The sequence below is a fragment of the Electrophorus electricus genome, chromosome 8, assembly GCF_013358815.1.
Source record: "Electrophorus electricus isolate fEleEle1 chromosome 8, fEleEle1.pri, whole genome shotgun sequence".
NCBI classification, from domain to species: domain Eukaryota; kingdom Metazoa; phylum Chordata; class Actinopteri; order Gymnotiformes; family Gymnotidae; genus Electrophorus; species Electrophorus electricus.
The window spans coordinates 15,121,005-15,265,183 of record NC_049542.1 but is presented as its reverse complement, the minus strand read 5'-3'; the positions used below and the strand labels follow the sequence as shown (position 1 = coordinate 15,265,183).

The window sequence follows — 144,179 nt, the reverse complement described above, 5'->3', positions numbered from 1 at the left end:
ATAACACAAAACAATTCTGAAGTACAATCACAGTGAGAAACTGTACTTTATAAAAAAAAATAAAAAAAAAAAAAAACCAGCTGTAAACCCCAGTGAATAGGCACTGAGGGCTGGGGATGTTTTCTCCATTACTATCAGGGCAGGATTCCTGCTCCTTCCTATTGGAGAAGGAGCCTAGAGAAGGATGGCTGTGCAGGAAAGAAAGGGGCCTCAAGAGGGACAGCTGCCCCCCGCTTACACCCAGTCCTACTCCACAGTCTGGTCCTATGGTGGCTCTGCTCTGCCTAGCTCCTGACTAAAATACACCATCTTCACCAAAAGCCTGTACAAAAGAGCTACCTTCAGTCCAGTGCTCGTAGGTTGCTGCTGCTTACCCACAGCTATTGATGGAGATCTTTTAATGCAATACCATGGCCACCTAAAGGCCCAATGTTAAGACTTTGTGTGGGTTTTTATTGGCTTTCTGTAAGGTGAGCCCCAGGTGGTCTCTCCCTGGGGCCACGCAGGCTGAAAGCTGGGAATAGCATTTGCCTTGGATTGAGGTTATTTTGACAACAAATGCTGGGCATACATTATTAAAATCAGCCAAGTGCCTGTATGCCAGACCAGCTTGAGAGGTTTTGTTGTTGTTGTTGTTGTTGTTGTTGTTGTTTTGTTTTGTGTTGTTTTTTCCAACCACTTCTTCACTTCTCTATCATCATAAGAGTCAAGATCATAAAAATGTTTGGACCTCATGTAATCCCTTATACTACCAGAGCTTATCCTGTTCACAATACTGCTGTTGTTGCCTCATACAGATCTTTAAATTTACATATTCCAAGTCTTCATGGGGGTGACCAAGGCAAGGATTGCCAAGTTCAGTGGTAATATCTTCATAGAGGGAGCATGGCAGGGCACTTGAGGTGCATTAATAGCCTGCAGGCCAGCTCCCTTTGGTCAAGGAGCTTATGTAGAGCCCAGTGGCAAGCTTGTGATCACCCCCGCCATGTGATCAGCATTCAAGGCTATTGTGTCAAGCACAAAGGTGAATCAGTGGATCCAAGAGGGGAGGGCTAAGCATGCAATAGAGGGAGCCTCAGAAGCCAGTCGTGTGTGCCTGCTGGTCAAATGCATTCGAATGCTGTGGGGGAAATAAACCTTTCGTGTGCCAGACTGGCAGAAGGCCTACTAAACCATGGGAGCCTTTGAATCCCTGCCAGAGCCCCTGTTTATACAGTCAACAATCCGCTCACCTATCTGCTGGCACACTGTTGCCCGCACACTACCTGCAGGACGCAGAGGAGAGTCCCTCAGTAAGCCGCAGCTAAACAGCTCACTCATTACTGTTGCATTGCTGACATGGGACAGTGGTGCTAGTGGTAAATATCTATGCAATGCCCTCTATATCACAGTCATGTGTGGTAAATGGCAGCATATTCATTATTCATGAGATATTTGCCAGGTATCATTAAGCCAAAGGCATGGTAAGTGCACCAAGCTGATGATGTGTGTGTGGGGGGGGGGGCGTGTATGTGGCTGCGTGCATGTGCTTAGAGGGATGACCCAAAGAGCCAGAATGCATGGGAGTGATATGCGTCTCTCTTTCCAAACTACCATTAATATGAAACATTCATTTGCACTTTCAAATTGCATGTTATTCTTTAATGACCTCAAGTGCTGCTGCCTATTATGAGACATGTGCGATGGCTTGCATTAAGAGTGAGAAAGAGATTGAGATAGAGAGAGAGAGAGAGAGAGAGAGAGAGAGAGAGAGAGAGAGAGAGAGAGAGAGAAAGGTTAGAGAAAAGAGGAGAAGAGTCTTCTTCAGATCAGGTCCACTCCATTTCGAGTAGTATCTACCATTCACTGGCATAGATTTAGGGCCCTCCCCATCAGGTCTCCCACTAGTCTGCAGCTGTCTGTGTGTAGCCTGCCAGGAACCCCACTCCCTTCTTAAAGCACAACCACCCCTTCCACGCCTCACCCCCTGCTTCTCTTCTTCCCTCCCCAGCAACGAAGCAGGTTCCGGAACCCTCTGTGACACCGCCCATGCTTGGTAGGAACAAGCAGACACAATCCGCCCACAGACCATAGTCAAAGTGATTCCCACCTCACTATACAGAGGTGAAAAACAGATGGAAAAGTGCATGTGTTTGTGTGTAAGAAGAAGTGCATGTGTTTGTGAGTGTGAGGAGGAAAACAGATACCTGTGTCATTCTCTCCTCTTCTGCCTTTTCCCCCAATACAATTAGACATGCCTTACAGTGAGCAATAGGGTCTAAATGTATATGCCAAATCCCTATAACTCCTCTGTGTTTGGAGTTTGCTTCACATTATGTATTTTGAACACTGCTACAAAAATGTGTATTTCTGAGATTTATCCAGCTTTCTGTCTGACAAACATGCTAAAAAATAATTCATAGGTTTTCTGCATGGTGATTGTTTTGGTTGGAAGACTTTCAGCTGAGACCTCACAAGGAATCATTCATGCTGCTTTGATGGCACTTAATTGCATTCCACAGACCTTGAATAGTCCCCCATTTTAAATAACAGGATTGGGAAACCACAGTGAGCCACTCACCTCTGAGCAACTTTAGCAGTTTTCCGGAGACTGAAATGACAGGTTGAAGTTCAGGACCCCAGATCACCATGAGCGTTGCGACTTATGCTCTCAATTGGGTGGGACTGGCGAGTTCCACTCGAGTGGCGCACTTACGGAGGCGACTGCATGACCATGAGTGGCCTAATTACATCTCTCCTATCCAGCTACCTGCAACACCCTCATTTCCCCTCACCAAAAGCCAATTCAGATCAGCCATTAGACAAGGTGCTCACACTCCCATGCGCAACCACATAAATGCCCCTTGGTGCTCACAGGTGAACACTTTGCTTTCAAAAAAACAGAGAAGCTCTAGTGAAACTTTTGTTTATCAAAGGATAGCACTAAGGTGTGAACACTGCCTCTGACCAAGGCGAGGCTTTCATCAAGGTCAGACATGTCTATTAACCTCGATCTATTAATTCCTGCTAAGAAGATTAGCTTGACACACTAACCATGCTTCATTAAATAACAAATTGATTCATGGGGGCCCATTTGCTGCTGGGTTTTAAAAAATAATTGTTTGCATTCATTTGGAAAGTGTGAGAATGCTAATAAGTCGATGCCACTATTCGCTCATGGAAATTAAAACTCTCTTTTGTGAGTTCCCTCTCTCTAGATTTGTTTTGTGCCAAAAGGCTGGTAATGACTGGATAAATTAATCTCTCATTTGTCTAAAAGGGTTGCAAAAATCTCATTGTTTTACAAATAATATGCATGCATAAAATGCAACTTGTACTATAAATAATTTTTGCCTTAATGCAGAATTATCTGCTGAGTTCTATTAAGCAGGATTGTCAGTCATGTTTTAGGGTCGAAATATATGCATACATGTTCACTCATTCATGCACCTGAAAAGCTTTTGGTCATAGACCATTTTTGGTCATTGAGACATATTAGTAGTGTTTGCAAAAGGAAGAAGTGACTTACAAATGCCATGATTTTTGATAGCTGCCCAAGCATTGGGGGGTTGTGGTGAGATATGACTCATGCTGGCTGAAGGGAATAGAGGGCATCTCATGACAGGCCTTTACACATCCCATCTTGCCTGTCAGATTGCTGAGCAGATCAGGTGCTTCATGGTCATCTATGCCAGCCTTCTCTCCTCTCACCCCCTTCTCTCTCTCTCTCTCTCTCTCTCTCTCTCTCTCTCTCTCTCTCTCTCTCTCTCTCTCTCTCTTTTCTCTCTTGCTCCCTTGCTCCCTCTCTCTCACTCCCTCTCCCCACCTCTCTCTTGCTCACTCTCTTGACCTCTCCCAGAGCTGGCAAGTAGCCTTTTTTCTTTCAAGGCGGCTTACCTCCAGAAGAGCCGCCAAAATTTCATTCACAGCAGAGGCGCATTCAAATGTATCACTACTGTCTTCAGTCCGGGGGTTCAGGAGTCATGCTGCCAGGGACTGGCTCCATGGTGCATATCTAAGAGATACTGAAATGAGAGTAGCATTTTCCAAGTGTCTCAGAAATGCACAAGCTATTCCCCAACTGAGCCATTCCCTGTCTTGAGACATCTAACAACAAACCCTACAGATCCTATATGGTTCATCCCAGTGGGGAGCATTTAGCTCAGAACTTTCATAGCCTCATCCACAGCAGGCTTGTCAAATTCATTCTGTTCCTTATGGCCAGCTCCTATGACTGAAAAGTACGCTAGGCTCAAGAAGTGTTTGAACCCCATGGTACACTCTGACATTCCTCTGACAGCAGGCTTCAATCAGGACCAAAGAGCCTTTCTGTATACAGATGAGGTGATTGCACGTAAACAGAAATAATTTACATCTAAACAGTTGGAGTAATCCTACCCTAATTGAAACAACAATCCATTTGAATAGCCAGCTAACTATGGAATATTTGGGGAAAAAGACATACTGGTGTGACACAAAAGAAGATGTTGGTTATGTACCTGCTGTGAAATCAAATGATATATTTAGCGTAACATCTGTTCATGCCATTGCCTGAGGGGGCCATGTGCCTTTTCACAATGTGCTGAAACACCAAACTCAATCATACATCACACAATCATATAGCCATTTTTCAAACAGCTTTCTTATGTTTGCAGGAAAATTGGCATGTCCCAGCAAAAAAAAAAAATGTTAACATTAGAAGAAAAAAAATAGAGAAAGAAAGGAAAAAATATATATAGTAGGTGCACTGGGATTAGCTTTATGCAAATAAGCTTATGCTAACTGTTCCCCTTCAATTTGTTAGTATTTTGAAGCCAAATGTCCTTAAAATGGGGCAAACTACAATTTTGCTAATTTTTTATTTTTTATTTTTTAAATGAAGAGATTAAATCCTAATCGCTGGAGTATTACATCCTGTTGGAAACACTGTACCATATTCACTGGTTGCATACCTTTTAACATCAGGCAAATAGCCAATGTTTAAAACCTCTTAAAAAATTAAATCTCTCTAAAATAATGGATACAATGAATACCACAGTGGTATGAAAGTTCAGTGCATTGTTCCATCACCTGATCAATATTATATTAAATAATAGTCAGTATAAATACAGTCACATATATTTTTATATGTGTTTATATATTTTATTTTTATATTTAGGGTCCCAGAAAAAAAAAAAAAAAAAACTTAGATTCTCAACTGGACTATTACTTGGATATAAATATAGAATCTATAAAAATATTTACAGCTTGGATCTTGAACCACAAAGAATGCTTTGTGGCATTATGAAATGTGTTTTTTCACAATCTACTGTGGTAGACATTACATATCTGTTTCTTGTGGATTTTCTCATTTCTTTTTCTTTTTTTATTATATTTTGTTCTTCCAAAATAAAGAAGGCCTAATTTCATCATTACAGACAGTTCCTTTTTAGTCATATCATTCACAGTCCCACCATGCTCTAATGGCAGATACATTAAGCAGGACTCAACTTTTTAGGCACGTGGTTGTGGGGTTTGATAGAGACTACTGATCTTCTGTGTAGCAAGGCTGCATGTGTCTTATTGTTTCCTCAAAGCCAGAAATGATTACATGCTTGCATCACATATAACATTTAAGTGTTTTTTTTTTCTTCTGAGCACTGGTTTTTCAAGATTTCCTGCCTTTTTAAAATCTTTCAGCCTGGCTACATAGGAATTGAATTAGTGTCTCAGTGAAATCACCTTGTTAGTCACTTGCTAACATGAGTTGATTTCTCCTTTCCTATTTATAAATCTTGACTCTCTACAGTAAATTCCAATCCAGGTTTGTACCCAGTAGGAAAGCACTAAAGTTTTCAACTTATGTATGGACTATACAGTCTTGCACTGCAGTGGAAACTTTTCCATTACAATCTCCTCAACGTATACAATAATTGTACAGTAATTGTACACTGATCTGTTAAGCTTCATGCATTAGTTTGCAATTTTAATTAACATAGCTTTGATATTTATGTACACTTTAAGAAAGATGGTATATTGCCTTTTTCCCTAGCAACCTCAGTATATTCCAGTAATGTTTTACCTGAATGTTACAAACACATGAAGTTGGTGCATACAGGAAAGATGATGGCAGGATAAGCCATGGCAGGAAAAGTCCATCCATTGAATGTACCACTGACATAACAGAGGTGGCTGACATAAAGAAATCCTACCAACAGTTAGAAAAAGGCAGGACTAAAAGACTTTTGAGAAACACTAATCATGGCAGCACAAGATCAAATACTATGGACAAGGTCAATCAAAGCAGAGGTGTGTCACACCAGAGAAGACCCAAGATGCAGACTATGTAATGGAGCCTCTGAGACAATCCAGAACCTAGTAGCTATTGGCAGGGAAAGGACACACTGAGAGACAAAACCAAGTGGGAGTAATCATAAAGTGGAGAACAGCAAGGTTACGATCCTGTTGGACCTCCAGATCCAGACACATAAACAAGCATAAACAAGTAGCAAAATAACAAGACATCATGATAGTGGACAAGATGCAGAACACAACAGCTATAATAGATGTATCAGTCCCAGGTGATGGATACATCCAAAGGAAGAAATATGAAAAGTGAAAAATACCGAGCACTGAAAGAAGAAATAGAGAGAAGGTTAACACCAGTGTTCTCCCAGTAGTGATAAGCACACTTGGGTTGTATTCCCTAAGATGGAGGAGTAGCTCCAATAGTTCCCCCTTAAAAACAATGTCAGTTTCAACAGAATGAAATTCTAGGAACAGTGACAAAACTGCAACGCATCACACCTTTAAACTCCCAGATCTCTGGCAGAAGGCCCAAATCAGGCCCAAAAAACATGATCACCCACTTACCAAAGGATTTTTTTATTTTCTATACAATATATATATATATATATATATATATATATATATATATATATATATATATATATATATATATATATATAATATTCATTCCATGGGGTTGTAAAGTTCCAAGAGTGTAGATGAGTTTCATAATTTCATTGTTGCCATAGCAACACCTGACAATGCAAACAAATCATTAATCATCATTAATGCAGTGTCCATTAGTATTAAAATGCCTTGCCACTGAAAATTACAAATCCTTAATTCTGATGGAGTGAAGGTGTTCAAAAAACTGATCAGCAAGCCTTCTTTTGGTTTCTCCAATGTAAAGCTGATTACATCTCTTACAAGTAATACATTAGACAACTCCTGCAGAGATGCATGAGGAGGAATGGGTAATGATAATTGATCCTTTTGTGCCAATCATTTTAGTGTCTGTGTTAATATATGTACCTTGAATAATGCAAAGAAACAAGTTCATATTCACTTTTAAGCAACACTGTGTTTTAACTTAGGAAGAGTTGAGACATCAATATTTGGTGGAATAACCCTAATTTTCAATCACAGCCTCCATTCATCTTGATACCACTATTTTGTTTAATCAGTAAGATCTGGTTTGGGTGACCACCTAATCATCTCCTCATTAAGTAGAATGAGGTGCGTAAGAGTCACTGCATTAGGATTACTTACATGTAATACATTTAAAGATGCTTATTGGGAAATGGCCTCAATTAGTTCCAGAGTGCTATACATAGATGAGAAATACACAGTATATATAAGAAATGTACAGTATATATAAGAAAATATACAGTATTCTATAAACAAAGCATACTACATATAAGTAGATAAAACCCCTAGATGCATTCAATACCAAAACTTTGGCTAGGATTCACACCTCCAGTTCAGTCTGAGAAAATAATCTAGCAGGATGCTGTTTCAGCTCCTTCTTTTATCCAATCAGACATAGAATCCAGTTCCTCCTCACAAAGTGTGACATCAGGAAGCTGAAGGGACTTCTTGTAGACTGCAAATGTTTCTCATCATTAGCACGGTGAAGTTACTCCTGCTTTTTACTAGTATACTGCAACCTTAGTCCTGAAGCCTACAGATGATGCAAGTGCTGCAGTTATTTGGCCTGGAGTGGTTTAAAAGAAAATTAGATGAGGAAGCAGTCAATTAACAACTGCTGCAGTCTAATAACACAAAAAGGCAATAATATATTGAAGAACTCGAGAGCATTTTTATGCTCCAGGCTCATCACATAACTTGTTCACCACATGGTGCCCATGTCTTTACTATTAATTTAATAAGTGTTTAAAGCCATTCCCGTGGTTGAGCATGATGTCCATGTCGTTTTTGGAGGCCTGCAGGTTCGAATTGCCTGGGGGCTGACATTCAGCCAGCACCACAACTGCTGTGTGTTAATTACTTGTTTATCACTTGGGTTACTGTTATTTTGCGACCTGATTTGGCCTCTGTGAGACTGACTTGAGAATGTACTCTGGGTTCAGCTATGCATTTGTTTTAATTGTTCAGGACAAACTCTACTGACAGGCATGGCTGTCTAATGTCATGCTGCATCAAGCCATTGTTTCCCTCTTGCCTGTGAGCACAATTGTATCTTTGATTTCTCTGCATTTCATTTGCACAGTAATGTGGTCCCATGCTTTGACACAAATCACCTTCAGTGTTCTGCTAGAGAGATGCTCTGGCCTTCGACAAACATTTGCATCACAAGACAATGGCAGTGATTAACATTAAGGGAAGCAAAGGTATTTTACTAGATAAAATGTACCAAGACCATACTTTCATTTGCAACACAAGTGGTATATATGGTTATAGACAAACTGGTATTGTGGGCTTGATTTGTAATGGGTTCTATTATAAACCAGCCACATACTACAGTTGCATTTTTTCTGTATTGGTTAAAATGCTTTTGCCATGAATGAGCATTCTTGTTGACAGAGAAGACTGCATGTGACTCTATTTGGGGCATATAATGCATGAATTGCATCTGATTGATAGGGCAGTGCAAAATAAAAAAGGACTGGGGATGTAATAGTATTTATCAAGGGGATTCTGTCAGATGTGCAGTTTCCGTAAGGTGGGAACGATCCTTTCGATACTCATTTAAATCCTCAAAAGAACTCTCTAAAAGATGGGAAAATACCAATACAGAAAAAGCTGGAGAAGGAGTCTATGAATCACTGTATATATATATATATATATATATATATATATATATATATAGATGCTCTTATCCTGTGTTCTTTCATATCTGATTTATTCAGAATTTACTTTAAAAAGTCTGCTTGTCAAGTGAAAGGATAAACCAGCAGCAATTTTGTCTCACCTAATGATTAGGTTTGACTCTTGTTCCTTCTTTCATTCCTAAATCTGCCTTCTGATGCTTAACAGAAGTCTCTTGTCTCTACTGTGAAATACAACTTTCATCATCCACTGCGTCTACAACTTCACACCTCTGTTTCCCGCATTGCATTCCAAGGTGAGCATTGTACATGACTATGGAGACAAACTGCTTGGCGTTTTTAGCCAGAGAGGAGGACCACACCCACCACACTCCCATGCCCATTTTTGGCAGCAGAAGCTTGGGGAGACCAAGGTGGTGAGGGGTATGGGCCCCTAGGAGAGCAGCTCCTGAGCTGTCTTTGGGTCTGTGGCTCTAATGTGTGAACAGCACAGTGTATAGAGTGGGCTGAATAGAGGCACCACCAGGACACATGGAGTACAATACGGTCAGAGCACCCTCCCCCACAACCCCACCACTTCATCACATACCATCGCCTACCATCAACTGCCGCTGCCGATTCACCTTTGGGCTGTGTCATTCCATTTTATGCCTGTAGATATTTATAGAGAAAGAAACAGATGTTGTGGTGTTATTTCAATCTTTTTTCAAAGCTCAAGGACGTTCAAACCTTACATCAGTTTCTTTCATAAAAAAAAAAAATACCACTTACCATGTTATATCTTCATGTTATCTGTGTGTTGGTAGGAATGAAAAGGGCAGACTACCTTCTTCTTCATTGGGGTTGTGAAGCAGTTCTAAGCATTGAAATTTGTCTGGACAATTATAAGCTCAGACCACTTCAGTTCAAAAGTGTAGTGCTGGGTATCTCCTCCATGTTGAGACTGCTATCTGAGGTCTGTTCCATTCATGCAGTACCTATTGCGGTTAGTGAAAGTGCATAAGAAGAGGAGCAGTCATCCAGGAGAGATCTGGAAATGGCAGGACACAGGCAGTCCATTCACCGTGCACTAATCCCTCAAGATGCATGAGGCTATAAGCAGATGGTTTCTTGCAAGTTGAGATTGAAGACATGGGCAGCAGTACCAGCCCCTCTCAGCTGAGATGGCCTTCAGATTGCTTATTGAAGTCTGTTCTTTATCACCACATATGTTAATGTTTGTCAGACTCTATCTGAGAGTGAAGCATTTTTGTCCTGATTTGTCGATCAGGGTTTCCCTCTGATTTTTTAATTTAGTTTTTTTAAATGGATTATTTTTTAAAGATTTTGTTTGTTTGTTTGTTTGTTTTTATTTCATTGGCACACATTCACTGTGAATGAAGTAAATTAAGGTCTTCTCTAGTTATATGTTATTCTGTGGCTTCTGGCTCAGAGACAAACTAGGACTACTCTATAGAATTAGTCATTAAGAAGAAGAAGAAGAGTCATCCCACATGACAGACATGTCATTCTCAGGAGACTTTCTTCTCCTTGGACAAAGGTCAGAGAGTCACTGAGTTCTGTTTAGTTCTGCCCACAAGTTATGAGAACACTGGCGCAAAACAACACTGACCTTTGGCCTGATGTTAAGAGATGAGTGTGTTTAAGGGCCAAGGGTCTGATGCTGTGGTGTAACCTGCTTGCTCTATTTAATAAAGCTTGGAGGCTAGACATATGTTCCCTCTCCCACTTAATACTGCATGAGCTTAAGAGTAAGAGACCAGTGGGCACTAAGGTAGCAACGTTTCTTTTGCGGTCTGCAGCCTGCTTTATACTTTATAAGCTGTCAGTGAGTGTACTGTAGTGAAACTATTGCAAACCAGTGATACAAAGTAATTTGATTTGGGCATCATGGCTATTGAGGGCAATCAATGTAATGATCCAATGCTTCATCCAGTAAATCTAGAAATTATCTAAATTATCTTTAGAATTATAACTTGATTCTTTCATGATGGTTTAAGCATGGAAAACCTACTCTAGCTGTATTTTTCTGTGAACAAGCACATATTATATTATATAGGATACATTACCTATAATTTTACGTATAGGTCATAACAAGCTAGTTTGCTATGATCTAACATTATGCGCAGCAGGGGCAATATGACAATAGTAACACAAATGAATCAAGCCACAGCAGAGCCAGAGAAGCCTAGTTTTTACCCTCTGGTCAAAGTAATTCTCTGTGATAAAAAGCCATATGGCTGAGCTTCAAAGCACATACACCATCCGTTTTAAAGATGTATTATGCCTAACATACTGTGCATATTACCATAAAACATAAGCATTCATTAGCATGAACTTGGAATTCATTACCATTGAAAATCTTGAAGAGGTACCAGACACTACATGGCTGGGACTGTTTGCCACTGGTGCTGCAGTTGATGTGTTTAAAGCAAGGAAGATCTCCATAGATTCAAATAAAACTTCAAATTCATCATGTTTTCCACACACCTAAAATAATGAACATTCCTCTGCACTAAATCTTTAACATAAATAAAACTTTCATCTTACAATTTTGTGGTTTAAGAACAAATGCAGGATTTGAGAAGCCACAGGGATTACTTTTGTGGGTGTCTGTCATCTTTAAGGTTAAGTAATTTGTGGATGCACTAAGTAATACAGATAAAGGATAGAATCTAAGTTCAAATGCAATCATATACATTTCTGGATATATTACTCTCTAAATATAAGACCTGAATTTATAGGGAAGGTTCAAGATAGAGTCAAGTGCATAAACCATCTCTTGATCAGGTTTTAGAGATAATATTATGATTACACATTAAATGTAAGTATGAGTTTAATGTGAGCCTGGATATCCACACCTCTGATTAGTAGCAGAAAATAATTGCATTTAATGTCATCAATTTGAAAGTGTGCTAATTTACTCTTACAAAAGAAAATAAAAAAGTTTGTAAGGTTGAAACAACCAAGCAGGGTGCCAACATGACATCTTGTAAGACACTATTCTTTTCTAGACTGTCTATTAAGTTTGATATTTCTCTGTGTGTTAGGTAGAAACTCCTCTCCCCCACACATCATTAATAAGTGGAACTTGAGTGGCAGAACAGAAAGCCTGCCATTATGTTTGCACATAATGACTTCATCAGGTCCCCTCATCTGCATACAATCAAACTGTGCAGCCAGCCATTAAGACATGGGGGGATGAAGAGTAGTCTGCTCCATTTGAACAACCAGGTGAGAAATTAATCATTCAGTCATCTAAGCAGAGTGGTCCACATCACTGTACACTTCTCACAGATCACTCTGGAGACACTAGATTCTTTTTCTGAGTTGCTTGCAATGTTATTGAGAGCTGTTGACAACAATCCTAATATATAGTACCTATATATGTTGCAAACACATGCTGGTGGAAGTGAGCAAATGTCACGCTGTCCTTGAAACATCCTCTTTCGAAAAGCTAGCACAATCACATTCATTATTTTAGCTAGAAACAGATGGTGTGCCATCAATTAAGTAGGGAATTTATGTTATTAGTAATTGAAATTTGCTGCTGGCTGTTGTACAGGCTCTAACTGTGCATGGTCTTTTTGCCACTCAGCAAGAGATGTTCTCGCCACACATGGAGCCTCATTCATCTCCCCCTCCTTCTTGCTGGAGTCAGCCATATTTCTTAATCAAGGGATATGGGGTTACTCTCATATACAATCACATGCTCTTCCCAGTATATCTATAGATACAGTCCCTAAACACACAGAAACACTGAATCACTACTATGAGAAGATATGGACTAACAGTACTGGAAAAGTGGGACCATGGCATCTGCCTGAAACTGAAGAAAACATGTGGCCTTAGAACTGATTCTATACAAAATGAAATAGCCACATACCATTTAACGACCTCAAGCAATTTATGGACAAAAATGGCGATTTTTCACATGGGCTAACTGAGATGCTATAAATCAGTGTCAAACACAGTCTCCCACTGAGTGTGCCACATTAGGCCTGTGAAATCCTGGTGCCTTGGTTTAGATATGCCTTCATTTTAGAGGTATATCCAGCCATTCCATTTGATGGAGAAGCCATGTGCCTTCCTCCTCGTTAGCCCTGATGATTACAGTGGGCAATTCTCTGTCCATTGTCACATATTGTATTTTAAAAAAAATCTAATCTGTAGAATAAAACAGGCTGTGTGGCATGAATAAGATGGGAACATATATCATATAACTGTTAGATTGTATGTGACACTTTTGTACATGGTCTTAGAAAATCTTTTTATCATGGCTACATGAAAGGTGTAAAAGAGTCTACAGAAAGTTTTAAAAGAATTGCTACCTTTTAAAGTTTTGTTATTTCTAAAACATTCTGAAAAGTAAAACTTATAACAATACAAGTTTTGGATAAATGAAAACATCCTTACAAATGCACTTGCAAACTTGCTCAGGTATAACCAATAAACATATCAAACAACAACCTTCCAACATACAAGTTTCCACCTGTGATAAAATATGATGACTTTAATTAGTTCAGTCTTGGAAGTGCATTTCAGAGGAAAACGCATTGTGGGGAAAAGGTGTTTTCAAAAGAACTTTGAGATAAAGTTGTGTAAAGTGTTAAACTAGCAGATGGGTATAAAAGTATTTCCAAAGCTTTAAGTAACCCATGGAGCACAGTCAGTATCATCATTAAAAAGCAAAAGGTACCACCTAGATCTTGTCAAGATTTGCTCTCTACAAATCTTGTCTGCATGGAAGAAGTCATAGACTTATACTTGTACTGAATCACCTTTTAACCTTTTGACCAAAATGGCCCTACATCCTGTAGATGCTGCCATTTTGCCCAGCACTGTGACAATAGCACCCACATGCTATTCTATTGACAGTTGAGTACAGGGCAAGCTTATTATCTTTAGCCTGTTCAAGAAAACAAATATCCCCTTTCTTAGAGAGCCACATGTCAGAAAGGGATTCTCCTGAAAGCTTTAGTTAGGTGAGCAAGAACTATCTTTCTCAATTACTGGCTTCCTGCCCTGTGATAACTGTTTGGATGTCTGGATGAGCTTTTTTTTTCAGTTTTTCAATTTTCCAGTGCCTCATACAATGCTCTCAAAGCTTTAAAAAAATAAATAAATAAAAACTGAGGCCTTTGCTATGTAAGGCTATTGTTTTATAAGCATACATTTTCTCTGCACATGATGAAGACTTAAGGTGTGCAAATGATTTTTTTAATAATATACCTCACTATGCAATAGCCTTCTTATTGAAACATTTAGGCAAATTCCTTCGGCAAGCCCGGTTAGTGGAGAGAAGCAGCTCCTATTGCTCTCATGCAGTTTGGGTCAGTAAAAATGGATGTCAGCCTCTGGGAACATAATGATTATCAGCAGCTAAATAGCAAAACCCACTGAAGGGTCATTCCCTCTGCCACAGGCTAAGCAATTTTTGGATACATTTTCGGGGGCCAAGTGATTTAATGTAAATAGGATTCATCTACCCAGCAGGTTACTGTAACAAGATCATCCATAGACCTCATTCTGTACAGTGTTCTTTTGCTATGTTTGGATTTTTGTTGTTTTGTTTTTAACAAGTTTACCTTGCTATTTCTTGATTTTGAAATGCTTGAATGGCTGCTCAGGGCACAGTATTTTAGTCCCTGCTTTTGTATCTTGTAGATGTTTTCCCTATCACAGTAGAGGGTTTCTCTAAAGTAGCTAACTGCATCCACTGCAAGCCTTAGTGGTTGACTTCAATGATTGGGAAATTTCAGGACTGAGGGAGATTTTTAACAGTCCAAAGAGAGCCACTCCTAAAATTATTGCAGCAGTGGAACCCGATGGTCCTGGTCCCTGCTTATCTCTATTATCAGAACCTTAAAAATGTAATTTCACCAAGTATGTTACACATACAAGGAATTTGTATGGGTGATTGCTACTAGAAATACGACACTTAATTCAGGAAGAATAAAATAAAGAATAAAATTAAATACAAAAAGATAGCAGAGAAGAAGGGTGATCTTGAACAAAATAATTATTTATTTACAGGATATAACTGGTTGATATTAACATTTTTACAGTGCAGAGATGCATTACTATGCAGAGCTGGAAGAGCCACACCTTGGGATACAGTGCTGGAAGGTTTGGGAGGTCCAGCTTCACGTGTTAAGTGTTAACAGCAGTTAATGGGCATTATACCATTGGAGAAGAAGCTGTTTGCCATTGTGGTTTGAAGTGGTTGGTAGAAGTGATGTTCATGGTGGGAGGGGTCAACTAGAAGACTGCATCTAAAAATCCTCTCTTCTGTCCCACATTTGGATTGTTTGTGTGAGGTTAATGATCCACACCAGATGGTTATTGATGAAAAAGATGATGGACCCCTCTTGAGCTGCTTCAGAAACATTCTTTGCTATTCTCTTTTTGCAAAGGAGAGAGTGATCCCCTCCCACTTCAGTTCCCTGAAAATGGTGGTGCCCAGGAACCTGAGTGACTCTGCAGTAGAGATCATGGAGCCATTAGGGGGTTCTCCCATGATCTTTAGAGTCTTCTGGATGTTCAACAGCAGGTGGTTGTAGCTGCACCAGGACATCAGCTGGTTGACTTCCTTCCAATACCCTGTTCTGTAAGCTGACTCGTCACCAATAATTATGAGGCTAACTATGGTGGTGTCATTTGCAAACTTTCAAGATTTTCACCTTGGAGATACAATCATTTGATGTATAGACTGAAGAGAAGAGCTGAAATGCCACACACTTGTGGTATTCCACTACTGAGAGTTCGACTGTCTGACATGTTTTTCTAGTCACACCTGCTTACTCCTGTTTGTCAGGAAGTCCATCTCCACTGGCAGATGGGACTTGGAACAGACAGCTGAGACAGTTTGACCTTAAGGAGCTCTGGCCAAGCTGAAGTAACAAACAGAACTCAAGCATTCATCAGTGGACTGTACAGATGCTGTAGCACTGATTGTGGGACTTGGTTGACTGCATCTTCCATCTTCCACATATCTATTTGTTCCCGATGTAAACTGCAGGGGATCCAAAAGATGATCAGTAATATCCTTTAGGTGTGGAATTGGATGGATGGTTAAAGCATGTGGGAACAGAGCAGAGTTTCAGTATTTGTTGAAGATATCTATGAAAACTAGTGCTAACTTGTGACAGCAGTGTTTTAGAGTGCATGGCGAGATTAAATTTGGACCTGGAGTTTTTTTCACCTTTCTTTCCTGAAGAGCCTATTATTGTCCATCTTATTGGTGGTCCATTGTTCTGGGACTTTGGAAGTCATACCACTTTTTAACTACTTTTTAACTGTTTCCACAGTTAAAAAGAAAGGAGTGCTCCAACAACAACAGAAATATTATAGTCACTAAGGGGTAGAGCAGACCACTGATCTTATAAAACAGAGGTGTTACTGGTTCCTTACATATCATAACATTAAGGAGAGCATAACATGCTTGCAAATATTGCTCCACCTGTTCCTGAACCCTCGAGGGTTTATTGGCCTCTAAGCCCAATCAGATATTGGCCATTGATTTTACACTCTCAGAACTTACACCAGATGATATAGAAAATGTTCTAATAATTACTTTTTTTTTTTTCACCAAGCTGCACCTAGTCTTATTGTAAGGTATACTATATTCATATATGATCAGCCTTTTGCTACATATAAAGGTACACGCCTTTTGTTTAGTTTGCTGAAGTAATGTTCCTGGTGTGACTGTGTCATATTTTCATTTCTTGGCATATCAAAATATTTGTCTTCTTCTTCTTCTTCTCTTTCTTCTTCTTTTTCCTATTATTATTATTATTATTATTATTATTATTATTATTATTATTATTATTATTATTAATATTATTAATAATCATTATTTATTTATTTATTTATTGCCATCTTGCAAGAATCTTCCTTGTGTCTTATTTGCTTGCTTTGTTGCTATTTAGTTCAAGGTTAATTTGTGCTATGTGTTATGGTTTTTCTTTTGCTTTGTCATTTTGTTTGTCTTTTTTGGTTGCTTCTTCAGTTATCATGAATATTAATTATGTTATTGTTTATTGAATGACTGCTTTATATTTGTTTGCCTGTTTATTCTACCTGGGAAAAGTTTTTGTATTTTATAGAGGACCTATCCTAATATAATGCATATTTATGATGTTTCTATGGCAAGCCAGCTGTGATTTGTAACTGTCATATCCATAGCATTTTTATCCATACAGTGACAGGAAAAGTGGCTGTAATGCCAAAGGGGCTGGTGACATATATGGAGATCCCTTTCTCCCATTTCACATTCTTTCCTCCTTCCTTCTCCTGTATCTCAGGTCTACAGTTCTTTCATTTACACACTATGTGTTCATGGCAATTTGGTGTCTTATGTTCCTTTTTCTCCTTATGGGCCCTGTTTACCTGGGTGAGATGGTCTTTTCTGTTACTTGTCTCTCTAGTAGCCTAATTTGATCTCTTTTTCTTTTTTTTTTTAGTCTTTTTTTTATTTATTCTGCTCCCGGTTTAAATGTTGAAAATATAACGATCATTTTCAGCAACAGAAAACACTACCGAATGACAGGAGAATAAATATCCTTGAGTGAGCTAATAAGGGATCCAACTGACATCCCATCAGCAATCCCAAATTGCAGTCTATCAGAAGTAAAGCTTACTTAAAGCACACTGATTAACTAAAATCCAAGCAAATCTGTTAGAAAAATGGCAGATATTCCCAAATCTTCAAGGGAATAAAGTAGAATCTGTAAACAAACTGAAAAATGCTGTGATTTTCTTTATCTTTTTTTAGGGCATCACAATGTGAATATTTTTATAATGGGGTGCTGAGTCTCTAAACCCACCATATATTTGATGCTAAAGAATACCACAGTTAATTATCAAATTGATCAGTGCTTGTAAAGGCTGATCACAATATTCTTTTAAATTGAGTGAGAGAAAGCAGTCCATTCAAGGTTGTAGTAAATAATTAAAAAAAATGTTTTAAAACATTGCTATCCCGCATAGTCCATTGTTCTCAGGCAGAAAAACCATTGTGCAGCAAAGAGGAAAAAATGGAAAACTCATTTGAAATTAAATTGTGGATTTTATTGTTGTCATTTCACTGTCAGAAGACCAATTCTTCTTTGATTACATCACTGTATATTGTCAGTGTTATCAACGGACATTTTTCATTTATTCCTGAAACGAAAAAGTCACAACACATAAAGATGGATAATGGTGTATTTATATGACACTGCCTTCCTGTTGCATACCAATTCATGATACAACGTGCAAACATTGGCCCCACTGTAATTACATAAAAGATCATGTGATGCCTTGAAGTGACTTTAAAGATCACAGTCAATAATCATGTGACTGGCAGGAGTTCTAGTAGCTAAATGATGATTAGCACCTAACCTCATGACAGAAAGATGTTATTATTGTTTTAAAATTCTATGGGCATTTATATTCGGGCAAAAGAGGTCATAAAAGTTAGTGCACCCATAAATAGAGAAGTATTTTAAATAATGATTGCATGTGAGAAGACAGATAGGTTTTATGAGATAATAAGCTTGTATGGATAATATTTACTTCACTTTACATTCTCAAGCAAGGCAAAGCATTTGGTGTTTATTGGTTGTTCATGTTTTTTTCTTACTAAAAAGCTATTTTGGACAAAATCAAATGTAAATACAAAAACTGTTGTTTTTATTTACTATTTCAGAAGCCAGATTTCCAGATAAAACTAAATTTCCATAATTTTCCAAATGTTTCATTAATCTAAATCTTTAATTTTGCACCTCATCACACCTTCTGTTCTGTCAGTGGGCAGGATAATCATGCCAACAGTCATTTCTCATTGGATAATGCTCATGATTATTATAGCAATAGGTTGATTAACACATCTAACCACATAGTGAGGTAAATAGGAAGATCAATATCATACACACCCCTCTCATTCAGCAAAGATGTATCTGGTTTACACCTACAGTACACAAAACACAAGCATGTGAATGGCAAAAAGAATCAAGTATTAAAATATCTCCAGAGGTCTCAAGTATTCATATCTTTCCTTGATGAATATACCAGGAGCCCATGGCACATAGAAGCATACAGCCGGGTTTATGATAGGATTTAAGTTTCTGCATCTGTTTTATGTGAGATTCTATGTGCTATGCATATGCTGACATAAAGACTAGATGGCGGTGACTTTACTGACTTTCTTAAATGAACTGAAAATGGCATTTGCAGGATCTTTCCCTATGTGTGTTTAAATATTCTGGTTAAGTGCACAACAGTGTGTGTACCATTTAACAAGACGGACACCCTCAGTAGGACTTTCTCTCTTTCCATCTCTCGCACACAAATGAAAACATGTAAATAGACATGTTGGGAGCTTTGATTCAGCCATCTACTTCAGTTAATTTTATTTCTATGTGTAAGGCTTAAATCCCTACTTTGAACCACATGCTGCTTTTAGATTAGCATACCCCTTTCCAATTCTTGAGCAACTGACTATAATACAAATGTGTACATTTTGCCCCTGATTGTGTCCAGTGTCCACCAAGTGATGAGCTAAGCTGGTTTATTAACTACTGTAAGCGTCCTTAAAATTTGATTTGGTTTCAGTTGCAGGAATCCAGGGAGTGCTTTCTAGTAGAGGTGATTCATGCTCAATGTCATCTACAGACCACGAAGGACATAGTTTTGTTGGCACGTACATTTAAACAGCATGCATAAAACGCAATTTAAATATAGTCTTAAATACAATAGTATGACAAGATGCACAATCACATCCAAATCTATCAAAGAAATTGTACCTCTTTCTCAGTGATAGGAGATATACAACAAAAAAATGTTCTTCTTTTTTGGGGGTCTGTTTAACATGCTGAATATGAACACCTTATTGCTATTTTACCAAACCAATCATCCACTGAAAAGAAATATAGATGTGAAGAAATGCTAGACTGCTCCTCAGTAAATCTTGTCATCTCTAGTTTATAGGCAGGTCTGTAATGCCATCCCTGGTTTGGGTCCACATCACTCCCAGTTAACGAGTAACAGAGCAGCATGACATGGTGTGAGTGGTCGCTATCCAGCTCACAATCCATGACCATGATAAAAAGCTTGCATGCCCTGCAGATGTATCAGGTACCCTCTCAGCTATGACAGTGTACCCTCAGCTGTTCCTGAGCCTGGCTTTGTCTTTTCAACATTCCTGAGAGAGTCCCACGTAATGGCACAATGTCCCATTTGTCTATGATACTGAGTTGTAAGGAAGCGGGCTTATCGGGAAAGTGTGATTTAATGTATGTTTTTTGCTAATTATTGGCATCACCAAAGCCCAGAAACAGCTCCTAAAAGCAGAGTGTCACATGTATTGATTATACAAGTAGATTTGGTTTGATGTAATGAAAATAAAGGAATATAGGGGGTATTGGTGCAGCAGGGGGTGAATTGTATTTTTCAGGCATAAGGACAGAGGTAAATAATTTTGTAATCAGTAAAATCAATATATTTGATTATGAAAACCATTGTCATTTGAACACTGAAAAATGTTGATAATATGGTAAAACTGTTAATAAGTGATAAGTGATAAGTGATACATGTGTGACAAAAATGTGGTCTGTATTTGTATTTTAGCAGCAATGAAAAATGAGATTCATAAGTGTATGTCTGCACTCATTTGCCTGTGTAAGCAAGTACAATGACAACTGTGTAACTGATTAAATTTTGAAGTATATTTTCCTTTACTCTATTATTACTCCACTTGAGTCAGTGTGTCTTAAGTTCTAGCTGCCTCACCAGCTGATGAGAAGGGTTGTGTGGGGGTTCTGTTTTCCTGCAGAACTGAAAAAACAGAGCAATAATGTGGGTTTACTTTGAGCTGTTACAGTATGAACCAGCTTCTTCCTTTCGGTGTCAAAAATACCACCAACTCATACATTTGCACTGGTCCATACTCCTACATATGTGGTCAAAATTCAACTGGAATAGATTATAGTGATATCAGTGTACTGCAGTTTGCAGGGTTGCAGCCCTAGTGTTAAAATGAAATATTTTAATCAAAATGTGCTTATATCTGATATGTATTATCATCAAAAGTGTTAAAAGATACTAAAAGATCTCTTCTACTAAAGGCAAAGATCATGATCTGAGTGATGCATGACCCTCAGATTAAAGACTGATATAGATTAACATTTATCTTATAAAAGATTATCATTCCTCTTACCTCTTACATTCTTGTTACCTAACATGCACCATTCAATCAGAACCATGTATGAAAGACGAGACAACAATAATCCATGAGTGCTCTCCATTAGTTTGGTCCTTGACTCAAGCAATGGTGACATGGCTGCCTCCACTGTGGGGACAGTTTCATGTTTTTTAAATAGCCATTCTACCTATCTCCCACCCTTCCTCGCCATACCATCATCAGTGGGTGGCTCATGCTATGTAATTATCTCAAGTAAAGCAAAGAGCCATGCTCAGTGACACTTTTTGTTTAGATCACTTTGTCCTGCAAGGACAATTTGCAAACAGTGTCCCTTTCCACCAGTGGATGCATCACCAAGGGAACCGCTCAGTTCCTCCATACTGACTTCAGAAATGCTTCACATTGCCACAGCTTTGTTAAGGAAAATGCAAAGAGCATTTGCATATGTGGCGTTTATAGCAGGTGTGTGGGAGCAGACAAAATCCATTAAAGGAACCTCCCACCACACTGCTCCTTTCAACTATGTGAGTTTTCAACTTTTCAGCCAGTGTTATGAAGTAGGAAACTTTGATTACAGAGTAGCATTTCAGTGCCAGGCACATCTAAACTGACAGTAAACAAAAAATCACAGTCTACTGTCAACACAACTTTTCACCTCAAGCAATCATTCATATGATGGATAATGGTTTAAAAGGTTAAAGATGTGTGTTTTAAGTCAATCTATTATTTATAGGGAAATCCAGTTAACCACAAAGCCATATTGCTACCAAGTTATTTTGACTATCTGACAGCTGACATGAGATCAGCAGAAATTATGCAAGTGGGAGGGAGTACACACTCCATAAGCCAGATAAAGTACTCCTTCAGGCTGATAAAAAAAAAAATGTAAAACATGACTTTCCCTGCACATGCTTAACACCATGTTATCCATTCAAAGCATGAATGCAATGTTTAAAACTTTCCCTGTTGACATTTGCAGCACACTAACATCATTGGGATTTGTGTTGTTCATTAGCCAAGGCATATTAATGGGGCTATTTAGAACACAGGCTGTCAGTAACAGAAGGCACAGGGACAGTATAAGATGAACCTTTATTTATGATTTTCTGTAGTATTAGAATCTACTGTATTAAAAATTCACATAACATAAAATCATATCAAATCATTCTTTATTCTGATCTGGACCAATAGTAATTTGTTTTACCTTTGTAGTATCAACATGTGCAGTGCAGCTGGATAAATCCATCAGGAATGAGCATGCCTCATTGATCACTCTCTAGGGTGTGTTCTCTATATTATTAGCTTACACATTGATCCCATTTACCAATCATTCTAGTTGAACAGCAGAGCAAAGAAAAACCGTTCAAGCTTAGTTAATTAATAGACATTAGATGAGAGCCGCAATGAGACATTGACAAGGCTATTTAAAGTGAAACAGCTAGGGTAAAATGCAGATATGCTGTTTCGCTTATCTCAGAGTGTCTTCCCCTCATCCAACCTGCTGATCTTCCCCTCACTTTAATAACATGTTACTTCAGCCTCTCAGCCATTGAATGGAGATGTTGACAACTTAATGTGCTTCCAATAATTCTCTTAAAATCTTCTGTTGGATCTCTAAACTTTCTAATGCACAAGTCAGGTTTCTATTATATTTTAATTCTTCACATTTGTTAAAAATCAGTTTCAGAGGTTATGGAAAGCTTCACTACCACTTCTTTATGTATTGTCAATTTCACTTATGTTAGCATGTGTGATGTTCATTCTTATTATACATTGCCTTAATCACTGAGGAATCAGAGTGGTAAGTGTAGTGTGGTTATTGGCCATACTTTAAGTAAAAACTTATATGTACCAATGGAAAATATTAGGTCTCACGGTGCATCAGCAGTGTGGAGTCTACAAATAAATTCAGAGTATCTCTCTCAGCATCTCTGTCTGTCTTGCAAACTCAGCTTGCAAGTAATTTAAGAGTGGACTACATTGTCTGCAAATAAATGTGTGGCTGTTACTTACAAACTAAGGCATACATAGTGATAGAGCACTATTACAGGATTCAGAACAGCTAAACTGTGGCTCTTTCCAATGAAATATATTCTGTTCTGTAAAAAAAAAAGCCTTGTACATTTTTGAGGGGCATACACCCTGCCCATGAGGTAGGAATACATATATTTCAGTGTGCAGTGCACCAACTTCTTCCAGAAAATATCCCCTTGAATTTGTGTAACATCAGAGCAAGACTCTTCAGAGGAGTTTCCCTTTTGTTATGATGTACCTCATGGGTATTTGATTAGACCTAGAATGCATCATAATGGTATACTGGTATTTAGTCTATTTGGACCTTCTTGCTATAGCAGGTAAGAACTATGAAACTTTGCAAAGCAGTGAGAGAAATAGTTGAGAATAATATAGGGGAATATGAGTCCTTCTGGAGCCTCCTAAGGTGGTGAATCCATGGCAAGCATTTCCAAAGACTGTTGCAGGTACTTCCAAAGTCTATACTTTAGTAATACACTCCAGGACTCAAAGTGGTGCCATCCAACCAGTGAACTCTGGGAACTCTTTTCCCAACTCTGGGAAAAGTTGTCTCCATAGGTGGTGGCAAGATGACATCCTTCCCAGGATCCCAGGCTGAGCAGTCTCCTCAGGGGTGCCAGACTCTAGAGTGCTATTGGTGGTCCATAAAAGCTTTCTGGAACACCAGAAAATGGGAGCAGGGTCAGCCCTGACGTAGAGGATGCAGAGAAAGGGAAGACCTGGGAACGCTTCTACAGTCTTATATATCAGCCACGCCAACTGTGACATTGCGTCACAGTATTAAAATATAAAACAAAAATCAATTCCAATGTCATGTCACATGCAGCAACACAACAAAAGCAGCTTTTTTATTCAATTTTCCAGTTTATGCATTAAAATCACTTGCCCACACTTTCATATAGTTTACAATATAGACATGGACCTAATCAGTGGAAATATTTATTTGTTTTGCTACTTCAAAAAAATCTGACCAGCTGTGTATTCAATTAATTACCGACTCTGCCTGCCTCATTTACCACCACATCATGCCACAAAAGCTTGCATTGTGGTTGTTTGAGCTTGTGGCCTTGATCAAATTTTTTTATTATTTTTTTTTTTACATTGAGCCAAAGTATACTTGCTCCATGCCAGCAATGTGCAGTCTTATGCAGTATGCAGTAAGTCAGTAGACTGCACAGAGGGACTTTATTTACATAAACAGCAAACAGAAACAGGTAGGCAGAGGTAAATAACCACAGATCACTGGAAACATGAAATATACAATCCCGCTTGATATAAGAACTGCAAGACTGCAAAACAGCAGTCACTTGCCTTGCTCCAACACTCAACAGGGCAGAGCCCTGAGCAGACCAATCATGAGCAGAGTGAAGATTTAATGACACCTGTGTTTTGTTTGAATGGATAAAAAGAAAATGAATCAGTCAATGGCAAACAATGGCTCAGCAATATTTAACATTATCAAATAACATCATAAAGCACATAAAAGTGAAAACACAAAAGCATTTCAACAAGGTTTAATCAATTAACATATTTAATTATAGATTTTCCTTGACAATTTGCTTTCTGAGAGATAAATTATGCAAATGATAAATAAGGTATAAAAAAACTCAACCACATGCAAATATAAACAGGCAAATATTGAACGGTTTGATGAATATTTCACATAGGATTTGTGTCCTCAGTGGAAAAGGAACTGTCTGGGTGAAGCTATTTTGGCTATTTGAACCACCTGACAACAAAGATGATGGTTGAATCATAACCAAAGGTATCTATTAGAGCAAGCTCTTTCAAAAACAGCAGATATAAACTGAGACATACTGGTCATCTCATATTAGTGGTTTCCTGGAGACAGACATGAAATTTCTTTAAGGAAGCTTCATTTGATTAGCCTATTTCCATAATAAAAAGGATTATTTGGCAGCCTTGCTGTGACTCATTTATATCATTTCAACTATTGCTGTTTAAATGCTTAAGTACTTTGCTATGCATTTGCCTAATGGAAATAATTCAGTGCTGACAAGATATATTACTAGACCATAACTATCTGTTTAGTAAGTGGAGCATTAAATACCAGCAATTCATTACAAGCAATTCATTAGCTTTATTATGGCCTTATTATGGTTTTCAACACAGCAGTGGCATTTTGTAGAGACACGTTAGACATTTGTTCTTGTTTTAGAGTCCACACACTAACCTGAGAGGTCTGTTAAACATTTCTTTTTATAAGCCAATATTAGAGTCGTCGTTCTCGAGACAGTCAGAGTGCAAAACTGTTCACAGCCTTTAAAGCTTGGTGAATCTACATGGAGGATAAAGAGGACGCATCAAGAACAACAACAACAACAAAAATAAATTCCCTCTATATACCCATCTGCTTAATTTGTAATGACAAGTAACTTCATGTTAATGCATTAGTCTGAGACCTCCATGAGCATAGTTATTCATTACCAATAGGCATATTGCATTAGAGGGCAGGGATTTGTAGGTGATACACAGGGGCTGCAAAATATAATACACACTGCTGATGCTCTGCCCTTGAGAAGGTTGGTGCAAAGGGAATTATTAATGACAATGGCTTCATCATTGTGATTCTGTCATTAAAAGTTAAGGGGTACAGTCGAAACTTTACACAGAGGCTGCTGTGGAGTGACGTCAAACTGCAAGTTTAATGACATGGAAATGGAAACATAGGTGCGGCGCATTAATGCTCAGACCTTTTTGGGTAGCATTTGACTCACAGGACTTGAATGTAAAACCCATGACCCTTGCCACTGTGCAATGTTAAAGATGCATTGCAACATGCTGTGCAGATAAATCACCTAGTTATACACTGAAGGTATTAGACTAAGCTTATTACATTTCTTTCATGACAGTCATTGTGGCCTGTTACATAGCCAAATGTATTTAGGTCTAAATGATCTGACTTAGACTCACATCCATACTACACATTTTAAAGTTATATCTGCATGCTGAACAGCATTTTCCATGAGCAGTACGAGGAGGTAATATAGCTGAGTAAATCCTACTGTGGTAGTCACGACGAATTAGGTGCAGCACCCAAGCTTGCTGGCTCATAAGAGCTGTGATAAACAGTACATGAGACATGCAAGTCTGCACTATGCCATGTCCTAATTTATCATCAGTAATATGAGGTTCAGAGCTTCGCAAGCTTGTGTTCTTCTAAGGGCTTTTTAGCACAGCACAGAGCCATGCATTAAATGTACTGGATATGCACTGCATAGGCAGTGCAGGCACACTGACAGCACACTCACAAAATGGACTTGGAGGGATTGGATGAGAGGTCAGCTTTGATGCTGAAGCAAAGGCATGGCCTTTAGGTTATGTTGCGACCACATAAATCAACAGTGTATGGACATGACTAGTATTATTCAGGCCACAGGTCATTGATGAAGCTACTGGCTAACCACAAACTTAGATACTGGCTTTCAGTGGACTGAGTATATATGTTCTCTCTTTTGGGGGACTTTAGCAACATGAAAAATGTATGATTAAAAATAATTTCTTCAGGAATTACAGAAAAAAAAACAACTGTTGAATGCCCCTCTCTAGCTTCCTGGAGACTGTAATACAAATAAGTACACATTTCATTTAGGTCCACAGACCTGCAGAGGAAGCATCAATGCATTTACCTATTAATATCTATTAAATTACTCAATGGCTCATTTGGGTAATTTAATTACATTGGTGCCATGGGGGGTGGGGAAGTGCGGTGTGAATTAGAACATGGAAAATTGTGAAGGCACTTTAGGGCAGCAGCAATCAGGTGAAATGAAACATGATGTTCCTGTTCAGTGGGTCCATTAAATAGACAGATTTATTCTCCTTCTGTCAGACGTTGTCACGGACACTGAGTACACTTGAGAAAATCGCGTCTCTGCATGTTCAGGTTAGTAGAGTATCTTTTCAGAGCGGACATGAGATTGAAACGAGCGCAGTGAGGGACCGCTCTACAGATCCCTGAGCAACAGTTCATCACCAACAGATACTCATGTGCCCTGACGTACCAGTGCTTTTGTGAATGCCATTCCAAATTGCTCTTGCTAATTTTCCAGAGCACAACTGGACAATTCAAATCAGAACTTCAGGGAACCTGACTTGCTGAGTAACACAAACATATGACGACCCAGTGGGGAAGATTGTTCTCAATTCAGGAGCTCCCATATGGAAAAACTGCTTGGGCTTAACTGGAACATGGGATTGCATTGCGCTTGACTGTAAATAATTCACTGTTAGATAAAGACAGGCAAAGTGCATCCTCAAGCCTGTTTCTGTAGGTGCAGGGTAAACAAGAGTGCATGTATGGAAAAGCTGTGCCTTTTACTAAAATGATCAATGCTTAGATGTCTGTTCTTCATTTCAGTATTCTATATCCTTCATATAAAATGGTGCAAAGGCAATATTTTTTCACTGCTATTAAAAGTAAAGTTGTCAGGCATATTAATAGAATTGTTCAACTCAGCTACTGATTGAATCAATTTGGAAAGGGTAATGAACAAAAATGAAATTTCGCCTTTCAATTACCAGGTTCATCAAAGACATGCAACCAGTGCAGTAAAAAGAATTTCAACAATGTCATAAAGATCACAGTGGCTGTTGAAAGCTAATCAGAGTCTTAAACCTCACACTGGGAAGCCTGCTTCATAGTGTTTGAGCTGGAGAGACAAGCATAAAATGCTGAGAAATATCCATATTTTTCACCCCATATCTTTTGTACAATTAGGTGCACACCTATTGGTGTCTGCAGAATTTAAACCTCCATTGTAAATGAATAATTCATATCTGAAATTACATTCCTTGGAAAAATGTTCTCAGCACTTTATTTCAATCAGAACCCAACCATTGTTGACAACAGAAAAAAGCAATGGGTGATAAATCTTCTGTTTTGTTATATTACATATTAACCCCAGGCCAGTTATAAAAGTTACACAATCAAATTTTGAATTCTCACTGTCATCCTCAAACGTGCAGAGGTGTTATTCAAATGGCTCAGCTGGAATGCAGTGGGTCCTGCTGAGATAAAATGGTTAAGTTTGCTCACTTTCATGATTCTTACTAATAATGAAAGAATTATAAAAGATAAGCATTCAAAATCACTATAAATATACTTTTCATGAATGGGAAACTCACAATACTTGTGAATATATTTACTTATTATTACTTTTGAATAACTGTAGCCCTTGGTGTAAACCTCAAGTCATCATAACTTAACAGAAAGCACGGTTTGCCTTTTTTTTTCTTTCCAGTTGTAGAGACACCTGTGAGAATATTATGTTTCCTATTTCTGATAAGGACTTCACTGGACCAATGAGAAGCTGCAAAGAAGTGCAACATGCAAAGCTATCACCAAGATTTCGATAAGCACAATTATATATCCATTTTAATAAAGTACTTATGAAAAGTTATAAAGCATTATGAAAATGAGAACATACAAAATGGTTATCACTACTTTTAATACATGTTTAGCCACTGCATTTTTAAGGTCTCATAGACTGTTATTTCTATATATACTGTGCATTTTATTAAAAATACCTTCCCCTTCAGTGGGTATGCCTTTCCTATTGGAGAATTTTATAGATGGACATTTTCACCTGTGAGCAAATTCTCAGGCACCCTGTTTGTTCATTATTGACAAGCTTTTCACCACAGCCGAGTAGCCCTTGATTATTTGGATGGTGAACCATTCTTAACAATACAGTGACACTGATATTGTAGTGGTATGGTAGTGGGTGTTGTGCATGTGTGACAGTGTGTCAGCCATGAGTTTGTTGCTGGATTGTATACACATGCATGTGTCACTACCTGGTTTGAGAATGGTTTGCCACTCAACTGCAGTGCTGTGGTCAGAATCTGACCACTGATGAGGAGCTAGAGGACAGCTAACAAAACAGTGTAATGTTACTAATAGGCTCTAATATTTAACTGTGTACTGAAATTAATATGTAAGATAAATCTGCATTTTAAGCTTTTCTAGGACACACTGCGCATATGGGCATAGTAAGCTTCAGCAGTGCACACAAAAAGGAAGCCTAATTCAACATGTCTGCTACCAATTAGATCCCTCAGTCATCAAGATTAATAAAGACAATGTGTTGAATATTCAGTCAGGGTCCAGTCCCTTGCTGAACCGCCAAGACTTACTTGGCTACACGAAAGCCCAATGATGTGATGGAAAGGCAATTTGCTGCAGCTCTCCATCGTTCTCGATGACCTTTTCCTAGATGTGTGTAATGTATGTGTGTCTCCCGGCGTGGTAAATAATGCGGCGGCAGAACCCAGGACCTGTCAGTTCACCTGTGTTCAGCACTGAGCCACACACCACCCAATCATCAGCAGGTAAAGGCGAGATTGATGTCCAAATTCAGCTCAGTCTGCCCACAAAACATCACCCTGGTGCCACAAAAATATGGAGCCCATTATCCCCCACCGCCTTCCACTCCACCCCCCCAGCCCCCAAACCCCCCCCCCCCCCCCCCAAAAAAAAAAAAAAAAATATACCAGATATTCCACTCGTTTCATCAGGTGGAACTGATGGATGGAGCACTATTTAATGAGCAACTGTTGTTGCAATGCAAAACAGGGCAAAAAAGAAATGTGAAAGAAACAAATATGAGTGAAATCATAGGCCTACGTAGTCCTGTTTTCTGGTGACAGCTCTGATAGTAGGCCTGTGTCATTTGTGAGGTTTAATTTTAGGATTGCTGATGTTTCCTGGAACATACTTCTCATTTTTCCTTCCTTGTTATTTATCTAGTCTGTTTAACCAAGCCCCCTGTGATGGCTGAGGAGATTTAAAAAATAAAGCTATTTCACAATTGTGAAAAAGTCTATTAATCAAAGCCCCACATTCCAATAACGTTAATTTTGGTGGTTCGTTTGGAGAGTTCACCTTCCAGCACGCACTTTACCAGCTAAGAATAGCAGGCAAAGGAGATGAGGAGCTGCAGCTGTTCCTCCTGAATCTCATTTACCTGCTGTCAAGACCCTGCTCTGAGACCGCAAAGGTAATTAATAGAGGACCCTTCCTTCCACGGCCATCTTCTGAAAACAGCCCCTTCAACCACTTTCCCAATGGGCAGTGATGATGAGTGAAACAGGCAGTGGTTGCTTTTGGGAGATGCTCCCACTAAGCAGTACATTTTGTGGGAGTGCTGAAAATTTGAAGAGAGCACTGCAGCCAGTTTGAGGAGGGAGAAGATTCAACACAGTGCATCCACATATAAGCTGGAAGCATTGTGTTATTTATTAACTGATTTTATTAATTTAGTTATATTAGGTTCATGCATTTGTTCATTGAGCGATGTGAAGAACTTCATGGAAATAAAATGTTTTAATTCCCCATAATTCTTCTAACATAAGAAATGCATTGTTCAGGGATGTAGAATAAACAGATGTAGAATTCCTATTTAAAAGTGTCTGACTGTGGAGCTGAGCTTTGGTGACTATAGTACACTGTTTGGCCAAAAGAATGCTGACACCTGGTGATCACACGTATTTGAGTGTGTTGGACATAACAAAACCATGTATGATTATTTATTATTTATGATTGCCCCCCAAGGCATTGGAAGAATGCCTGACTTGTAATCAATGTTCCATTTCATCCAAAAGATGTTCTGTGGGTTTTAGGTCAGGGCTCTGTGAACAACATCAGCCATCCATCCTCCACCAAACTGTATTGTTGGCACTATAGATTCTGCTGGAGTGCCCCAAAACCCAGATTTGTCCATCAGACTGTCAGATTGTGAAGCATAATTCATCCACTGTTCCAGAGTCTAGTGGTAGCATTCATCACTTCAGATAGTGCCTTGCACATAATGATCTTAGGTCTGTGTGCAGCTGCTTGGCCATGTAAAACCCATTTTATGATGCTCCTGACACAGTTCTTGTGCTGACATTGCTTTCAGAGGTAGTGTAGAACTCTTTAGTGAGTGATGGAGCAGAGGATTGTGATTTTTATGCACTATATGCTTTAATACTCTGCAGCTCCACCCTGTAATTTTGTGTAGTCTACCACTTCGTGGCAGAGCTTCGTGTTATTTTCATAACATTTAAATGACTCATGTATATCTATCATCACAAAAACATTCACAAACTAACTTGTTTTAAATGTGGTATCCTATGACAGTTCCACATTTAAAGTCCATGAGCTCTTTAGTATGACCCTGCTTTATACAGCTCATCTCAATAATTAGCAGAGGCATCCACATGTCCACATTCTTTTGGCCAGATTTTGTCTATTCTTTTATGTCTGTTTTGATATCTTAGAACATACTGTCTGGTAAAAATTCACACTTATTTTAATTTTTGTGTGTGTCTGTGTGTGTGTACCTGTAGATGAAGAAAGTTAACAGAATGTTTTGACAAAGTCATTAGAATAAAGGAACCTATTTTAATTTTCAACGAGTACAGGGAATGAAAGCGATTATGCAGCACTCTGTATTTGGATTCCTGTCACCGCTGGCTTCTCTGGGGCTTACTGAGTGTCACAGCATGTTCCATTAAGAACCGATAGTCATTAAAAAGGCTGCTTTTCTGAAAACTCAGAACAGCACAAGACACCAGCTTCATATTGAGTTTTAGAACACTTACGGTGACACAGCTAAAGCTTTAAGTGTCTCTTTGTGAAAATGAACATTTGAAAACTGAATAAAACAAACATGATCTACATTAACATGGCTTTGAGGTTAAGGGGAAAAAAACACCAAGTTAAGTAATTCTTAGCAGTGGGTTATAAAAAAAATCTTGCAGTTTAAAGGCATCAGATAATCTGGAGTCAAGTCATTATCAAATCATTAATATATCATTAACATCTCTTCACTTTTTTGATATACACGTGTGTGTGTGTGTGTGTGTGTGTGTGTGTGTGTGTGTGTGTGTGTGTGTGTGTGTATAAAATCTATCTATACATATTAACAACGCGAAAAATATGTTTTGGAGTAATTTGTACATATTTCTTTTAAATAAAGAACTGAAATATCATCTTTACATAAAAATTAAGACCCTTTGTTATGACTTTTGCAGTTGAGCTCCGGTACACCTGCCTCTATCAGGCGTTCTTAAAATGTTTCTACAATCTCATTGAATTCCACCTATACTTGACTGAGTGGAGTGAACATATTTAGCATGCACCTGTCTATAGCTGTATTTCAGAATGAAAATCATGCTATGAGGTTGAAACTGTCCGTCAATCTGCAAACAGGATTATGACTGAGGAACATCTGATAGATCTGAGGAAGAACATTTCTGCAGCATTGAAGGTGTCAAAGAGCATGGTAGTCTTATCATTCTCAAATGGAAGAAGCTGTGAACTACTAACAGTCTTTCTATATCTGACCGCCAAGATGAATGCAAGGTCTTGATCAGTCAGGTTACCAAGAACACAATGGTCATTATGAATGAGATACAGAGTCCCTTTGTGGAGAAGGGAAACATTATAGAACCATCAGTGTAGCACTCCACCAATCAGGCCTTTATGGTAGAGTGGCCAGATGGAAGCCATTCCTCACTAAAAGGCACATTAGCTCTCATGGAGTATGCTAAAAGGCACCTGAACAACTCTCAGACCATAAGAAATAAGATCCTCTAGTCTAATGAAAAGTAAATTTAACTATATGGCCAAAATTCCCTGTGTGTGCAGGAAACCAGGCACTGAGAATCACATCATTAATACCCTCCCTACAGTCAAACACAGTGGTGGCAGTATCATGCTGTAGGGATTCTTATCTGTGACAGGGACTGGGAGTCTAAAAGGAAAGAGGGTAGGAAAAATTCAGGGGGGAAATAATTTATAGCAATCCTGGGTGAAAACCTTTTCCAAAGTGCCCAAGATTCTAAGCTAGGGTTTACATTTCAACAAGATGATGACCTAAAGCACATAGCACCAAGAGACCACTGGATTGGCTTTGTGAAAATTATTAGGCAGCAAGTGAACAGTCAATTGCAGTATTTGAAGCAGGAAAAATGGACAAACATAAGGATCTGAGCAATGGTCAAATAGTTATGGCTATGCGACTGGCTCAGAACAGGCTCTCGAAAACGGCAGGTCTTGTGGAGTGTTCTGGGTATGAAGTAGCTAAATTAGTACTAGGGTTAGTATATAAGAATATAAAGAATATAAATGTTCATAAATATCAGTGCAGCTGTGACTGTATTGATTCATGTATCGGTAAATGTGTATTTAAGATATATTGCAGTATTAGTATATTGTGCACAGACCTAGTTAGTTCCTACCAAAATATTGTACATATATATGTACAGTATGTATACACACAGCTGATCTAGAGCACTAAAAGGGCAGCTGGAATCTAATAAAAGCACATGATTATTAGACTGCATAAGAGAAAGGGTTATTAAACCCCAAATATTTTCTCACTTGCATGATCAATCTTATTGATATTCTTTTCCAACTGGGGCCAATCCATGATGTGTAGCTGTGTAGAGTACTTAGCAATGACATCTACCCATAATCAGAACACAATCTTTTCTTAGTACTATTACTGCAAATCCACACATCCCAGTTATTGCTAAATCAATAAAGATGAATATTACTTTTATTCTCACTGGTGCCCTTTTTAATTAGACTGCTGTCACAATAATAATATAACTGCTGCACTTACTTACTGTACCTCCCCTGCCATCTCTCTTGATGAATCCGTCCATTTGGCAAATAAATAATTAAAGTCTCTGACTAATTCACTGGATAATCAATCAATAATAGAATAGAGCCATGACATGTTCCTTTTGGGTCTGTGCAAATCCTGCTGAATATTTAATATTTCAGTATAAAAACAAAAGCACTAATAGAATTATTTGAATTTAATACAGCAGGTCAGCACAGATGATCATGAAGCACAATGACAGCTGCTGTCACAAGTTAATCAGCTTGTTTAATTTAGAGGATCATACCGGTGAATGTGTGATTGGTGTTTTTTTTTAATTTTCAAAGACCAAGTACTGAGCTTTAATTATCTTAATAAATTCTCTCTCCAGTAGTCACGGGAACTGCCCCGACTATTATTGTCATGGAGCCCCACTGGCGTTGCAGCATGGGCATGTAGGATACAGGGCAGGAGCACTGCGGCCAAAAAAAAGACAGTGACAAAGTAAACAAAGAGCAGGTCTAATAATAGCTTTGTTTAGCCATGCAATTAGTGCAATAAAAGAGACAGAGTGAAGCAGAAGTTCTACCAAGGCGGGAAGGGAAATCCTCCAGCCCAGCTGAAAGGAAGGAGTGTACTCCCTGAGCACACATCACCATGCCGACTGCTCCACACTCAGAGCAAGCGGGCCGAGGAGATGAGGGAACAGTGACAACACCAGTGGTGCTGTTTGCCTGTAATGAGGGGGTCGGCTGACAGAGAGTGTGCAGAGGGAGCAGACTTTGATTACGCACCTCTGCCAGCTCCCTGTCATACAAGGACTGACCGACAAACCAATCAGCTGGGCTGTCACGTCTGCCATCTCTGTCCTCACTAATGGTACAATGGTTGGTGCACGGACCAGTCAGACTGTTTATTTATGCTGCCACAAAACATGCTATTATTCCTGAGGAGAAGCTCCACTGAAAAGTTAGTCTGAAGTGGGGGGGTGGGCTCATGTGTATAAATGCTTTTTAAAGGCCTTTGTGTGCCATGACAGTGTCTTTACTAAAGCCTTTTTTGTGGGTGTGTTCATGTTCACACAGTGACAAAGAAAAGCTTTAGTAACTATGATGTCATTTAATGTCACTGCACTGCTAAGTTGCTTCATCCCATTCGCTGGCAATGAGCAGCCATGGGCCCCAGTGCATGAGATGCTGCATGTGCACTTTTCCAGGTTGAGGCATTTCGAAGAAGGGGGGTGGGCATGTGGGGTGTATCATCTTGGCATGGTTTGTGTGGTCAACATGTTTATTTCGTTGTGGGAATGCCAAGCCTGGACTTCCTGGAGCTGAAATCTGCAAGGTCAGCCTGTAGGACCAGGCTGTCATTCCATTCTTTTCTCTCTCTCTCTCTCTCTCTCTCTCTCTCTCTCTCTCTCTCTCTCTCTCTCTCTCTCAGTACAGGGGCTCTTCATCACAAACTCCCCTCAGTGGGCTTACAGCCACCTCCATTTGCCCTGTTCTCCATCAGGCTGCCAGAGCTCCAGCTAACTCACTGAAGCAGTCATTGCTTTGCATTAGCAAGGTTAGACCCATAGTCCCATTGACATTGCATCACACAGGACAACTGGAAAGGAGTCTTTAAACCTCATGGTGCTAAATTGTGCAAATGCCCTGTTCTCTATCACTGGTGCTAAATTGTGCAATGCCTTAAACAGTCTTGGATGCTGGTATACTAATATTAGCTTTTTTTGAAACATGGTTTCAAAGTTTATTTTGCATCTGTTTTGAATGGTTTGCTACCCCTCTTTGCCCTGGTTGTAATGTTGGCTAAATTCTGTATAGTGATATTAACCCTAAATGTGTTTATCACAATCTTGGAATGGCAATGACATCCATTCAATAGGGATTATTTAGAATAATCTTAAATTATACAGTATCTATTTCCCCAAAGCAGACTTCCTACAACCCTGTTAAATAATAAATGAAGCTTTGTGGAAAATAACATTCATTCTAATTTTATTAAGTATGGGAAAGGATTTCAATTCAATTTTAATACCATTCCATTTAAGGTTTCTGCATAGCAAATGAAATAAGCGTATGAAACTGTGTAATGTGCATAATTGCCAAAGACTGTCACAGTAAACACTGGTATTTATAGAACTGAAAACCAGCTCAAACTAGAAACAACTAGAAAAAGTTGAATATAAGGAACAGTCATTTGGAATAAATTGGTTCAAAACAGACAAGGCATGTCAGCTACTGTGTCCTGTGCTCCTAAACATTCTTCTCAAACTAAAATCTGGAGAGTTTCATTGCCCAGTGTAACACTATAACATCTTTTTATAAGGATTCTGATGTGAGGAACCCTGTAAAAAACATGATTCTGAAGTGAGGAACCCTGTAAAAACAATGACTCTAACATGAGGAACCCTATAAAAATCATGATTCTGATGTAAGGAAGCCTGTAAAAGCAATGATTCTGATGAGAGGAAAACTGTAAAAACAATGATAATGACATTGGCATTGTGTTAAGATTACTGAACATGAGGGTGCTATCTGCAAGGCTGCACAGCACTCTAGTGGTCACTAAGGGAACGCATGTGTTTGTGTGTGTGTGTGTGTGTGTGTGTGTGTGTGTGTGTGTGTGTGTGTGTGTGTGTGTGTGTGTGTGTGTGTGTGTGTGTGTGTATGCACGCCTGCTTAGATATCTGCTTTTGTGTAGGCATGTGCTTGTATTGATAGGGAGCTAGACTTATTTCATGGATGAGTCCCTGACAGTAACATCCAGATGGCAGAACAGTAATTTTCATTACTTGTATTGTTGAGTTCCACTTAAGTCATGAATCTAGTCTTACAATTCAATAAGATTTCCTGTCCTAAGGGCCCGAAACACAATTTATCCTACCGATGTGATGGATATAACACTCTATTCAGATAGTATCAAAGACACTGATTATCTACTTCTTGTGACATAAACAGGCACAGATATGCATCAGAGACCTTCACAGAAGAAGGAAGGAACTTTTCATAATGGTTGGATAATTACTTTTACTATATATACAGATTTAACAACACCACCATTCACTGCCGTAAGTTGGTGTGTTTGGGTCTTAGCAAAGGATTACTATCTAGAGCTGATGTGTCACATGAGTATTAGTACGATCTGAAAAGACAAGAAACCAATAAGAGTCCCCGATTAACCACTACCTGTTCTTCATCCAGGGCTTTCTTCGGTCATAGACTATTTGGTTTGGGAATAATTACATTTAAAGAGCTATATGATCCAGGCAGGCATAATGAAACAGCACACTGCCTAGCTGCCAGGACTTCGTACATCAATCTCCACCACGTCAAAGGTCAATGGTGTATGACAAAGCTTTAAAGAACTTGTACATCTGCAACCTTCAGTTCCCATTAATTTCACATGCCTTTGACTCGTGTCTCATGAGAGTGAATAATTACTTGCCATGGCTAAGAGACAAAAGCCCTCTAATCAGCCCAATTCAAGTCATGTCGCCACTGTCGATGAATTTGCAATGTCCATCATGCTTGTACAATCCTCTCTTCATTACAAAGTCAGCTGGAGAAAAGGCAGACCGAGCAGCTGCCTTTGAGGGGAAGCCGGAACAAAAGAGTGAAGGTATGTGGCTCAGTGCATCACTAACACTGGGGGAAGAAACGTCCGTTTAATTTAAACCTGCCAGACAATCAGCCTTATCTCACTACCGTGGGAGTAGAAATACAGGCCTGAACACTGCGCTTGTTTTCACTAGAACATAAAACAGATATTAAAGCGATAGCCCTCTTCTACAGGCTGTGTTCATGAACAATGTATGTGTTTTTTCCTTCCTTTGATTAGGCACGATAGGCAGTGCTCTCTGCCTGGTGCCCTTAAAAAGTATTGGGAGGGTGTGTCTATGCTCTGCTGAGGCTTCAAGGGCCCAGCATTGTATTTACTGTGGGCGCACATCCGTTTAACCCAGTGCTAACAGCTGCGAGTCTGATTGCCTAACCATCTTCCTGACAGAAAATAAGTGGTTTCAGATTCACTTTACATGAACAGTCTCATGTTAGTTAATAACAACATTGTCCAATCTTACTGAAAATGGTCTATCAAGGCTGTAAAGAAGTGAAGCATTTTATCTGGTAATCCTGTAAACTAATTTGGCTTGCCAAATTTACCCAGGGGAGTGTCATGTTATTATGTGAGGCTGATACAATTAGTCTGCAATTACTTTAATTGATATCACTAATCATTATGGCATTCAGATTATGACAATGATAGATGACCAATTACACAAGGGAGCTTTGCTACTTGTGCATGGGAAGTTCTAAGTAGCTTTCACTGTGTTGTGTATGAGTCTTCCTTCACCCCTTTCTTTGCCAGCCTCTTAATATGCTGATGGATTGCTCATCTTTGTTGTCTTTGACATGTTTGGCTTGGCTCATCTCTAAAAGGTCTTTAGATTGTTGAAAAAATCTTCTCCTAGAAACTAATAATTCTACCAGACAAACCTCTACTGTGGAAGACCCATTTCTTCATTTTATAAAGGGGATTCTGGACAAGTCCATTAGGTGCACACAAATCACCATCAAAGACTAACTGGGGTTACTGTCACTTCATTAAAGCCCCACACAACTGCTTGCCAACAGGCAGAAGAGGATGAACCATCTTTAGGAAACTATCTTATTGAAGAACGAGCATATGCTTGTTACAAATGAAAATGACCTACAATGTACCTCATGGACCTTTTAAAGAAATTGCATGGGAGTGTGGGATACAGAGCTCTGGGCCAAAGGGAATTACAATAAATGGGTAGTAATCAAGGTGAATGACTTTCACCCAGATGCAGACTTTTCACACAGAGAGAAAAGATAATTGCAGTCAAAACAGAAACAGTAGTAACATGGATTAATATGTAAGTGAAAAATATCTATTATTATCTTTTTTAAAAAGCATCTGCCAATGTCACAGTTGGCCCCTCATGTCTTTGCTTTACTTGCTTGTTGTTCTTCTGCCCCTTGTTTGGTTTTCGTGCCCATCATTGTTATCAGCTGTTTCTAGTTGTTCCTTGTTAGCTCATATATATATTTCCTGTGTTTCTGTAGTTTTGTCAGTGGTTATTGTTTCCTCAGCCTGTGTGCAACACCTTCATTCTTGTTTAGCCTCTGTCACATTGTTTTGTCTTCGTATCCTGTTTAGTTATTTTCCTGGTTTTTGTGCATATCTTACTGTTTGTTACTGTCATGATTAGTCCCACCCAGCTTCCCTGCTCCATGTTTTCCCTGTCTTGTGTTTTTTAGTTTCGTTCCATAATTTTGTTTTCTCCGCCCCTGTTGATTTTCAACACCTGTCCCTTGCTTAGTTGATGTATTTAAACCATGGTGTATTGGTTTTTGCTGTTCATTGTGTTTACTTCATTACATTTATGTATTTATTTGAATGCATGTGCTAGGTTCATTGTGTTTGGTTGTATTGAATGTTTGAATGTTCATTTATACTCAGTGTATCCTAGACTTTGTGCTTCTTAGCCTTGAGTATTCCCTAGTCTTTGTTATAGCCTGCTTCCCATTTGCCTTCATGTGTTTTTGTTTGTAATGTATCCCCGTACTGTCTGTGTTGGCTCCATGACCCTGGACTGCTACAATGACTCTGATTTTGGATTTGCCCATAATAAATCTCGCTCTTCTCTGCACATGCATCCGCCTCATAACCGCTCACTGTTACAGTTTGTAATATCTGTTGGATCTGATCATGTTGTTTGCATGACACTGGACCATACTATCAACCCTAATCATGGATTTGCCCTCAATAAATCCCGCTCTTCTCTACAATTGCTTCTGCCTTGTGATTGTTCCATGTTACACAGTGATACAATCAATATTGCATAATGTAGGTAATTGCATGGAACTTTCATAATAATCTTATTAGAACTATTAGATTCTAATAAGAAAGGCTGATGAAAATATAAGATTGAAAGATTGTGATAAATCAGTCCAAAAAACACAGTGGTAAAATATCAAGTACAGGATTGCATTACTCTTAGTGTTGATTTATGTCGATCTGGACTTGTTTAAACACTGTAGATGTCAATTTAACACTGCAGTTCTTTCTGTACAGAGGATTGGAGAACTATTATTCACACTTTAAATCACTCTCTGACAACTGATTAGACATGATTATCTGCTGCAGTATTTTGTAAAACAAGGAAGAGACTAAATGCTACAAAACAGCTAAACCAGTCACCTGTCACACTCAGGCTGACTACATACTGCTCGGGTGAGAGTGAGAATGACAGGCGGAGAATGCGAGCAAGGCAGAACGGAGACTGAGCGAGTAGAAACCTGCCATGGTTAGGCAGATGAAAAGAGAAGCAGAGGCTATGAAAGTGCAGACATAGCAACTTCTTTCAGGTGGATGAGCAACTCAGATCCTCCAGAATAAGCCCACTGCAGCAGTGGCAGCCTAGTGCCCTGTGAACATGACACAGTCTGTCAAATGAACTAGGCTTAGCAGAGGCATGACACATCCTCACAAGACCATCTGACAGTACATGGCAGGCAGACAGCCCAACAAGAGCCTTTTAGTGGTTCACCTCTTAGACATTTCATTCTTATTAAATGTTTTTTGTTTGTTTGTTTTTTTTTCAACTCACAAATGACATTTGTTAACACAGAGGATGTTTTTAAAGTATTTGTATCTTGGGAATGCACATTTGATTTTTGAGGCAAAATATGTTTCACCTCTACAGTTAAATGTAATTACCTCTCATATACCAGCAAATTGTGGTCATGAGCATTCTTATAATGTATGTGGAAAATGCAAAATCTTACTGTGATAATGTTATGCTAAAGATGACTCTCCCATACAAAGAATATGTTTTCACACTAGAAAATAAGAAAATAAAATGACAAAAACATAAAAATATGAAAACCTGTCACCTATCAGTGACAGGAGACCCACGATTAAATGCTTAAGGAGGCAGCAATGTAATTATACCCTTCAGCCTTCACTTAATCTGTAGTTTACCAGTTCATTTAAATTTAAGTAACTGTGAAATCATATTGCATATTTCATAGCATGAGACAACCACAAACATACAGTCAAAAGAGGCTAAGGAAAAATACTGCGTAATGAGAAATGTTTCAGTGGCTTTTTCAAAATCTGTAGCAGAAAGGCAATGCTTTGCAGACAACATCTGCACAAAGATTCTTCAATTACAGGCTTATTACATTTTAAAGAGTTTAGGGCTACCCTGCAGCCTGGGAAAGGTCAAGCTGTCACTGAGAAATTAAAACTTCACTAACATAGCTATTGTTATAGCCACTGTGCAAACGTGCATATTCAACCCCTTTCTCATTCAGTTCTGACTATTAAACATAAGGATTCACCTACTCAAATTAATAAAAACAAGTTAGCATTCTGATCAGTTTTGTTATTATTAAGGATGTTTTAATTATTTATTAGTTCAAACAAATAAAAATATTTAATTTTGGGTGCCCATAACCAAAACACATTCTGCATTTTATGGCCATCCTCAACATGTACACTGTGAAAAAACATGAGGTTTCAGCCATTCACTTGTTTTCAAAAACAAGGCTCTCATTAAGCCTGTAGTTAGGCCACCTGTGGCCCGCACTCAATAAAAGTATCTGTTTAGAAAACAGTCTGTTAAGCAACCAAGACCTTGAAAATGGCAATTTATTTTTTTCAGGGATTTCTGAATTTAGTTTGGATAAGAAATGATTCTAGTCCAAAAGTCATTGCAGAGGCACAAGTATAATTATTGAGCCAATAATTGGAATGCTTTTCCACTTATGCAATGAGTACTTGTGAAGTTGTTAAAGGAACTATTACTACTACTACTACTACTACTAAAGGAATTACTACTACCACTTTTTTATTAATTATGAATCTTTTTTACTTTTTACTATATAAACTACATGGCCCAAATTTAATCAAACATGTCATTAATAAAGCAACTTGTATACTGTAACAGATTTTCAGGCAACATTTTGCTGATAGAGGAACAAACATATCTGTATGGTTATTGTAGCCAAACAGCATAGCCTCAAATAAAGATCAAAGAGTAGTCTATATGAAAAGGGCACCAATGTAAACGCATGGACTCAATGATAACTAATAAAACATTAATTATGTGATCCTCACTGCCACATGCAATGCATAAAGATCTTTCTTATCTTTCCAGTCCAATGAATACCAGTACATACGAGTACTGAACGAGATTATCAGATATTAATTGGTTTATGGACTTGTGATGCATTTGGTCCATACATTTCACAATCGTAGGCAATTAGATTGTTTTCTGATCTGTAATTTAAATTACAGTTATAAAAATAAAAGATAATATATGGATTAAATCTAAATCATTTTATTGTATATTCAACTTTACATTATTTAAAAAGCGTAAAATTCGCATAATTTCATGCTTAACAACTTTTTGAAATTAGCGCGCATGCGCAACATTTTGAGTAGCCGGAAGTAAGCCTGGGTCGCGTAGATTATCTGATTTATAAAATATAGCAAGTTCGAAGGCGCACCTGGAAGTTTGTGTTTTGTGCTCACACCGATCGTTACTAAACCAGCAGGTTGGAGCAACGGTAAGACAGTTTACACGATTTCTATCGCGCATCCTGTATCCTTTGTTTCTATTAGCTAAAATCAGGTGTAAATTCGGCACACCTTCAGTTTTGTTGGTACTCAGAGAGCCACGATGTTTCCTTTGTCCTGTACCGGGCTTTAAACACAGCTCGCTGGGGAGGAAATGGGGCTCACTTTGCCTACTACTACTATTCCGTTAGCAAGTAGCATGAGACCACGGTAAACAGAACATTAACAATCCTAGGCTACCTTTGATAGCCTAGTAGGCTAACGGACTGTTGGTTTTTATCTTATAATCGTGTTTCCAGATGCCACATTCAGTAGGTAAATAGCTAACGCTATTGTATTTATAAGCACAACCGCAACAAGAGAACATAAAGGTACTTGCCTCGCTATTAATGTGGGGAATCAAACTGATTTAATTTTCCTGTAGTCCTATTAAAATGGGAAAACCAGATGATATGAGCAGTACAAACAGGAAAGAGTCTGCGATTTAAGATTATGAATTTGAGCATAGCTAAATCACGGGGGTTCAGACCTTTCATACTAGTTTGTATAAGACACCACAACACTTGCTACAGCTTCCATGTTCGGAATTAGTGGGCTTATTTAGCTACCAAGTTACCATAGCGCATGTCCTAACGCATTTCCCTAACAAATACTGTGCTGAAAAAGGCTGCATCAAACTGTTTTTTCGCCACATTGTTTTTAACAGAAATAGGTGTTGTCTTTTAAACAGCAGGAAGATGGCTAGTCTTCTGCTTTGTTAACTTTAATTTCTTTATATTTTTAGGTGATAGGTTTCTCCATGGCACATCAACCACTCATCAGAACAAGACAGAAAGAAAAAACAATTAATGGAATTTCAACTCAGGTTGTTTGCACAGAGTTCAGCAATTATGTCTTCATTGTACTTACACAGTATGGAAAGATTGGTACACTTGTGTCTATAACACCGGATTCAAGATCGAGTGACATCAGCACACCCATGTTTACTACTAAGGTGCTGCTTGGGAAAGATGAGGTACATGTACCTTAATCACTCAAATGTAATTCATTGGAAAGATATACACCAGATTTGTGTTTCATATATTTTCTATTGTCTCTTTTTATAGGCTCTCACACATGTCATTGCAAAAAATGTTGCGACGTTTGTCTCCCAAGAAGCGGGAAACCGACCTGTTCTTTTGGGGCTTGCACTTAAAGACCCCAGTGCTGAAAATCTCAAAATTCTGAAAGATCTGATCAAAAGCTGTCAAGTTTGGTGATCACAATAATTTTATAGAATTATTGAGAAACAACATGCTACACAGACTGTTAGATCTTGTAAATGTAAACCTTCATTTAACACATGACGCCTCACTTTTTTCATGCTTTTGCTGTTATATATTTCTTACACAAACTTTAGTTTTGCTTGTTGGCAAATACTTTGAATATTTCTTTCCAGGAAAAGGAGTGTCACTGCTAAAACTGAGATGTTAGAAGAGTTAAAATTATTTAATGAATATCCTAACAACTGTCTCTTTATTGCTTTACCGATTTTGTATGCAACAGTTTGAAACTCCTAAATAAAACTTTGTTTTCAACCAAGTTTCTTGGGATCAACAAGTACACCTTACAAATTAAAGCAACTAATCCCACGTGATTAAGGACTATCGCCGTTAGGTAATGTGATCTTGGGTGGCGGCTGTTTCTGATGAATTTCTACCTGGATTAAGGCACCTGTAACAGTTGGAAAACCTTTTAGAGTCTCTCAAAGAAGACAATTCGTTTAAATTCTCTTGTATTGAATGGTGCGAGAGGTGTTTATTAGCAACCATATGCACGTAGCTGTAAAATGGAAGAATCCTTCGTGGACTTCGATCTGCTCGAGCTACCTGTCGGCATAACTAGGAAGTGACTGTCATTGGTGTCAACGCTTAAGCACGGAAGCCATTTCCACTGATGGCGACTTTTAACTTAATAGTTTATTTTAAAGTGTATTCATTCAGTTTAACTAACGGTGTTGTATTTAATTGAAACTGGAAAAAGGACAAAATAATTTTAGCCTACAGTTTGAGTGTCAGCTTTTCTCTTACCGGAGGAAGTGGGGCAGGTGTCGGGCGTGTTAGAAGGTAAGTGGCGCAAGCATCGTTGATTATTTTTTTACACCGAGAAAACGTCAATTTCACTCTGAACTTTAATCTTTACTTATGTTTATTCAAATACATAAACATCAACTTTCCTGGATAACGCAGAACCTTGGATAGCAAGGTTTGTGAAACTACGTTCAAACCTTTACATCGTTTATCTTAAACTGGGTCATCACAGGTTTGTCGTATTGTGGAACTTTGTTTTCGTGAATACAAGTGTTAATGTAGGCTAAAGACTCTAAATGTTACACTTTAATATGGAAAACGCAACCAATTGGTTAAATATAACCTATGAATGTTCTATTAATAAATTCATTACAGTCTGTAAATTCTGTGAGTGTCAGTGCTCCAAAGCTCTTACCTATCTGAGATTTGTTAACATAAGCGTTGAGACTGAAAGCTATTTTCTCTCAGGTCTTGTAGCCTCTCTGGTAGGGTTCATTTTACATTTATGCACTGTCACGTTCCTTAAGAAAAATAATGCACTCTGCAGGGCTTGATTATGAGTTTTGTAAATTAAGAGAAGCTAAAAATCTTAAAATTTTTAATTCTCCTGTCCATAATTTGGCCTTGCTGTATACAAATAATAATAGAGAATTGATATATAAACTGGATTAAGAATCATAAACTAACATCTGATGATAGAAGCTGCTATCTATCTTGTGAAGTCACCAACTGAGACAGTTCAGACAGGGTCTGTGGTTGGATACTGCTGCTACTGGAGTTCCACTAGCCTCATTTCCCTTATAGCCTGTGGTAGTGGCCTATACTCAATTTGTTCACGTTTGTAGGCTCTCTGCTGGCAGGAGGAGAGTATTGAGCTGCCTGCCAACTAGAGACCAAACCAGAGCCTATCAGGCTCTGGGATTTGAAGCTAGTAGGATGTTAATTTAAATCTTAACTAAACAGACTAATGACATGGTTACATTTCTGCAGTCTGCTTACAGACGTAAGTGCAGTAAGAGTGGTATTTTACATAGTAATCACAAAAGCTCATATCTTGGTGATTCCTGTTTTCTGAAGGAGTCATGCTACAGGTTATATCATAATATTAACTAGCAGTCTTGTAACTTGAAAGTAAAATGTGAAAATGAAATGTTGGTTACTGTTTCTAATTACCCTGTTTATCATAACAATTTTCTTTTCTAGATGAATGAAACATTGTCGAATATTGCAAACAGTACTTTAATTATGGCTTCAGAGAGCAGTGTGGAGGAGCCTGACCCTCAGTCTACCTTTTTACTGCCAAACATTTCTACCATGGCTAACATGACAGTAGTCATATCCAAGAATGGGACTCCAGTGGAAGACCAGATCTTCCTCAACACAGTTGCTGCCCAGGCTCTCTCAGGGATATTTGTTTGGTCAGCCTTGCTCATCACTTGTCACCAGGTAAGTTCATTTCTTTTTTAAATTTTCTTTTTTATTTCCTTTTTTTTTTTTTTTTACTTTACAGTGGAAGGTAGTGACCACACCTCACTCCTGTCCCTCCTTTTCAAATGTTAATTCCTAAACGCATCGCTCGCTCAACAATGGCTCAAGCCAGCGCGGGACATTCCTGTTAGTTTCTGAGCTTTGTGGTTATAAAAACTGAATAACAAAATAGGTCACTGCTGCTTTTAAACATGGATGTCAGACCTCTTGCAAAAAGCCTGTGGTAACTTGAAGCAAAGTGTAGCAGATCTCGGTGTTGAAGGGCTCAGGAGGTAGCAGAGGTGTCTGCAGCTCGTTGAGAGTATAGGAAATAAACAAGCACATTGGTGGAGGACACAGGTTTTGTGTGCAGCTACCCCCCCCCCCCCCCAATCTCTTTTCAGCTACAGGGTGACAGACTATCTGTTATTTCTGCACATCCCCCTGTCTGAGCAGGTGTGAAAATGCTGACCCATTACCATCCTTCTCTCACATTGCTTCCCTCACCACAGGTGACCAATAGTGGATTGTAGAGTTGAATAAAAATCTGCCAGCCAGTCCTAGGCAGGTATTGTTACTTCCTTATTACAGTGTTATCCATTAAGGATTGCGCTGCCCGTCCTTGACCAGCTAGAGCTGACTTAAACTTGAATGGTGCGTGCTGTCTAAACTGATAGAGGATATTGTAAACACTTTGTGTGGTGATGTAATGGAGTTTGGATTTGGTACTAGAAGGGTAAACCTTGTGGGGGTGTTTTTATATCAGGAGAAATTATTTATAAAGCTGACGAGAGGCTAAATGTCCAGGGTAGTCTGAGCTGAAATACAGCATCACTGCCAACTCCATCAGACAAACCATATTTCCTAGTCTAAAGATAGACTTAATCTGTGTCTGGTAAACTAATCCCTAAACTCTGTGTCAAGCCAAGACATGTTTCTTTAACACTGAATGGAATCTAGGAGCTCATTACAGCACTGTAGCGTTTTATGAATTATATGTTTTGAGAAATATGAACTAGACTTCAGTGTGTTGAAGCCAGTGAGAAGCAGAGAGGCTGTAGGTTTCTGATGCTTGAAATGTTGTTTAGCAAAGACATTGCAGTGCTGACCTTTACACTTGATATACCAACAAATTGGATAAATTCTTTACTTCCTTATCAGTGTAACTTTTAACAGCTACTGTAAAAGTTCCACCCAAAGGTGCTGAGTGTCTGAGCATATGCAGGTACAAATGGAGTTCAGTAATGGAGATCTCAGATGTAGTCCGTATTTTATCATTTAAAACGCAGTTCTTCATATATTGACATATGAAACCTTTCTCAATATCCAAGCATGCTTTAGAATTAGTACACGTATTTTGGTTGGGTCGGTGGACATTGTTTTTAATAAGGTAAGCTTTGCTTATGTATTCTTATGTTTGTTGCTGAAGTAATTACATTTTGGGTTATTGAAACCTTTGTAGCATGACTAAAATTTAATTTATCTGCTTATGCTAACAATTCCTTGTGTACTATTCTTGTTGTTGTTAATTGCTGTAGAATATATGCTGTAGAATAATATGTGTTTCATACACATGCTATGTAATTCGGCTGCTGGGACTGTAGCTATTGGAGAAAGGGTCAGAAAACACATTCTTCCAGGACATGTCTGGAGTGCACTTGGAGGATACTATTTGATTGCCTCTAAAGCCTCTTATCCTTTCTACAAAAGCCTAATGCCTTTAAGAGACTGGAGGTTTTGGAGTAGCTAAAGAATGTCAGGTTGGTGTTCAGCCACTGAAAATGAATGAAACATGAAATGGCACTCCTCTGCAAATAATGATTATCTTCAGTCCAGTTTTGCCTCAGACCAGCAGCCAAGCAATTTGTCCACTGCAGCCTCATCTGGGGAATGGAGAAAAGCAGCCTGTTAAGAATTGGTGGAGAGAAATGTATGAGGAAATCAATCCCTGAGGGGATTAAAGGGGCTCTCATTGTTCTCACTATTCTGGTATCTTTCCTGATTTTGTTCTAAAAGATGCTCTTTGTTTTTTTCAGTACTTTAAGCATACTACAAACATTGACAATCTATATCTCCCATATGCTTTGATCTTAAGGTACCGATTTGATTCAACAGCATTCTCATTGGTGTCCCCTACTAGTCAGGCACTACCTGTGAATTCAAACATCTCAGGGTGCAGCGTCTACCTCTTGCCTAGTCACTGAAATGTACCTTATGAAGAAATACCCTTTCTCTTGGTTGTACTGGATTTAAATGTAAAATAGTGTAATTTGTATGTGAAATTTGTATGTAAAAGTTTTGAGCTAGCTTATCAGGTACTGCCTTAATGCGTGCATGCGAGAATGATATATATGGAAAAACCTTTTTGTCTTAGCCATTGATATGCCCCAGTTAGGTCAGAAATAGAACAGAGAACTGATGACTTGAGAAATGGTCAGTTTTACAATTTATTACAACCCAAAAGTGGCCCAGCTCACATAGCCCTACTTCATAAAAACATGTTAGAGACTAACTCATTTTCCCACTGAGGATGGTGGATCTGCATGCACTTTTTGTCAGCCTTGACAAACCAAGCCAGCCTTGACAAACAATCTTGAAGCAGCTATGTTGATCCTGAGCAGGTCATAATCTATCAGCGCCTGCCACCATGATGCGATTGGCAAATACAAAACTGATGTATGTGCTCTTTGCCATTTACTGAATACTCAGTCTACCTACCCTACCTCATTGGAGATGTTCCAGGTGTGATCAGAAGAACTGAGTGGTGTAAGGCAGAGATCCAGACTGACTGGATTTCATTTAAAAGAAATAAGAGGGGACAGCAGTGAAACGAATGCCCATTACATCCAATATCACAGATGCATTATCCACCAAAACTGCTGATAGTGCTGCATTTCTAAATCTGGCCAAGTCTGACCAACCATTCAGTGTTATTTATGGCTGTGAGAATCTTTAGTCTACTCCAGTTGAAACTATTTCTGAGGGGCCGCAGGTTGTGTGCCACATTATTTCTTTATAATTCTTTGTTCCAACATGAAGCATTCCATTGAGAAGTTCACTGAACTGGGAGAGGATGGGAGTTTTGCTGATGCCAAAAATCAACAGTTCCAAGCTATTAGGGTAGAAGCAAACCATTTTACCAAAGTGTGGAATGAATGGGATGGAAACCTCTTGTGTTGGTTTGTCAGAGTTAATTAGTTTACAATTGCAGACCAAATATTTCATAGGTGTTAAATTTGTCACAGAGAAAATATAGGGAAATTCGGGAGTATAAATGGGCAGAAACAAGGGTGGAGTTTCCGGCATGGTCTTTCTCCCCAACTTCAGTTATTCCAAAACTCCATTTAGAGATTGTTTGCACATTCCAGTGTTCTGTGACATCACTATCAGAAAGGGCATTTAATAATTAATCATCCACATGCAGCCCTATTAAAGATGAAGCATATGTGTGGAGGAGCTTGTACCATTGTTGGTGGCTATAAGGAAAGAACCAAGCCTTTACATCCCTGTTGTGAGCCAGTGTTCACAGAGCAATGATAAACATGGTTGATTCCTTGGTAGCCTTTGTTGATTCAGTGAAGTATAAAATATATTATTTATAAACATAACAATCACATATGCCACATTCAGGACAGTAGTCATAGAATTTAAGGCCACATCCATCTATAGCCAGGTCCCTGAATACACAGTTGGCTGTGCTGTCATTGGACAGATGGCTTCATCCCTCTCTCCCTGTTGAACTGAAGGAGTGTTAGCCAGTCAATTACTGCATCTTCTGCATTTGGCAGATGCTCTTAGAATGTATGTAACCTGCCCTGATAAGTTACATACATTCTAACAGTATGACCAGTCATTGTGCTCCCCAAGAATGGAACCCATGAACTTGAATACCAAGGAACACCTTGACCTGCTAGCACCATGCTGTACCTGCTTTACCAGGTAAGCTACAAATGTACTTAGGAAATAAGGAAAATAATAAGGAAATTCAGTCATGTTGAGTTACATATAGATTAATGCTCTCCTCCAAATTCGTTCATTGTTTTATGAGCAGAAGCTCAATAAGTGTTGGAGTAAACACATGAGCTTTCAATGTCCCTATATTTGTCATGTAATAGAGAAGTGCAAGATAATGGTTAGGAATTTGCATAGACTAGAAATTTGGGCCAATAATGTATTTATACCATTACTCATCTTCTTAAATAATTCTTAGGGTAATTTATTATTTGGTAAACAGCTAAGGCAGTATAACAAGTGTCTTGTAGATGTACTGTGCATGTTTCCAAGTTGGCCTCTGTACAATTGGGATCCCCGCTGTGCCATGTGCTGCCTGTGATCAGGAGTGGTTGGGAAAGCAGCTGATGGGTGCAAGAGTTTGGCGATTAATAATAAAATTGGAAAAAAATAAATCACAAACTTCCTTAAAAACAAAAGGGAAAGAAAAACTACTGAGCCCTGACTGCAGACAGAGTCAATGGCAAGAGTTATTATCTTGAACACAGCCCCCTCTTACTGGCAGTTGTGCCTTGTGGAGCCATGCAGATGGTGGGCTTATTTTTCTTCCTGCAGTACGGGAGAAATGGACCACAGCAGTCGAGCTGCTGACTCACCGTGGTTCTCTAGAGCATCCAAATACATCAGCCCCCCAACCCACACTGAAGCACAGTCAGAAAGAAAAATCTCACATCTGATTTCATGTGAGTCACGATCCATGTGCACAGTGATGCTTGTCTGTATCACTGACATTACAAGATGATGGATATGTGTCGCAAAACGTACAGAATTTTCAAATGCCAAAAAACCTTCTTTAGGTAGTTCCCAGTTTGTTCAGGGTTTTTTTGTTGTTTTGGGTTTTTTTTTTTTTTTCAAATTATTTTCAGAGTAATTGGGTTTATTAATATGTATGTCCATGTTTCTCACAAAAACAATACATTACCACACAGGTACACCGTATGTGTAATAATTAACTACAGAATATATGGTGGGTGTATTTAAAACAGTTGGGTAGAGATAAAGTTGGATAGCTCATTACTGTTAATGTTTTTTTCTGGACCAAATGTACTTCTCTTCTCTGTGCTATCACAAGTAGTTCCACTCATTATTACTTATTACTTTGCATTTTCAGACTCATGTATTCTTGATATCCTTGATCATTTCACACCCTCTTTTATTACCAAAGAACCTTTTGATGTATCATTTCCATTTGTCCCAAGTTTGTGGTCATGCCTTATCATTACATCCAGCTTACTTCATGATTAAATGTTTTAATAATTCCAATTCTCTTTCAAGCTCTTATATTTCTGGAGCAATGTCCTGCCTAAAGCAAAATTCTGGAAATTGTATTTATAACCTGTTTTTTTCAGTCCCTGAAGTGTGTTTGAAGAACTGCATTTAAAACTACTTGGATTTGCTTCAGTTATTTACTTTGGCTAGTTTCAGTAATGGAGTGGGACTTCGCTGTCTCTCAGCACTTTCACAGCAGCATCTAGTTTGCTGAAGCTCATAAATATTCTGCGTGTGTATGTGTGTACGTGTGTGTGTGTGTGTGTATATGTGTGTCAGATCTACTCACACCTGAGGTCATACACGGCACCCAATGAGCAGCGCTATATCATCCGCATCCTCTTCATCGTGCCCATCTATGCGTTCGACTCCTGGCTCAGCCTCCTCTTCATCAGTAATGACCAGTACTACGTCTACTTCGACTCTGTCCGTGACTGTTATGAAGGTCTGTCCATCATGCTGCAGCTCTACTCCAGAGGACATTTAGTTGCCTCTGACTGCTTCAGAGAACTCTGTCCTGCTTGGTTTTCTAGGTGTAACATAAGCATTTATACATGGAGAGTGACAGATACACAGAACCTCTCCTATGAGACCAGCTCTAGTACAAATGCCCAAACTTGTTTCTCTGATCTACTACAGGAAGAGAACTGAACAGATTATCCATGACTTATGCAGAGATTTAAGAACATCACATTTTTAGAATTTCCTCTCCTCTGTTAGAAAATGCTTGCTCTAAGTTCCATTAGCACCATTTAATGAATAATGGTTCAGCCTTCTAACAGAACTGTAGCATTTGATAGTGAACAGGTATTGTTATTATTCCTCTTTGGTCCTTTTTTTCTGTAAAATATGTATGTAGTATAAATTGCTTAGTAGAAAGTATTTTGTGCTGTTAAAGTACTATACTGTCACCTTACACAAAAAAATAGTATTTAAACAACCATCAAGACAAAACATACAAATAATTACTAAAATGTGAGAGAGATTGACAGACATTGGGCAACATTTTCACACAATATACTGTTTTCATTTCAAATCTGGCTATTGCCAGTGGCTGAAGTCTTAATACCAGTCATAATTCTTAGCTATTCTAAGATTTCCTTAAATAGCTGCAACAGATTAAGTTGGATTTTTTTGGACAGATGACCCAAAGCTTGACCTGTATTATATCTACAGTGTAAATGATGAATATAAAGTTAATTTTTTGTGCTGCCAGTGTAGATAAAAGTGAACTTTCCCATGTAACAAATATATGTTTGTGTGAAATTCTGATGTTTTTTCTCTGTACTATATTATGCTTTGTTCTCTTTTTTAGCATTTGTCATCTACAACTTCTTGAGCCTGTCTTTTGAGTATCTAGGAGGAGAGAGTGCCATCATGGCAGAAATACGTGGGAAACAGATTCAGTGAGTGTCTTTCTCCTCGGGGGCAGTGGGTATGCGTTATACTGCGGTTTGACTGCACAAATCTTTCACATGACCTCATATCGGGTGTAAGGAGTGTCTCCTGGAGACAGATTAGTGAGAGGAAAACTCTAGTGACTGTTGCAGATCTTCATGCCAAAGCATAATTCTAATGACTTGTGAGGTAGCAACCTAAATTATACCTTTATGTACCCTTTAAAAAATTAATTATAATTATATCATACCATCTAGACATTAACCTTCCTCATTCAGCACCCATGGCTTCTGTATTCAGGTGCTGAAAGACCTTGATTACCTTATAGGTGTGCTAGGTGTTAGATAAGGATCATGGCTTAAACTCAGCAGGGCCATAAATTTCCAGAAGCTGGCTTTTCTGGAAATTCTCCTGGCTTCCATTTCCATATTGTACAGGGTCTTTCCACAGCACTGCTCTGAGAGCTTCTGAAAGCTGTTTACTTCAAGATGCAGTATACACCAAAGAAATGCTACGCCTGAGTTTGTTCCTCCGTGTTCACTATCAAGACAGTTAAACACAGCTGGGGCTAATTACCATTATGTCATTGGGTTACATTTGAGCTCGTTTATACTTTCTCCAACCAAAGTGCCAATTTATTTGACCTTTTTGTGGTTTTAAACTTGGCACATTTTTACCTGTCTTGAATGTTGTTGGTTTCAAATGACAAAAAATGTAAAAAATCTTGATGCTTTTTTCCATACTGCAGAGCTTTTGTTTTGTATTTTTTTAATCCTGTATTTTATTTTAAATCCTGTTACGCATCCTGTAAAGGGTAGAGAAAGGGTTACTTTCATTAGTCACTGTATTTGAGCATTTGGCAGATCTGCCCACACTGATATAAACAAACCTATAGCTACATTTAAACCTAAAATGTAAAAACTAAATTTAAACGTCAATCATCACTCATACCAACTCATACTGGCATGGCAACACAGAAATGCCCTTTTGATAACATCTCTGTAAATGAGAATATGATTCTCAATATTTTGCCTGGCTCTTTATTTGTTCTGCATAGGTCAAGTTGTTTATATGGCACCTGCTGCCTGGCTGGAATGAGCTACTCCATTGGCTTTCTACGATTCTGCAAACAGGTTTGTATCTGTGATGACCAAGAATCTTTATGATTTATGTCCCAGGGAACTTCACTGATTTCATTCTGAACTAGTCATATTCATAATAATTTTATATTAATAACAGCATCATAGAGGCTTTAAGCTTTTGTGCAAGAAAATTGTGAAGTTTACATGACCAGCTTATGAAAACTTTGGCCATTTGTCACCTAAAACATCTACCCTGAAAACATAAAACAGCAGCCTATAAAAGTTAAATGCAGCATTTGATCTGCATTATGAGTCAGTGAGGTCTGCATAGGTTCACGTCTAACTCCCCCTCATACATCTGCATGGTTCAGTCTCTGTCTAGGTTTGATTGCAAATATGTAATCTCTGGCAGAGTTCTGCTCTCACCGTCTGCACCAGAGACATCACAGTGAAGCCAGCTGATGCACGCATGGTGATTTAATACAACAGTGCGTGACTATCTATTTCAACAGCAGAAAGGAGCCACCACCTCAGTTGGTTTTCCTCAGATATATATACAAAATTGTGCAAAAGTGTTTACATGTAGTATTCAGCAAAACTGTCCATTCTGTCACCTAAAATATCATCTATCCTGTTCTCATAAAGTGACAGGCATATAAAAATGTTTGTCAATTTTCCTTCAGATAAGAGCTAGCAGAGTGTGCTAGAGAAGCAAAACAAAGTGGACAAGATCTGAGCAGTTTGGTAATAAACAGAGAAATAATAGTAGTTGTCAGAGTGATGCAGGCTATACTCAGACATGGGAGGCTGTCATACTCTAAGAATATCGCTGATGAAAATTGGATTTGAGAGCGCTTCCTTAAAAACACAAGTTTGCAAAACAAACTTTCTTCTTTTTTAAAAGTGGCTTTTTGCTGCATGTTTGGTCAGAAGATCTCAGCCAAAGTATACTTAGTGAGTGTGGTTTCATATTGAGAAGACAGTTTTGGCTAGGTTGTTTCTTGTTTAGTTAACTTGATATGTCATGCCTGGGGGATCCTGCCCACAAATGTGCACCATGTAATGGGACATGGGACATGCTGTTTTTGCCAAGTGTCATTGTAATCTCCTGTTCCACAAATCACTTTATCCAGTGAAGAATACTGAACCACCATGGTAAAGTCAAGCCCTAGCATTGCATTAGCTTTTTAACCACTAGGTTATAGGGCATATATAGTGTGTGTGTGTGGGTGTGTTGGTGTGTGCGCATGAGTGTACAGTGCCTCATGTTCAATTCTGATGATGTCATGTAGGCCACCCTTCAGTTCTGTGTTGTGAAACCGATCATGGCCATCATCACTATCTTCCTACAAGCCTTTGGAAAATATCATGATGGAGATTTTAAGTGAGCTGATTTTTAAAAAATTTTGTCTCACTCTCTGTCTCTCCCTCCTTCCCTTCCCCTCTCTGATTCCACTAAGCAACTGTTAAAGTTTTGCATTTTTTTATACAGCCCAGTGCTGTCTTCCCATGAAGCAAAGTAAAACAGGCTCTGATCATTTCTCCATTTTTCTCTATCCCATAGTGTGAATGGCGGGTACCTCTACATCACCATCATCTACAATATCTCTGTCAGTCTGTCCCTCTATGCTCTCTTCCTCTTCTACTCCGCTACCAGTGACCTCTTGAGGCCTTACGAACCTGTGCTCAAGTTCCTCACCATCAAATCAGTCATCTTCCTGTCATTCTGGCAAGGTGGGAGTCCACAACATCTATATTTATAATATAAATGTAAAATAGGATGTGGTAGTTCCTCACGTGAGTTGTTAATTAAAAGAGCTGCTCTGGTGTGTAGAGGTGAGCCCTTGCTGAAAGTCAGGGGTGAGTCCTATGTCCCTGCATGTCTGAGGGTACCAGAGGAATAAGTTGACTGCTTTCACATTAAAAATAAAGAATATGAAGAAACTTATTTGTTAAAACTAGTTAGCAGATATGCAGTGTTCAGTGATAACAGCAACACAGGTCTTTTTTTCTTGATGTTTCCACAGGCATGATTCTGGCCATCCTGGAGCGCTGTGGGGTGATTCCTGAGGCACTGGTCATAGACAGCCATGAAGTGGGTGCCGGGACAGTTGCTGCCGGCTGGCAGAACTTCATCACCTGCATCGAGATGTTCTTCGCCGCCATCGCACTCCGCTACGCCTTCACTTACAACGTATACCAAGCAAAGAAGAGCCTGGCTCCAGGTTGGCATGCACTGCTGGCCATCTGATTGTGTGGCCAAGCCAATACTTGAGTTGTTTTGGACATGTTTTCTTGGGTTTGCTGAACTAGTTCAGAGCAGGAAGACAGATTATTATGCCTCAGCAGGATAGTTGTAGCTGTTGTCAGCCTGAAAATCTCAGTACATTTTAGCTCTCCTCTTGAACCCTGAGAGCACTCTATGACCTCTGTTTACTGAGTAACAGAGACCAAGACTGGACCGCACACTGGGCTGGAGCGATCAGCCAGGGCGGCAATGCAGCACGTGCTCTGGAGGATAATAGCTACTTTCAGGCAGTGTTGCATGCTGTCCACTAGGGGGCAGGAGAAGAAAGGTATGGTCTGACCTCAGCACCTCCCCCCAGCAGCCCATGTCAGAACTCTCATCCATCCACAGCACACTCAGTTAGGTGAAGCTTTGCGTGTAGTGCTGTATCATGCTGCTCCACCTGGTTACAGATCCCCAGGAGCAGACAGGTTGGCATCATTGAGCTTGGCATCTCCATCAGTAATGGGGACGTGAAGCAGAAAAGTGCTTTTGGTGTCCACCTCAGGCAGCGATGGGGCACATCTCAGACAGTGTTTTCTTGAATCCCCATTTCTATTCGTGAGGGCACCTTGGAAGTACTCTTATGCTCTCAAAACATGCTCCCAAAAGGGAAGATATCAGTGCATGGAAGAATGTTAACAACAATGAGATCTTATATAATTCAGGCAAAGGATTTGCTCAAAAAAACATTTGAAATGAGGTTATGTAAGTTGGTTGTCCATTATTTAAAGCATCTTTTTGGGAGGGTAAAAATGTGCACATTAGGACATCATTTCTATTATCTTTATTATCATTTACCTTTACCTACACTTGTTTTAGTTCCAAGGTCACCCTGATATATTTACACAAGCACTGATATGCATTGCATTGTTCCATGTCCTTTCTTGACATAAGGGGGTATGGTATAATGCTTGTATTTCAGCCAAGCATACCTAGAAGGTCTTGGTCATTCTCTCTTATGTTACCTTTCTTTTATAATAGATGAATCATGACCTAGGATAAGCTCCTACCTTTATGCATACTTGTATTTCGTAGGATATATAACACAAAAGCTGATATTAGATCAGCATTCCCGCTCTGAGGTGTGACTGGCCATAAGAATACCCTTCCCTCTACATGATGTCACTGTAATTTAATTCCTCTGCTTTGTAGATAATGTCGCCCCCATGCACAGCATCTCCAGTGGACTGAAAGAGACCATCAACCCTGGAGACATGGTCCAGGATGCCATCCACAACTTTTCCCCAGCCTATCAGCAGTACACCCAGCAGTCAACTCAGGAGGTGGTACAGCCCTGCCCGAATGGCAAACCGGGCCCCAGCATCACCAAGAGCTCAAAAAAGTCTGACAAAATCACTCTGATTGACACAGATGACGAGTTCTAGGGAGCAACTCTCAGTAAGTTTAGAAGCGCGAGCTTGCCCTTCTAGTGCAGAAGCATACGCTGGCAACCAGATAGATGTATTTCAGGCTGGATGATATATATGTTTGTATGTTTGGCCTCCCCTTATTTAATGCCAAATTGATCTTGATCATCTTGAGGCTTTGCTAATGAGGGCATGTAAATAATGGACTTCTATGCAATTCCAGGAAAAAAAATTAGTTCATTGAGTCACACAAAAGGATTATTATGCAATGCTGTATTACTCATCTGACCACTATCCCCACCCCCCACCCCCCCAACTCCTGAATGTGCTGCAGTGAACTGAGAGGCAGGGTCCTGGGCCGGTGGGGCTTTGGGCATTCAGACAGCTCACTTTGCCAGGAACACTTTAGAGAGTGCCTCTGCATCATGCCTGTTTGAAGTATTTGCTCAGTGGTCCTCCATCGCAGCCTCCTGATGATCGGAACCATCTCTCAAAGATACCCTGGCTTCAGAGCACACACTTCAAAACGTTTACCTAGGCCCTTTGAGACACTTCGGGTGTCTCAAATCATAGACAGGCTTTTACGCTTCTCATGTGGGGAGTTAATTCATTTTCTGCCCATGCACTCCAAAATCAGGGAACCTCAACAGTTTTATTCTTAAAAGGAACTTGTGCTCCTAATTGTATATCATTTGTATATATGTATTTGGTTGGCTGTACAGGTGATGTTTGGGTTTGTATGGGGTATTAATTGTTAATATTCTGAATTATAATGTGCTTTTCGAGTTTGTTTGTTTTTTGCATTCACTTTTGCTTTAGTAATCGTTTACTAAATTACCAATCAACATAATATGAACAATTTCAAGATTATCAATCATATTTTCAGTCAAAGGTCACAAATATTGAACAAAAAAAATGCCATCTTAGCCAGAGGTCTGTTAGACATGAAGCTGCTCAGCTGAATTGTCCAATTGGCTCAAATGTATATAGTTATACATTAGTCAATTTTATGCATTTAGTCCTCTTATGTACATAAAAAGTATAGAAACTTATATTGGCCCCAAACTGTTTTCACTGAGTTTCCATAGTTTTTAAAATGAGTTGACAGTACATGAGTAATTTTAAGGCCTGTCATTAAACTTTGTTCATGATGTATTTTGGAATACACTTGGTACTTTGACCTTGGTCTTCTCAGTGTACATCAACACTTCTATGTAGGGCACCTCAACCCAACTGATTAATGACATCATAACTAATCTTTTTCAATAAACTTGTGGGTATAACAATCAAGGCTCATGCAACTTGATTTTTACTGTTTCTTGTGCCAATAATTTCTGCTTTAAATATGAGGGTGTGAGAACTAAATTTAATCTTAAACTTGTAACGTGCTTAATTGTTAATCCACCCATTTTAGGGAGGCAATAAGTTTCATTACATAAGATATTGTGTATGTTACTAATTTGTGTATTTTAACTATATTTTTCTCCAATAAAAGAAAGTGTAGATGCTAGATAATTAAGGTATGTTTTTTCCCCCCAATTTAGAATTTATTCAATTAATAACTTTGATGGTAGCAATTAATATTAACACTAGACCCCTTATACTCTGGTAATAGATTCACACCTCGATAAATGAGGAAGCTTTATTTAAAAGTACAAAATAGACACTGCATACTATGTACAGGAATAATTTACCTCCTTATATTCAGCCAGAGTGGAAAAAGAATTATTTCATTTGTACATGAGAGTAGTTCTTTGAAAAACAAAAGTAAATACAAGAATGTAAATTAAATAATTTAGAGGTTGGGGAAAAAAAATCAAAATAAATATCAAAAGTAATGCATATAAACAGATTAATGATGCAAATCATGACGTGATTAATCTAAGCCTAGGTTTGCTGCCTAGCTTGTCTGTTTTACAATCACTATTGGATATAAAGCAGTCTAGATTTATGTCTCTTGGACTTACCAGAACTAATCTCTGTTGTCTGCAGTTGCCTATTAAAATACTCTGCTGACACAGCCATTCCTACAGTACATAAATGATGCTAAACTCAAACTCCTGACAGGTTCTATTTTAAACACAATTAACATGACATCCCCCCCACTACCTGTTCATCCATGCTTAATAGTGACAATGGCATAATAATTTGGAGCAGCATACATTACATCATGGAGTTCTGCTCTATGTTTATAGGCAAATGTGTTCAAGAGTATTGCTTAAAAGTCCTGTGTGCGTTCGTGGGAAATAGCTTTAAGGACTGACTGCACGCCTATATAATATATACTTTCAAAAACATAGTCATATATAAAATATAGAATAATTTAACCTGTTTCGCCATAGAGGCAACATACATCATACACAGAATATTACACCAAAAGGTACCCACTTAGTCAAGATGTTATCCTCACCATGAATTATGCTAGGAGAGAAATGGAAAGGGACTTGTAGGTGGAATCTGGTAGCAATGAGTGCATCTTTGTCCAGCAGACTATGAGACTGCCTTTTTTTGTGCAGACACAAGAATTCAAGGAATTTACAGGAGGTTAATGTCCTTTCTCCAGCAATTAAATTACTCTCTCAGAGATTGGACCATGTGCAGCAACCATGAGCATTTATCCAAACTGGCCAACAGAATTCTAAAACCATTACACAGCTGCACACATCCTTGTCTGGATGATCTAGCCCAATTAGAGTGAACTGGGGTTTTATGGTCTTCTTTCTAATAATTGAAGATTTATTTAATCTATTTAACATGATGAAAGAAAGAACACAGTTATTACTCTGGTGGTCCATAACAGAAACAATGCCTTATTTGTCCAAGAAAAGATATGCAGTGTCTTGGATTCACCAGTACTTGTCACAGCATTTCAAAACATCACCACCATGATGTCAGTATAAAGCACAGAAACAGCTGTTTTGTCAGTTTTCTTTAAAATTGGTAAATAAATTGGGAAAGATAAAATTAAACAGCAATCCATAAAGAGGACGTAATAATAAGAGCTCATGGGGAAATGAATCACTTCAATAGAATAGGAACTGAAAAAAAACGGACATGGGACTGGGGAATTCTCTGGGGGGTTTCACAGCGCCGTTGTGGTCAAAGCCTCAAATAAAAAAAGTGAAAAATACATCTATGGTTATGACAAATGTAAAACAGAGCAGTTGTGACATTTATATAGTATTCTGTGTTGTTAACCATTGTTAACATCCTTTGAAATGCTGTCTGTCAGTTTAGAACCAACCACAAGTGTCTTACCACCTGTGAATACTGAAGTTATGCATTTTTTTTACAATATGTATATGGTGACAAAATCTACAAAAGCATCTTTGTGAACTTCCAGCACTGGATCACCATAAAACACTGATGAGTGGATGAGTTAGGTATGCGCTCACTGCAGGCAGGATTTTAAAGCAGGATTGCTATTGTGTCAGAATTTAGAGAATTCAGTTTGCAGCTGGAAGAAATGAAAGCAGTAAATCAGTGAGCTGAACCATCACAAAGTCACACTAATCCCAAGGTACATACTCCGTGCCCTAAACCATATAAAATACAAAGATAAAATCACACAGAAACAATATAAAACAAACAAACTATCAAAGAGCATTTGGACATAAAGAGGTGTTTAAAAAACAACAACAACAACAACAACAAGAAGAGGGGGATATTCAGAACCATACATATGCTAAAAGCACAGGAGCAACATCTGAGCCTGGTCTAGCAGCAGACTACACAGCAGCATTGTCCTCCCCTGGGGCTTGCCACCACAGGGATCCAACTCACTGGGGGAGAAGGAACAGTCATAGCCACTTGGGTACGAGACTATTCAGACTGTATAACTTAAAACCAGTCTGCTGGAACAAGCGCTTTTGAATATGTTAGCTTTCTGAAAGGGATATAGCCTGTTGTGCTTAAAAGGAAATCAGGCAGGGGCAAGCCCAAACACCCAGGAGTCTCTTTACCCAAGAGTCTGTCGAAATTTCAAATTATTTGCAATTCATAAACAGGATTTGCAGCACCGGCAGTGGGGCCTCGTGGGACTGGCAGTAGGAATGCTTTCTAAATGGACAGAATTCTCCTTGTAAAACTGAATGAGAGAGATTCAGCTTGACAATGTTTCTTTCATTAGGCTGTATCTTCTGTAATATACAGGTAGTAATTGACTTGCTTTACTTTCTCAAGACAGCTCCCGTTATCTCAATATCCAATATGGATTACCTAACATTTATTATGGTGCTGACAAGAAACAAATCTGGTAGCGCAAGTGTATCTTCTTTTAAGATCAACAAAAAAGGTTCCCCTTCACAAATGTTATCAGTGGATATAATGCAAGGGCTCTTATAAGTTAATAAAAAGGTAACCTAGTCAGTGTAAGTGTATGTGCCCTGTTTGAGATAATCCTATGATTTCTTCGTCCAGAATAGTCACGTGTGACTACTTTATAAGCGCTTTTGTAATGTTAAACTGTGTTTAACACTAAAATAAGTGCTATTCAAGCAACCTCCTCTACTAAAGAGGCTGAGTATAAGCTAGTAGGCATTTTTCCTATAGTTCATTCCATTCCATTGTCCCAGTTTAAACTGCACAAAGGGTTTGTCCTTGATGAAGAAAACATTATTCGAGAAATAATCACATTGCTTTCAATTGCTAAAACTTCCTCTCTGGTTTCTTTTCTTCAGTGGTTTTTCACCAGTGCTAAAAACCTTTTTATCTCCATATACAAAATAGGAAGCATTATAAAGTCCAAATAAAAAGCTAATAAAACATCTTTTTAACAGTTGTAGACAGAGATGTCAAAAGATTTCTTTTGTCAATATTTTGCCTATTTTAGTAATGATACACTATGGTGGTCTCCAATGATTCATTAATCTCTGATGTGCAGGATACCACAGGCATCAGCTATCATGGACTGTTGTGGCATGTTACATCAAGGACTTAGTCTCACTTCAGCAAGTCTCAGTGTGGGTGGAGAGAGGGGAAGAGGGCAGTACGTCCTGCCGGTGCTGGAGGGTTAGAGCACAGTGCACAGACAAGGTTTGTAGGTTTGTGTGTGTGTGTGTGTGTGTGTGTGTGTGTATGTGTGTGTGTGTGCGCGCGTGTGTGTGTGTGTGTGTGTGCGTTGAAAACAGAGAAATTACGAGAGAAAGAAAGGTAAATGCAGCCTACGGTAATCGCACAGAGTCAGCCTTGCTTCCCCATCCCAACCCCCTTCAATCCAGACAATGAGCTTCTTCTCAGTGGTGGGTCGGGTGGACGCAGGCCAGGACAGGGGGTTTGGAACCAGGTCGGCCCAGGCAGGCCGCCCCCCTGAACCCGCCCCCACCTCCTATGATGGTGTGGAGAACGGTGGTGAGCTGGCAGTGTGGTTCGTCGATTTGACAATGGTGATGACGCTGGCAGTGGCTGCCTTGCCGGGCGAGAGTGGGCCACGGGCCACAGTCCGTGCAAAGCACTGCAGCGCCTCATATTTGGCACGCAGGGCATCCAGCTCCAGTCGCATGCTGGCATTCTCCCGCGCCAGTTTGTCCACCTCTTGCTGGAGCTCTGCCTTCTGCCGCTCCAGCTCCTCCTTCTGTGTGACGCGCTTGATGCGACAGCTGGCAGCGTAGCCACGGTTCTTCAGTGTACGTCGCCGCTGCTTCAGTCGCACCACGTCCTCTTTGGTGAGGCCGCGCAGGTGCTGGTTCAGCTCGCGCACAGACATGGCCACCAGCTCGTCGTCGCTGAGTGCTGGTGCATTCTCACCTGCTTCTTTCTTTACCTGTCAACAAAGCAGCAGAGGCCATCAAGCCCGGTGCCGCTGGGTCCCAGCCACACACCACATGAGGGTTTTCCGTCTAGCAATGCATGCAAAATTTATATTTATATTTATATTTATATATACATATATACATATACTACATTACACAAGCTCAAGTTAGAATATCGTTTAAGATTAAATGTAAAAAAGGGTAAGGGAACAGAGTTTTTCAAATAAATGACGTCAACAGTAGTCACAATTTTCCGTTCCACTCTATCAGACCAATGTTGCTTTTGACATTCTGAAATACTTAATCAAAAGATTTGAAAATGGCCCTGCACAATGTTCACTTTGCATTCCTATATGAAAGGTTGACATCTTCAGGGTAGCACAGAGATTTCAGCCCTCATTAGGTGGGCCATTGCTCATCCTGCCCAGTGCATCTAAGATGCAAGAAACAAAGCCATAAAAGGATGATAAATTGTTGTAAAGATAAATTACTCGAAGCCAAAAACGAGCTTAAGCGCTCTATATATTCTTGCTGATTTCAATGAATACAGTGGTAAACAGCAGCTATACATCATATTTTCCCCAATCATGGGGTGGCCACTATAATAACGCCTCACCAAACTTGGCACCTACTTGCAGTAGGTTTAAAGGAACAATACGTAATATATTTACTCTACTTGTCATCAGGGATTAAGGAACCATGCTAAGATTAAATACAGCCTTCTCCGACAATAGTGAAAAAGCCAGTTCGTGTTCCTTGGTAATTTCAGTTCCGGAGCGGAAAGTCTGCTTTGGCCTGTGATCCCACCCACTGCCAAAATGCAGAAATATTTCGACACACCGGGTTACCATATAACAAATTTGCTGGAAACAACAGTGTGATGCAATCTTGGCAACACACAAAAGAACTGGATCGACAGAGTTAATGTTATTCCAAACCTAAAAGGCTCGGTATCCTAAAAAGCTCTACGACCAGAGACAGTAAAATACCAGTAAATATTACCAATGCATTTGAAAGTTGGACAGTTTAGTGCCCAGAAGGACGGATGCCGAGTTGGCTACTAGATAGATCGATAGATCGATAGATCGATCGATAGATCGATAGATCGATAGATCGATAGATAGATAGATAGATAGATAGATAGATAGATAGATAGATAGATAGATAGATAGATAGATAGATAGATAGATAACCTAGCTATCCTATCACCGAGGTTGCTAGCTACCTTACTCGGTTTAGGCAAGTTTATTAAATTTGTGATTGATTCAAAGGAAGTGGTCACATTTCTGTAGTGTTAGCATTAGATTGCTAGTTATATATTTTAGTGAAACCATGTGAAAATAAATGGAAAAGTGGTGATTCCAGCTCCAAAGTGTTTTTCCCGACTGAGCTGTAGGCTTTTGTTTACGGGATAACGGATTTAGTTTTGCAATCGTAGGTTATCTTAGATAACTAACGCTATAACCTACAACCCGCCATGCATCATCTAGATTGCTAACAGTAACAAAAAGGAAATATGAATTGGTATATAACAATAAAACAATGAAAACATTAAAAATGTATAGCTACATTAGCTGATCCATTTATTGTGTAAGACTGGTCTTGTATGCGCGTTCGTGTAGGTTCAACGTTTACAACTTGGCAACCCGCATGAGAACGAGAATAGAGCGGAGGGCAGTGGGACAGACAACGGTCTCCGAGATTTTGAATTTGCACTTCAGTGCCCATTTTAAACTTGATACTAATATTACATATTGGCCCTCTACGTCTGTCATAGTGTACACAAGGCTTGAAGTTCGTGTTTCTTATACTTTGAAAGGAAATATTATGAAGTTTCTTTTTCGTGTTTTCACACATTTTTCGTATGTGCAAACATCCTAACTTTGAGAGCTGACTTTATGCGCTTAGCCAATAGGCGATCTGTTCAGTTAGGATAACCATACCTCCTTTTCTCCAGGACGTGTCCCTTTTTGGAACCCTAAGAAATATGCACAGCCAGGATTGCTAAAATGCCCGGGACTTGTCGTTCCTTGTTATGTTCCACCTTCTTGCACGCCACAACTAGTCGATCATATACACGCCCTACACGCAACCATTGATCAGACTGCTTGTCAGCTTGTGTATAGCTGCTGCACAGAAGTGTATGATGATCTTTGTATGGTGCTTTAACAAGGCCTAAAATGCTGATACAGAGCTGATGGTGATGCTGTGATCATTGGGCTTTTTTTTGTAATGTTTTACACGCATATAGCATGCATGTGACAAAACAATTTGACATCAGTCAAGTGTAGACTCCGATTAAATTACTTTCTAGGCTTGTAAATCTAATAAGTAGAAATTAAAAGCAAATCTGACATAATTATAGATGTGAAATGGCCAGTGTAATTCTATTTTAGAATGGGTTCCCATATAGGGATTGCACATCTGCCGTGTTAAAACGGCATTTTCACCTCTAAAACATACTGATCTGCAGAAAAGTATACGTGTACATCAGAAATACTGCAAAATGACTAGTGAATAGATCTTTATGGCAAAGGATTTTCATTTATTCTGAGACCATGAACATTTTCTTTTTATTTTATATGTTTTTAAATTTATTTTATTTCTAAGGACCAGCTGAATGCAAGTATAACAAATGAATTTGTTAAAAGTGCTTACATATACTTGCCCAGACCCTCCTCTGCCAGTCTTCTTTTTTGAAAACCAAAATATAAACACCCTGGTTAAATTAATTAAATTAAATTCAAGTTATTGCTTTGACATGTATGTGACACAATGACATGCTAAATGATATAGATTCATGAACAACTATTTCGCTCCAGAAGGAAGACAAATAGGTGTCCGTCCAGGTGTTCTGCAAAACAGGACAGGGAGCTGGAAAATTGGACTGTCTAGCCTAAAATCAGACATATGGCCACTCTACCTAATGGTATGTCAAAGTTTCCTCACATAATTGTAGTGGATAGAAATACTTATTTTCTGCCAAAGTGCACAAAATTAGCTAAATACTTGAATGTAACGGTTTGGCAAAAGATCTCATTCTCACAGTGTTCCCCTTACTGCAAATGTAGTACATTTGCACATTTGGCATCTGACAATTGTTTCTGTAATTTGGCCTTTACTTTTGTACCAGAGCCACAAGGCTAACATAACCAAACAAGTAATGGAAGTCACCAGGCATCTTTTCTATAAATACCTGCACAAATATTTCCATTCTTGCCTTATTCTGCATGTTTACAAGGTCTAGACTGCAGTATAACTTACTGTTATCTATAAAACAAAATTTTTCTGCATAGCCACAAGCTGTTAGAGCTGCTATATCAACAGTCCTCTAGAACAACTAGAATCTCTCATTCTTTAGCATGTAATGTCAACTGAAGATATTTGCTTTCTTGAAATCACTTCATAGTATCCATAAAAAAGTCATTGGCACAGCGGTAGGAGACCGTTACACTGGAGATCTTTGGAATCAGCTGGTGAACAATGATCAGTACACACCTGGAGATTCTGGATGAATTTTCTCTTCGGGGGCTCAGGAACAGGTCTCATCAGGGAGCAGAAGCGGTCAGGGAAACGCTTCTGCTCCCTGGAGGCCAACACAGAGAGAATGAGGAGGAGCTTCTTCCCCCGGGGCATTTGGGTCCTCAACCAGGACCACAAACAGGACTATTATACATACACACATACACAGAGGACTAGTGCACAACACCCATATACCTCAAACACAATATACGCCACAGTATTTATCAGTATTGAATTATTTACTAACCCCCTTCCATCCAACTACATCCTACTCATTTTCATAATATGCACACATCTGCCCTTTACACATCACGCAAGCTTTATATTTTTAAAAAAATATTATTTTATATATCTATATATATTTTCATATACCCCCCCTTTTTATATTGTATTCTTTCTATTGTATATTTTGTATATTCTGTTATTAATTGGTAATGAACAGTCATATAAGTATTGCACCACACATGTGGTGTGTGACTGTGTGACAAATAAAACTTGATTTTACAAGTCGATAGTTCATGGCCAAAAGCCATGCACATTTTGCATAGTTCACAAGATTTGGCATCACTATGAAATTTCTGGTAATGTGTAAGACTACCCATGAATTTCATTGTAGGATGTCTAGCAATTCACTATGCAACATCAAAAATAATTACAAACTTGCAGACATCAAGCTTGACTTGCACTATACTAAAATAAATAGCTATGCCATTTTATTATTTGAGTATGATTTATATTTACTTAAGATATTCCTGGTGAAATAGACTTCCAAACATGATAAACTGATATACTGACATGGCTAATCAACTACATTTGGAGTAAGACAACTTTGAATTTGTACAACCCCAAGTAAGAAGAATAGACTCATCCCGTAGTATAAAATGTAATGCAATTATTGTAGTATGCAAAGTGTAATGTATGTTTTGGATCATTTGTGGAATGCCACAGTAGCTCAAAGTGTAATAAATCTTGCTGCATTTTCACTATATACCATAGAGTGAACAGAGACAATTATTCTGGAGTTTTTATTACAGTTTACACATTTGGCAGACAATTAACATACAATTTTCAACTGTGACAGAAGTAGATGAGTGTAGTGTGTCCAAAAACTCTGATTGGCATAGTTTTGTTTGAAATAAAAATGGCTTAGTCTATGTCTGGCGTAGTGGCCCACAGGGGGGAGTGGTCACAGAAAACCAAGCTTACCTTTAAAGCTTTGCTCGCTTTAAAGTGAGTCGTCATACCCTGCATGTGCACCACTGGTCAGATGCTTGTAGAAATGTCTGCAGAGACAACAGAGGAGAATCATTTATACACAAAGGAAAAAACAGAAGTGCATGTCTGAATGGGTGTGAACACTGCAAATTATAAGATGTAGTGAGATGAGTGAAGTGTTGGTTCTCATGTCCAGGAATAATAATAATAATAATAATAATAATAATAATAATAATAATAAACATTTTCATGTGCCTGTGAGGTATCATACAGTATGAGGTATCATAGAGCAGACTAGACAGCACATTACATAAAAAGGGCAAAGTGAACAGGTGAGATTCGAGGTGGAGTTTAAACTGTTGTAGTGAGTTCAGAGTTCTTAAGTGTAGGGGGACACTTCCACAAGCAGGGTGTCTGGAATGGCTGGAGATCTGAAATCCACCAGTGGATAGATGATAATAAGCTTGGTAAATAAGTAGTTGCGTCTTTGATGGTTTTCCTATTTCTAAAAACTGTTCTGAAACTTGGCCACCAGAGGTCAGACGTGTCCTACACACTGAGCAGCAGACAAGGACAACCCTGTTTACTTGCTGAGGGAGCTTTCTCACAATGTGGCTCACTAGACCATTGCGAGCGCTATAATGGAAGCAGGTCAAGCCCCAACATGGGGCTTTGTGTGATCTCTCAGCTATCCACGCTAGGATATTTTTTGCCAAAGCGCGTTCTAAAAAGGCTTATAGGCATTTCTGTACAGTGGAGCTCATAATCTCAAGATGGTCGTCAAAGCCAAAAAAGAGAAAATGTAATGAGTGTGGGAGAAAAAAAAAAGACATTCTAAACACTCTCCATTTTAGGAGTGTCCTAGCCAGCGTCAGAATGCGCTGTAAACTCTGTGCATGACTGCTGCCATGGAGATGTCCAGCTAATGGGTGTGGGAGAGCTCACATGACCAACCCAATGGTAAACAAGCTTCATTCATAACCTTAACACACACTGCAATAAGCTCAGTATAGAACTCTCAAATACTGCTGATCAGGGCACTTAGGAAACTAATGCTCAGTTCAGCAGAATTATCAGTTAACATACCAAGAATACTAGCTTCAATTCACTTTTACTTTTGGTTTTGTGTGTGCTTACACCTACACTATATGCCATATGTCAGTGAACTGACTTCCATCTCTTTAACTTAGCTTTTTCTGTGTACTTGAAAGTCAGTGCAACTGTAAGCTACTGAAACCTTTTTTGCGCACAAACATCACATCGCCCTAAAAAGGGAACTAAGTCTGGCATAAGACTACATTCGTGCAGCCTTTTATTTGGAATGTGCTGGAATACATTTTTGCTTGTTCCAAGACCATACTGTACTTTTCTGTTCAGGAGATATGCAGAACATTCCAGAAGGCATTGTGTCACCCACAAATAGTTTCCCTCACAGTCATGGTTATATTTGTGTTTTCAGACAATGTACTTTATCAGGTTTAGGACCCTGGCTGGCAGACTGGATTCTGTTACACAGGGTTTTCCTGGCTTGCTTCATGCCCCTTTTTTTAACTCTCCCACTTATATTAAGCTCAGTAAGCACACCAGTCAATTCTGCCAGCAATGCAATTTGGGTGCATATGCAATAAGTAAGAAGGCACAGACAGTGATAAGACCATACATTTTGCCTACAAAGTAATTATTGCTGTGAGGGAACCAGAAACAGTAACTTCACTAGAAAGAATATGGTGGAGATTGCTTCAGTCTAATTTTAACCAAACACTTTTATACAGCCTATCAACAGAATGGTGCACACTATATGCAGATAAATCAATAAAAACCACAATGGGAGATTGAAGAGGTTTTTTTTTGTAACACCACTGATATGCAGTGTGGACCCACAGGCCCGAAAGCAGGCTGTGCCCCACTTTGGCCTTTGTGGGTAAGATCATAGTCTCTCTTTTGGTTGGCTTTCAGTTCAGCACACCTGCCACACATTAACCAGCAGCCTCAATGCTTTGGCCATGACGGGATCAAAGACTGTAGATGGAGAATCCTCAGTCAGCTTCAGTACTGATAATGAACCACACAGCTGAAACTAAACACCACATGAGAAATACACTCAAGTCCTGATTCATACCATCTGGCCCTTGGCATAGGGCCCCATATGGGCCCCGCCACACATTTTACATATTTCATTCAGAGCAACATAGTGACGCACAAAGCCAGCAATGCCACCTACAATGCACCGAAAATGGCACTAAAAAGACAGCCGCCAACACAGTAAACGGCAAGATTTTTGTGAGCATGTCTGAATATGTCCAGAAGTACGCATGCAGGACATGACAGTGTCCTTCCCGTTTTTCCCCACCTGTGTACCAGAAATGATCCAGCTCACTTTCTCTCAGGGAACATGACAAAACTGCACACAGTCCCGAAGGGTTAGGAATGATGAAAAATGCCACATGACAAAGGACGGCAAGCCTGCAACTCGGAGAAGAGCATTCCTAGACAGCAAGCTGTCTCACAGTGGCTGTGTTTAAAAAGGCTGCGTCAGGGGGAGCCTCTGCTTTTCTTTCCAGGGAAAACTGTGAAGCAGGGTGGAACCCCCTCGCATATACACCCCCACCTCCACCCTTGCACACACACATCTCCACCCTGTGTATGTGGGGCCTCCAGCTCTTTCAGTTCTCTATCTCCTGCGCACGCACGCACGCACACACACACACACACACACACACACACACACACACACACAGCAAATTTCCTTCAGATTGCTACATGTGGTTGCCACGTTTAGTCGTGCAGGCAATGGAGCTGATTGGGGAGGTGGGGGGGGGGGCTTTTTCCTGCTCCATCCTGGTACAGAGGAAAGGCTATGGCATCCCAAGGCCGTGTTTTCATCATCTCTCCCACAAAACAACGGACACCTTTTTTCTGCCCCTCCCATCCCCCCCACCCCCACTCCCCGATTCAGTGCTGCCGTTGGCGACGCACATTCGATGGGCTGCAGGAACACAGGCGCTCTTATTCTGGCTATCAAGAGCCAGGGCAGAAAAACATGTCACAGGGAGAGGGCCCTGGGAGAGAAGCCATGGAGAGAGCACAAACTGGGGATAACAGAGCCACATTCCTCACTATACACACACATACTGGGCAAGGAGAAGGGGCCCCACTTTCCATTTGCAAAGCTGCATACTTAATGTCTTCCTCACATAGCTCTCTTCCTTCCAGAGCCTGGAGAACTAGTCAAATCAATTCAATCATGCACGAATAAACTGCTCTTACTCTTACTGAAGTATGATAGCCATATGTATACAATGTAACAGCTGTTCTTGGTTATGACAACATAAAATGCCCATTTGGACTTCTATTTTAAGGGAGACCTAAGACAAAATGAAAATATACTGAAAGGGTATGGAGGAGTTAATTGGAAAGTGAAAATGTGAAACATTTCAGAAAGACAACACTAGATTCTAGTTTTAAGATTAAGGAACAGGATAAAAGCATAGAAGCTGCAACAAGAGTCTTTGTGAAGCAGATTCCACACAGGCACATAACTTCAAAAACCTTTAGACCAGAGGTTTTTCTCCACTTTCAGCTGACCAACATACTATTATTAATGAGATCAGATTTTGCCATCAAGGCACAGGTGTGTGACAACCAATTCAAATGTGAGCAGGGCCCTAAGGGACATGGCTACAAATCTAAGTAAAGCATGAGAAAGAGAATGACTGGACACAGGTTCTCTTCTAGTTAACAGATATGCAGACAAAATCATGTTTGCAAACTTGAGAATCCTGCGGCCTACTTGGATTTGTACCAAGGTTCAAAGCTCCAAAATGTAGTGATTCCAGTTTTATGAAAGCAAAAGTGAAGCTGGTGAAGTTTCTTTTTTAAATTGGAATTACTACAGATAACAGCTTTGTGTATGCTGTCTGCATGTGTATGTGTATGTACACATGGCCAAGGAGAGTGCTCAAAGAATCAGAGCATAGTCTGGCTAAAATTGCACTCTCTAAAACTGTACTCTATCTCTAGTGTTCCAAAGCAGACATCATTTAAAATATGATTTAAAATATATGCAATTTATGAAATGTACAATGTTAATCCTTGCTTTCTTTTGTAAATTTAGACTATCAATATATTTTTACTTTGTAAAGTTTCAGTTCTTCAAACTGACAAAATTAAACAATCTAAAAATTTTAATTTCATCTTTTTAATCCTTCATGCTGAAATGAGTCTACATATATTCTTCAACATTCAGCATTCATACTGAAGTCATTAACTGAGCACTGTGCTTATACTATAAGTTGTTATTCTATATTTTCAATAGGATATGTGAGCTCAGCTTTATATTTTATATCATATATACCTAAATTGAGGATAGCATTGCCTTTACAGGCATTTATGACATGTCTCATCTCCCCCTCTCTTTCTCTCATTACATCCAGTCACACTTCATGGCTAAAATGTAAATGTATGAGAACATATTTACAGGCCTACCACATGCCACATCCTATGTTACTCTGTAGCCCTTAAGGCAGGAATCCTTGTCACCAGCTAGACCTGTCAGGATAATGGCTAAACATGACATCTATCAAACACAGCATGCAAAAACACTCATACTGGACAAAGCCTGCACAACAAGGGCTTCTGATTGGCAGAAGTCTAACCTAACTGGGAACAGAATCCATCATTAGTGCTGTATCAGTGAAGGGACTATGCTCAGACACGGAATGCAAAACACTGTGGGCAAAAGTGAACATTGTACCAGGAGGGAAGCTTTGAAAAACCAAGTGCGATCACTACTGTGCTCTTCCTAGCCTGGCAGGGAGCACCAAAAGTGGGCTGGAAATCACTGCCCAGCACAGTGCTTGCATTCAGTTACACATGCTCAGGCATTATCCACAGCAAATGGATAAAAAGGAACAGAAACCTTTGGGCCATCACAAGGGAAAGATCATCATATCCCTCATCAAACGTAGGTTGTATCATGAGATTTTTGCTCATCACTGTACCTAAGCTTGTGAAGTGGATATCGACAATGTGATCATTGAGGAAATGCATGGAAATATAACTTTTGCACACAGTGCTGGAGTTTACAAAATGGAAAAGGCTTGTGTCAGAAAAGTATATTGCCAACTTCCGAAAACATTATATTAACTACAAATGATGATGTAAAACAGTGCAAATCTCAGCATCACATGCACTGCTTAGTCTGATCACAATAAAACCAAACGGCAGAATTATTTACGTCTAGACCTTGACCAACAGTAACACATTTACCAAGCAACAGATCATTCCAGTTGAGCATGTTTGTTTGAGTGGCTGCTGTACTTGGTATGTGAGATTTTTCAAAGTTTTCTCAGAAACAACTAGCAGAAGCCTGAGCCCTGCTGTGGAATCTGAAGCCTCGGCTGTCATCTGAAACAAGGCGTCAGCTCAAATTCGAAGCCTGGTCTTCAATTACAACTGACACTTTAGGTAAAGTCATGGGCCACTCCGAAGGCACCTGTGTTCACATTCCCATAACGCTGCCCGTTTCTCTCTCCCCTCTCTCTACCTTCTTGTCAGCCGTGTGCACTAGAACCTCAGCAAACCCGCCTCTCTGTTCCGTAGCCTGCCACCAAGAGGCTGAAACAGAGGTGACCTGATCTGTACCTGCTATGGAGCCCCGCCCCCATTTAACAGATGGAGGTGGAGAAGCCTGTCTCCTCTGCTCCTGGTCCACCACATTCCACGGTCAGCGGGACATTATGTAAAGGAAATGGAGAGCATAGCTGAGTGGTGAGTCACGCTGTTTACTGGTAAGAGCAAGAGGATGAGCGGCAGGGATCACACCCTCCCAAAATGACGTTTCCAGGAAAAACCAGTTGTTTCGCAGGGCGGAAGGAAAAGTACAGGGGGAACAGGCAGGCGTTACTGCCGGAACTTTCTGTGGTTGGGAAGGACAGGGTGATATCTGTGCAAAGCTAGTTTTTCCAACTTGGGATGCAGGGATTCAAAGGAATGTGAAGCATGCACCAAACAAAGAGCAGCCCATCCACTTTGTATGAAGGGAAGAGATTATGCCGTGGGTAACAAGTAGAAAGCTGTAAACACCTTCCTTGGGAGAGCATGTGGTGTTCAACTACTTTCAGCCATCTTACAAAATCAACAATTAATGCAGGTGCTTGCAGAAGACCAGGTAAATAGCCCCAGCCCTTTAGGGAATATAAAACCCGCTATATGGATGCATGTGCATCGGTTAGAGCTGTTAAAGCAACACTTTTGTAGGATGAGACAGGGTGTCATCACTGTGACTTTCAAGCATAAACATCAAATCACACAGTCAGGTTCTCAGCTTTAGGCAGCTCATCCATAGCCCAAAACCACAGTGTGGTGCAATAGCTCATCTTCCATCTGGGAACTGGTGAGAGTAGCAGGAAAAGGGTGCAATCGGCAAATCGTGGTTCTGATGCCCCCACAGGGCCCCTGCCAACACATCCCCGTTCCACCCTAGCCTAGACTCGCTTGAACCCACTAACAACTCACACTTGCTGATCGACTGTGTAAGATCTTGGTTTTGATCCAATCAGATATTAGCAACCCTTCCACTCTTTTGCAAATTGCCAGCTGCTAGCATCCAGTAACAACAAACATGACCTTTGAGGTGAACCTTCAGAGGTGAAATGACTCAGAATAACTAAATATTGAGTGGAGATGACTAAGACAAATACTGCTGCCTTGTTCAAAGCTCATGGCTCATATAGAAAGCTGCAGGCTCTGGAGTTCCCCATGTGTCAGTCTGAGTCATCAGTTCACAAACCACCACCATTTCATTCACTTTTCAAAGTCTGCCATGCAAAACCACAAGGAGTACAGTAAGCATCTGGTTCAATCTACTCTAATGAGTAGCTCTTACCACATCCACCATTCTGTGTCATATTCAGACACTTAATATCACCACTGCAATTTACTCTAACCCTGGAGCTGTGTGCTCACAGGTCACAGCTTCCAGAGAGGGGAGGGCCATGGGGCTGCCGGCCCACGTGTGGGTCTCATGATGGAGCAGAGCTCACACTTCCTCTTGGCTTCTAAAACTGGCAAGCAGAAGACATGATAGGTGTGGGAGGTCAGTACCACAGACACCTCAGTCTCAGTGAGTCAGACTAACCCTTGGACGAGGTCACGCTGCCTGCATACAGTATGACATAAAGAACAGTGACAGGGAGGACCGCCTCCAAGATTTTCCTTATAAATCACAGGAAATCACCCAACAAATATGCTTCCCACCCAGGGCTATATGCTCAGCTGTGAAAGAGGAAGTAACTTTTTCAAGACACATATTAAATTTATACTGCTTTTGCCTACATTTGTGTGTTTCTGTTTAAAAATCACTAATATCACAGCAAGGTCGCAAATACAATGCCAAGGCTGCACAAGAGCCACATGGCCTAATTCTGCAGCAGGTGCTTATGTTGAGGGCTTCACTGAACTGTTCATCTACCTCTAACTCACAAACTAATGTCATCACTAAGCAAGTTGGAGACATAACTCTTTCACAAGTATCTAGATGGTGCTCCTTTTAAGTTTGCCATAAATGGTCATGTTTCAAATGTAACATATACAGTGTCCATTTCTGATAGAAAGTATTAGAAATACTGCACTACTTGCACTGAGGGGGACTTGCTTTGCTTACTTTGAAGGGGCTCATGCCAACTCTTTTATCACCCATTGTGGAAATGATTCACATTACCCAGTTATGACTCACTTTTCCTATGAGGGTGTAACTCCAGTGCTAGCCATTTCATACAGAATGGACTATTATCAGATGTTCTTCAATATGAAGTTTGCAGTCACTGCACAGACATTTAAATATTCGATCACAAGTAATAAAAGCTCTGACCAGCCAGCAATATTAGACTATTAGTCTCAAATACTATAAAACCGATGTTTCTATATCTGCATATGGAAGTAGCCTTTTAATAGTTAACTAATATAAACTACAGGAGTGGTTGCATGAAGAACCTCACTATAAACGCGCGAGGGTGTGCACAGCCAGTTATCATTTAGAAATACTAAACAGGATAATGATTTGTTTTCCAAAGACTGAAAGCCAGTGAAACAAATTGTCATATCAACTCAAAAATAGCGCGCACTACGGTTGCGATAATTAAAATATCTGATATAATGTCACTCTACCCTTCAAATCGGATCGCTTGTTGATTGTCTGTAACACGTGTTAATTAAGCTTCTCGTTAAAAACAATCTAATAATCTCTGTCTATCGTAGATGTATGTAGCCCTACAGCTCAAAGAGTAGCCCAGGATATGTTAGACACTTCTCCTGCTACGTGTGTGCTATAGTGCCCTTTGTCCTAGAATCCTTAAATGCAGACCACGTGTTATTTTCTTACGTGGTAATATTAAAGATTGATTACTCACTGAAACATACTGAAAAGTTTGACAAACTCCATTTAAAAAATCGGAAAAGCGTGATTCCACGTACTGCACAATAACGATTAACACAGCTGTCCACTAAGTACTTAAAGTTCGCAAACAGTAATTTTATTTGTGGAGAAAATGTACTTTTCATTAACGGTCCATAGAATTTTGTCAAATCGTGGTCAAAGTTTATTCTCTGGTGTTAAATCGGAAAACACACCAAAAAAAAGAGAAAAAAAATCAGAAAGTGCTGTTGTCAGGACTACCGATTCTCTTACACGTGCCCCTACATGATGGGTTTTTGTTTTTACTATCAAATATTTTCTGCAAACTTGGTCAAACATTTTAAACCCTTAACTGTAGGAAAAATATCGTATGCTATAAGATATGGATTACAAAAACAGAATATTATGGCCGAATTATCACGAATATGTTGTCTTGATTATGCTTAATGCGTAGATCCGTCATCATGTGAACATCAGCAATTTCGATAGGAATTTCAAAACATCTCTGGAAAACTCGTACACCTTACCTTGTGAATGCGGAATTTCTCCGGGGAATGTGCGAATCTTGGGAAGTATCCTAAAGTAACAGGTCAGTATATGTTGTCGCAAATGAGATATGTGTCCTGCAATCAAACCGAAATGTAACGCTGAACTAAATTAACTACAAAACAACAACAATGTATCAACATTCCACTCTCTGCTTCCGCAAGCACTCACGTCACCAATTCCTCGTGACCGCCCCCTCCATTCATGAAAATAACTTTCTGCTGACGTCAGCCAGGCGGGAAACTAGGGGAGGCCAGAAATAGACGCAGCTGGTGAATTCTTTCAAAGCGTTGGCTAAATTAATCTTGCGAATTAAACATATCCATACGTAAAGCTTTCATAAAATATATGCGAAGAATTGGGATTTTGTCTTTAATATGTATAAAATTACTTCACCCAGTTATTAAATTGAAATGACTTGTTCTCCTTTACATTCCCGTGGGACGCGATTGTTGACAAATCTTAAGAACTAACAGAGGAAACTGGTATTTTCCATTCGTCTTATTCAGCTCAGCTAGCTATAACCTGTGTTGTCTACCTTAACATTGATGTGGCATAAAGCAGACATCAACAGCGCCCTCTGTCTGAAATTGCTGCCATGCGCAGTAACAAAGCTGTAATTACAACGGTACTAACCCTTAACCCTAGTTCTGTACCTGTCGTTGGAGGTTCTTACAATAAAGTTTGAGGTTACTGCCTTTCACATTTCCATCGATTTGCAGTGTGCCATTGTAAGGGCCCCAGTCATCAAAAGATATCACATTTACATTATTTAATTGACACTTTTATGACTGAGTACAACTGGAGCAATTGAGGGTTAAGGGTCTTGCTCAGGGGCCCAACGCTGGCAATTTGAACCAGCAACCTTCTGATTACAAAGTACCTTAACCACTGAGATACCACTGATCTATATGTTAATAAATGTCCTCTTATCACATGCCTGCAAAAAAATTAAAAACGATATAGCTACCATGTTACAGTTGGTCATCATGTGATTTAGCTTGGAACAAAATCATTTAGCCAAGCGCATAATATGCTAATTAAATAAATAGATTTCCTTAAGCAATGGATCTGAGCCACTTAACACATAGATACTAGACTGTCATATAATTTCCCTCCAAAGGAACTAAGAGAAGACTGGATTCACTAAGCCCGTAGGCACCATGCCAGGTTAGTTGGTTCATTCTTTTCCTCTGTTGAACAGCACTGCCACTGAGTGACTCAACACACGTGCATTTCCCTCTCATACGGATCTAATTGCATATCGGTGTGCTGGTTTCTTTCATGCACATTCAAAGTCGAGTGCGAGTTGGCTGCAGGAGTCGATGAGCAATCATGTTTGTATTCTGGGTGGCTTTTACTGCAGAGTGATCGGAAACCATTACCCATCACTAATCACTGCCTCACTGCTGAGACACAAGGGCGGAACCTTCTGAAATAAAGAGCTGTCATAGCCAGGAAGCTTTTTCAACATTTTTAAAATGTGCATCTTTGCTCTGCCAGCATAACCAAAAAGTGGATCAGTAATACTATTATTGAATCCCAATACTAAATGTAGAATAGTATTCCAAAAGCTGTAACATGAATCAGTAATACTATTGTTGAATCCCAGTACTAAATGTAGAACAATATTCAGAAAGCTGTAACATTTGTACATCAGATGGTATTCAGAATTACAACAAAACCACTGTACTCTTTCCACAGAGAAAACTCACTGAAAGAAAAATAAATAAATTGTTACTTGAAATAGAATAGATTCCAGTATTTTGGACATTTTTCCTGAAAAACATTGAGTCATAACCACATATGAGGAGAAAGAGCGTATTTGCTAACTACTTCTGCAGATCTGTGGACTTCCCTTGTTACACTGACTTTAAATTTGGAGTCTTTACTAAGCATTCCACTGACCTCATCAAAATATGCCTAACATGAAAAAACACCTTATGTAACAAGTTGGCATGGGACAGACAAATGGAGAAGCAGTCCTTCAATGCAGCCACATTTAGTGTCTCTCATTTATCAGCAGTGGGGGTTATGCTTACTATTTAAAAAGGTCATCACATTTGACCCATGTGTTGCATTTGCTTTTAATGAACTTCTCCTTGAATAGCTTGGATGGGAAAGGAATAACTGTGCCGCGCTCACAGCAATGTCTGAATGGCACAAACAATATGATGTCCTCACAGGTTTTGGAAAATTCTCTAAGAGAAGGCCTAATGCATATCATATTACCTTTCATTTCTTCTGAAAGTGGGATATATTTTCAAACAGCATACACAGAACTGTGACCTAGCCGATGGGTATGTGTTTTTGTCACAGAGGTCAGGTTACAAGTACATGTTGTTTTCAGCAAAGCTCTCTGTGTGTTTTCTGTGGTGTTCTCTTCTGGGTGAAAGTTCTGTTTTCTTTTGTCTGGCAGGCACGAGTAATGTCTCTTTCCATGCCTGACATCATTCTGTAATGTGAGGCTTCATGGAAACCTTATTCATTGCTGTTCCCTACATGCTTGCTTGTGGCAAAAGTGCCACTTAGAATCCTCCAAGATTCCAGAAACTGCATTGTAGGCAAATATGCTTGTCATTTTCTTTGTATGCTATTTGTCTAAGAAGAAATATATTGTATGATACAATAACGACCATCCATATTTAAAAAACAAAACAAAACAAACAAACAACGACAACAAAAAACAGCCTAATCTGTTATTTTTTAAAAAGCTTTTATACCGTGGTACTCTTGGATTGCAGTAGTAAACCTTTATTAAGGAGTATTGCAGTACTGTTTGCTTACTAAAACAGTTTTACTGGGTTGCATAGGTGTATTGTCAAACGTCCAGAAGAGAAAGGGTACCTGTTAAAAAAAGCAGGGACAGGGTTTGGAGAAATGTAAAGTATAGAGCATGCAAACCTAAAATACATAGCTTACATTTGGCATTTGGTAGACATCCTTGTCCAAGGCAAATATTGCTTATGAGTTCAAGCATGAAAACAAGTCTTAGGCTATATTTTCAGGTATACGCTATCATTACAAATTTCGAAACTAGGCTTGCTGATGACAGCTGCCATCCAGAACTATTAGTACAATAGTCGGCTATTTTGTGAAGCACGCTCAAATGTATCTTTAGTTGATTATTACCAACAGCGTGAGAAATAGTAACAATTACCTTCAATTTGCACAGCCAATTCTCCCATCTCGCGTACACTCCTGCACACGAGGTGGCACTATACATCTCATGAACTATCAAGTAAGCGACTTTTAATATTACCGTGGAAGCAAATATTTTACTATGTCACAGCGGCAGTAAGAAACAAAGTAAGTTACAGATATTGGAACCAGTACTGTAGCACGTCAGTATTTGAATATATATGGAATTGTCCTTTAAAGATACAGCCAAACTCTTTTGAGGGAAGGATACCTGACATATTACTATAACTAGCTCGGTACATAATGCTAGCTAAATAACTAGCTAGCGGTTAGCTAGCTAATCTGCTGGTTAGCTCACCGGCCTAAATGAACCTTTAAAACACAGACAGGATAAACATTAGTCGGCATCGATACGCATTTTGCATTACTAGAACTTTCCGTTTTCTGTTGAACCAACTTTATCACGGTGTTGCTATTTAGTTACGATCACGTCTAATGTCCGTAAATAAGATAGCTAGCGTTAGCTAATTAGCTAGCTGCTTTCAGTCGTTTGTGTCAAGTTTGCTATTGACAAATTTAGCTGGTTAAGATATCATAATCGAGATGATATGTGTGTTGTAGTGTGCTCACTTTTAACTTGCGCCAGTCCATAAGCTTATGCGACACTGCTTAACTATTTGACAGATCTCAGGGGTTGCTCTTTATATTGGTAATGAATCGGCCAAAGCCACCCAGCATCAGGCGCCCTAGCGGAGCCAAACCCTCAGGTATGTATCTAGCCAAGTTGGTTGTGTCTACAGAGAAGTCGATAATGTGTTGTGAATGTAAGGTTTTACATTCCACCCATACCCCTCATCTGCACCAGGTCACCCTCCTCCAGGAGACTTCATTGCCTTGGGGGCCAAAAGCCAGACCAATGAGCCAAAGGCAAACCCAGTTCTTCTGAAACCAGCTACTACGGGGTTGCCACCGGACCGCAAGAGAGAGGCCTCCTCATCCTTGCCCTCCTCTTCAGGGTTGTCGAGTCTGGCTAAGCGGCCCAAACATTCGTCCACCCCACCTAGCGCACTCTCGCGCCTGGCTGAAGTAGCGGCTGTTGACAAAAGGGCGATCTCACCCTCCATCAAGGAGCCATCTGTTGTGCCGATCGAAGGTGTGTCATTCTAGGGCTTAGAAGTTACCACACTGTATGGTTGTGATGTATGCTGTGGTTTGTGCTCTGTTGAAACTTGAAGCATAAAAATCTTAGTCTGCCTGTGGATTAGGTTGTGCTAATCTCTGTGCGGTTGTTGCAGTTCCTCCTGCCTTGCTTTTGTATGAGATTGACGCGGCAGAGGCTGAGGGAAATGATGAGCGCATTGAGGGAGTTCTTTGTGGTGCGGTGAAGCAGCTGAAGATGAACCGCGCAAAACCTGACATCACTCTCTATCTCAGCCTCATGTTTCTGGCCAAAATCAAGCCCAATGTGTTTGCCACCGAAGGGGTCATCGAGGTCAGTGCTCTGTGTGTATTAATACGAACATTAGCTGTGCTGCTGACCGGCCAGTTCATTATGTTGTGTGTGTGTGGAAATAGGCCTTGTGCAGTCTCCTTCGCCGCGATGCCACCATCAACTTCAAGACGAAGGGGAACAACCTGGTGTCTGTTCTTGCATGTAACTTATTAATGGCAGCCTACGAAGAGGATGAAAACTGGCCCGAGATCTTTGTCAAAGTGAGAGTCCAGACAGCGAGTTGTTCAGTGACTCTAACTTTAATTGGAAACAGACATTGTTTTCTTTACTTTTTTCTATTTTATTTGTATCTTAATTTATTCCATTTTGTTGTAGTCATATTTTATATTTTTGTGAAACACTTTGTAAGCTTTGTTTTTAAAATGTTACATAAATAAGGCTTATTATAAATAAAACATTGTTTGTGTAACACTGACAATCAGTATGGTCTGCTTCAGGTGTACATTGAGGACTCTCTCGGGGAGCGAATCTGGGTGGATAGCTCCCACTGCAAAACATTTGTAGACAATATTCAGACTGCTTTTTCCACCAAGATGCCCCCAAAAAGTATGTTGCTTCAGACCGAAACGGGACGCTCAGCAGGAGATCTCAGTGCAGGTATGCTTTAGGAACCTTGCAGAACTCTCTGTGATTAAGGATGCAGTGTTTTGGTGTGTTTATGTGTATGGAGAGACTGTCTTTTGTTTTTCAGGCAACAGCCCTCATCCCTCCACTCCAGATGAGGATGACAATCAGACTGAGCTGCTGATTGCTGAAGAAAAGCTCAGTCCAGAGGAGGAAGGGCAAGTCATGTCCAGGTAACTATGACGACACTGCAGGAGTGTCTGTCACATCTATTCTATCACAATCAGTCTAACCATAATGTCACATGAACCCATTTTGTTTTGCATGATTTTACCCAGACTCTATTGCCAGGGCTTTTGTAGGTTGTTTAGTGGCAGGGGGTTTATGAGTCTCTGCGGCAGGTATGAGGAGCTGGCAGAGAGCGTTGAGGACTATGTGCTGGATGTGCTGAAGGACCAACTGAACCGCCGGCAGCCCATGGACAATGTGTCCAGGAACCTGCTGCGCTTGCTCACGGCCACCTGTGGCTACAAGGAGGTTCGGCTGATGGCTGTGCAAAGGCTGGAGATGTGGCTGCAGAACCCAAAGGTAGCAGGACAAGGAAGATGGTTGCCATTTCCGAAGTGTCTGCCTTGTTCAGTCCAGATCATGAGCTCCTTTGGTATTTGGTGAAATTAATTCCAAACATAAAAGAAGGGTTGTTGTTTTTTTGGGGTTTTTTTGGTCCTTGCAGTTAACCAGACCAGCACAAGACCTCCTCATGTCTTTGTGCATGAACTGCAGGACACACGGAGCCGACGACATGGATGTGATTTCCAACCTCATCAAGATCAGGCTTAAGCCTAAAGTCCTCCTCAACCACTATATGCTGTGTGTCAGGTCTGCTGTGCTGTGCTCAATTTTCTGTTTGGGTGTGTTTGCTTTCACCCCTTGTGAAACCTTGCCTCTTATATTGTGATTGTGCATGGGTTGTGTTTTGCAGGGAGCTCCTGAACGCACACCGGGACAACCTTGGCACAATGGTTAAACTTGTGATCTTTAATGAGCTGTCGAATGCCAGGAATCCTAATAATATGCAGGTTCTACATACGGTACTGCAGCACAGTCCAGAGCAGGCTCCCAAGGTGAGCACTATACACCTCTAGACTGAGGGAGATGTCTTATATTTTTCTTATTTAATTTTTTTGGTGAATTTAGTGTAGTATTTTGTAGTAATATTTTGTAAGCTTCATGGTGATTTTTAAAAAATACTTTTATTTTAAATAAGTTGCACGCATGAAAAGAATCACTTGTTTTGCTGTTCTTCCAGACACCATTTTTAAAAGGCTTTTGTCCAAGCTGTGAATTTGTCTTATCTCTCTTTTCTCTATGCAGTTCCTGGCCATGGTGTTCCAGGACCTGCTGACCAACAAGGATGATTACCTGAGGGCGTCACGAGCCCTGCTGCGGGAGATCATCAAGCAAACCAAGCATGAGATCAACTTCCAGTCCTTCTGCCTGGGCCTCATGCAGGAGAGGAAGGAGGCTGCGTATGCAGACATGGAGTTTAAGGTGAGGCACTGTTCAAAAGCAAAGCCATTAGCAGATGTGCTGGGTGGTTCAGCTTCAAAATTTACTTGGGTTTGCTAATTAGCTCAAGCCAGAAGCTATAATTGCCAAGTGATATGTGATGTATAATTATGGGCACATTTTTTTTATTTTATTTTTTTTACTTTTGTCAAGGAATACTATCTACTAGTAGTTGAAGAACAGCTAAACCTCAGTGGTAATGCAGCTAACAGATAGATGCCTCCTGTTAATGGCATCTTCTTTATGTAATGCTTAATTTTACTAGTTTTCATTAGTGCACTGTTATTTATTAAAGACTGTTTGTTCTCCCAGGGTGTGTTGATGAAAGCATGCCTTAAACGTGGGCCTTTTTGTTCCTCCACTCAGGAACGCTTTGTCATCCAGGTGACAGATCTATTAACGGTCTCCATGATGCTGGGCATCACAGCACAGGTCAAAGAAGCAGGCATCGCATGGGACAAGGGGGAGAAGAAGAGTAAGAGTCCTTCTGGGAAGTTCTGCAGATTTCCTAACCATAGGATTGTGACATGGCTGAGCTTGTTGAGCTGATGTGGCTGTGTGTTTTGGCTTTTGTGTCAGATCTGGAGGTGCTGAGAGCCTTTCAGAACCAGATTGCTGCCATCCAGAGAGATGCTGTGTGGTGGCTGCACACTGTGGTTCCTACTATCAGCAAGCTGGGGCCTAAGGATTATGTCCATTGGTATGGGCTATGGGGGAAGGCTCACCTTCTTATTCAGTGTAGTCCAGGGCCTGGCAGTAGAAGCAGTAAGTGTGCTGTTCCAGGTTATCAAACCGATGAAAAATGTTTCTTCTTGGACTGGGTGTGTGTTTGTGTGTGTGTGCACCTACTCTCCACAGCCTTCACAAAGTGCTGTTCACAGAGCAGCCTGAGACATATTACAAGTGGGACAATTGGCCTCCAGAAAGTGATAGAAAGTAAGCCCTTGCTCTCCTCAACCCATTACAAAAAGTGCTGGTGGCCTCTTGGGAATGAGCACAACTGATTGTCTGTCTGTCTGTCTGTCTGTCTGTCTGTCTGACTCACTCACACACACACACACACACTGTCTCTGGCCAGTTTCTTCCTGCGCCTGTGTTCGGAAGTCCCCTTGCTGGAGGACACATTGATGCGTATCCTAGTGATCGGCCTGTCACGAGACCTTCCCCTGGGCCCAGCTGACGCTATGGAGCTGGCTGACCACTTGGTGAAGAGAGCAGCCGGTGTCCAGTCAGATGGTAGGACACCTCTCTTCCCTTCCTCCAAAGATGCCTTGATTTGCTGGCATTAAGAGGTTGCTCTGCTGGCTTTGAGAGATGGTGAGCTATGTGTCTGGTTGTATTTCTGTAGATCTCGATGTGTTGTGTGTTGAGAGGATTCAGCTCATCGACGCTGTGCTGAACTTGTGCACATACCATCACCCGGAGAACATCCAGCTGCCTGCAGGGTAACTCATTTGTGTTACTGTCTCTTTCCTTCCTCTCCCCTTTGCTGTTTTATTTCTCTCTCTACATGTATTCAGTTTTATCTGCTCTAAGCACTTCTTGATCAGGGCCTCAAGGACCTCAGTACAAACAGCATCTTTCCCTTGACATAGGCATCAACTTCTCAGTTATTACCACCTCCTTACAAGCTAAATCAAGTGTTGGAGCAAGAAAAACACAAAACTATGCAGTGAAGACATCCAGTTTTGGGAAATGCTAACACCAAATGATCCTTTGTGCTGGATTGCACGATGAACACAGCAGTCATGTTCTTTGTGTTCTGCATGGTAGCGTTGCACAATCCTCCCAGTGCGGTCGATTCGTGTTGATTTTGGCCACACTGACATGTTCCAAATTCCATTGCAGGTATCAGCCTCCAAATCTGGCCATATCTACCCTCTACTGGAAGGCCTGGCTTCTGCTGCTTGTGGTGGCAGCCTTCAACCCACAGAAGATTGGTGAGTCCCTCAGGACTGTGCACTCCACAGATTTTGTTTTGGCCTCGAAGTCTCTGCCTCACACACTTCACTCTCTATCGCAGGTCTGGCAGCTTGGGATGGCTACCCCACCCTCAAGATGCTCATGGAGATGGTCATGACGAAGTGAGGAAATAGGTGTTTGGTAGCCTACAAATGGCACAGATCCATCAAGGGGAAGAATTGTTTTTAAGTTGTTGCAGAGCACAGTGGCCTCGTTGTTGATTCCTTTAAATGTTTCCATGACAAAGAAATTTGTAGTTAACATGATTCATTGAGAATTAGATTATGCATATGGTGTGTTACTGTAGGAACTATCTTCAGCTACACATCACAGCGAAGCTCAGTAAGCAACCGTGACAATTATTGATTAACATTAACCCTCAGTGTGTAACAGTAACCCTCCACCCTGGTGCTTAGCAACTACTCTTACCCACCGTGCACGGTTGCCGATGAAGAGACGAAAGCGGAGATGATCAGCCGTGAGCTGCAGGTCTCCCAGAAGGAGCGTCAGGAGATTCTGGCCTTTGAGAGCCACCTGGCAGCCGCCTCCACCAAGCAGACCATCACGGAGACCAATAGTCTGCTTCTGTCCCAGCTCACAAGCCTGGAACCCAAGTATGAATCCATGGCCAGCACTGCAGCCATCTGCTATTTCTGCTGCCATTTTATCAGTTAATTATTAATCAGTTACTACATTATTAATGGAGGTGGTCAATTAAGTAATGAATTAATTAGTAATAAATTAACCAGTTTATTTATTAAGTGCAAGCATTTTCAGGCCAGCTGTTACATTTATGGCCTGAACATGCATATTTATCAAATCGGCAGCCTCATAGTAATCCAACCCCTGACCTTGGTTTTACCACCACCATGCTCTACCTGCTTCACCAAGGGAGCTACTGAACTGTTCCTTTAATGGCTGTGCTTGTCTGTCATTCCAGAGGCCCCCCTCGCAGACCCCCACCACACATCCAGGAGCAGGTGAAAAGTCTGAACCAATCTCTGCGTTTGGGCCACCTGCTGTGCCGTAGCCGCAGCCCTGACTTCCTGCTCAGCATCATCCAGAGACAGGTGGGTCTTCATGTCTGCCTGCAACGGGCAGCTCCTTCATCATGCACACTCACTAATACCACCACACTTATATCTGCTAGCACACATCGTTCTGAATCCAGCATTCAGGTTTGGTGCAGACTCAAAAATACTAAGGGCCAGTGTTCCAGTGGTGTGTTCCCTATTCCTGGGTTTGCCGACTTTAAGGTGGAAGTTGTGCACAGCAGTCTGATTGTTTGTTTTCCCTGCATTCTTCTAGGCATCCTCTCAGTCCATGCCATGGCTGGCTGACCTAGTGCAGTCCAGTGAGGGGTCCTTGGACGTGCTGCCCGTTCAGTGCCTGTGTGAATTCCTCCTCCACGACGCAGCTGACGACACCCCATCTGCTGAGGATGAAGAGGAAGGAGAGAGCAAAGAGCAGAGAGCAAAGAAACGACAGGTGCTGTGCCTGCTACCCTTTCAGTGTTTTAAGGAGCATAGTTTTAAGGAGCAAACATTCACATTAACTGAAATGCAGAAAGACCCATTAGTGCTGTTGGTTAGCTATACGTGTGCATTTTGGTGCAAGTGACCCTGTGAAGCAGTGCTGCTGTGATCACTCACCGCTGGCTGATTGTGTGCAGAGGCAACAGAAGCAGAGGCAGCTCCTGGCCCGCTTGCAGGACCTGCTGCTGGGGCCCAAGGCTGACGAGCTGACCACCTGCGAGGTTCTTGACTACTTTCTGCGCCGCCTCAGCTCTTCCCAGGTGGCATCAAGGGTGCTCGCAATGAAGGTATGATATCAGACCGTGGAGATCAGCGGTACGGTTGCATAAGATGTCAGCTTGCTTTCTTTTGTGCTTGTGTGCTTGTGTTTTTGGCCTCATTATCTATCTTAAATTCCAGACATACTTTAAAGGTATCATCTTATTCATTTCAAATGTAACTGGTGACTCAAGAGATACTGTTGCCTTCAGATCAAGCCAGTTCTGTCTCATAGTTCCTGTGATTGACTAGATGACTATTGTGAAGCAAGCTGTGTTTGTTTGGCTAACAGATGGCGCAGTGCCTCACCTCGCTCACTGTTGCACCAGACGATCTCATAAATATTTAATATTTATCACATCCCCCAGACATCCCTTGCAGAATTGAAAAGCTTATAATAAGAGCCCTCCACCACCCCACTCCACTAAAACCTGTTGCACCGGTACTCCCCATACTTTAGCTTTCACAGGTTATGTTAATTAGCAGAGGGTTCTTTTCAAATGTTGCCTGCGTGTTGCATCAGTGCTGGTGATGATTTATGATGCCGGTCCACCAGGGCTTGTCCTTGGTGCTGTCTGAAGGAGGGCTAAAGGACGGGGAGGACAGAGAGCCGTCGATGGAGGAGGACTCGCGGGACGCTGAGCTTCTGCCAGCATACCAGTGGCTCCTGCAGGACCTTCCCAAACTGCCACTGTTCGACAGTGTGAGGGGAATGACAGCCAGCGCCTTGCAGCAGGTCCGCCTGCCTCTCTTCTAATCTCGTCATCATGCTCATATCTACTCCACACACATGTTGTTATCTCAGGAATAGCACTGGAAGCATATGTTCCCTGCATGTTTTATGGCAGCATATTCACAATCCACCTGGTCTTTGACTCCTGAACCTCATTTCTAAAATCCAAAGCCATCTGGTGTTACTTCATCAATAAAAATAAAAGCAACCTGTCTGTTTTGTATAGCAGTGCTGCTCTAGATAATCATGTACACTTTTATGAAGGCCATTCATATGGAGACGGATCCCCAGACCATCAGTGCCTACCTGATCTACCTCTCCCAGCATGCACCAGTGGAGGAGCAGGGACTGCACAATGATCTGGCACTGGTGAGGGCTATCATTCTAACAGCTTAAACTGTCACAGTTGGTGTGGGATCCACTTGCAGATTGGTTATGCCGATTAACATCCGAGATAAAAATTCCATTGGCTGATCTGTGGTCTGGGTTGTGTGTGTGTGTGTCAGGATGTGGCACGGCTGATTGTAGAGCGCTCAACCATCATGAACAGTCTGTTCTCGAGGCACTCGTGCCGGCCAGAGTCAGATGCCGTGCTCTCCGCCCTCATTTCCATCTTCTCCACTTATGTGCGCCGCATGAGGAAGACCAAAGAGGGTGAGGACCTCTACAGCTGGGTATGTACACTACACTTCCCACATTCCCATCCTCCAGGTGAAGCATCACTGCATTCTAGTCCTTTTCTTTTTTACATCCATTTGTACCTTTTATGTTAACAGTCAGAGTCTCAGGACCAGGTGTTTCTACGTTGGACAACAGGAGAGACGGCCACCATGCATATTCTGGTGGTTCATGCCATGGTCATTCTGCTCACACTGGGACCCCCTAAAGGTAATGCTGCTAGATTCTGCTGCAAAGCTTTGTCATCTTTCTCACCAACCTTTCTGTCAACCTCTCTTCTCTATACTATTGTATATATTGGCAATTCTGTACACTTGCACCGTGTTATGAAAAAAGTTGAATGACCAGTTTATTAAAAACAAAAACAAAAATCACATCCACCACACTGATTGTTTTTTTGCCTGTATGTGCATTTATACTGTTTTTTGTTTTTTTTTTAAATAGGGGAAAGTGATTTCTTCACTTTGCTTGACATCTGGTTCCCTGATAAGAAGCCACTTCCTACGGCTTTCCTGGTTGACACCTCCGAGGAGGCACTTCTCTTGCCTGATTGGCTGAAACTGAGGATGATCCGCTCTGAGGTCTCCCGACTGGTCGACGCAGGTAAGAAGTAAAACACGCAATCTAATGCCATGACCACCTAAGACTCAAATTGAAGTTCCTTGTTTGAACTTTTATGAGACATTTTCCCTCTTTCATCTCCCTCTCTGTCTCTGTCCCTCTCTCTCTGCAGCATTACAGGACCTAGAGCCACAGCAACTGCTGCTGTTTGTGCAGTCCTTCGGCATCCCCGTGTCCAGCATGAGCAAGCTGCTGCAGTACCTGGACCAGGCCGTGTCCCATGACCCACACACGCTGGAGCAGAACATCATGGACAAGAGTGAGGACTTCCCTGCATGCTTCTCATCCTTCGGCCAATCACGTTTTACCACTGCAGTCATACTAAACAGTGTCACTGTGTTGACAGACTACATGGCTCATCTGGTGGAGGTGCAGCATGAGAGAGGCGCCACTGGAGGGCGCACTTTCCACAGCTTGCTCAGTGCCTCTCTTCCTCCACGTAGAGGTCAGCTATTCTCCCCAGCCTGGGAATAACCCACACAATAATTATTTAATTCTGGCATATATGTATATATATCTGCTCTGCCATGGGGTGAAAAATGCCATGCTTACATTGCTGTGCTGCATGTTGCAGACAGTGCAGAGGTGGGCAGGACTAAGCTGAGTGTGGAGACCCCCCATGGCTCGGTGAAGATGAGAAGCCCCAGCCAGTTGCCTGTCATCGGCCCCGAGGATGACTTGACCAGCGTCCTGCTGCAGGTTTGGCACTGTGGAGTGAGCCAAGAGTCAAAAACATACTTCCTGAATTTTAATCAATAATGCACAGCATGTTGTCATCCTTTATTCTCTGCACAGGAGTGTTAGAGTTCAGGTATTTTCACAATTAATTCTTGTTTGTTTCTTTATCTCTCCGTGTGTGTGTGTCCATGCAGCTGTTCCCTCTGAAGGTGGATCCTCGCTGGCCCACGCCTCCAGCCCGCCCCTTGGCCCTTGCTCTGCAGCAGACCCTGGCTCAGGAGGTGTTGCGGGCACGCAAAGGCCTCAGCCAGCAGAGCAGTGCTGCAGGACGTCTCCTGCAGGCCCTGGCAGCTTTGCTCGGCTCCGCCCATGCCGGCACTCTTGTCATGGCAATGCATCATAGCCACGCTCTCTCGTGTCCACTCTTCCGCCAACTGCACCTTTACCAGGTATGAGGACTGCAAGCTCCTCGAGCACACACGTTCAAGCAGGGTTGTCCTGGTAACATGCGGATCTGAGTTCTCTGTTTCTGTCTGTGCCTGTCAGCGACTGGTGGCCCAGGATGTGGCGTTCGCCTCACTCTTCTTTAAGGTGGCAATGCAGATGCTGACATGGTTGGAGAGCTCGGCGGTGGAGGCGGGTCCCCTTAACTCCCTGCTGAAGTCCCTGGCTGCCCAGTACTCTCACAAACACCATATCACTGATGGTGATCACCCATGCTCCTCTCCGTCAAACCAGAAGCTTCACATTTAGGATTTAAGTACTGTCTGTTCACATAACTATCAATTCACAGAGCACTACCAGTTAGTATGCCATCATTTGGATAATGCTAATAGCCATTTTTAAATGTTTCATTCATTATTAGCCATATTGGCATTTTGATATAGAGATTTTCTTTTATACCTTTAACCTCATTTGGAAATTCTCTTCTTTTTTTAGTACCAGTGTTGTGTTGTATTAATGTGTAGCACTGGAATTAATCCCTAGTTGAGCCAGCGTTTTTAACTGTCCTATTCTTCTCCTGCACGGGAGTCAGTACGTACAGGCTGTCTGCATCTGGCTGATGCCCTGGCATACAAGCGTGACGCAGAGGTGGCCGTGAGGGGTGTCATCGCTTCACTGCGAGCTGGGGAGAGATGCAACGCTGAGCCTGAACTCATCAGGAAAGGTAGCTCATCTGCAGCTCGATACACTCACACTTCAGAGCAGCCTCAACAGGGCACAGCTTTCCACAGGTCGATCATCGTTGAGAGCAAGTCCCACTTCTGAGCACAGTTTGCTTGGTGGTTGAGCTCATCTTGTTGGAACGCTCCTGTACTTTTGCAACAGGGCCCCGATTCATCAAGCTTATTAAGATCAGCGTCGCGAATTGCTGCTGCTGGTGTTCTGGGTTGTTGTAATCCAGAGAGAATCGTGCGTCTGGTACCTTGTGGTTTTCAAGGAGGCTGTGCTGGAATGTCTGTGCGTAGGTAGCTGAAAATGCAGACTAATTTGGCCGTTTTCTTCAAGCAGAGCAGCCCAGCCTGCTGTTTGTGGAATGGCCTTTTCCACACAAGACAGCTCAGCTCTGTGTGTTGCTCTTGGAGCTGGCCACAGCATTACTCAATTCATCCAGATCTCGCTGTTACAAGTTATGGTTGTGGTTATATGCATTTATAACTTTAGCTTGCAGCTTCTGAAACCAGGCAGAAGTATAAAATAGCCACACACAGAGGGGGAAAAATATCCCCAAGGCCTTTTCAGACTTGTTTATGTCCTGCAAGAGTCACACTGGTGTATGAAGGTGTCTTTGTGGTAAGGCTGGAGACTGGTCAAGGTTGGCCAGAGAATGCAGCCACAGCAGGTCTTGGTTGTACCATATGGGATAGGATTGGCTGGGTGGTTTTACAACCTGGAGGATTTCACAACAGTCTGAGGAGACTGGAAAACAGCAGAGTGACTAGTGTTGTGTGCTCTTTGCGTGTGTGCGCGCTTTTGTGCATGCGTGTGTGACCTGCCGGGGTGTGTGCATGCATTTTCCTGTCAGTTCTCCAGGGTCTGATGGAGGTGAAGTCCCCATACTTTGAGGAGCTGCTGTCCCTGCTCATGACTGTTGGGACAGACACAGGAGCCCCTGGCAACACGGCTGGCCCTGTCGCCATGGTGATCTCGCTGTTGCTGCAGGACATGGAGGAGAGGGGAGTGAAGGTGGAGGCTGACTCTAAAATGTAAGGAGCAAGGTCTGAGAGACACTGCTAAGATTCCTCATAAGGATTTCCTCACTCTTGTTTTTCTGATGATGGGTGCATCATGAAACTTGTCATCTACATACATTGATATGCATCCCTTTTTAACTCCTCCCAATTTTTTTTTGGACATTTATGGTCCCAGGAAGAAAAATGTGTGACTTTTTAGTACTCTGTGCTGTGTACAATGTTATTCTTTTTTATATTTCATTGCTATGATTCCAAGTTCTCGTGCCAAACGAAGCCTGTGTGTGTTTGTGTCGTGTCCCAGCAGCTTAGAGGTGAAGAGGCCGAGCTCCGGCTCAGGCATGTTAGTGGACCTGCTGGAGCTGTTTGATCCTGAGGTGACCTCTGTGTGCTCAGACCTCCAGTACAAACTGCTCTTTTCCCTAAACAAGGTACGTTTCTCACTCTGCCCCTTCTTTATCAGTCTATCATATACTTAGTCCAGATGTCCATGGCAAACAGCACTTTTTTGCGTTTTATCATGTCATGAAATAACCAATACAAACCTTTACATGATTGATACGTATTCAATAGTAAAATATTAAAATGAAGGATAAATAATTAAGAATAATTTCTTCATCATGCAATGATTTTCTAAACTAGAAGAAAAAAATGATCTCAATATCTTGTTTTCATAGCATTTCCGTTTTTTAAATAGACATTTTATGCAAATGGAAGCACACACTAACACAATGACAATTGTTTCCACAATGATTAACACTTAATTAGAATCATCCTATATCCATGTTTGTCAGTACTGGCTAGTTGGAAACCAAAAAGTTGTTTTGCTAAAAAGTGCTAAAAAACTTGGGACAAAATGAATCAGTTTATAGTAGTGGAATCTTATGGACCTTACTTTTTTGGGGGGTTTTTTGTTGATGATGTTGTTTCTTTTGTGTGTGTGTGTGTGTGTGTGTGTTCGTGTTCCAGCCAGGTAAAGGCAGTGCTGTGTGTATGGCCCCCTCCTACAGGCCCTACCTGCTGGCCCTGCTCACTCACCAGTCTAATTGGAGCACTTTGCACCAGTGCATCAGCACCCTGCTGAACAGGCCCAGAGAGCACAGGTGCACACACTCCCACCCATACTGACAGCTGCAGTCCCACCCACATCACTTTTATTTCATTTAATTTATCTCATGGCATCTTATGGCATTTAGCTGATGCTTTTATCCAAAGCAACTTACAATTATGACTGAATACAACTTGAGCAAAGGCTCAACAATAGCAAACTGACAGTGGTGGGACTTGAACTGGCAACGTTCTGATTACTAGTCAAGTACCTTAACCGCTGAGCTACCACTGCCTGGCTCCACCAGACATGCCCCTCCCCCACCGATGCCACCAGCCACTGCTCTCATGTTCTTTGTCAGATGCTAGATGATGTGTTCCCATCCCCCAGGGTGGACCCGTCCTCGGCTCTGGACTTCCTGTGGGCGTGCTGTCACATCCCACGCATATGGCAGGGCAGAGATCAGAAAACTCCACAAGTAAGACCACTACCTGCCCACCCCCCCTGCAGGGCATGAATCATCAACAGTTATGTACAGGCACAGTTTAGCCAAAATGTATGTGCTCAACAAGGAATGGAAGCTTGCATGGCATGAAACCACCTGTTCAAAGAGTCCATAACTCTTATTAGTAGCGTATAGTAGCTTGGTATTGTTATATATGTTATCTTCCCTTTCTCTGTGAAATTTGTTCCAGTAGCATTTCAGATTAAACCTTTTCATTTTAGCGAGTCTATATTTGGAACTATATTTTAGCTTGTTTTTAAAATTTAAAAACTATGTTTAGTCATAGTGTAGTAATCAGTGATATACAGTATATGCCAGCACTTTTAAATGTGTCTAAGAATTTTTATTGCAATTTGAAAATACCACAGCCTATTCACTGAAGTAGCCAGAATATTTCTCATTTTATACCTTTTCACTGAGTCTTAAGTGGCTTTTAGTTTTGCGTTTGTTTGCTTTTAAATAGTGGTTTATGATGGTTATTCCGTAATCCTCTCCCCTGCCAGAAGCGCACGGAGAAGTTTGTACTGAAACTGTCTTCTGATGAGCTGATCAGTCTGGTGGACCTGATCCTGTGGGAGTCAGAGCTGAGCTGGCGAGACACAGGCCCAGCTACCGGCGCACTGGACCATGCCTCCTGCTCCCTCATCCAATCCCGTTTGCCCCTGCTCCACAGCTGCTGCCACGGTGACCCGCAGAGCATCTGCAATGTCTCTGAGTACCTCGTCAACTGCGCGAGGAAGTGGGGAGACAGGTATGGCTTCCTGATTGCACCAGAGTCTAGGAGGACAGCTTGCCACACTGTGGTTTTCCTCTTCTAAACCTCCTTGTTGAAGGGAGGAAGGGCTTGAACTGGCTGAATGAGTTGAATTGAGTGTGTTGGAGCACGGACATCCCTTAACTGTGTAGTGCTGTGGACTTGTGCTGCACAAATAATAAGGCTGCTGTACAGAGTCTTTCTGCTGCGTGTGTGTGCGTGTGTGTGCGTGCGTGTGTGCGTGCGTGTGTGTGTGCGTGTGTGTGTGCGCGTGCGTGTGTGTGCGCGTGCGTGCGCGTGCGTGCGTGTGTGTGTGTGTGTGTGTAAAACGGGCACTCCAAGAACAATGACATGCCCCTGGAATAATGACCAGCTCTCATTCAGATCTCTTGCAGCTGTTTCTGCAGAAACCATATTCATGCAGAGTTCAGTCTCAGCTCTGAGTCCCAAGAATCTGGGGCAACTGCTGGGGGCTCTGCTCGCTCGCCACAGCCTGACGACAGCAGAGAGGGTTCATTTTCTGGCCTCTTCCTCTCAGCTGCACAGTAACCAGGCTCCCAGCATGACCTGTGTGAGGTCAAAGCACAGCTCCTTTTAATGAAGGCCCACCCCTTTCTCATCATTGTACCTCTGGTCTTTAAAGCTTCCTAACCAGAGAGATATGTAGGACATTCTCAGGAATTACAATGGCTAGCAGTGAGAATGAGTTAGTGAATGGGTATGAAAACCAGGGTACAAAAGCATGTTTGGATTTCCTAGATTACTCCAAGCGAGTCGTCCTCCGCTTCCGAAGCTTGGCATAGATGCAGAGTTCAGACAGAGGCCAGTCTCTATTGCTGTATGTTGAAGTAATAACACGCGGCCTTTGCTGGGACGTGAGCGTCTCCATCCCTGCCAAGCTTTTATTGCTTCTGTCCTTCCAGAGCAGGGCTTTGCTGTCCCGTATGTCTCCTTTGGCATTATGATGTGGCCTTACGGACCCTTAATTTTTAGACTGCCCTGGTCTGAATCTAACCCAATTAACAAGACTTGAGCCAGGGCGACTACTTTCCTTATAAGCTTAATGGTCGCTTTTCCCTTATGTGTCTATGTGTGAATTTGGCACCTGTACCAGGGGACATTTTTATGGCTTGTCTGGCACCAAAATCATTGCACTCATTGTCAGCTAATTATCAACCCCTCCATGAGGTGTGTTAGAGTAGAGACGTCACAAACGTGTGCACAGACTGCGGGATCTGCAGGACTGTTGAGCGGGGAGCTGGCAGTTCTGCAGTATGTCCCGCACTGGCGCCTGACGCCGCTATCTCTTGTGTTCCACAGCGTGATGAGCCGCAGGTGCGAGAACCTGCTGCTGCAGATCTACCTGCACTTCCCTGAGGTGGTCCAGCACGTGCACCTGCCCGATGCCAGCGTGAGTGGAGAGGCTGCCGCCGCCGCCGGGAGTACCTGCAAGGTACTGAGTGGAGCCGTGTCTCCAGACCTCGCAATCAGCACAGGACGCTCCTTAGTCACTTTTAATTAGTAACTTCAACAAGTGTGTGTGTGTGTGTGTGTGTTTGTCTATGTCTTCATACACAGCTGGATATCCTTGTGCACCGCCTCATCACTCTTCTAGCCGACACGGGGGAGTCCAAATCGGCAGAGAGTCGTGTGTCTGATGCTAACCTGGCCTGTAGGAGGCTAGCTGTGTCCCACCCCGTGCTAATGCTCAGGTGCGCTGTACCAAATCACTCCACAAAACCCAGAGGGATTCAAAGAAGCCACCCCCCCCCCCTCCCCAGTGCTTAAGTGGCTAACAAGAAGGGAAAGCTAGTGGGAGCATAGTCTGTGTTATCTTAATGCATGTTGGCTAGCCCTCTCTTTTTTGGAAATCCTCTATTAGTTGTTGGTTCTGTTAGTAATTAATCATGTGGTTGTGCTCGAGTGTAGAGAGTTGTGTGTCTCATAGGATAATCTCTCTCTTCACAGACACCTGCCTATGATCGCCGCCCTGCTGCATGGCCGGGTCCACCTGAACCTGCAGGAGCTCCGCCAGCAGCACCACCTGACCACCTTTAGCGACGTGCTGGCCATCCTTGAGCTGCTGCAGCCGCTTGTCTTCCACCCAGACCACCAGAGGGCACTGCAGGACTGCCTGCTCTCTTTTATTAAAGTCCTGCAGGTACTGAGAGTTGTGTGCCTTAGGCTTTGAAATCATAGTATTGTATATTACTCTAATGGCATTCCCTTTGCTCTGTGAAATGTACCAGGAGATCATTTCATGGGTAGCAGTAATTCACAGGGTAGAGTTAAACGTTTATTTTTTAAAAGTCTTACTGCTGCTCGTTTTCACACTTGTCATTCAATAAATTTGGCTCTTCAGGAGAAATAAATAAGTAATGCCACAATAAAAGAAAATATATATGATTTATTTGAAAAGTGTTAATATTTATGTCAAATCTGTCTGTCCTGCAGAACTTCAGAAGATTGTCCCGTATACCAATTATTAGCAAATTTGTGCAGTTCATTCAAAAATATATTACCCATGATGCAGCAGCTGCTGTGCCTTATCTGCAGAAGCATTCTGATGTTCTACAGTAAGTCATGACTTTAATTTTTAAATCAACCAAGTTTTCTCTGTGAGATCTGTGAATTTTGTTTAGACTTCTATATAGCCAAAATACCCACCCTCCCCATTGTCTGCTCTGTCTTTTTAGGGGTCTCTCCTCAGAGAATCCAGACCTCGTACAGCTGAAGTCCCTGCTGGCTGGCCTTACTCTGCCTGTGAAAACAACCTCCACAGAGATCACTGCAGAGGATAGCCATGGTAGGTTATGTCTCATCTGAAGCCCTTGTAACCAAATAAGCATTTCTGACTTCTGTTTTAAATCTCTCTCTCTCTCTCTCTCTCTCTCTCTCTCTCTCTCTCTCTCTCTCTCTCTCTCTCTCTCTCTCTCTCTCTCTCTCTCTCTCTCTCTCTCTCTCTCTCTCTCTCTCTCTCTCTCTCTCTCTCTCTCTCTCTCTCTCTCTCTCTCTCTCTCTCCCAGCTGAGGACTCTTCCGCTGGCTCTCTTCCTCTGGTCAGTATCTCAGCCTCTACGCCACTCACTTCAGCAGATATGACTAAGTACCTGAAGAAGATCTCACAAGGGGAGGCCATTGAAGGTGGGCCATAAAGCCTCCTGTGTTGCTTACATTGAAACATATTGGACATAATAACACTTGTATTGTTTTTCCTAGACGTGCTGGAGGTCTTGACTGAGGTGGATGAAAAGTCGAAGAGGAATCCTGAAATTATCCAGTATTTTGTTGTAAGCCTGCTTAATTAAATCCCCAACCCCCAATAAGAGGCTGTGGTGTGCTACGGCATACATAGCGTAACTATGTTCATTCTTTCAGAGTGACCTGCAGAGACTAATGACCTCACCCGAGGAGCTGTGTCGTAACATGGCCTTCAGTCTGGCACTGCGCTGTATACAAAACACCCCCAGGTAAGCCAGCACACACCCAGGACCCTCACGGGTCCAGCTGCTCAAATGCTGTGGGTCTAGGTGCACCGAGCTCAGGTTCGGAGTGACTGAGTGTTGTCATCGTGCGTTTACGTAGCCTGGCGTCAGACTTCCTTCCCACCTTCATGTATTGCATGGGAAGTGGCAACTTTGACGTTGTGCAGACATCCCTGAGGAACCTTCCAGAATATGCACTCCTCTGCCAAGGTAGCTTAATCAGAAGCCTTTTTACAACCTTTTTCTTTTAACTACTTTGTGTATTAACAAAAAAATACGTTTTAAAAGGTTCATTGATGTATTTGATATTTGAATCAGGTTGAGGTGTCCTAGAGTCCAATATCAATGATAGTTGTTGGTTTGTTTGGTTAGGTTCCCTGCCTTTGCTAATGCTCACAGGAAAGAGATGAATTATCTCCTTGTAACTACACCACAAGTGCTTAATAAAATCTGCATCATGTTGTCTCTATCTCCAGAGCATGCTGACATTCTACTGCAGAAGGCGTTCTTAGTGGGGATCTACGGCCAAATTGATACCAGCTCTGTGATATCTGAGTCCATGAAGGTCCTGCACATGGAGGCTACAACATAGCTATATTTTTACTGCATTACTGAAATTGTTGAAATTTTGTGTTTGTCATGACATGCTTGTAGTTTTAGCTGCCTAAAACACAAGTTTCCAATATCCGGTTGTGTTAAAGTTTATTTTTTATTCCCAGAGCAACTTAAGCCCATTAGATTTAATGAAATGACAACAGTAGTGTGATTTTTATCTAGTGTCAGTTTAGTGTCAGTTTGGGAGTAAAGTCTGTCATAAACCTTTTTTTTGTGTTTGGAATACTTTGCATAATAAAAAAAAAAAGATGTCTGAGTAACCAAAAAAGCTGCTGTTAGGATCATCTTTTCGTCTGTGTTCAGTTTATTTTGGTCCTTTGTTTATAGAAAGTAGCAAAGATCTCTCTCTGCATGGCTGCAGTGTTCTTTTGGATTTTCCTTGCGTTCGTGTCCCTGGCGAATTTCCAGTTATGTTACAACCGCCGTGATGGAACTCAATTTGCCATGAAAGTGCGAGTTGTTTTTACACAGTGTCACTGACTTCATCCGAAAACACCTTGGTGGAGTCAGAGGTAACAGAAAAAATATGGCGCAGGCATGCCGGCGAGCGTCGTTTCTCGGGTCCCGACTAAATGAACCGCGTCAGTAATTGTTCGGTCACTCCGAGCGCGGGACCCTGTTTGAAGCGAGCATACGGGCGTGCTGTTGAAGTGAGGATGAGAGTGGCTGCATAGGTGTCTGCTGACATTGGGGTTCATGGGGTGAGCTCTCGCGGATACTGGAAGGTGAATGGGACGTGAGGGGAGGCATGCCCGCACTGGAGGACGGAGAAGCTGTCCTCCGCCGCGACTGACAGGCTCTCAGCACGCGGGGCGCATTTTTCGACTGATGAAAGCGGCTTCCTCCTTCGTCCGAGCTCCGCTCCCGTCCACGGTCTCATGCTTCCCCTCCGTTTTCCTTTTAACATGTCATTAGTGATGAGAGGTTCGAGTTGGAATTTAGGAAACGTCGCCTCAGTTACCTCTAGATTTGATTGTGTTAACTGATAACTGTGCTTTCGACCTTTACTCTCCAAGAAACGAAAGCGAGAACAGTTTTCTAGATTCCCTTCGACGTTTCTGCAAATTTGTCCTTTGCATAAACTTGGAATGAACGAATTTCATACTGGTACGCCTCCGCCTTTTTTTAACCTGTTAACAGACATATGCATCGTTTTGTAGCCTGAATAGATAATTGCCACTGAGATGACGCAGTCAGTCTTCTCTCTCATTTGGCTAGCGGATCATGCGAATGATCAGTGTTAATTGTACCTGTAAGGTGTCATGTAACACCTCTCTTTTTCAGCAGCTTTTAGTAGAGGGGTTTCATTAGCTTGCCCTAGATGACTTAACTGTGTTGCGCTGTAAACGAGACGACAGGTTCCCATAGCCTGGGGGGCACTGGGGCGGAACGGGGTTGAGTGACAGCTCAGCTGGGGCGGGCCTAGCGAGGAGGTGATGGTGACAACTAAGATAAGCCGGTGACACGCCGCTTTTCATCTGACAGGACCGTGGTTCTCAGTAAGGCAGCTACTCAATCCACGGACAGTCTTCTCTGATGATAATGTCTTAAACAGAAAAATGGAAGCACGGAATCATAATATGTATAGCGTGTGTAATATGGAAATATGTTAAGATTGCCGAGGTAAGGCATGTATTGAATTGCTGGCCACTACTCATAACGGCTAAGCCTTTATGGATAGAATGTTGAGACATAATCGGAATTAATGCTTGTGTCTCCCTCACGTGTACGAGGGAGAAGGATGTGCTCTTACCTGCCCGGCGCACACCTGTCGGCTCCGTCTTCTCTTCAACCGCACCTTCTTCTTAGATCATCTCCTCTTCCTCCACGCATGAATGGTGCCTAGCTAGCGCGAAAAAAAAAATCGCCGACTGACTCTCGCCTTCCCTTTCCTCCTGGCGCTTTGAAGTGTAAAGTGTGATTGCTTTTGGATCGCGGGAGCTTTCATTGAAGGTTTTGACATGAAAAGAGGCTCAAGCTCTCGAGTTTACCCAGCGCCAATGATCCAGGACTAAACCAATCAGTCCGCTGACTAGGGAGATACAATTACCGCACAGAGACAAAGAGTGTAGACACAGGGAATCCACCAGTTGCGCCAAGCAAAAACAGTATTCAGCTAAATACCAAGGTTATAATGCAAACAATGGCTTACAGTTGAAGTCTATTTAATGTCAGTAGTAATTGACAAAACCCAACATGACACTAATGAGTTATAGTTACTGAACAGTTTGCATGCGGTATTGTGTCCTCAGGCTAACCAGGAGCTCAGTATCCCTGCTGATTTAATGGTAAACAGGGAAAGGCCAAGAGATCAGTTTATTATATTAAAACTGTTACTGACCTGTTGTTATCTTTTGTTATCCTTAACAGACTTGAATGATAGGCTAAATAATGACTTCTCACTTACACTTGCACTTTGATTTTATCTGAGCTCTCTTTTGCCTGCAAAATTCAAACACTTTCCCATGACTCAAAGCATGGATCACCATTAATTTTACCTGTAGAGGTGTTGTGTTTGCATAAATGTCACTCTTGTGAATGAGAATTAATGGTATTTTGCATTGCTAACACTCTGTGTCATCGCTGTCCTGTGCTGGCACATCTGGAATCCGATAGCTCCAGAGCCTGTAGGAGAATAACTGGAATAGCATGAAGATCATAAAGCATCCTTTAATGTCAGATGCTGTAGAATTGTGTGGAGAACCAATTCTAAAATAAAAGCACCCGAGCATTGTTTGAGATTAGCAGAGGAAGTGGTGTTTCTGGGCTCTGTGGAGGATTAGCTCCTTATTCTTTGAGTCTTAGCCTTGCTGTTTAAGCCTGCCTGTAACAGTCAGCTGATAATGCACAAATCATTTCCTACTGCTGCAGGAAGCAATTAGACCTTCTAAATCACAATCCAGCTTCACAAATAGATCAATCAAGAGAATCAGTGCTGTACTAAGACACAGCCGCAAGCTCATTCGAGACGGTTAATGGTGCCATGAATGAGGGAGCAGAACAAATAGTTTGCCACTTTTATTCTGGCTGCTGGTGCCTACCCATTTAGACAACCTATTTACCATCTTATATTTTAACGATTTGCTTTAATTGTGAGTTTATATGAAAACAATTTAGATTAACGCCTTAGCATGAGAGGAATTTACATGAGTGTGTCTTGTTTCTTTTATCAAAGCAAGGCTGGTATTGGTTCAGGAGATGGTCTTTGTGGGGCTCAGAAAGCTCTCTGTAGATGCTTTCCTTTACAGCTTTTAGTCAGCAGCTGTTACTCTAACATGCTGTAAAGAGCCCACAGGGGAGATTCTAGTGTTGAAATGACTGAGGTGAGAACTTAGAGAAGACAAATGGAATTTACAAACACTGTGCCAATGGACCAGCAGGTTCCGGCTTGGGCTGCTGGTATTGTTCTTCTAATGCCTTCCTCAATTATCCATAAGCACCTCATTTGGAAATGGGTTGCCACACTAATGGCAGAATCAGTCAGTATGGCTTTTTCTGTCTATGCATTCCAATTATCTACTTAAATGGGTTTGAGGTAGGATCTGCAAAACAAATGTCATGTGAGAGGTCTGGCTTTGGGGAGTCCTACATCCCTGTATTTATATGTGACAAGAAAACAAACACAAATTTGATTCTTCACTCACACCACACACAGTCTTTACTTCCCTCCATCACAGTAGACAACTCCAGCCCCTTTTTGTCCACAGATACAGCTTCTGATGATGGAAGGAGGCAGACCATCATTAACTAGGCCCCTGCTCTATTTGATCAAAGAATTCTTTTGGCAAAATTGTTTCCTTAATTCTACAGCATTATATTCAGTTTTCGTGGCATTGAAAGTTTCCTCTCAGCAACAACTGTTAAAATCCAGCTATTAAATGTAATGTGTATAGTGTGTGAAAGCTGCACGGTATTTGGACAGGTGTGGTTACATCTCTCACACTCACTGTTTGTGACCCAGTGTGACTCAGTCTCTTTCGACTGTGCCCAGCTGTGCACTGTGCCACTCGGGGACTGATCAAAGCTCTGGAGGCAAGTACTGCGGCCGGTGACAGCTCAGTACGCTCTCAGAGCTCGGATCTGATCAGGGTGTGTGGAGGTGACTGCAAGGTAATGTGTTTGTGGTGGATTAATTGACACACCTGTGTTTCGCTCCCCGACAAGTGATCACGGTGTACTCATCGCCTGTCCGTCATCGCTTACCTTGCAGCTGCATTGAATGGTTCCCTATGCCTTTTGAATAGTGTCCAGATGTAAGCACAGATGTGTCTGATGGCTTCCTGTTTTTACAAGTTGTTGAATTATTTGCAATCCTTTTTTGGTGCATGAGTGTATGGGGTGTGATTTTAGAAATCACTTTTTCTGACAGAATGTTAACTACTTAAATCAGTTTCCTCAAACTGCCTGATGGTGAGTAAAAGGGTTTGAATTCCTTTCTAGGGCTAATCCAGTCTTGGCTGTAAAAGCGATTGGTTTTCAAAGGACAGAAATCAATGACCCGAAGCCTCTGTTGGTGAACTCTGTACTCTATCCAGCCCCTAAACAATTCCTCTTGTTTGGACAGGTGATCTTATTCTCATTGTGGAGACAGCACTGAGTGTGCTAAGCCACTCAGACAGTCCCGGGATCAAAGGAGTCACTTTTAATCATTCTCATCTAGTGACAGACTTCCCAGCCCCTCTAAAAGATTCTGCATTTTGGGGTGAAACTGGCTCTGTAAAATACATTTTTAATTCATTTGATAGTTGAAATTCATCAGTACCTTCGCAGAGGATAGTCTCAACACCCTCGCCCTCCCCAGTTGTATAGAGGAGCAAATGAGTGTGATACAACCATATGCTGTAATTGGGCTAGTAAATGAATGTCAGTTATGTGGGCCAATTAGTGTGATGTGTTTACTGTGTAAACAGAGGCTGTTTGTTTGTGCTCACCCTGAAGATTTTATCCGAAGATCAATGAGAATTGCGGGTCCTTACTAAAAGCTTCTCAGCTGTGAACCCATGATCCTTTCTGTCTGATTTAATATCCTTGTTTTTCTAGCACATGTTTTCAAGACTCTAGCCCCTGAAATAATGACTGTGCAGAGCGAGCCCTTCCAATGGCTGTCGCTCTAAGTGTTCCAGGAACTGCACTTTTTCCCTTTCTTATTTTCTCGTTACACTCCAGTGCCTCGTGTCTGGTTTGTCACATTAATAGACAATACAGAAGCCGAATAATGCCCGAACTTGTCTGAAGAACAAGGCAGAAAAAACAGGGCCTCTTCAAATGGAAGTGAGGGCCTGTATTCACCACTCTCTATAAGGCTGGGCTAGGGTGGGGGACATGAAGGAATTAGGTGTCAGGGTGAAACACTGATGAAGAGTGATGCTCTCAGAGTCTGCTCTTAAATGAAGCATGGGGTGAATTCCCATCCCTTGGGATTGGATGTTTGCTTTAAAACCAAGTTCTGTATAAGTGGGATTAGTGGTCACATGTGGTCATGTGACCAGGTGAGAGGGTGGGGCACCTATGAAAGTAGAACTTGCACCTGACTCAGGTGACTGTTCTTTAGAGTGGAGAAGGGCACATATCTCTTCATCTACACAACGTGGAATTTCCTCACATCCCATAATGGCTTTCAATTGACTGAATGGACCTTGCTCATATCCGAGTTAAATGTACCACCTAAACTCCTGGAAGATCTGTACATCACATCAAGCGAGGCACATCTGCAGAGGATTGGTTCTGCTCCTGCTCAAGGTCTGACCCCACCTACCCTGATCAGGTCTACAGAGACTTACATCTTGCCGCTCTGTCCTCCGTTTCTGGACTTTGATCTGGGGCCGCAGGCTTGCAGCACAACTCTCCGCCAGCGGGTCACCATGTTCGGCTCTGGGCAACTCCTGTCCTCCCTGGGCCCTGGCATGCTCCACACTCCCATGCCTTCCTTCTTTCCAGCCTTCTCTGGCAGGCCAGGCCCCCCTCAGCTCCTGATCCCAACTCCGCTGCTCAGCTACGAGCTCCTGCGTGCCTACCTTCAGCCTGAGCCCTGCAAGCAGGCCCTGCTACTGGCCTCACAGGTTCACCTCTCCAACAGCATTGGTAAGAGCCATATAGGCCATTGTGAATTTATTTGTGTCACTGAATGGAAAAAAATTATGAAATGCAAAACAACAAAACAACAAAAAAAACCACACACACCAGAGCACCCACAATACTCTTAAGAGATTTTTTAAACCTTTGGGGAATATGACTTTTACATTTAAACATCCCTTCTTAGCCTATAACAGAAAATATGTTAGTAGTGAGGGAAGTAGTGCATTTTGTCTTGACCAGTGAAGCAGCAGAATAGAGTGGTTTTGTTGTATATTTAGCCAATAGATTTTTAATAATGTTCGCGTAATTCACAGTGTGAGGTAATTTGAGGATGATGGTCTGTTCTCTGATAATATCCACCCTCAGAATTTAATGAGACTCAGAATGTTTACAAAGGATCTGCTAACAGCTCGTAACTAACAATCAATTACATGGCTCCGCTGAAGAGAGCTTAATGAACGCACCGTTAATTAGCCAATCTAGAGCCATTAGTTCCCCGTCAGCCGATGGCGTTTGTCTAATTGGCGAGTGCGATGCGGCTTCCAGATGAACCGCGGCCAGTGAAACAAAGGCGCGCGCGGGCCAACTACAGCAGCTGGCAGCTGGAGGAGCTGGAGAAAGCGTTCGAGAGCACGCACTATCCTGACGTCTTCATGCGCGAAGCGCTGGCACTCCGACTGGACCTGATTGAGGCCAGAGTGCAGGTACACCGCTTTAGCGTGGTTTAATTATAGAAACCGTTAGGCTACAGCAATATGTGCAACACAAGTCGCACAGTTTCTCCGAAACCTCGTTCTTTTCACTGAAAGATAACCGCTACAACAATGTTACTATTTCAGAAATTGAATTTTCATTATGTTAAGTCGGGCACTTTTAAATGCAACTAGTATGCTAAAAACCCTGTTTGTGTACACACAATCTCGAACACGATTGTTCATTTATACCCAAATTTTATGATGAACGTATTAACAGGATGTATCATGAACTGAGGAATTGTTGGAAAGCCAGTGCCCCGTTTCTCTCAAAGTTCGTTTTTGTGGGGCGCAGGTTTGGTTCCAGAACCGTCGAGCGAAAATGCGCCGGCAGCTGAAGCTCCAGGGACAAGCGGGGGAACCGTGCGCTGGGCGCGACGCCGAGGGCAGGCCGCCGGCGTCGGCATCCAACGGGAGCGCGGAGCCGGAGAGCAAGCTGGGACCGCGCTGCTGGGACAGGAAGCAGGAGAGGGGAAACACCTCCTGGCCCATGCCTTCCACAGCAGCCGGGAGCAGCCCCGGGCAGAGCCTGCTTGGGGGAGCCGGAGAGCGGGCCGGATCGGATAGACCCAGCCCGGAGGACTTCCGCTCTTGCAGCATTGCTAAACTGAGAGCCAAGGCTAGGGATTACGAGGCGGAGATCCACAGCACGGTGGCCAAGGCGACCCGGGAGCGGCACCTAAAAGCGCGCTCGTCCACCGCAGACGCAGAAAGTGACTGATAGTGGTCCTGCTACCTGGACGCACGAACTTCACCGTGTCATGAGACTAGTGCAAATGTCTGAATTCCTTTCATAACAGATTATTTATTATTACCTCCATTTCACGTAGGTTGGTTGTACACTGTTAATGTAAGATGGTAAAAAAAAAACAACAACCTTATTTTAGTCATGAATCTGATTTACAGATAATTTATAAATTATCACTTTGGTCTCATGGTTCTTTGGTAGGCAATAAGAAGTAAATGCCTTTTTTATGTACTCGCCATGTCATTTTTTAATCTGCGTTCTGTTTTCTATGATAATATCCATTTTAGATGATCATATTGTAAATGAATTAATTATTAGACATATCATTTCTCTAATCCAAAACCCAAAAACAATATTCAGATAAATATGCAATTTAAAGTGGACCTAAGATCAAAGTATTTCTGAGGGCTGTCCTGCGGCCATGGTTACAGTATTACATAATCTATGTTACTCTAGTGAGGGTAGGTGGCAAACTATATATATGTTTTCATATAATCTGGGGAAATAGTTGCATACAGAAGCAGCGTGTAAAGAGGAAATGAACACTGATCTCACTAACGGCCGCCCCTTTTGTCAGCTACTGTTACACTAACTGGAGATACACAGGATGCTTGCAAGCTGTCACAAGCTTACTGTGAACACAGCGGGCGTGGGTTGGAAATGACTGCCATCTCTGACAGAGGTGCTTTTCAAAGATCACATTAAATAATGCACCTGTCATGTTTTCGTCTCCTCCTTTCATGCTGATTGTATTTAGAAATGAATATCTATTAATTTAATTAAAGCCGTTTGATTAGGTGACACTGCTGGTCTCGAGTTGTTGTTTTTTTGTTTGTTTGTTTTTTTTCATGGATTGTGTGGGGAGGGGGGCGGAGGGGCATTCGTTGGGAGAAAAAAAAAGCGCTTATTCAGGTTGATATGTCAATCTTGTGAATATACAGGTATGTATGTTATCGCTTCTGAGTAACAGGAGCCGCACCTGTTTCAAAAGCGTTTTGGAGCCTCTGAAGTGGAAAATGGGAAGTGCTGTAACCAGTGCTGCGGCGCTTGTTTTAGCAAGGCCCGGTCCCGCAGTAATGGTTGGAGCAGATCTCTGTCTATCTTGTGGAAGGCAGTGTGTTCATGCAAGATACCGAGCCAAAGAGCCGAGGTGAGTGTTGGAAGGACAAAAGTGGGAGATTTGCTGGTTGGCCCTGAATCGCTGCAATGTGAGAATGCCCTCTACTGGTCTCGGATGCGTGCGCAGAGGCATGTGTAGTCCGTGCCGTGCTTGTTACATAATTATATCATGGTAATATTCAATACATCAAACTGAACTTTTGATTGGAAATGAACTACGGCAGGGATAATTACTTGCTTTGATTTTTAATACGGCTGTGTTACGTTTTTGTTTTCTTCGTTGTCTGAAAATACGCTAATAAATTTAAGGTATAGGTCGAGGCAACAAGCTTTCTCTTTACTGAAAGCGCTGTAAAAATGTCACAGCGGACCTGGGAAATTATGTCCTGATTGCATTCATTATGCACAAAATTACTCAATAACGCATAGCGTACTTATTTACTTCCGTGCTTTAAACAAAGATTATAGGTTTAACGCTCATTAAACGCTCAAAGGTACTTATATTATTGTTGAAAGTTTTCATGTAGATTATTTAATTTAAAAAGTTGCACTACGTTTTTTCTATCAGTATTTATATCAGACTTTATCCCAGCTACGAAGTGTAGCTTGGTGTAGCTTCAAAGGAGAAGGCGGGAATTACCCGTTAATAAGTTCGTGGCATTTTTATTTTAATGATTGTAGGGGGGCAATTAAGGTTTAGTTAACGATGAACACAAACCACACCTACGTTCGTCACCCTACTGTTCAGGTATCACCTTCGGTTCTTTGTGACTTTGTACATTGTTAAACCTGCTAGATCTTCCATAACCTTTCCATCTTTAAAACATCCCGCGTTATAGTGTTTTCCGGTACTGCCCTATAAGGGGGGTTCCTGGTGTTTTCCCTACACTGACCAGCGGAGCAGAGCAGGACAAAGAAGGGACCACACAGCTCTGAAACTCTTGTAGCGCTAGTACTGCTCCGCTCGTCGTAACTTGGAAGAGCGAAGCGCACGGGTATGGCTGCCATCAAGGCGCTACAGCTATGGTGCAAAATCCAGTGCGACGGATACCGAGATGTGGCCATTGTTAACATGACAACTTCTTTCAGAGATGGATTGGCGTTCTGCGCTCTTATCCACAAATTCAGACCGGATCTCATGTAAGAATTACATTCATTTTAAATAGCCTATACTTTAACATAAAGTTGTTTAATTCACAGTCTATGTGAAGATGCAGTTCTTTTTTTGTTAGCCTAAGTTGATCTGTGTGGGGGAAAAACGGGATAACACACGTAAATACAGCTCTTTGTAGCAGACGTTGCCAAGTCTTTCCTAGATTCACTACCTTCCGTGAAGGTGAGCATTTAGGATAGATGCCACTATTGCATTAATTGCAGTTTTTGCCTAGCGACACAAGACTTACTCCTGTCTTTAATTGGCACAAATGTCATACCTCTCTGCTTGATCTAAACAGATATTTTGTGTATTTTATGCTGCATCATTAAAGTTTCCACTGCATTGACTGAAGTACATCGTGTTTATTAGGTATGCAAGACACATATCTAAAACCATTCTCATAGCATTGGTTCTACCCAAACAGAGAAGATTTCATTATTGAATTGAATGAGTTGAATAATTAAATTTTGGTAAATTTTGTGAAAATCAAAATGATGGTATAGAAAAATAAATACATTGGTATCATTTTCAGGCCTTAGACAGTATTGCTTTCATTCCATGCATATTGCCTATGTTCATTGTGTTAGGAACTTAACATTAATAAAAAGTTAATAAATAAATGGAATGTGTAAAACTTTACATGTAGCATAGCTTTCTTTGAGTGTACATTCACTGTTTATGAAGTTTTATTCCATTTTAGATATAAACTAATGGGAATATAAGGTTTTTTTGTGGTTGCTTTTTTTAAATGTCCATCCTCCAATGGAATTAGGAATGGATTCAGCTATTAAATATATAATAATCCGTAATATGACTCATATCCGTTTGTTTTCTTTCAGAAACTTCGAGTCCCTCAGTAAAGACAATGTGTATGACAACAACCACTTGGTAAGATTTCCTGTTGTATCCATATTAAAGGAAATGACGCATGTTTATGACACTGCTTTCCCCTCCTGAAGAAGAAAAAAAGGGGAAAAAACACACAACATTTGGCAGAGGCCTGTATTTTGTTTCTGTCTCTCTGTGTAATATTTATTTGTAACATCAAGAGTAACTTACAACAGTAATTGTTTTTTGTTCAGTTGCAACTGGTTTGTCTGGAATATCTAGAGTTTTGTCTTTGAGTTGCTCACTAAGTGTTATCCTGAACGATGCTCGCTCTGAGGTATAGGGTTGGCAATGTTGTCTTTCAAACTAATGCTGTTCTTTACAGCATCATGTATTCAAGTGCACCACTGCCCCCCTCTCCAAATGGAGCTGTTCTCTGGCCACTCTCTAGTGACTGCCGTGTTTATGGTTATTATGATCAGGCTTGAGAGTGAAGATGCATGAAAAGCATTGCTCATCAGCCCTAGAGCTTAAATGTCGATTGAGGAATACATATGATCCCTATGTTAGGATGGCAGACTGTGACAACTGTGACTTGGTTCTGAAAAGAGTAACCCTTTAAGCTTGCTGATTTAATGCAGTCTCGCTACTTGATCGAAACCATTCATTATGAATGTCAGAATAAAGTATGTAAGGTTTAGGTTATTTCAGGGATGATTTTGGAATATAGAATTTTGCATTATCTATTGTATGGTTTTATTGTCTTTCATCCTTCAGATACAGACACATACTATGTTTGCTATACTCCAGTATCCTAACATGAACTGTGCTAAATCTTTATCAGTATCTTTGCTGCAGTATCAACACTTTTAAAACAACTATGTACAAGCTGATTAGCTAGCATATTGAGTTTAATGTATGTAAAATTAGGGAACTGTATTTTCATGCAATGTACTTACAGCCATTAAAAAAGTTGCACTACTTTTTTTTTTCTATCAGTCTTTCTGTCAACTAGCCATCGACTTTCTGTCTAATATAACCAGGTATCATTTTTAATCAGCAGGATTGCATTACAGTGGAGGGCTTCTCTGGTCCATTGACCTATTTATCTCTTATCCTTCCTTCCTGTCATTGTCAGCAAAAGTGTCAGGGGTGCTTGAGACTTAAACATTCATTGCCACAGCTGTAAATGCTCCACTATGAATATCTTATTTTCCTTACGAGTTCCTCACAGAACCTAAACTATTGGCACCTGTTGTGGGGCACACACTCAGTGATCTGTTCTTGAAACACTAGTCACTCCAACTGATCAATTATGAAGTGTGGTTACTTTCAACTACGGAACATCCGATCCTTGCCATCAAGATGAGCTTACTCTTCTGATCCACTACTGTCATGACAAGTGTTAGTTCACTGGTTCATTTAAATACTAAACAACACGAGTTATTCATCATTTAGACTGACACTGTAGTGCTGTATAGAGCTAGAGTAGAGAGATCTACTCTCCTGTCAATTTAAAAGCACTGAAAACACTGAAACACCCTCTCTGTACTGCAATAGTGTAATAGTATGCTGTATGTGCTGCCTGTGCTGGAGTGCCACAGTGGTGGAAAAAGGAAGCCCTATTTCGCAGTGTCTTGCAGTGCCCCCTCAGCAGCAGCTACAGTGCTGGACGATTTGGACACTGTCTAGGGCCACCTGTAAGATTCAAGTGTGTCCAGGTCAATCTCAAACAAAGGAATCATCCCAACACTCACACACGCACACGCACATGCATACGCGCACACACACACACACACACACACACACACACACACACACACACACACACACACACACACACACACAGGAAATTTGGTATTCATTATATGGTGTGTCCAGACCTGCACAGTGCGGAAGCCAAAGTTTGCTGCTTACTTGACTTTTTCTTTTCTTTTTTTTGTGCTATTTAGGGAGCTGTGCCTTTTCTTTCTCATCTGTTCTGTGTTTATAGCTAATTGGCCATCTGCCATGACCTTAGAAACGGTCGCCAATATTCTCCACTCTGCTGGTTTGGAGCTTTGTCAACAGAAGTCATGTGCAGAAACTATTTTAAAACATTCTTGTACTGAAATCTATGGATGTCTTTCAGCTCTCACTGGGGTTCTGCAGTGCCTTGAAAACTGTTTAATAGACCCTTTCACCTTCAGTTTTCCCTTTAGTTTTCTTCTTCCGACATTTAACTTACCTCCTTTGGTGCTGACCATAATACAGTTTATCGTTTATTATCACAGTTAAATGTGTTTTACTGAAGCCTAGTATGTGTCTTTATATGTCTGTGTGTGTCTCTGCGTGTTGTGTGTATGTGTTTCTTAGGCATTTTGTGTAGCTGAGGAACATCTAGGAATTCCTGCTCTCCTGGATGCTGAAGACATGGTGGCATTGCCTATCCCAGACAGACTTAGCATCCTCACTTATGTCTCACAGTACTACAACTACTTCAACAGTCGTTCCACCAGTAAGGATAAACCGATGATGATAAAAATGACTGATTATTACTATTGCATACAAGTAGATATTTGACAGCAAACATGTAGTGATAGCTGTGGTAAAGGACAAATTCAGCTTTTTCTATTTTCTCCGTTGAATGCCTGAGAAGTATTTTACTTTTATGTGGTGCGCTCTTGGGCTTTATATGTAAGATGTTTGGGTGTTAAATAGAGGCTTCTCCTTCCCAGTGGGTTTGGTCGGTGGCCTCAAACGGCCAGCAGAGGGCTCAAAAGAGGAGCCTTCAGAGAAGAAGAACCTCCCTGTTGCCAAAATCTACAACCCCAAAGAGCTTGCCGAGAACCACACATCACCATTCACAGCCACAAAAACCGCCAGGGAGAACCGCCCGCCATCACTTCTTCTTCAGAAAAGCTCAGAGAAGAATGCTCCTGCCACCCTAAAGCAGCAGCCTCTCACTGAGAAACGACCCTCAGCTGCACGTGCCCAGAAAAACTCTCGCTCCCCCGGCAGAACCTCACCGAGCAGAGTGAGAACCTCTCTGGACAGGGCTACTAAGGAGATGCGAGGCATTGAACCGTCACTTACACTGTTGTTTTCATATTCAAAATCTTGCAGCTACTGTTGGTATTTCAGCATAAAGGAAACAAGTAAACAGTGCCCGAAAGTAGTGGGGGGCAGGGGTGGGGAAGTAATGTTGTGGGGGCCAGTGACATTGTTTCAGATGTTTTGCTTCAAGAATAACTGGTAGTTTGCAGTACTTATCAGTCCTAAAGGTTCTGTTTGTGACTGGCATCTTAAAGGAATAGTTGATCAAAACAAAAATTTTTAAAAAGTCTTTGTTTTTAACCTTTCCACAAAGGTAATCGATCAACCTAGACACATTTGGTGTCTGACATGTTCTTTATTAGTTTGGCACTGGAGATACAAAGCTAATATAGTTAGCAAGTATTAGAAGCTAACAAGCATTAGAAGATTTTACCAAAATCTTTTCATAGACTTAGGCCAAAATTCACTTTATTTACTTTTTTCAACATTATTAAATAAACATTTTTAAATGTTGGAAATCAGTTATTATTATACACATTGCTTCCAACTTGGAAGAATGTGATTCTGGTTATTCAAGATGGCTGCCCATAATGTTATACTATTCAGCTATATGGTGTAGTTTTGTTTAATTTGTAAATTAAATTTAAGTGGTAAATTATAATATGTTATACTGTGTTGTGAAGCAAATTGTCATTTCTATGTAACATTAATATGAACTGAATGTAAATGTATGGAGATTTGGGCACATTTTTAATTGCAAATGGTTTCAATATTTGCTATCATAGCTCCAGTGCAAAACTAATCAAGTAAATGTTGTACATTAATTATGTCTGGATTAATCGAGTACATTTGGGGTTAGTGGAAAATTGTTTAAATTAGTTTTATGCTGAATCATTGCTTCTTGCCATGTATAATTACAAACTGTGACCTAAATCTTGGCCCAATTTACAAACCAAAAACTCCCATGTTTTAAAAGCACAGTCATCATGTTGAAACCCTGGAGGCTCAGCATAGTGATTAGATCAGTATCCACCAGTAACCTGCTTTTGGAGGAAGAACATTTGTGAAATTGTAAAGTCTCCTCTTTGATGAATGTCTGCACATTTGAAGAAACACATAGTCACAATTGTGCAAATAAAAACTGATAGTGGAGTCAAGCATAGCAGTGGCTGTACAGGGCAGACAGAGTAGAGCTGGCTTTAAGCGCCCCCTAGTGCAGAAATTGAATATGTTACAACTGAATGTTGGGAGAAAAAAGATACCTGAAAATCCTCCCTCTTAACTAGTAACTGTTATGCAGTGTATTTTGAATTCTCTCCTTTTCCTCTGTCTGCTGAAGTTCACTTTTCATATGCACCTCCCTCTATCTTTAGTAGAGGTAGGGGGGTGTTGCTTTTGGTCCAAAACAGAAGGCTTTGAGAGTTCTGTGCTGAGTTTCTCAGTTCCTCGCCTTCTCACAGTCCCTTTCCTCTCATTGCCTCCACAATCATTCTTGCTCAGCGCACTCACAAACTGCATTTCAAATGGCTATGGACAATTTGTTTTGACTCTCAATTTAAAGCAGGCATGAACTATGTTAGCTGTAGATGATCTATCCTAGCCGTAGATTTTCTATGTTAGCCATAGATGTCTTATCCATAAATGTCTTAGCCACAGATGAACAGGTGTATTAGTTATGCTCCTCCTTGGCTGAAACTCTGCTGCCACACTGACCTTTTGTGTGATAAGACAGCACATTCCTGATTTAAAGTGTAAGGAATGAAGAATGAAGTGGATTATTTGTGAATATTAAAGAATGGTGATGAATTAACATTTATCTTACTTTCATGGGTACTTTTTTCTAAATCTTCTTTATTGTTCATTTGTTTTTTCAGACAACTGTTTTGGTAGAGAGCTCTAATAAAACTGGCACACTGAACAGTAAATGTGTAGTGTGTGGGAGTCATGTTCACCTGGTCCAGAGACACCTAGTGGATGGGAAACTGTATCACAGGAGCTGTTTCAAGTGAGATTCCCCTTTCCTCCACCGCAAACTTATTCACTGACATCTATGTGCTTTAAATAAGTCATTTTTTATGCTGTTGTGTAGGAGTTGTGAGTGTCCAGCTCCTGTGCAGTGTGGGGTGTCGAGGATGGGACAGGAGCGGAACACCCTACTCATCTCTTCGCACCGCCTTGCTCATATTGGCCCGACTATGACTGAAGGGGGTCCGCAGACTGATAGTGACCCATCTCCACCAGACCACGTCTCTGTGCTGTGCAGCCCCGTTAGTGCGCCGCCCCGCCCTCTGGACCCTGCCCCTGCCCCACAGCCATGGATGGACTCAGCGCAGCGAACCCAGGAAGCCAGGCGAAAGTTCTTCCTGTCTGCTGACCCAGCCCCGCAACCCAGCACGCACCACCGCTCCGAGCCATTGGCAGCAGGGAGTGCTAGTGCATCTGGGTATAAACTGGAGAAGGAGCGCGCCCAGGCCTCGATCACCAAGAAAACGGATGAAGGGAATTGCAACAACAACAACAAGGCTTATAGCTGTGGCCTTAGGGCACAAACCACGTAAGGCTGAGTCATCCCTTCAGCTTCTCTGAGCCCTGTTTAGTTGTGACCTCACAAACCTGTGCATGTTTATTTGTATATTTGTTGGAGGTTTTCAGAAAGAAAGTGTAAAGTGTTTGAGCAGTGCATTTGCACCAGGGTAATGACTGCATTGAACAGGATTATAGGACTGCAGTGTTTGCCACACAATACATAGCATTAGAACAATCGTAATACATGTGTACCTGGTGAATGGTGCTTGAAGCCTGGTTCTCTCCAGGCTGGGAAGCGGGTGCTGCTCTACTGCAGTCCCAAACTGGAGGCAGGAGAGGCCGGCCTCCACCACAGCAGAAGGAGGCGCCAGCCGTTTCTGCCTCTCCCCCACCTCACCTAGCCCCAGGAGCAAGGAGTCCCTCCAAACAGGTACCATGAGCAGGGAGCATGCTATACCTCTCTCTAGCCGCCTCTTTATTGCCAGCGGCGCTGTTTGCGTGCCGATGACCTTTGCTTATGTAGACCGACACCCCCTATTTTAAAAGGCTTTCTAAAGGTCACCAGGGAAATATTATCATAAACACTGGCTATGAGCAGAGGGAGCGAGCATAAAGGCATATGCCGAGTGATCTATCAAAGCACATGGCAATATTCTCACATGCTTACATCTGTGTTTCATTTACTCTATCAAAATGAGGCAGTGAAGTTCATGATGATGCCTTTGTGTGTTGTTGCTGTGAGTTTTTTTTTTCTCCCCTTGCCAGTACAACCCATATGTAGAGTTTGGCATTTTTATTCTCTGTGCTTCTTGCCATTGTTTCAAACAGCATAATTTGATCCTGTGTGCTGCATGTGCTTGCTTGTTGGCTATAATTTTATTTTTCTTCCTCTGCTGACCACAGACAAAGCCATGGGGGGCTGTGGAGTCCTGGCTGACTGGCAGTTGAAGCTGAGAGCATCTCCAAACACAGCAACACTGCAGTAAGTTTAATCTGCACTGATTATCCCTAACTGCCTCTAATACATGCAAGGTGAAGGGGGAGCGAGTCACTAGGACTCACAAGCAACAGGAGCTCATCCGACCAGGAACTGCCAACAGCAGGGCCACTTTGTGTGATTCCTCCATACACTGTTCCTCCCTCCAGATGGGCTCTGGACAGAGCCACTTGATCTGCGCCCTGCTTCTCTCAGCCCCAAGAAGGATACTTAAAAAATGTATTTTGTTACAGATTACTGATTTCCTATTTTAAAAATGTATCTGTAACCTAATCCAAAGGTTTAATACATCACATTAATGTAATGTGATTTCTGTTATTTCTGTATTGATTTTTAACACATTAATTGACAAAGAGTTTCAGAATATCAGTCCCCTGCAGTGCCAGCCAGTTCAGCCTAAATGCTTCTATACATCCCCTGTACAGACGTATGAACAGCCTGGGAGATGTGTAAAAGTTGTTCATATATACAGGTACCTTCCCCAGCAGCCCATGGCATTTTATTGGAATATACTGATACTGATACTTCCGCCATAGAAGATTGTTGACTCAGATATTTAGAAATTTTACCATTAGAAACTGAGTTGCACTCAACTGTGAAGAGGGTGAATCTTGAAAAGGATTCTATAACTAGAGTGTAAGCGGGAGTTTATTATCACATAACTATTACCTACTGTGTGACATAACAGGAAGATTCAATAGGAAAATTCAAAGCACAGTGGCTTGGTGGTTAGTATATTTGCCCCACAGCACTATGGTCTTATGTTCAAAGCCCTATCTGGGTGGAGTATGTTCTCACTCCTGGGGTTTCCTGCAAGGTCTCCGATTTCCTCCCACAGTCCAAAAACTTGGAAGAGAGGTCAATTGGCTATCCTCAAATAAAGGAATTAAATATATAATTAAAATTGCCCTGGTGTGTTTGCATGAATGATTGTGTATCTGCATGGTGCTCTGTCCTGGGTATTGTCCTCTCTCCCCTCCCTGCACTTTGGGTTCCTTGAAAGATGCTATATAAATTCATTCATTCAAATGAAAATTAATTTAATCAAGATAGCATTTTCATAACATGTATAAAGTCATATGGCAAATGCTGTATAAACAAATACAAATATTATGTTAAAGAAAAAATGCATTCATGCTCAACAAAGCAATATAAAGATGTGCGCATTAATGATAGCAAAGAAAGTCATGAATTAAACTGCTTGCAGTAACAAATTCCAAGGGTAAGAATTAAGTCCCAAAATGCACCCAGTGTAGGAACAGAGCACATGGTACATATTTTAAATATCGATAAATGGGTTGAAGTGCGAGACTGGATATTGGTAGCAGGTGGAGGTAAAAAAAAAAACTCGTGATCCACACATGATCGCTTTAATTACACTGAGGCAGGAGGTTGTGTTGTATTCTGAAGGTGAACAGATAGAGTTAACAATTCAATTTGAGCATGCAGTTGATGAAGCTTGAAAGGAAGAAGCTGAGGTTACCAGACATGTTGGCTGAAGTGACAGAATGTGCAAGGAAGTAGTTGAAAAGGCTAATCGGTGGTTGTGGTGAGGAGAACACAGACTAGTTGGGGAAACACATTATAAAGGCAGAAATGGCTGAGGTGTTCAGTGTTTTAGGTACAGGGAGGACTGGGCAGGTAAGTGGATTGTTGTGCCATGTCTTTGTGTGGTGATGTAGTTGGAAATATCCACGCAGAACTGGCGGCACTGAGTATACAGTAACAGTGCCAGTCAGGCTGGGTACAGCCTTAGTTGCTGTGGATGCCAGTGTGGATTTTATTGGTTAGGAAGTGACTGCCTGTCGGGGCAGTGGATAAATATAGGGAGATTAACGCTGTGTTTGCTGTTGGTATACTGCATAAAGCCCATATGGAACTGGTGGCTCTCAGCAAGCACTGATGGTGTCACTGGGGCTGGGTATGGCCTTAGTCAACAAGTAGACCAGTTTGGGTTATGCTTAAAGAGGTGTATGTGGCTGGTTTAAAAGTGAGCTTGGAGAGGGGTAGGGCTGGGACACCAGACCTCACTGTTGAGTCTTCTGGAGGTGTCATGTGCTTAACTCAGTGAAACATCGATGAAGGGAGATACCTAGGTGATGCTGGCATGAAGTGAGTAGGCTGGGCCCAATGTGGAGCTGTAATGGTTTGGCACAGGATACTTGACATCTTATGCTGTCTATAACTACAATCAAACCTTTAAATACATGCAGGTTTCATTTGATACTGATGCTGCTGTGTGACAATAATGATGGAAACTGTTCACTAGATTACAACCATTTAAAAAAGGGGAGAAATTAAAAAGGATTAAGCGATCCTTGTTAAGTTATAATGTACTCCTGCTAGTAATTAAATTTTAAAATGTTTTCGTAACTACCGGAACAGTTACATATTTTTGTATCCTGATTGTATAACACTGTTACATGTATTCTGTTACTATCCCTGGCTTCCCTTGTATATGTTCTCAGGGCAACACTATGCTCTTGTTTTCAGTTGCTGTTGAAGGGTCAACCCCTGTTTTCACTCTGCTCTCTTTTAATTCTAGTAACTAAGATGAAGCTCTAAACTTCAAGTGACAGAAACATCAGATGTATTTTATTTAGGAAGTGTTATTTTGAATTTTCACCATTTTGCCCCTGTTATTTGCAGATATATTGAGAATAATTGTGTAACGTCTGAGATAATCAACTCTTCTGATGGCCATGTGACTCATCAGGCCCCACCCTCTGCATCAGCCTTGAGTGCTACTCCTCTCACTCTCTGCTTCCCTCATAAGCCTCTGGATGCTGGTCGACCACCACATGGCCCTGCTGCTTGGGGTACACACTGGCCCTCACTCCTGTGATGTGTAGTTATATCATATACAGCTTTAAAAGGATTTCACTCAAAGTGACTCTATGGCATAGAAGTGTCTTCTCAGGCAAAAAGTCCTGTAGATGTCTGAGGAAGTCATGACCCAGTGTAAAAATGTTTGAGTTTTTTTGCCTAATGTCTATAAACATTGAGACAAAAGCTTTGAAACATGTTTCAGCAATGCTTGACTATTTGTGTGAGTTCAAAACAGGAAACAGGTCTTTCTCATCCTTCACCTCACAGAGTCTCTGCTTTACACTGAAATGAGACCGTACCTACAAATAAGGCATCATTGGTATTAGATTTCGACCTGGCATGTCTCTTTGTTGCTTCAGGCTTTAAGAATGAGATCCATTCAGTTGAATGGTCTCCTAGTGATGGAACTTTGGCCACCGGCTCTTCCCCACTTGACTCAGCTAGTCCCAGATTGCCTGCTCCAGAACCGCCTTTCCATGGCTCTAGTAAGTGGGGTAGCACCTGGTGTAAGGTTTTGTTATACGGGTTTGTTAATGTTCATGGCAAATATATAAACTTGCATGTCCATTTTGCTTGTAGGCCTTAAATGCTGAAGGTTGATTAATTTATCATCTGTTTACAACGCACTGTGGCCAGTTCAGTTAATGTGATGAAGTCTGAGATGAAGCAATGGGAGCCTTTAGTTATCGAAGACATGATATGCGTATTCGAATGTCTCTATGTAATCCTGTCTGGACATTGTTTGTTTAGATTTCTTATCAATTTTTAACTGTTCTAGGAGTTTTGTGGTGATGTTCCTTTAAAGATGACTAAGCTTTAAGCTGAGGGTACATATGTTTTTTTTATTTGTTCTTTAGGTTCTGAAATTGGAGATGTATCATTCAAAAACAGCCCAGCATCTGAAAGGGTAAGTGTGCAAATATCAACTTCACAATTCAGATTTCTGTGTCATTTAACCCATCTTTGTCGGTTCAGTATAACATGAGATCACAAGCATTTTACAACCATAACATCTCACACACAAATCCACCCCCTCACACACACACACACACACAAACACACACTCCCCATCTCTCTCCTCACACAGATCAAGCATTGCCACATCCCGATGGAGGAGATCACTAAGGAGCTCCAGGAAATTGAGAACAGCCTGAGTGATTTGGAGAAGGAGGGAATAGACTTGGAGAGGAGGCTCCGCTACTGCGAAGAAGGTCGGAGACGAGGGCCAGCTTCTCCCACCACTGGTGTTATTACCTTCCTGACTCAGAAGATTTTTATAATGGTTGACCCAGACTATGAGCTTCTCTTTCTGCAGGCCGTTGTGTCCAAGCCTATTTGATTTGCTCAAAGTAATAGAAGGTGAAAAAATAGCCTTTTAGGGAGAAGGGAATTGGTGGTTCACACTGGTGGTTATGATAGCTGTGTGACTTTAATTGATTTTATAATGAGAAATGAGTTCACTTTTGAGAACATGCAGTTGGTGGGAATTCTTTCAAGGTTGCATGGCACTAAATAAGATAGGTGACACCGAGTTGTAATGTGGGATGTATTTGATGTCAGAGTGTTCTTTAGACAGGATGGAACAACCTCTCTGTGTGTGTTTGTATGTGTATGTGTGTGTGTGTGTGTGTGTGTGTGTGCGTGTGTGTGTGTGTGTGTGTGTGTGTGTGTGTGTATGTGTGTATGTGTGTGTGTGTGAGAATGCGTGCCTCACTCTGAGAGTTCTAAAAGTTGTAGCCTCATTCCAGACCCACTGGGCAAGGCTGTCCACCTCGGAGGCAGAATTCTGCCGCAGTCTCATGGGGTGGATGGCCGCCAATACAGGACTGCTCACATCTGGCAGCCTGGACCAAATGAGTTGAGGTGTGGGGAAGCTCCCGCACCTCCTGCAGGGGTCTGAGAAGCAAATGGAACGAGGCGGCACGTTGCAGCCTTGGCGACGGCTGAGCTAGGCAGTGGGGACACCTGATTGGCTGGTTTCAAGGTCACCGCAACAGCCGCACAACTAGACTCGCCTGTCCTGCTGTTGGCAGCCGCCGGGATTTGATGGGGCCCTGTTGCCTCTCGGCCCAAGCCAAATCTAGCCCAGCACTTGATCGAATTATGCGAATGTGCACACACATGTGTATGGGGAGTCCACCTCAAGGCAAAGTCAGTAGCACAACAGCCATTTGGAGTGCATTGCTATAATAAATGTGGAATAAAACTAACTCGTATTTCAAACAGATATACACCAAGCATTTTGCCGGAAAATGGTTGCTTCCTCCAGAGAATATGTAATCATGATTTTGGCTTGAGGTAGCATGTCTGTTCTATCATCGGAGTCATCTGAGACTTGCAGGGTCTTCCCTCATGTGACCTTGGCTTGTTTTACAGAGGGGAGTGGGGACGTGCTGATGGATCCATTGATGGTGGACTGGTTCAGACTGATTCAAAAGAAGCAAAGTTACATACGTAGAGAGTCTGAGATCATGTACATGTATGTGACTCTTTAATTTGTCTCATTATGTCGTATGTATAAATATGACTTATTTTTGCATTATTATGCTGAGGAGATCAGTAAAAACATTGCATTATATTTTAAGATTTGTGAATATATAGTTATGTAGTTGACAGTATGAGATACTATTTTAAGATTAAGTTTAAGATTAAAATATATAGTTAGTGGTTAGTGACTAGTTTGGAATTGTCTGTAGTTCTGTGTTTATACCTTATAAATGTAATCTCATCTTCAAGTAAATCATAATAGATAAAAAAATAACTATTAGCAAATAAACAAAATAAATCACATTTAACAAATGCAGATTTCAGCACTGTTGCAGCAATCAAGGTCCGGTGACAAAAAAACATGTGAACACACTGTCTTGGGTAATTGGGATGGGGTGTCGTGGTTTCCTTGGTTTAAAGGGTAAGGGTCAGGTTGTGACCTTGGCTCAGTGTGAACCTCAACTGCCTCTGACCTACTGCTGTGTACTTCAGTGTCTGTTCCATCTTTATCACAGAGCTAAATCTCAGGACTTAGAGGAGCTGCAGCCAGGAGTGGAAGGAGAGCTGAGGAGACTGATGAATAAACCAGGTGAAACTTTCAATAGCAGTGTGATTGGATTGCCTGCCCAGCTATCAGTGTGCACATCTGGGATTGACAATAATGTACTTTTCTCTCTTTTAGTGGATGCCAATTACAGTAACTGGCAGAGGCTAATTACTGTAACTTCTACAGTGTAACATACCTCAACTTTATGCGTGCGTGCGGGCGTGTGTGTGTGTGTGTGTGTGTGTCTGTGTGTGTATGTGTGTGTGTGTGTGTGTGTGTGTGTGTGTGTGTGTGTGTGTGTGTGTGTATCAGAGCATCTTAAGAGTGCTACTGAGAGGAAGAGGGAGACTGATCTGATGAAGAGGCTGGTGGAGATTGTGAATGACAGGAACGCTATTGTAGACATCCTGGAGAAGGACAGGCTGAGGTGGGTGGGGCTTTATTACAGACCTCTCAGAATTCCACACCCATCTTTGTTCAGGATACATGATTTTCAGGCCATTTACAATTTGCTGCTTGTAGAGCCAAATTATAACCACTGATGGACCAGTATGATCCTTAGTCTTTGGGATCTGAATCAATACTGTGAGAAGATAAATAAAATCTACTATAAAACATAATATAGGAATATAGAAACATAACCCCTGAATTCTTAAAACATACTGTTTGTACAGGGGACTAAAATCTGAGGTTAATTGTTTTCCACAGAAAGCAATACAGTTTGAGTATTTGAAGAGCTTTTTAACCAGATTAAACAATGCTGTTCTTGTTATTCACACATCAAGGGAGGAAGAAGAGGATCAGCAGCTGTATGAAATGATGCAGAGGCTGGGTGAGTGTGTGCTGCTTCTAATTTATGATCTATTGTGAATGAGCTTCGAACATGAGCCAACAGCACTTCTGTCATTTCCCCCTCCGATCTTGGGTCAGATCTAAAAACACAAAAGGCCAGGCGAAAGTCGTCCTTCTCGAAGCTGTTCCGCCGCAGAAGTAAAAAAACGCAGATGGAAGAATGATCTTTAAGTCAGTCCCAAGGCAGTTTGAGGGATCCTACATCAAGCCAGAGAGCAGCTGTACCTGTCCTCACACAGGCCACCCACCCATGGGATTTAGGCTTAAGATTGGGTTTTTTTCCTCCTCTCTACAGGGCTAGTTTGGTGTTTGCTTGTTTGTACACTAAATAGGTTCTACAGCACTTCTGTTTTCTTCTGTTAATCATTTTTACTGTTTTTTGCATTGATTGAAATATGATTTGTTTTAGTCAGATCAGGAAAATGGTCTGCTGGTTTCATTGTGTTACCTAGATGACATAAAATGAATTTTTATCCATTTTTTAAATAAAAAAATCAATTGTCAATTGCAGTTATGCATAATTTTTTTACGGGAACGATGAATAATATGCGCTTGGATGTTTCAGTTAGGCCGAATGTCCACTACTACCCTGCAGGTGGCACTATAGGCCAACATGCATCTTCAGAAGACAATCTCTCTCTCTCTCTCTCTCTCTCTCTCTCTCTCTCTCTCTCTCTCTCACACACACACACACACACACACACACACACACACACATCAAGATCCCCCGTTTTGTATGAAATGGTACATTGAGCTGTAGATTTGCCAACAGTGAAAGTTTATATGCAAAAGAAAGGAAATTAGTTATTTTTTACCTTTTAAATACAGAAATAAATTTTTTTGAAGAGAGGACCCCCAATAGTGTACTTAGAAAGTCATTTCTTAATTGCAGGATGATTTAACTTTGAATATCAATATGTGAGTAATATTTGAATAAACTATTGAAGGCATATATAGTAATGAAGTCAGCTAAAATGTATTAAATTGTTTCCCCTTGGAGGAAATGGTAGCAAACAGTACATATGTTTGTTATTATTTAATCTTGTTTAACTTTTATTATTGGCTCTGTAATAAATCCAGAAAATGTATGTTTTAACAGTTGTTTACTAATTGCATGTTATTTATGTATTTCTGTTTTTCTATAAAGCCGTCCTTATGTAATAAACAAACATTCACTTTGAGATTTTCAGCTGTTGACACCATCCTTGATTTGAGTCTCTGAATTACTTGCGGGTGTATGAATGTATGTGTTTTTTGTGTGTGTGTATGTGTGTGTGTGTGTGTGTGTGTGTGTGTGTGTGTGTCTGTGTGTGTGAGAAAAAGAAAGATAGAGTGTGCATATGTGGAAGGCTGCAGTAGGAAAAGTAGACCCTGTCCCCAAAGATTCTTATTGGAACATAGTAAAAATCAAGTGATCTATTTTCCAACAGAAAATGTCACGCAGTTTTGAACAAAAAAGTGTTCTTTCACAGTGTCACTCCTATTTTACCCAAATGCTTGTTACTACATAGTAGTAAACTTATTTTACATGTTCTTATTTCACATGTTCTGGAATTCAATTATTGCTAGGCTTAGGAGTGACCCATTGCCTTTTGTATATGCAGAATATCACCGTCCCAACTTTCAGCTGTGGAGATTTCTCTGCAAAGTTCATCAGGACTGGTGGCGATGTGTGGTCACCTCCCTTTACCTTGATACGTGTGTGCACTGGGAATGAAGTGCACCAGTGTCCAAATGTCCCATCAGTCGTGCGCGTGCCTAATGACTGCCATCTTCGCTCCCCTTTCCAAATTCAAACTGCAGTATGTTGGCCCTTGTTGTGGGTCCCTGTCATCATGCACACTAAAAAAAAGAAAGGAAAAACACATTCACATAACCATCATTTAATATGGCTCTTAGAGTAGAGCTATGCAATAATTTACGCATGTCTAATGTCGTGCTTACTGCTTATAGGCCACCCGTCCCTGGTTTTTAAGATGCATGAAATTGTGCTCGTGAACTTGGAACACCATCTTTCTAGTGGAGAGATATGATAGTGGGTGCAGAATGCCAGGCGTTGATGCGGGTGACAGTCAAGACTGAATATGTGAGATATTAGAGTTAATTAAAGCTTTGCGCCCCATCTCCCGCAAATGCGCACGCTTCTGCAATTAAGACTCAAAGGCGGGGGCTTAGTGTCAGGGGGTGTCTAATACATGGCTTTAACAGGAAGGGGACCTGATTTGGCCGGCTCCTAGCGACAAGCATTAACAACAAGCTCAAATTAGAGGGGCATTAATATTCATAAGTAAAACAATTCGTCCTGTGAATGGCTGGTGAGATGGAAATCCTCCTGCGAATGGCAGGTGAGCTATGAACAACCCCCGCCAAACACACACACGGCCTCATCCATGCCCCTCAAAAGATGCCATTACGGATTGAGTACTTAATGTATATGGGGATGCTGATAATGGGGATGACCGATAATGAAGGAATCAGGTGTAGCAGCAGTCTAGCTCATTTGGAGTTGACCTGGTGCATATTTAGAATTCCATGGGTCTGCTTAACTGTGACCCCGTGTTAGCATGCCAAACGGCACATTGGTGATTTTTGTTTGCTTAACAAAATGAAAGATGAGCACATGTAATGCAAAATTATAATTTTTCATGTTGTTATCTGTATAGTTAAGACCAAGGATGAGAGGAAATTTTATCAGGCTGGTTAGGATTCATTTTTGACCTTTTGTGAGTGCCTTGGTTCATTTTAATTTCAGTGTAGATTCCAAACATTCATACTTCATCTCACGGTAGCAGTTTGAGATGGTCTGGGATGGTCCATCTCTGCCCACCCAGTTTACTGCAGGCCCACATGCCATGTGTTCTACTGTTTGTCTTGGAGTGCGTGTATGTGTTTCTTAAGTATTTTGTGTGTGGTGCATGGAGAGTGCCAGTGTCTCTGCCACTAGCCTGTAATTATGATCCTCGTGGTAATTTTATCAGGCTCATTAGCTCTGATGAGTAAACGAGAAGCGTGCCTCTAATTTATTGGCCATCCAGACTGGAGACTGGGCTCTCATCAGCCCCATCATAATATTTGTACAGAGAGGCTGACATATTCTGTGCATCATCTCAGAGCCAGCAGGGCCAGGAGGGAGGACTTTGTTGCTTTAATCATTAATTGCATTCCAAGCAGCAGACTGGCAGAAGGCCTGTTCTGATAATTAAGCATGACTACAGTTACCAGACATGCTGTTTGATCTGCGGCTAAACGCTGGATCACGGCTCCACACTTGCCTTACATTCTGGCTCTGCAAAATCCACTCAGCCTAGCGTCTCCCAAGCTGGGGGTTACAGGAGCAGTTGCAGTTGCAGCATCCGGGGCCGATTCAAAGTGCACGCACATAAAATGTGATTTGAATGATGCAACAGAGTCTGCCTTTGTTTGTTTTCTTGTTGATGTGTTGTTTTTTTAATTTGTGCATATGTTTTTGCTTGGTCCTCATTTCAGGAGTTGTTTTTGGAATTCATTTTGTAAAGAGATATCACTTTATATGTCAGTCAGTGTGGTTAAAAAGGTTAATGTGCTCACAAATTTCACTGTGTTAAAAAAAGGAAGAAAAAATGCATTGAGGGGAAAAAATATGCATGCAGGCTAGTGAGGATGAAATGGATAAAGTGCATGACTGGGAGACTTGACAAGTGCAGCTTTTCATCCATCTCAAATGAATAATTTTTCCTTCCCTTAAACATCCATAATCCAGCTACGTTATCAGTGCCAGTGCAGGAATCGGCTCCACTCCGCTCAGCCACACACCAACTTTTCTTCTTCTGCTCACCAAGGCAGGCTCTCCACTCTCTGTCCTACTGTGGTTTTGTGTGTCTAGGCTGGGTGGTGGTGGGCGTATGGGGTCTGCGCGTTCCCGAGTTCTGGCAGGACCTTTTCACTGCCGGCCTTTGGGCTTCACACTGGCAGCAGACTCGCTGTGGGTACGACACACACTCTCTTCACAGAACACAAGTGTTTAATCTCCCTTGTACTATTGCACAGCAATTAGATTAGTGACTGCTTTCTTTTTTTTTCAAAACACAGGTCTTTTAAAAACCCACATTATACAGTGGATTTAAAAAAGTATACACACCCCTGTTAAAATTGTAGGTTTTTGTGGTATAAAAAACAGCTAAGATAAATTATGTCAAACTTTAACCTTAATTGTGAAATTTCCACATGTACACTGAAGTGAAAAACAAGAAAAAATGAGAATTAAAAAAAAAAAATCATCTAGTTGCATAAGTGGGCACATCCATAAACTAATAATTAGTTGATGCACATTTAGATTTTACCACATTTAAATTCTTTGAGTAAGAGTCAGCTTGTTACATATTGATGACTTGGCTTAATGTTGCTAATATGCCTTGCAAAAGCATTTTAACTGTCAGACTGGCTGGGCAGCTCCTGTGAATTGAATGGCATTTGGGGCTGTTCTTCATGCCCTCCTCCCTGATTACAGCTAATGGTAGTGTTATTCACTCTGGGGAAAGTGTACTTGGTATGTACTGAGTTTATCATTTGGATGGTTTTTGGTTTGATGGGCAAAATGTTCAACTTTGGTCTCATCAGACCATATCACATTATTCCACATGGTTTTGGGAGGATTTTATTATTATTATTATTATTATTTTATTTATTTATTTTTTCCAGACTTTAGTTGGTTTGGATGCTTTTTTTCTGTTAAATAAGGGTTCTGTCTGGACACCCTACCCTGTAACCCTGACATACGAAGAATCTGGAAGATTGCTGTCACATGTAGGGAGCAGCCGGTACTTGGCAGAAATGCTTCGTCTTTTAATGTTTCTGTAAGCCTCTTGAAGACTTCCTTGACCAATTGTCCTCAATTTTAGACAGATGTACTGACCTTAGTAAAGTCATTGTTGTACCATATTTTCTCCACTTGTTAATTACTGTCTTTACAGTGTTATGTCCAGTGCCTTATTTTTTTTGTAATCCTCTACTGATTGACATTCTTAAAAAAGGAGATCCTGTCCCTGCTTTGTAGGTAATGTGCAGCCTGTGGCTTTTCCAGTTGTCAGGAAAATCTGATAGGAATAACTGAACTTTATTTGGAGTTAATCTATTACTTTAATTAATGATAGGTTTATACTAATTAGTATGTAAGATGAATTTGAATGTGATTGGTTAATTCTGAACACTGTCACATTATAAAAGTTATAAATGTGTGCACACCAAGCTGGATATTGTAAGGTTTTCATTTTTCTTTTTTTTTTTTTCTCTAAAACATTTCTGGTTGTTTTTCATTAGATTGTAATATGTTGCAATTTTGAACAAACATGAAAAAGGTTTTGAACTGGTTTAAACTTTGTTTTATTTTTTATATCATAAAACCTGCCATTTTAACAGGGGTGTGCAGACTTTTTATATCCTCTGTATTGTAAAAATGTATTTTGATATAATTGAAATCATTTTTATATACACAAATGTGACTGTTCATGTTATTTTAAGAGCCTTTTGGTATCTGGCATAATGCTAAAATCTTGTTACTAAATCATTGAAGTTCGGTTGAAATTCTTTCTGTTTACTGTGGAGTTTAAATGTTTTGATGATAAACAGTTAAAGGAGTAATTGCTGCCGGCTCCTCTAAGAGAGCTGTGTGATGCTGTGTAATGGACGGGCTGTGCTCCACACTATATATTGAATAAGCACCTCTCTGCACCTTGCATTTGTGATAAGAATATTAACCTCATCAGTTTCAGGTAGCTTTCAGATACTTTAACACCATACCTTAAAGCCCGACAAGTCGGCAGAAGTTCCTGATTTGGCATTTAGTGACATTTTAAGCCTTTTAGACAGAATCCACAGTGGGATTTCAAGTTCCCTCTGATGAAAAATAATTTTGCCCCCTTTATAGAAAAATGTGGGGAGAGATTAAGTAGAGGCACCCTGTGTTATATAAAAAATACCTGCAGATGGATTCAGACACTGCTTCTTATGTGTAAATTTTAATGGTTTTAGACTGTCTGTGTGGGGTCTTGTTCTCACAAGGAGCACTTTATTATTTTACTAAATTTGGAATCAGAAATGAACATTAGTGTCACTATTAGTGAAAAGAAGGTTGGATATTTCTTGCAATGTCTATTATAAGATAAAAATGGTTCGTCTACCAAAACTATACTTCAAAAATCAATTTACCATGACGGATGAACTTCATGCTTGTAGCCATGATAGTCGTGCTGACTTTCAGTGTAAAACTTGCTTGTAGTCAATATTCTCTGCATGACCATTCAGAAAGGGAAATCGGTTGGTTGGCTGATAAAGTAATAAAAGACACACAGGAGGCTTTGGTACACTGGGCTAAAGAAGGCCCTCTGTGTGCGTGTGTGTGTGTGTGTGTGTGTGTGGGTGTGTGTGTGTGTGTGTGTGTGTGTACGTGTACGTGCGAGGTCGGTTCTGCTTATATGTGTTTGATGGCCACTGTGCAGTGGAAGCTGCTCTCTCTCCTCTCTGTAGGCTTGCTGCTTTGATACTCTACCTCTCTTATCTTGAGCCTGGCAAGGTTAATGAAGTGCTAGTGCTCTTGCACGAAGTAAAAATGGGATGACTAGCGGAGACCAGAGGAAGCTCGGAGATGAAACGCACAACTAGGAGCTGCTCTAAGTGGCAATTTTGGTGAATTACTGAGACAATGAGAGGAGGGATGGCATCCTTTTAGACACAACGGCAGCCGGTATCAGGAATGGTCGATTGGATCTCTTTAAACCCAACTCGCGAGGAATTACATTAACATTTCAGCTCTGCTTGTAATATGATCTGTCACACCTCTCTGAGCCAATCAGAGCTGCTGTGAGGGTCTGCACCCTGGCTTTATCCCAAGAAGCGGCCGCGCGGGAAGATGCTTGGGGGTGGGGGTGGGGGTAAGAATTTTCGTCACTTTGTAAAAAGCAACAGTGAGGGTATACGAATGTTAACGTATTTATTTCATTTTGTTGTTGAGTCAAATATATGTTTAATGAGATAACAAGAAGTAGCTGGTCGTGTTTAATGTATCAGAGGTTTCCTGATTGACTCTTGAAACTGCGCTGCATGGTTCCATTTAGCCTAAGCAGTGGAATCATTGGAACCAGCCATTTCGTGGCCGTTTGTGCTTGTAGTCAGCGAAAGTAGAAAAAAAATAAGCAGAAAGTGTGTATAATCTATATATCAATTATAAAACGATAGGTTTTGGGGGTTTTGGTTTTTGGTTTATAAATATTTCCTCTGTGAAGGCGTCCCTGCATGGTTGGTCAGGGGTGTGCGGCAACCACAGCACCTACTGAAGCTACAAGTGTGTAAAATGGGGTAAAGTCTTTTAGACTTTTTACTGCACCTACCGCAGTTCATCGCTGTTACTCACTAGCCCCCACCCCCGCCGCCGCTAGCGCTAATGTCCAAAAGACCTTCATTTGCATTTGCATTTAAAGAATATAAACTAATTGTTTTTTTCTTTAATTACTACTCCCAATCACTGCGCTCCTTGTGTTAACTGGACAAATGCTAGCTGTCTTAAGTGCTGTCTTGGTTTCGAGTGACCTATCTGTGGACTCAATGGGACTGCATTGCTTCGAGAATCAATATAAAGAAATGGTCAAGTACTGTATGACATAAAGCTGAGCTCGTGGCTCATACTGTTTAAATAAAAACGAAAGGGCTCATAATGTGTTAATAATAGAAGAAAAATATACCCCTAATGTATTGTTGCCTTAAGCTCTATTTTTTAATTCATTATTATTATTATTTTGTTACAATATTCTAACGTCCCTTTGCATCTCATATGTCCTAATAGGTAAACATGACTGTGTGTAAGAAATGAATCTGGAAGGTCTGCCTCCCAATGAATTAGCATATAAATGACTTCATCTTATACAAATAGCGCCCTATTGCCCACAACTCCCAACGCTAAGCGAAAGATTGTATGTAAAATATGTCAGGAGAAAAATGTAAATTAATCTGTCCAACTCATCGCTCAGTCTAATGAGAAAATGGTTTTACCTTTAACCCTACTTTTCTATTTCCAACAGCTCCCTGAAATCACTTTCTGCGATACGCAGCATAATTGTTTCGGCCAAGTCCACAGCTCCTTTTACTAGGGAGAAACAATTTGGAGTTTCACTTGTTCGGTAATGAAATCAAATCTTTAAAAAAACAATTCACCAAGCAGATAGCAGAAAAACAACAAATCATTAAGTTACTCCTATTGCTTACCTTCCATCTTTTTAATTAATTTATTTATTGAATCCCAGTATGCACGCCATTATTCAGCGTATAAACAAATGGGATTCAAATAGTCTTACAATAATATCCATACAATTGTATTGGTCGTCTCATTTAGTATTTTACACTCATGATTGTAATTAAACCATAGTATTTTTTCATAAATCCAAGCTATTTGTTACATAGCTACTGTTAATACGGAAGAAGAGGCTTATCGAATTGGGTCAGCTAATTAAGCAATTAGCTTATTTCAGCTCAGAGCTGGCACTGTGCTAATCTAGGGCATTGTGTTCATTGATAGGCCAACAGTGGAGCAGTGTTCCTCTTCGCCACAGCAGGGCTCTCTTGGCCTCTCCGAGGGAAGGGCTTTGAAAGCTGCCTTCTACCTAACCCTACCATCGTGAGCAGACACCGCAAGTGAGCTTACGCATCCCTTTCTCGCTAATGCTTGCATTTCTCATGCAAATCCTTGGAATTGAATAGGTTGTTTATTGTGCAGTTAATATATCGAGACATTCATGCGGCGTTGTTGGAGTGTTTGCTTTCTACATTTTAGCTGTGTTAACCCACGTGGAATCCTAGACAGATTAGAGTGCGATAGCGTTAAAGCCGCGATGAACGTCTGCCAGGCTTCGCGCCCGTGTGACTTTTGAACAGACTTCAGGCGGTAGCGCGAGGGTAAGCTGTGCCACTCTTACACAGGCAAGCTTCGCAAGAGTTTCTAAAAATAACGAATGAATACCACAATTTCTCTAATTAGAACAGTGGGCCTCAAAATGATTTCTCAATGCGCACTGCGTCGTACGCCTGCGTGTTCCCGGCCTGTTGGGGGTATTAGGTGAGCAAAGAAACCGGATGCGGCTTAAAAGACTTGTAACCTACTGTGAGAACTTGGACTCTAACTGGTTTGATTTGAATACGATGCATACCATGTTTGTGCTTTATTAAGTTTAATTGGCTATGGCTGGCTGGTAAATGCGCTCTTTTCAGACGCCTATCATGACAAGAATGCGGTGAAGCGGTATTTGTATAATGAATAACGTGACTTACAATTGGGACTTATTGGCTGAATTGTATTACAATGGTTAAGCTTGAAATACCCATTACTCCTGACTAGATTATTGGATCAAGAATAGTAAATGTAGGTAGCTTGTGCGTATAAGTAGGCCTATGTTAGCCTCGGCACTGTAGGCTATTACATGCCAAATTTGAACTTTTCTATTGGAAATCTACAGGGCAGGCCTATATGTTTGTAATTGCCCAGACTCTCTTATCTGTCTGCTGGATGGGTGTTTCCTTTAGCTGTTACACCTTCTGCCTTTGGGCATTTATTACTACTGAAACACTAGGTTACTTATGTATGTACTTTCAGAACATATATTTGTAAAGTTTTTGAGGATTTACTCATGTGTGCAAGGTTGCTCTGTAGACTTAAACCATAATCCCATGGAGGAAACTAAATTCCCTGATACAGTCCCATTCAGCATAAAAATTTGTTTTTAGAGGTAAACAGCACCACACCACCTCTGATACACAGGGGTTTTGTTTTGGAAAAAGTCAACTGTAGAGCTTGTCCCATAAGTCTGAGCTTAATTATACAGCACTATAAAGGGACTTAGCTGTTTGATATGAGAGATGATTGCCTGATTCTACGCTGGGCCTTTTGTCTTCAGGCGTGCTAATTTCCCAGCGTGTGGCCGCTACAGGCGTGAAACGTGGCCTGCTCGCGTTAATATGGAAAGTAGCTGGTTGGAGAGGCGAAAACAGCCCTTCTCAGCTGCAAAGGTCATTAAAGTCTAGCATACATTAGAGAGTCTGCTAATTACAAAAGGGCTTAAACTATTTATTCGGGGGGATAATATTTGCAGGGTTAGAGTACATGACTTGTCCATCAGAAGCAGCTGAACCCATCACTCCACGATTGCTGATGTTCCCCAGCACCTCAGAGCATCGTGCCACGGTTATCCTTGCCACCTCTCATTCTGTGCACTGTCTTCATGAAAAGAGCAAAGCCAGACATCCAATGGCTAAAACAAACACCCCTGTATATTAAGCATACTCCTTTTTTGTTTTGCTCTGTTCCAACGTTGGTGACTTAGCTGAAATAATATTCCATTTGAATCACAGAGTCAGAGGCTGTTGGGCAGGACTGACCGTGGATGCTCTGAGAGGTGAAGGAGGAAGCCCCGGGCCCTTGCACAAAGCTCATGCATAATATGGGCCGTTGCTCTGAGGTGACATTTCTCACATGCTGTGCAATAATCTCCCCCTTTTTTCGAATATGAGGGAGAGAGAGGGGGCAGGGCAGACTCGGCCATGCGAGTGTGGTAATGCAGCCAATATGATCCACTTACTTGTCCAGGGCAGAACCGAATCCGACGTAGCCACCGTGTTCTTGCCTCGAAAGCATTGATTCGACACAGGCGAGCGGTGCGGCCCAGGTTGCTTGGATTGCACTGAAACGCACGTCAAGAAGCTCTTTTGGCTGTGCTGGGAAATAAGCGTGTAGCGTTTTCTGCTGTGAGTTGGAGGGAATAGGCGTTAGCTGCACATGTGTCGCCGCCTCCTGTGAAAAGCCCTCGGGCCTTGGGAACATCAGCATTCACCTTCATCCTTTTTCTGTACATGCTGATGTTTAGAGTGGATTAAATAATTTCTTAGGTATTAGAGGAGTTGACATTACTTTGTTATGGTGTACAAGGCAACAATATGTGATGATCACTGCACTGATTAGCATTGCACTCTGGTCTAGGGTGTAGGGTGCTGGCAGAAGTTGGAAAAGGAAGGGGTGGAAAAGGAAACTAAAATCCACCTTTGAGTTTGCAAAATGAATAAAATTAATACATACAATGTACTTACATAGGTCTAACTCATACAGTGTATTCATACATAGGTCTAACTCATACAGTGTATTCATACATAGGTCTAACTCTGGATGGATTATTACATTAGATTCTGTACATTACATAAAGCTGTAAATGGAATTTCTTCATATTGAAGCACTGTTTTTCGCCCAAAGTAAAATATGCATGTAAGTAAAAAATGGGCACAAAGAATAGGGAATATGTGCTATGAACCACTAAAATGTCTTACTGGGTCTTACCACTAAAATGTCTTACTGGGTCATATTTCTTATGCAATAGGATAGTGTGAACTTTGCCATGCTCAGTGAAGCCACAATAACAAAGATGATCTGTTTGACATATTTAGGCCAGCATATCCTGGAGCCTAAGTGTGATAATGAGACTTTGCCAACTAACCTGCATGTTGTAGATATGAGATGTTCAATCATCGTAAAGTTGCTCTATTTAATAATCCATCTGCCAATTAGGTAGTCAGCAGTGTTCAGGTCTACAAAAGGTTAATAAGGCGCAGCTGTGGCATGGTTTCCTGGGTAAATGTCACTTAGATGAGGGGCACACTTGGGTCAAGATCTCCCTCCAGATCTAAATTTAATCACACTATGCCTTCACTGGCCTCCTCTTCACCCTAATTAGTGCTGGCCGGAGCAAGAGTGTGATCTGCCCTGTGTGCACCCCCCCCACACACACACAGACACCCCACACCACCACACGCATTTCCTTTGCCATGTGCCTGGCTAATAAACAAGTGCTCAAAATCAAGTCCAAGACCATGCATTACTGTAATGAGTATATCAGGCTGTCGAGGATAGCAGGCCTCTGCCTCCTGCCTGGAAACTGGAACCTGAAGGTTTTCAGTTTGCTTATGTGCAGGCTGATTTCTGTAAGATTTGTGTGCTCAGCATTCCAGTGTGAGACCTGTTGTGCTGCCTCTGTATGTATTCAATGCATGATCTGGTAGAGGATGCAGCTATATTGTTTGTAGATGTAAGACACAGTAATATAGTCCCGGTGTAATTTATTGAAATGTGATAGGTTTGTATATGCTATTCTGCAATGTGCTCAAGCCAGATGGACCATATTGCTGAATTATTTAACTCTGAATATTAATATAAATTAGACAGAAAATGGGTAATAATTCTCCTGCCCTGCAGAAATGATTAACATAATTCTGATAAATAACCAGATGGCAGAATCTCAGAATTGAGCTAGATTTATCTTAATTAATATCTGGAATCTACTTTGAGAAAGGTAAATGGCTCCAGTGGGGCCAGAGATGGCCCTGTTTCTCTGTGTTTATCAGTGAACCCTCTCAATGTGAGCCTGGGAGTAGCAGCTCAGAGAAATTAGGCTGCCTGCAGGTTGTGCATCAAACTCTCTCTCTCTCTCTCTCTCTCTCTCTCTCTCTCTCTCTCTCTCTCTCTCTCTCTCTTTCTCTCTCTCTCTCTCTCTCTCTCTCTCTCTCTCAGTTCTCAAAATTTCACACAAGTTCATGTCATTGTTCGTATGCGGTAACTGTTTTGTCAGTTTTGGTATTCTGTATATAGAATTTTGTATATAGAAACCTCTTATATTCTTTTTGAAAAACAATTAATCTTTTTGAGGTGCACCTTTTGACAAAATGTTTATTCTACCAGCAGAAAAAGGAAACTAGAATATCCAAAATAAATTAACATATTGACATTTTAAAAAATTAATTCATTTGGGATTGTGCTGCCTTGCATAATTATGCTCATGTGCTTAATTACATATTTAAATGGGCTCTTCAATTACTTGTTTAATAAAATATCATTAGCCTGTCTCCCAAGTTCTAAGCTGTAGGGACATATATTAGTATATCTATTTAAGAAATATTAGATTATGGCCAGACTGGGGTTTGCCAGGAGGAGCACGGACCCAATCTGCGGTAAATCTCTGTTAACTTAGAAGCTGCAGCTCACATCAAAATTTGACATTGGAGCTAACAAACAATGTGAAATTTACATATTAATTAGCGCTCGGCACTGCGGGCTGCATTTCAATGACCAGCCTCTTCCTGCTGCAGAGAGATGCTGGCCATGCGCTGCCAGGGTGCCGCCACGTAGCAGTGAGGACGTTGCTAATGGGGGTCACGTGTCAACCTTTTACCTCATGGTAGTCGTGTACCCCACTCTTCCTCTCAGATGCACTCTCAGTGCCTTGCCACTCCAACCACTTAGCTTAGCGGCGATGTGCACTTCTACTGTGAACGGCAGCTAGCAAGCATGCAACACTGAAGGGTACAATTTGTGTGTCTTTAAGTTGACCAATTTGTCAATTCTGTTTTAGCTCTAACTGAGTCGGGATGTGGGCATTCTTATACTGTGCATTTGAAAGACACTAAACATAATGGGAAGTTAGTGCACTAGCAAAGTCAAGACTGGCACCAGACTCATGGGGGCTCATAGCCAGTAATATTTAAGACCTTGCTTTCCAAGCTGCAAGACTCTGTTGATTAACTCCTTCAATTGCCACCAAATGCATGTGAAACTGATTACAGCAGTTCACATATATCTATTTGTATTTTAAAGTGTTGTACATCTACCGGAAGAGGAAAGGGAAGCCCTAGAAATGGCTTAGAGGCAGAAATCTATAATTAGAATGCAGATCAATTGGGTAGCAGGTAATTTACCTTTAGGGAGGAAAGTCTAATTATTGTCTTTGAAAACCTAATTTAGCATTAAACACTTCAGGTGTCTCTTCTCTCCGTGGAGAAGGGAAAAGCTGTCCTAGAGCAGTGCTCCTGAGCCAGCATCTCCTCTTACTTCTCTTGCTCCTGTGTGATGTTTACATGACTGATCAAGGAAATCGTGGACTCACATCAGAGTAGGTCTGAATCAGGGGACAAATGCAGGCCTATATTTACTCTCTGTCTAATCCTTTCACTAAAATGTTTCTAGCAGGTAAGGGTTGGCCTGACAGATGGTGTTTGTGAGGGATACTCATTCCCAGTTGAGCGGAGCCCCAGGGAGCACATGGGTGAGCGGTCTCCGCACAGCGTCCAGCAACATATGTCATGCAGTGGCCCACGGTAGCTGAAAGGGGGTGTTCATGCTGCACCCTCCCTGGGCGTGGTGGTTGGAGTTAAACTGCATGTTGACCCCGACACTCTTCATATGACAAGCCAGCGGGTGGGCTCGGCCCCGGTCCTGCCGTAGGTGTTGTTAGTAGGAGCTTTGTGGCAGAAAGAAAAGCTGGTTCCTTGACTACTGTGCTCTGATGAAGTCATGAGGTGAGAGAATGGCCTGTAAGTGGAGCTGTGCCCTGGCCAAAGTGGTCTGGTGGGAGGTGGTGTCATGATGGGGTCTGCTGAAGCGCAGGGCAGGGAGGAGGCGGAGTGGAGGTAGGGAGGGATGTAGTGGTTAGGACTCCAACTGTCTACGCTTTGCCATGTCTAACTGGAAAGCAAAGAGGCGATAACATAGGGAAATGGCGATTAGGCCACCCTGATCCCAGGCAAAGCCAATTCAGATGGCAATGAAACCTCAGGGCTGGGGAACAGGAGCTGGTGCCAGGGCCAAGGCTCGGCCATACCGCTTCCAGCTGGAGCTGAGAAGCCCATTCCATACAGATCCTTCTCTGCCCATCTTGGATGGCTTCAGTCCCTGCTGGCAATCAGGGACATAATATGTTTTGTGTGTGTGTGTGTGTGTGTGTGTGTTTTTGTGTGTGTGTGTGTGTGCGCGTGTTTCTTCTCTCCCTCTGTATTTCCTGAAGACAAATACAGTCTGCCTTCATGCTATAACAGCCATTACTTAATTGTGCTGGATTTTCCGAGCAGAGTGTTGCTTTAATTAAGCAGCTAATTGCAATGTAGCTCTTGATTAGCTTTGGGGGATGGGAGTGTTCAGGCAGGCTGATATGTTGTGCACACTTCAGAATCATTTACAGAAATTGAAGCTAATTTCGCTCTCTGTGTCTATGGCTGCATTAATTTAATTTAGGTTGCTTTTAGCTCATTAACACTTCTAATTAATACGTTGACATCACTATTAAGATGTCTCTTTGAAATTGGCGTCTCCAGATAATCAGGAGAAGGCTGACGGATGGAATGAGTTGGTGACTGGAGAAAGAGAAGGAGAGAGAGGGGGAGAGAGAGAGAGAAAGAGGGAGAGAGAGAGAGAGCTCTCCATAGGAGAACGAGTGAGATGGAGAGGGACTGAGGGATCCTCATTTGTAAATCACCAGCAGTGTATGATCATGAACTCTAATAGGGCTTTGTGGCAGACTAGTAAATTGGAAATGAAAGGCAAGCTGATTGTTTTAGATTTGATGGAGGTTATGGTGGGAAGGTATGTGTGTATGTGTGTGTGTGTGTGTGTGTGTGTGTGTGTGTGTGTGTGTGTGTGTGTGTGTGAGAGAGAGAGCAAGCGAGCAAGAGAAAGTGATATGGTGGATGCTGGTGTTAGCCATGCTGGTGCAACCCAGATGCAGTACACAGCTGAATTCTACGCCCGACTGCTTTGGTGTTTGGGCTTGTCCCTGTAATGAGGAGAATTTAGTGACTATGGGAATATAATCCTCAGGGTGAGGCCGCTATCCAGTTCATCATACTGTCATCACTCTCGGCTCTCTCCGCTCCGCCCCTCACACCCCCACCTCTAGCGTGGCCCACAGTCAAATAAATTTAGCCATGTATTTGTATTTCATTTTCAATGCTCAGATATCCATGGATGTTTGCTGAGCAAAGAGGCCTCCTTTAACAGGGAGAATGTCTGTCTGCTTCTGTGCTTCAGAAGAGAGCTGGCCTTCAAAGGCATTATCTATGGTATGATAATAACTGCATAATTAAAATCAGCCAGGGGTGACATTATAAAAGACTGAACTTGTCACCTCAGATATTAAACAAAGCAGTTGTCAGCAAAGCAGTAGTTCATGGCAAGGGTTAGACGGTCTTTAAATCAATACAAAGGATGTTTGTGGAAGTGACGTTTGTGCATATTGCATGCATGTGTTGTGTGGGCAGTATTTCTAGTTTCAATGTTTCACCCTTGGTGTGAACAGTGAGTTGGAGGGTAGATTCTATTACTGTTATGCAGTAACAGCTGCCACTTCCAAGCAGGTTAGCATTCACAGAGAACTAATATCATCAATTCTTACTCTGATTATATCATAAATTTTGTTTCCCAACAAAAGGTTTATAAGATTATGATATGTTCACCTTATGTCATACAATGGGGGTAAAATATATATGTTTGATGTTGTTTTGGAGCTGTCTGGATGAAACAACATAGTAAGCAGGTGATGGCTTGTTCACAATTGACTTGCTTTCCCTCCTCGTCTCCTAGCAGGGCCTGCAAATCAACAGGGAGGGAGGGGCAGTACCATGCTGCTTATTTAACAGATAAATCAATGGTCATCTCCTGCACTTTCCCTAAAAGCTCTTTACCTTTTTTTGCTTTGAAGCATTCTCTTGGATACACTCCTGCTGTAAAAAGCCTTCTGTTTAGCACTTCATTAAAAAGTGCCTTGGAATAAGAGTCACCAGGGACACGATCCTAGCATCATGTGTAAAAGTCATCAACAGCTGCATCAATTAACCCCTGGGCCCTTAGGGGCCCATTAGCAGGAGAAACACCCTTTAAAATTGCATATGCTTCCGATTACACCAGGAACGATTCAGGTAGCGAGTGGCCTTCTGCGCTTTACCTATAGGATTACATTCATGACACAGCGGCATGATGCACGTTTTAGCCTGGAAGTTGCTTGAATGAATCCGCCATGCTGTGCTCTCATGACGGTCTTACTGCGGGACAGCAGAGCAGACACAGAGGGCAGATGCAGATGCAGACATGGACAGTGGGCAGAGGAGGAGGGACAAACAAGTCTGCAGCAGACTCTTCTGACCCCCCCCCCCCCCCGAAAGGCTGTTGTTTTAATATTAAAATGTTTACCATTGTAATATTAGTAATATTAGTTATTAGTTCTTTATGGATCACCGATGTTTTTGAGCATTTCGTGACTGGCTTTCTGGCTTTTAGTTCTATGATCAAGGCCCTTTTGGACTTGCATCCATTCTGACCTTTGTTCTAACAAAGGGCCAATCAGGTAAAGGAAGTGCAGGAGACAGCAGAGAGGTCTGTGATCGCTATGGCCACAGCTTAACAAAGTCTTCTTGTTTACTGCTGTCACTGTGCTGATCGGACAGCATTTTAGCTTCTTATTGAAATAGTAAATACTGAAGTGTAGAGAACAAGCTCAGAGGAGAACAGAGAATTTATACCTTTACTGCAACTCTGTATCCCCTGGAACAAATGCAACATGTCACATGCGTTTATAGAACAAATAAATATATTTAAAAATGAGCCTCTTTGTTATCCACATTTGAAACACTGGTACTGGCCCCTATGATCATGCAGTCCTAAAATGTTCCATATTTTGCATGTAATTAATAGACAGCTATTCTGTTTAATCCAAGGTGAATCTCATTAATCCAACTTTGTTTTTTTGCACAGCAAGTGATTTCATGAGCAAAGGTATTTTGAATGTTAATACTGTGTCTTCCTCTAATGCAAACAGACATTTTGAGGACACCTCTGAGTTTCCGAGGGGTGGGGTAAAATCTCAAAAGCACTCAGACCATTTGTGATGCGGAATTAAAATGACATGCCTCCATCTCAGAATTTTCCACCTAATCCCAGCTATTTTGTTTTGTGGTATATTTGTAATATTTCTCAGGCAAGTTTTTAATGACTGTGATAGGCTGAATCCACAGGCTTCATCCGTACTGTCCTTTACTCATGTGAATTATCCAGGATTTTTAGAGATGAGCTCCATATTTTTGCACCCTCTAAAACGGTCTCCCAGATGATAGCATGAGAGATGAATGTGAGAAACAAACAAGCCCTCCAGACTCGTGTGAGCTGCATAGTCAGTAGCACTGTTTATCCCTGGATGAGCACTGACAGCACAGCCCCGATGTATTAGCAAACCCCAGACCAAATCAGGAGTAATAAAAATCACTCATTTTGGTTAATGAGGATATTAACAGCCACGGTAGTGTTTAAGCACAAACAAGAACAACAACATTAATAATTGCAACTCTCTAGCGCTCAGCTGATGTAAGCTTTTAATAATTAACAAGTCTCTGTCTTATTCCCTAAAGGGTTGACTCCTATTATCCAAGCAAGTTACAAACGGGTAATTACTCTGACACTGGATGGTCAAAACAGGCATCACAAACAGGCATCTCCCAGTAAATGGTTAGATTTTATTTCAGTCAGTTCTCTGTTTATATCAACATGAATTGTGATCAAATAGAAAACTTGAAATTTTCACTTGTTTAGATGCTATTTCTCCCCTATTTATTAGAGGATTTCTGTTTTAGCTCCTGTGTTTACATATTAGTGCTAATCCAATTGAGTCAACAAGGGCACTTAAGCATTGGCTGAGAACTTGCACTTTAGAGGGAAGGGAGTGGTTATTAATTTAAGACTTATTCCCAATTTTAAGCTTTGAGGGAAATACTACTGAAACATCTGTTATGACAATCGAAGCAAATGGAGAGCTTTCTGGGTTAATGACTTAGCCATGTCAGCGCTCTGATCTGTGAGCCGTTCCACAGCTGGCCTGCAGAGGCTGCTGTGGAGCCCTCTCACAGTAAGAGAAGCAGCAGAAATTGTCATGATGCTAGCTTTGGGGGAGTAAAGAAGCGGCTGTGAGAATGTGAGGTTCATTGAGGAGCTCTGGGTGCTTCTGGCGAAGTTAGTAGTCTGGGTGCTACTGCATGTTTGTGCTCAGTTATCGGGTTGATTTAAGGGTGAATGGCCGCCTGTAATGAGGATGTTGACCCTTGAGCTTGGTCACGACCCTTCCCCCTGACCCCTGACCTCTAAGACACCCCCTGTCAGCTAAAACTAATTAGAACTTGATGACATGTGACAAGTACACTTTCTAATGAGTAAAATAGTAGTCTCTGAGGACTTTCAGAGAGATTAGGAAGCAATGAATGTGACAAACAAAGCATTATGTAGTGCAGTTTGTTATCAAAGAAAAATACCACAATTTATTCAGCATCACTTAGTGCTACACATGTGGTTCTGCTAAATAAAAAGGTAATGTTATCAGCATATTAAATAAATTGGACTGTTATAACAACTGTACCATTTGACTTCCTTTATATGTCTTCACGTTTGTCTAAAAGCGCTGAAACCCCTCCGATCAACAGAGAAAAGCTGAAGCCAATTCCCCATGAAGACATTTAGCTGACGGGTATCCTCAAACAGCGTTTAATTTCATTTAGTGCTGCCGCTAACCCGCCTGTCACGCACATCTCCATCTGCTACCGAATTTATGCCTCATACAGTCTATTGGCTCATCAGCAGACCAATATTTGTGTACTTCGACCGTCCATCCTCCCCTAATTAGTCCCAGATCAATACCCCCAATTGATTTAGCAATACACTTAGAGCTTCAGAAGGTGTCATATAGCAGAGTAGTGTGCAACTCTGCCATTAGGAACTTAATGTGCTGAAATAGGTGGCAGCGTTAAGGAGGGGAGAAAATCCTCTTTTACCATTAGCTGGCTCCAAGGAGTGTGTGTTGACATGGAGCTGCGTCCACGCTTGTGCTCAGATGAGAGTTGTATCATTAATCATTAGCTGCTTTCTCTCTTTCCTCCAAGCCCAGGCTGCTGCTGGCTAATTAAGGTGGTGCTGAGCATCATCGATGCCAGGAGACTTGATTCCCTCTCCAAGGTGGGGAGGTGCTCCTTGAAGAAGGGGCGCGGCGTGAGTGGGCTTTTGTCATCTCTCCATCTCTGCAGGGGGAAAGTTTCCAGGCCTCTGAGGCCCAGAAAACATCTTCAGTGGCAGTGCTCATGGGGCATGTTTGCACCAGCCCCCTCTACAGCACAGACATCCCATGCTGGTGAAACTTAAGCCCTGGAAGAGCTAGGAGCTGTTGGCTAGAGAAGGCTAACCAGTGGCCTGCTCTTAGTTGTGACAGAACAGGCAGACATGAAAAGCCCATCATGGAACATGCACGAGAGGCCAAACTGCACAACATGAAGAAGGCACCGTATCACAGGTGATGACAACGAAAACTCTGGCAAGTATGAATATGACCTTGTTCAGCACTTACTACCAGCACAGTTACAACCTATGCTGAGTCGCCTGAACATATAAAAGAGAAAAATACCAGGAGAGTGGCACTGATGAATAATAAGTCCTTTGTGTGAGGTAGGACGACTCTTGCAAAGTAACACCCATTAAAGGCTCATTTGCACTGCTAGGCAGTTCATTAATGCAGGGGATAGTGAAATCACACCAATAGAGCAGAATGTAACCCCAGGGCACTGGCAGAGGCTGGGGTTCACCCTGCCAGCAAACACAGCCCCACCACTCATTTACACTGGGGATTACCACTGGCCAGGGTATTTACTGTTCTACTGTTTACTCACATGTGTGCAAGCACAGCCTAAAACATCACTCATCATTTTGGAAAGGTTATACCTAATTTATATAAAGGTTTGATCAAATTAGTTATATGTCACACAGAACTGTATAAAATGGTACTAACTGATAGTATATATATGGTATGGAGAAAGAATATGCTTTTTCATGAAAAACTACCCAAAAACCATTGCATTATAAACAGTATGTATATATATATATATATATATATATATATATATATATATATATATATATGTGTGTGTGTGTGTGTGTGTGTGTGTGTGTGTGTGTAAACTACTTCAATAATACCATTACTATTATTATTATTATTATTATTATTATTATTATTATTACTAATAATAATACTACTACTACAGGGAATCAACGTAACTGTCCTCCAGGCCAGGCTGCAGTTCGGTCATCATCCAGCAGATGCCAGATTCTCTCGCCACCTTCTCTCTTTCCCAACGGACCGTTCTGTCTCTGGTCTCACTGAATTTCCCTTTCTTTTCATCACTCTCTGATGTCCAGCTGCTCCTGTCAACACCTTCTTACAGCAGGCAATTCATCGCTACACACTGGCAGCTGAGACCCCTGTGATGAACTTCAATCTGCTATCCGCAGAGGGGGCTGCACCCCGAGTTCGGCTAATCAAGGGGAAACACCCCCTTTAAGGGGGGAGGGGGCACACGGACAGATTGAGCCCAAGTTACGCCCGTAATTATCTTCTCATTGCCCTCGCGCTGCAAGCTGGTGCCTCCAAAGGCGGCATGCGAAGCTCGCTCCGCCAAAAACACCCGCTGACCGCTTCATGTCGAAAGCCCGTTTGTTTCAGGTACGCTCACGAACAATTGCACTTCAGAGCGACCAGTCACACGGCAGCTTTATTTATATTTTAAAGGGCTCCGATATGGTAAGGCATTTACCATGCTCTCTACGATAGCGCTCGGCAAATGTCTCTTGGCGCGGGTTTTGATT

At 41.2% G+C, this 144,179-nt stretch overlaps 6 protein-coding genes across 7 annotated transcripts; 5 read left to right on the top strand and 1 right to left on the bottom strand.

Moving 5' to 3' along the window:
* Window positions 1–42,340: 42,340 nt before the first annotated feature.
* Window positions 42,341–44,066, top strand: psmg3 (proteasome (prosome, macropain) assembly chaperone 3). Its single transcript, XM_027002847.2, has 3 exons — window positions 42,341–42,475; window positions 43,270–43,500; window positions 43,592–44,066. Exons 2-3 carry the CDS (start codon window positions 43,285–43,287, stop codon window positions 43,742–43,744), a joined length of 369 nt encoding a protein of 122 aa, XP_026858648.1. The 5' UTR covers window positions 42,341–42,475; window positions 43,270–43,284; the 3' UTR covers window positions 43,745–44,066.
* Window positions 44,067–44,406: 340 nt separating this feature from the next.
* On the top strand, window positions 44,407–58,782 carry tmem184a (transmembrane protein 184a). The gene is made up of 10 exons (XM_027002515.2): window positions 44,407–44,590; window positions 45,758–46,000; window positions 51,581–51,746; window positions 52,617–52,707; window positions 53,757–53,832; window positions 55,074–55,165; window positions 55,346–55,515; window positions 55,809–56,006; window positions 57,224–57,469; window positions 57,773–58,782. The coding sequence occupies exons 2-9, from the start codon at window positions 45,758–45,760 to the stop codon at window positions 57,454–57,456; spliced, it is 1,269 nt and encodes a 422-aa protein (XP_026858316.1). The 5' UTR covers window positions 44,407–44,590; the 3' UTR covers window positions 57,457–57,469; window positions 57,773–58,782.
* Window positions 58,783–59,050: 268 nt separating this feature from the next.
* On the bottom strand, window positions 59,051–77,028 carry mafk (v-maf avian musculoaponeurotic fibrosarcoma oncogene homolog K). The gene is made up of 3 exons (XM_027000081.2): window positions 76,866–77,028; window positions 67,917–67,993; window positions 59,051–63,199 (listed from the first exon to the last, which is right to left on the bottom strand). Exons 2-3 carry the CDS (start codon window positions 67,959–67,961, stop codon window positions 62,765–62,767), a joined length of 480 nt encoding a protein of 159 aa, XP_026855882.1. The 5' UTR covers window positions 67,962–67,993; window positions 76,866–77,028; the 3' UTR covers window positions 59,051–62,764.
* Window positions 77,029–80,124: 3,096 nt separating this feature from the next.
* On the top strand, window positions 80,125–99,002 carry ints1 (integrator complex subunit 1). 2 transcript variants are annotated; one of them, XM_026997135.2, is made up of 48 exons: window positions 80,125–80,193; window positions 80,710–80,792; window positions 80,891–81,178; window positions 81,321–81,517; window positions 81,601–81,738; window positions 81,976–82,135; window positions 82,230–82,335; window positions 82,504–82,690; window positions 82,836–82,981; window positions 83,085–83,226; window positions 83,477–83,653; window positions 84,038–84,146; window positions 84,251–84,371; window positions 84,530–84,607; window positions 84,750–84,907; window positions 85,020–85,116; window positions 85,520–85,611; window positions 85,695–85,755; window positions 86,050–86,247; window positions 86,574–86,703; window positions 86,942–87,121; window positions 87,306–87,455; window positions 87,983–88,162; window positions 88,424–88,528; window positions 88,666–88,833; window positions 88,936–89,047; window positions 89,282–89,440; window positions 89,571–89,717; window positions 89,805–89,903; window positions 90,033–90,157; window positions 90,331–90,585; window positions 90,683–90,842; window positions 91,173–91,304; window positions 92,163–92,343; window positions 92,636–92,759; window positions 93,298–93,431; window positions 93,767–93,854; window positions 94,385–94,632; window positions 95,956–96,088; window positions 96,214–96,347; window positions 96,604–96,796; window positions 97,090–97,211; window positions 97,332–97,441; window positions 97,662–97,778; window positions 97,854–97,924; window positions 98,013–98,104; window positions 98,220–98,329; window positions 98,596–99,002. In XM_026997135.2, exons 2-48 carry the CDS (start codon window positions 80,738–80,740, stop codon window positions 98,709–98,711), a joined length of 6,585 nt encoding a protein of 2,194 aa, XP_026852936.2. In that variant the 5' UTR covers window positions 80,125–80,193; window positions 80,710–80,737; the 3' UTR covers window positions 98,712–99,002. The 2 variants fall into 2 exon arrangements, with proteins under 2 accessions (XP_026852936.2, XP_026852337.2); XM_026996536.2 differs by having other exon boundaries at window positions 92,633–92,759.
* Window positions 99,003–104,128: 5,126 nt separating this feature from the next.
* On the top strand, window positions 104,129–106,344 carry si:dkey-43p13.5 (retinal homeobox protein Rx1). Its single transcript, XM_027013876.2, has 4 exons — window positions 104,129–104,133; window positions 104,286–104,815; window positions 105,356–105,513; window positions 105,857–106,344. The coding sequence occupies exons 1-4, from the start codon at window positions 104,129–104,131 to the stop codon at window positions 106,280–106,282; spliced, it is 1,119 nt and encodes a 372-aa protein (XP_026869677.2). The 3' UTR covers window positions 106,283–106,344.
* Window positions 106,345–108,372: 2,028 nt separating this feature from the next.
* Window positions 108,373–123,191, top strand: micall2a (mical-like 2a). Its single transcript, XM_027015096.2, has 17 exons — window positions 108,373–108,568; window positions 109,424–109,472; window positions 111,768–111,909; window positions 112,130–112,428; window positions 114,323–114,453; window positions 114,538–115,002; window positions 115,262–115,404; window positions 115,878–115,956; window positions 118,621–118,790; window positions 119,160–119,285; window positions 119,658–119,707; window positions 119,888–120,011; window positions 121,177–121,279; window positions 121,803–121,876; window positions 122,147–122,261; window positions 122,620–122,666; window positions 122,765–123,191. Exons 1-17 carry the CDS (start codon window positions 108,426–108,428, stop codon window positions 122,848–122,850), a joined length of 2,346 nt encoding a protein of 781 aa, XP_026870897.2. The 5' UTR covers window positions 108,373–108,425; the 3' UTR covers window positions 122,851–123,191.
* Window positions 123,192–144,179: the final 20,988 nt, after the last annotated feature.

Excerpts from the sequence above, each read along its gene's own strand:
- ints1 (XM_026996536.2), top strand. The coding sequence starts at position 80,738 with ATGAATCGGCCAAAGCCACCCAGCATCAGGCGCCCTAGCGGAGCCAAA. Across the intron at positions 80,793-80,890 it reads TAGCGGAGCCAAACCCTCAG|GTCACCCTCCTCCAGGAGAC; the intron begins GTATGTATCTAG and ends CATCTGCACCAG. Across the intron at positions 82,336-82,503 it reads GAAGGGCAAGTCATGTCCAG|GTATGAGGAGCTGGCAGAGA; the intron begins GTAACTATGACG and ends TCTCTGCGGCAG.
- mafk (XM_027000081.2), bottom strand. The coding sequence starts at position 67,961 with ATGCAGGGTATGACGACTCACTTTAAAGCGAGCAAAGCTTTAAAG. Across the intron at positions 63,200-67,916 it reads AAGCGAGCAAAGCTTTAAAG|GTAAAGAAAGAAGCAGGTGA; the intron begins GTAAGCTTGGTT and ends CTTTGTTGACAG.
- psmg3 (XM_027002847.2), top strand. The coding sequence starts at position 43,285 with ATGGCACATCAACCACTCATCAGAACAAGACAGAAAGAAAAAACAATT. Across the intron at positions 43,501-43,591 it reads TGCTGCTTGGGAAAGATGAG|GCTCTCACACATGTCATTGC; the intron begins GTACATGTACCT and ends CTCTTTTTATAG.
- tmem184a (XM_027002515.2), top strand. The coding sequence starts at position 45,758 with ATGAATGAAACATTGTCGAATATTGCAAACAGTACTTTAATTATGGCT. Across the intron at positions 46,001-51,580 it reads TGCTCATCACTTGTCACCAG|ATCTACTCACACCTGAGGTC; the intron begins GTAAGTTCATTT and ends TATGTGTGTCAG. Across the intron at positions 55,516-55,808 it reads CTTCCTGTCATTCTGGCAAG|GCATGATTCTGGCCATCCTG; the intron begins GTGGGAGTCCAC and ends ATGTTTCCACAG.
- micall2a (XM_027015096.2), top strand. The coding sequence starts at position 108,426 with ATGGCTGCCATCAAGGCGCTACAGCTATGGTGCAAAATCCAGTGCGAC. Across the intron at positions 115,957-118,620 it reads CCAAACACAGCAACACTGCA|ATATATTGAGAATAATTGTG; the intron begins GTAAGTTTAATC and ends TGTTATTTGCAG. Across the intron at positions 118,791-119,159 it reads ACATGGCCCTGCTGCTTGGG|GCTTTAAGAATGAGATCCAT; the intron begins GTACACACTGGC and ends TTGTTGCTTCAG.
- si:dkey-43p13.5 (XM_027013876.2), top strand. Across the intron at positions 104,816-105,355 it reads TCACCTCTCCAACAGCATTG|ATGAACCGCGGCCAGTGAAA; the intron begins GTAAGAGCCATA and ends TGCGGCTTCCAG. Across the intron at positions 105,514-105,856 it reads TGATTGAGGCCAGAGTGCAG|GTTTGGTTCCAGAACCGTCG; the intron begins GTACACCGCTTT and ends TGTGGGGCGCAG.